This window comes from Ylistrum balloti, unplaced genomic scaffold (genome assembly GCF_031769215.1).
Source record: "Ylistrum balloti isolate Yb309-2 unplaced genomic scaffold, AGI_CSIRO_Ybal_v1 Utg369730, whole genome shotgun sequence".
NCBI lineage: Eukaryota > Metazoa > Mollusca > Bivalvia > Pectinida > Pectinidae > Ylistrum > Ylistrum balloti.
This window is the reverse complement of record NW_026781945.1, coordinates 520,226-664,404: the sequence shown is the minus strand read 5'-3', so window position 1 is coordinate 664,404 and position 144,179 is coordinate 520,226. Positions and strand designations below refer to the sequence as shown.

Below are 144,179 nucleotides of genomic sequence, written 5' to 3'. Positions count from 1 at the left end.
CTTAAGAACAACGCGATGCGACGGAAAAAACTTTTATAATAAATATATTTATATTAGATATGAACTATTAATCCATCTATGTCGTCAGTTGGCAGTCTTTTTAAGATATCAATGACTGATAGATGTTTTCAACTTGGACGTATAATCGTGTGTACTTAAGAGTACTACCGCCATCCTGTCACAGTCAATTAAAGACCTGCTGAGAATTGTTAAAACATTACTCTCGATGTTTGTCTCAGTTGATTTTAAAGCTATCCTTGCTCGAGTTTAAAACGTCCATATAATAAATACACACATGAGTTATTGCGGTTCCGCAGCGTTTTATGGGAAGACTATCTGATAAGTTTGATAAAATAAGAAGTATTTTATGTGAGCGCAATAGGACGTAAAGGCACAACTCCATGGTGGGTCTCTTGTTTTTACTTAACTCGGCCAGCATTCCTTAGACATATAACTACTTAATTCATGAAATTTGACCCCAGAAATATGCATCTTGCTAATATTAATCTGGATGGAATTTCTGAGATCTGTCTGATGAACTAGTCTTGATGGATGTCAAATGTTTACTGGTGAAATGAAAAATTCTTTCCTTGAATCACTAAATCACGTCCAACTTCATGCAGTTTGCACCATGATACCCGGAGGTTAAATTTTTGAAGTTACTAGATATTAAAACATTCGTGAAAAATATGAAAATTACAATTATGTATACTTTTGTAAAGAGGTTACTCGCTTCATATTTTTTTCTACATTTTAGCCCAAATACTCAAACATCCAACACGCACTGAAAACATTTCTTATCTCAGTCTTTTCACAAGTCCAACTAAAATCGACTGTAATGTACTACAGACGAACGTACAGAGGTACTTAGTGACGTACTACAAACGAACGTACAGAGGTACTTAGTGACGTACTACAGACGAACGTACAGAGGTACTTAGTGTGCGAGAAGGGATGGAACAACTTCTTTTCGGCTGTGCTGTAATCTTATGTACACTAAAATTTGAAACAGTTTGGTTAAAAGATAATTAAAAAGTACAAAAAGTTTAAAATGTACAGTGGTCAATTCTGCTCCGTTTTGTTTAACATATGGCCATAGATGTGAGAGAGTCAGTGAACCTGCTCGGCCTTGTTAAGTACTGGCCCACTGCGACGTATCTAGATATCCTCCTTAACCAGTCGGCTGAAAAAAATGTTTTGCCTAATGTTTTATTTTGCTGTGTGGAATGATCTTTAAGTGGCGATTTAATCATCTGAGACTGAGAATGTTTTCACTCTGATCTACAGAATCTTTTTGCCTTCTTACGCGTCTTTCTGATGTTAATTAAGTCGGACCCCGAATCTCTGTTTCTCCGATATACGATGGGTCGCTGTTCTTGTATGCGATCGTGTATACGTATTCCGTGATGTTACCTTAGGGTGGGCTTGGACATTTCTTCAGAAAGTCTTGCGTGATTTTTTGCCAATACCATGACCAGGGTAAATTTTCAGTCAGGGCAAACCAAATGTTAACAACAAATTTGAAGAAAAGCAGACAGACTAAAAGACAAAACACCAAAGTAAAGCAGAAAAATATGAAAGGACAGGTAGTCATCCTCAGCGTCAAAGGCTTGTTAGAAACCATTCGGAGGATTTACCGTGGTCACGCTTTTGCAACAGCCATGAAACCTCACAAGACTATCCGAACTGTTATATAGTCTTAGTAATTGTCGGAACACACTTGACTGATTGATTGATTAACGTTTAAAGTGATTTCACCATGACTAAACTAACTTCACGGAAATGAATAAAACGACGCCAAATCTAACTTTGTTGCGCTAAATTATGGTTTCAATAACGAAAAAAAAAAAAGTTTTTAAAAGGCGTCGATACTGTCAGAAAACATCGCTGGCAGACCTAGAAAACATCATTGGCTGGCGGCCTAGAAAACATCATTGGCTGGCAGACCTGGCAAACATCGCTGTTAAACCTGGAAAACATCGGTGCCAGAGCTAGAAAACATCGTTGGCATGCCTGGAAAACATCGCTGTCACATCAGATGACCTTTGAAGTGAACGTAGGTCAGACATAACGCCTATGACACTGAGAAGGATTCTAGGAAGGTGGGCGGAAAGAAGATGACGTTCACATTGATCAGGCGCACGATTGATTACGTCACAAGCCACGAGACACGTTGTTGACATGCGGATATATTGCAGTGCTACTCTCGAAAGAAACAAATTGCCGTAATTTTGAAAAGTTTAGGATTATTTCGTTAATCTTTCAATTAAACCGGTAGCTTGACATATACGTGGAGCGCGCAGCTCATGAGATTGAACGATTGTTCCCATAGCAATCGAAGACAGGTTGTAGTTTATCTAATTATCCTGGTCACGTGTTGGTGTATTAACACGAACGTTTGAAATTTGAAACCCATTCAACGATATTTAATTGGATGTCTGTGATAAACTCAATAAATTTTAATAAAAAATCACAAATGTGTCATCGTTTTAAATGTTGGCGGACTACAACAAAAGGTAATGGGTTTGTGGGGTTAGTCGATTATCTAGTCGTCGAAGATGGGAGGGAAACAACACGATATTACTGATAACAAATGAATTATCCCCATCTTCTTGTCACGATGTGCACTGCGTATGCTATGAGTGCCTATGCTTTATAAATAAGATTAATTTTCGGATTGAGTGAGAGAGTGGGAAATTAGAGAAGCACATGGCAGGGTTGCCTGCCGAGCAACGTAGTTGAGTTGAAGCTTACGATAGCAGCCCCATACTGTGACACTGTTAGCGTGAAACCATTCTCCGACACAGAGTACACGGCAAAACTATTTGAGAGTTAATTCTACAAGATCTGCATTCCACTCTGTTTAAAATATTGAAAATTTTAATGGATATTTTTTGTTCCACTTCTCCAAAGAAGATAGGATTGAAGAGTTCTCACCATGCAATGTCATTTGACAAACAGTTCTTTTCATGCAAGATCTAAAAGCACACACCAAACTTGGATACATCGCGATTATTTCCGAACTTCCATGGGCACCAGGGTTAACAACATGACGTACAAACCACTCTTTTCCTCATTACCGACTTAATTAAGCTGTGTAAGATTGAAAACGAAACTTGGGTGGTTTAAGGACTGTTAGCGTTGGAGCCCCTTTTTTTGCAAGATATACACAAGTGATTAAATAGCGACACAGTTTGTACGTCATGCGCTAGCTTTAGTAGCCAGATCCGAAAACGGAGACAAAGCTACATTGTTTATTGCTTCAAAGACAAAGCAGCTTGGTCAAACAAAACATTGAAAATCACTATTAAGATTTCTGCATTATCAAAATCTAACATTAAGGTCAAATTTGTAACTTCATGATTATCGCTGTGAAAACACAATTGACATCAGAGGACCATCACTTTCGATAAAACAGAAATTGTGTTAGTATGTAGGACTGTGGTGGTTAAATGTCCACCAACTGCGGGATGAGGGAAGAATATAGGGTTAAGTGAGCCCTCTTTATCAGCTGTGTCAGGTGTGGATATACAATGCCATTTTCTAGATAAGAAAATCAGTTTGACAAATTGAGTCATGTCCTTGTTGGTTATGTTCAAACGTACCTACTGCAGTGTTTACCACATTTTTTTGTTTCCACAGTGCCGCACGTGATCCTATACATTATATATGTAAACAGTTTGTCCCTGCAATGAGCCATTTAAATCACATACAGTCAGAAAGGAAATTTTATTTTCATTTCTTCTATATAACTATCATTTTTTTCTATTATTTTGTAAACAAAAAATATAAACTCAGAATTGACTTATTGACTGTTATTTATAAACGTAGGTCATAAATCTTAGTGAGAAATACCATGTACGAGTTCAATGAATTCGAGATTTGCTCTGCCTATGCATTTATATTGAATAGAAGCATTGCCACAGTAGAGAAAAATATCTTTTTAAAAATGCTGTGGTTAATCAATTTTTGATCATTGTTCTTTTTTTCGTTAGTGTAATCGGTTATTTAAGATAGAGTTAACGGTAGATGTTGTAGATTCCTTCCGATCCGAATCCTTGATCAAGAGTTTTCACTTGTTAATTTTCAAATTTTAATTGCTACAGTAATAACCAATTGTTTTGTTCAAATGATTCATAAGATATTGTTAACCTGAATTTATGCTATCAGGGATTTAAATTCAAAACGACTGCTATATGTACCGTACTATTAAGGACTTGCAGATGTAACATATATGTAGGCTACAACAGATACATATATAGCCATGGATGTACGGGCCTCCGAGTCCAAGTCTGTGAAAATCACTCATCTATGACTGACCCAATTCTACCTGTACGCGCACGTGCCTATGGCTCGACAAGCGCTAAGGGGACGTAACCCATGTTTCCCGTAGAAATAAATATAGTTGCAAATGAACCAAATAGCTTAAAAATCTCACCATATTTGAGCTTTTTCGTGAAAATATTGCCACGTAATTTGTTATTTTGAACATAAATACCTCTCGACGGGTTGGATCTATTAGTTGCATTGATTTTTAATTGAAACTGTGGACCATGTATGCAAATGAGTTTTTACCAACACAGGCGACTTTATGGACCATATATAAGAAATACACGAAAGGGTGGATGGTGGGCATGGTTAAGGTTAAAAACAGCAGCGCCAAATAAATTATATAAACTGCACCTAACCACTTACTCCTCTCGTCAGCAGTATTAAGGGCTAAAATTTGGAATCCCAAATACGGGACTACTTCAAATACAAAATGATCGAAAGACACTGGACAAATGTCGTTTGTGTTTAACTTCTACTGTAAATTCTATTAGCATCAGTAATAACTATAAGAAACAAACAGGGTTCTACTTTCTATTTTGAAAGAAACATTGACATTTCAAACTCTATAATTAATAGGTCTAGAATCAATAACATAATGTTATCACAGTGGTAAGATCTCTGCTCTCAGCTGCAAAGTTCTCTCTCTCTCTCTCTCTCTCTCTCTCTCTCTCTCTCTCTCTCTCTCTCTCTCTCTCTCTCTCTCTCTCTCTCACTCTCTCTCTCTCTCTCACACACACACACACACACACACACACACTCACACACACACACACACACACACACACACACACACACACACACACACACACACACACACACACACACACACACACACACACAGAGAGAGAGAGAGTTTGGCGTATGTATGTATAGAAAAGTTGGGAGGAATTATCCTTAGATTTACTATCTAATATATGATTGTAGCATATCAATATATCTAAACTATTTATGTGTAAGTTTGCTATCTGATCAGCTGTAACTATTTGTTTGTAGTAATGCGGGAGAGGGTTTCACATAATTTCAATAATTTCTGCCCGATCCCTTTGTTTCAATTAAATATCTTTAAAGGGCGATGATTGGCTTCTATTGTTTCATAAAATAAATTAAATTTCGTTAATTTGCGTGCTCGGGGTGTTAAATCTACAGTCAGTAACACATTTTCTTACAAAAGAAATCTAATGGTACTTGCCATCATGAAGATGTTTTAGTTTTTAGCATATTTCAGTACTGGTGAGCAGCTTCACACCGGTGGGTAAGGTTTATTTATTTTCTAAATATATAATATCAAACTTCAAATAGTTAAAAATGTATGTTGAGAATAAAACATACAAACACAAAAACTATTTCTATTCAACCTTGAATGAAATATATTCATTTTAATAGCTAAATAAAAATGCTTATCTCGTGAGCCTGTCAATGTTAACAAATTCATTAAAAGATTATGTTAAAAAATAAAATATGATTTGTATTGCTAGATTTTCATATTTCAAGTAACTGCAATTTATTGCCAATTTCTAATGCATTTACCGGCCTGTTCCGTCATTGCTGTACGCTTGTTGGCCTTCTCCAGCTTCTATCGGTCCCTGGTTACACATCTAACCTAATTTGTGTGGATGTCAAACTGGCCTGATACTGTCCGTACATTAAATAACCCACACAGATAAAACAATAGATAATCAAATACAAGGATGCAACTGCAGAATTTTACGAACTTTTCTCGTTCTGGGTACTTTATGACTTGTATCAGATGTTGATGAAATTCATTTGGGATGTTTAACCAAATCGAGTCAGTAAACGTATCTCCTTGTATTTATTTTAGGATAATATTAACAAGAACTCCAAATTCTATTTAGACATGTATTCGTGCAATTTTGGAAAGTTGAAGGGTTTTGTATATCGAAATCAAACCCGATGTCATCCCAAGACACCGTGAGCACTGATGAAACCATTAGTTCTGAGGGACGAACGCGGCATTTCTTGCATGGTCCTAACTCTGGAAAAATAATGACATTTTCAATTAAGCTTTTTGGACATGACATCTTGGTATATTGAAGATTGAAGAACAAAGCCGAGTTGTTATAGATATAGTGTATTTTCCCGTGGGAGTTCACTATCACTTGTACCAAATCTAATTGGTACTGTTTTCGTTGTGCGATTTATAGACCACGTCATGGTACATAAACAACAGATTTCATATTAAATGACACTTTTATGACAAAAGTCATAAAATACCGAATGTTTTAAAAAGCATCATAACGCGGCATATTCTATAACCGGTATTGAATCCATTTCCATAACTCGATCCGTTTGGCGGAAAGGAGTGATCATAAAATGTGGTAAATACCATTTTTACATCAACGTTTTCTTCCCGAGATCTTCTGCCATAAAACACGAGCACGGATTATTATTAAGTGTAAAATTTTAAGGCAAGTTTACACAAACAACCAGTGACAACAGTAAATATCCACTGAATGTCGTGTGTGCTTTTAGAGGGCCTTATTGCGACATTGTGAAGCAATAATTAAACGATTACTACTCAAAAGTGCCCTGTTATAAACGGCAGAACATATTTGTACTCCTGAAATTATTATGATCGAGTACTTCAATAATCATAAAAATTTGAAATATTAATTATAGCATTAAACATAGAATGAAGGAGTGTCCTGGTCGCTTATGCCACGAGTAACGATCTCGTTCGTATACCGACGACCGTTGGAAAAGTACTACCGCACCTCCCCCGTACCGTCGATCCTTTCCGAAACAAAAGTCTGTCTCGTGAGCGCGTGGGGTTGCCGAACTTAATAGAGTACTTTATGCCCATCATGTTCCATGGACCAAATATCGTATCGGTCCACGAGACAATCCCAGCAGTACTCGGGCCAAACTACATGTATACTTGTGCCGTTATAATATGTAATGACGTCATCATTGGTGTTAAAGACCGTAACAAACCTGGTAGAATCGGTCATCTAGTTAATATCCCTCCTTCCATTCTAACTCCAGTCTAGGCCATCTAGAGACAAAGGTTGGTTGTCCATCCAAACTTGTCGAGTGACCTTTCACTAAATATCGATGTTGTATGAAGAACCACTAAATGTGGTTCTCCATATTTTATACATCGTTGTGTATTCCTGATACCATTTTAACTAGGGTGATTTATAGCGGTAAGTAACTTTAGAATGGTGAGTAATATGTTGTGGTAAGTAACGATAGAATGGTGAGTTATATATAGTGGTAAGTAACAATAGAATGGCGAGTTATATGTTGTGGTAAGTAACGATAGAATGGTGAGTTATATATAGTGGTAAGTAACAATAGAACGGTGAGTTATATATAGTGGTAAGTAACGATAGAATGGTGAGTAATATGTTGTGGTAAGTAACTATTGAATGGTGAGTTATATGTAGTGGTAAGTAACGATAGAATGGTGAGTTATATATAGTGGTAAGTAACAATAGAACGGTGAGTTATATATAGTGGTAAGTAACGATAGAATGGTAAGTTATTTTGTGGTAAGTAACGATAGAATGGCGAGTTATATGTAGTGGTAAGTAACGATAGAATGGTGAGTTATATGTAGTGGTAAGTAACGATATAATAGTGAGTAATATGTTGTGGTAAGTAACGATAGAATGGTGAGTTATATATAGTGGTAAGTAACGATATAACGGTGAGTTATATATAGTGGTAAGTAACGATAGAATGGTGAGTTATTTTGTGGTAAGTAACTATAGAATGGTGAGTTATATGTAGTGGTAAGTAACGATAGAATGGTGAGTTATATATAGTGGTAAGTAACAATAGAACGATGAGTTATATATAGTGGTAAGTAACTTTAGAATGGTGAGTAATATGTTGTGGTAAGTAACGATAGAATGGTGAGTTATATATAGTGGTAAGTAACAATAGAACGGTGAGTTATATATAGTGGTAAGTAACGATAGAATGGTGAGTTATTTTGTGGTAAGTAACTATAGAATGGTGAGTTATATGTAGTGGTAAGTAACGATAGAATGGTGAGTTATATGTTGTGGTAAGTAACGATAGAATGGTGAGTTATATATTGTGGTAAGTAAAGACCACTTGTTTGTAGGAAAGGTTTATTACACTAGAAAAGTATTCATATCTCCTCGCTTTAACAAAAGTATACTTGTTGGCGTTCCCAGCTTTAAAATGGACGGTCATCTCATTATGCAGACAGACGAAGACTTCGATGTACTTTAGGTAAAAAATTAAACGGTCATACTTTGGTCAGTTTCCAAATAAAAAACGACAGAATGCACATGAAAAACTATTGTGTGAGTAAATCGATAGATATAGGGCTGATATTTAACTCAGATGTCAGGCGTATCGCTACTGAATATCTAGTAAACCTATACTAAAATAAAAATAGTAATGAAAAAAGTACGGATGATTCAATTGAGACGGAGGGTAAGAGTAGGATCTCAAATGGTGTTTTAACATCTTAATTTGGATTCAATATATTGCTTTTAACTTCGCTGTCTGTTTCATCAGATAATTTGACAGCTCGGGAGCCCTCTGACAGTTGAGTTGCTAAAAGTCCTGCACTTAGTGATAAGTAATGGGATGGTAAGGCGATATTCTCAATACTTACTGGACTTTGTTAGCTTATTCTGGTAACTCTACTTTGAAAATTGTTATGGAACGTACTATTTTTGCTGAGTGCACAACTTCTGACAAAAATTGCAGAAATTCTAAATGTAATTTTCGTACTTATCAACATCTGGACTGGCCGGGTTTAACAAAACGACACCGACTTTCGTGTTCATTTTTATATAATTTTATTAAGTTTGATTTGACTTCCTTAAACACTATTTTTTACTGTCATTTGCAATCCGTAGTCTAAGAGGTAAAGGTATTTTAACTGGGGTATAACTACCCTGACTTAGGAAAGAGTTATAAAAATGGATTCTCGGCAACTCGTCATTAGTACATTTACCCTTTAAATATCGTGAACTATAAACAAAAAAATATGTATGATATGATTGTTTTCATAATTATGAAAAGACTAAGAAGAAAAATTCGCCCGCGTTGTCCCCGAGCATCTGCCTTACAAGAATACATGGGTTTAAATACATTACTTTAATATATACTATAGAGTCTTGCGTGTAGAAACAACCTCAGTGGCACAGGGCAGCCACATTATCAACTTAAAGAGAACATGACAGACTGTCTCGACAAGGAATAAAACCATACATTTCGAATGTTTTTCTGTGATATTGTCTGATTATACCTAGTCCGACTAAGTTATAAATAGTCTGATATTTTCTTCTTTAGATCACTTTGCTCGTTTTGTCCACTTGCATTAAGATGTTTCCCTTTAGTGTTAAGATAGATTCCGAATAAAGAATTTATCAGTATAGAAATCATCTTATATCTAACAAAATCATGATTCGTTATACATTTCTGCCCAACAGCCTTTTGTCTACCACTCCTCACAATATTTTGTCGATCTACTCGGTGATATAAACGTTTAACTATCGTCTCTGATAGGTCGACAAGAAGGCATTCGCTCCTTTATAATTTCCAATTTACCAATACTTAGTAATTTCCTATAAGCCGCCAAGCCTCTAGTGGAAAGCGGAAATAGTAACTGGAGAACATGGTGCACGTCACATGACTTCCGGTTAAGATTGCCAGTCCGTGTCAAAGGTTAATTAATTGTTTCTATATCCAGGAGTTGAGGAGGAAATTCGATTATTGAATTTTTGTAAGAAAAGTAATAAACCTGATGGTACGTCAATTTCGATTTTCATATTGAATCATCGTGCCGAAATGAAGACATCAAATTGAAATTACATGTCAAGTTTGTAACCTCCCGTATTTCCGGTCGGTTCTAATGAAACTGACTGAATGGATTGTGTGAGATTTGCAGACGATCCTTCAGAGCTAAGGGTTTACAGTTAGGTCTACTGGAGAGGGAGGGGCGGGACGGGAGTGGGGGGAGGGGGACGAAACGTACCAATTGATTCAACAGGCGACAAACCGGCGAAACAAATAGTATTGTTATGTTAATTGTTGTTTTGGTCAAGGCTGGCCTTCCACCGTGATTTCATCGACAAATCACCTGTAACATTTTCTTTCGATATTTTATGACCAGGGTCCCAGGGGATCAGACCCGGCCCCTTCTCTCATCGTCTGTGTACCCCAGTGGTACCCTATTTGTCAAATTCATTAGCCAGATAGTTTGAATTTCCGGTATAATCCGTCAGGCTGACACATGCGAATGAGCGCGGTAAATCCTGTGGCTACGTCTGCAAACGGCTGTCCTTTCATCTAGCATCATTCCATCATACTTCATCCGTTTATAGGCGCAAATCCTTCAGATTGGGTGATTAAATTGGTTTTTGTGGGTGACGAGCCGAACGCCATCATCTTGGACGTAAATATAAAACGTTCCACGTTCAAAACGGATTTCAGAGATGCCCAAGTCATCGAGAAGATTGTCACCAGCTAACGAGAGGCTCAAGTTTACCTTCATTAAAAAGATAATATCATGACAGCGAAGCCGCATCGCTGCGCCCCGAAATCAGTAAAAGTGTCTTTTAAATCTGAAGGAAAGAATATCAGAGGAAATTACATTTCTCTATAATCCCTCGGATACCCCGTAAATGACAATTGTGTTAATGAAAGCCCTATATGGCAAAATTATTTTACCAGACTACCGTGTTCCGTCATTTGTCAACGTCGAATGACTCTGCTTGGCTTCCGTGGAAATCACAGTCGGCCCATCGAAAGCTTGTAAAACTGTTATGGTTTAGGATATGCCCAAGACAGGGCGGTAAGTAGACAGGAAAAAGCAAGACAGACATTGCTCTCATCAAAAACGACAGCCTAATTTAATCAGCTAATTATGTCAGTTAATGCCAAAAGTACACTCTGTTCGAATTTCTGTTTTTCCAGATCATATATGACCATCAGTTGTACTATTCATCATGGTCGCATGGGATTGAAAAGTACAGGTAAAATGGTCTTGTTTCCAGCCAAGGAAATATCGAAACGCGATATCTATCTGTTCATCAAGAAATCTTTCCAAATATCTTGTTCGTTGATCTTTGTTTTTCAGTGTATCCTGTTTCATAAAAGTACAATACAGTTTCAGAGCACAGCAGGAATGTGACGTAGAAGATGTTGACAGGTAAAACCCATACCTTTCGTGTCTGGGGAACTTCCACACGCATATACCGTAATAACAATAATGACAGGATATCGTGTCCAGATTTAGTTACTGTACGATCGAATAAAGATATCTATCAATTTAAGAACATATTAAATGAAGAATCCAATATTTAAATATAGAGGACACGATACTGAACATAAGAAACCAAGCAATATCGAAATTATTTCATAGATCACTATTAACCTATATGAGTATTATTTAGATGAGAAGAAGGTTTTATTTTTCACCTGACAATACATACGTACATATTAAGTGTATGCGTGTATCTGAACAGAAAACAACCAAGGACATGTACACCACTTTTCGGTCAAAATGGAAGTATTTTGATGATGGGGTCTACACATCTGAAAACAAAACCTCAATATTTCGAAATCACCGTTATGTCGACGTCACCCGACCTTTTCCGGACGCAAATCATGCAAATGTATCTGGTTATTAAAGACTGTTTTGTCATTATTACACTAATTGTACATGTGACGTATTCCAACTGTTGGCCTGAAGAAAAGGCCTTGAAGTAATGTTTAGATACTAAAATAACAAGAACAGACTGTCTACTAAACACTTCGATTTATTTCTATGAAGTTAATCACCTTTAAGCTACAATCTTTGTTTATATTTAGGCTCATAATTCATTAGTTTGTATTCCAGATCGCCAATTAAGGTATTAGGATAACGTGATTCCTCTTTGCCCTTTTTACTAAATCCACGTTTCAATTGTGTGAGTAATGGATGCCGCCATTTAACCGGCCGAGCCGACGTGACCGGTATCTTTGGATCAGTTCTCTCGCACGTTATACACGAACTCTCACACAAATAAATACCAATAATGATACGGAAAACCGACCGCTCTGACATGACAATCAATCGCATACATCTTTGACATTAATCGCCAAAGTCTCAAAGTCCGATTCCAAACCTTTCACAGTGGGCTGTCCGGGACCTAATGTATACATGCATGTTGCATGTTGCGTGTGAAGGGTTTCGGTGTAAACCGCCGAAACATTGCAATAGTAGCGTTAAATGGGTTTTGTTCTTAAAACGTCTCTAGTCCAAAAAGCATTATCGGCGTTTCGTAACGTTAAAAAATCCTAAAGAGCTTTATAAAACAGTTATCGTATGAAACTCTATACAGTGCTTTAAAACTTTAATTCTATTCTACATGACGCCATTGGAGACTAAACTTAAAACCTAACCCTATATTTACATTTTCAGAAGCGCATGAGAGATACACAAACTGTAACTTACTACGCTACACAGACAAGTAGACGGGTCTCCCCCTCCCTCCTCCCCTCCACAATCCACTCTCCATGCTATTCTCATACTCCCATCGATACCCTACTGTCATACCAAAGTAAAAAAGGATAAAATTCTAACATTTTGAAACTTTGGAATCAATTTAAACTTCAGAACTAATGGGTGTTTGACTAGCGCTGTGAGACATACATGCATGAGGCTGACGTGCAAGCTAGCGGGGCCACGCCCAAAGTGCTTCTCCCTCAGTCTCGCCCGCTTACCGACGTAGCTTTTACTCAATTTATCTGTCAAACAAATGACATTGTAAGCATGATTTTAAACAGCCTGCAGGAGATGTCATAGAGCTCTCTTCGTGTGTTTTGCAATTACAGTATTAATTTGACTGATGCGCCCTAGTGTGCCTGGGCCGATGTCTGCTCGACTTGGCTAAGACCTGTCCGATCTCTGTCGTAATGACGTCTTTCTTCCAACCTATTCCTAGTCCGTTTTTTCTATCTTCCAATTAACTAAACATAAAAGCTACAAATGTTCGCTGATGGAAGCGATCATCCGACCACCACACTGGCATATTTCACAATTACAATGAAATATTGAAATAACCTCAGAACTGAAATGTATTTAATTTTTGAACTGAATTATTCCAGACTCTAGTTTGATTCCACAGGGAAAAGATGATCGCCAGATCGGAATACGTAGCATTTCTGAAATTCAATAAGAATGTCTCTAATGAGAGATTACAGTAGATGATCGGCTAAGTCGATTTGTAGTCATAAGCAATTGTCACGCCAGTAGCTGGTTTTTAAATACGGGAAGAGCGGAAGGCGTTTCAATTAAACAGTATCCATAATTGTTTTTAACTACAGTTTACAGTCATGATAGCGCCATATATGCCTAAATCACCATGGGAAATGATTGCAGATATATTTCGAAGAAACTGCAAATGCATTTTTCCGTTTAAAATTAGAAAACGGTCTCGTAAACTCTAACAATTAAAATAGCTGAAATTTAGTTAAAATCAAATACACAGTAATTCTTAAGGCCAACTCGTCAAGCATTGTCGTGTAAAATAATATTCAAAATTGTAATATATTTTGTAAGATCCTCATGAGGGCGATTACCAGATGGTACTAATTCCTACAAAGCACACAACACTTAAACTAACAGAAATAAGCTCCACTTTATTTGTAACATAGGGGTAACCTTATCTAATTCACGAAAAGATAAAATACCGACAACAAAAAGCTAAGATAGACGATTATGAAGAACTCGGCTGGAATTATTGTTTTAGAGTAAGCGATTTGTTTACGTAAACAGTTTTTATGAAGTCTTAAAAATTATCTAAAAATTTCAAATGTTTGCAATATTTGTAAAGACAGCAACATGAAATGACATCCAGGCAAGTGAAAATTTATATTCCACACATCTGCATATTTAGACCGTGTCATAACCAGATAAACTTTAACTCATTTATTAATGATAATGAAGTATAATTTATTATAAACGCATTCACTGTTTATCACAATAAATATAACTTTAATCACGATAAATGATAACATGTAAAATGTTATCGCGATAACTATCATATATAATGAACGCGATAAATATAACTTTAATCGCGATAAATAATAACATGTAAGATGTTATCGCGATAGAAATCGTGTTATGGCGTGAAATATTGATATTATCAAGATATATCCTAACATCTTAAATTTCTATCTTTGGTATGCACCTCTAAACAGAAGGAACTCTTCATGAGCAATAAAGAATAAAAATATCTAGTTAAAAAGTTTTTAAACAATTGAAAATGAAGACTTAGAGCACCAGACATTGGGTATAATATTAAACTTCTGAACACCAGAGATATAGACATACTATTTTATTCACATGGCGAACTCGATTAATCAAGATAACATCTAATATAATTTTTACATCGAGTATCAAAAATGATATTTTATTAGCTTTAACGCCAGGCCAATAATGAACATGAGACCCAAGGGCCTTAACGGTTACCTGACTCACAATGCATCGCGTCATGTCATTGAAATGAATTTGTTAAAAAGTAAGATAACTTTAACCCCACTGTACATATTATGTAAATTGTGTAAAACATTAACTGCCGTTCCATGCTAAATATCACTAAAAACTGGGATGAATATTCCGATATAAAATCTTCTATCCAGGAACAGAATATCTTTGAAATTTCAGTCAATTTGACCCATTTTTAGGCCACGCCTATCAGTCTCTGGGGGTCAGCTGCGGTCAGTATGTGCATCTCAAACTGTCAGCTTATATTAATAATTCTAACCAAGCTTGAGTTATTTCTAAAAGAATTATAAAAACAAAATATTAAAAAAAGGAATGTTCCTGTATAAACTATAATATATGTTACCCCCGCCCCAGGGAAAATGTGAGATCTGGGACAATGAAATTTACAGTTTCGGTAAAGCATTATAAGAACCCTCCATCTAAGAATAGTATTTGATCCTACGTTATCTGGGTACTGAGAAAAATTTTGAAACTTCAGTCAATTTAACCCGTTTTTGGCCTCGCCCCTCAGCTCCTGCGAGTCAGCCGAGGTCAAAATGTGCATCTCACAAAATTGTCACCTGAAACTTATAATTCTAATCATGTCTGAACTATCTCCAATAGAAAATAAACAAATAATTTTAAAAAAATGTAATTCTTCTATATAAACTTGAGTAAACTTTACCCCACCTCAGGGGGATATGCGAGACTCCGGGGTCAATTTCGGTAAAACATCTGAAGGCATTTCCATCCATGAAGAGTATTTGATTCTACAATACCTGGGGTTTGAGATTTTTTGAAGTTTCAATCAATTTGAGCCTTTTTGACTCTCAGGCCCCTTGGGGTTTGGAACCACATAACTTACAATTTTGGTGCGCATTTAGCCAATCGAGGTTTTGTAAAATTTCAAAAGTTTTCCAAATGGAGTTGAAAATGTTAAAAAAAACGCACAACGCCCACCACCGGACAAAAGGGGAGTGCAATAAGTGAGCCTGAGACTTTATTACAGGTGACATAAAAACGTTTTATCTTGGGGAATAAAAACAATATTTGATATAATTTCCGTGCGTTTAGTAACAAAAATCACATTCTTATAATCATTTGTGACTTATCGAAGACGATAACGTATATTTCTAACCCTGGTCGATAACACTTTATATATTTTGTAAACACAAGACAATGGTAAAACATTATCATACAACAACTATTGTACCTAATCAACACTAAACTACACTCAACGAGAGTGAGAGAGAGAGGGGGGGAGGGAGGAGGGGGAGGGAGAGAGAGAGGGGGTGGGGGAGGGAGAGAGAGAGAGGGGAGGGACGAGGGGGGAGGGAGAGAGAGAGAGGGGGGAGGGAGGAGGGTGAGGGAGAGAGAGGGGGGGAGGGAGAGAGAGAGGGGGGAGGGAGGAGGGGGGAGGGAGAGAGGGGGGTGAGAGAGAAGGGGGAGGGGGGAGGGAGAGAGAGGGGGTGAGAGAGAAGGGGGGAGGGGGGAGGGAGGAGGGGGAGGGAGAGGGGGGTGAGAGAGAAGGGGGGGAGGGGAAGGAAGAGAGAAGGGGATATATATATATGTATAGAGAGACAGAGATAGAAAGATGGAGAGAGAGGGGAGGAGAGAAGGGGATGTATATATATATAGAGAGAGAGGGAGGGAAAGAGAGGGAGGGAAAGAGAGGGTGGGGTGGGGAGAGAGGTGCCACATTCAAAACATATGTAAAAAAAATGCAAACAAATATTTGTTCAAACTGTTGGCAGTTTCCCGTTTTTCTAATCGTAAAGTACTACATTTTGTTGTGTCAACGACTGCTCTTCAAGTTTGTCCATTACGGTAACAGGAACGAACGCGAATGAAATACTTTTTAACAAAAACTAAAAAATCGCCAAGCGCATGGTTTATTTGAATACATTATGTACCGAAACCACACTTGTTTTAATGCATATTGCTTGTTAGAATAAAATCTGGAACGCACGAGAAAATGTTAAATTCAAAACAATCTGTTAACAGTGTATTATATTTGTTTTAAACTGAGTCATCATAGATATCAAACCAACTTTCTTCATTTTTATTGAAATTGTTTTTAATGGTCAACATAAAATATAAAGGTTTTACTCAAAATAACTTAAATAACTTAAAACAATTTAACAAAAACTATTGACATGACCATTGTACATGTGAAGGCGTTGCATTTCGCAAAAAGAATAAAAAATCTAATTTTAAGTATATAGTATTATGTGTGACCGTCCGTTTCCAATCGAAATTCCCAGCGTTTTGTTACACGGTGTCTTTGTCAGAAGATTTATGGCTACAACAACGACATCATACAGACCCCACTAGATCAAGGGCCGTTATTTGCAATACTTGGGATATTGATATTCCCTTCCTATTGTCATTGTCTCTTTTTCACTTTATTTCCCGTTCTTGGTGTCCCTCTTGGCATCCCTCCTCATATGACCCCGATTAGATGTTAAGTCTCGTACTGTTTTGTACATTATTTCTCGTACAACTTTTACATAAACCTTCTGAGTGAATATCACTTTTTAATACAAATATTAAGTTAGATACAGTCAAGCCGAATAACAAGGAATTAAACTATTCCGTCTTTCTCGAACTCATCATTGAAACTAAGGAGAAATATATGTCAAAATCTCGGAGAAGCAACACATTTGACTTACAAAGAACATTAAACCAAGTAATAACATAACATAACTAACAATTTATCCACATCTAACGTCAGGAAATCATGCTCACATGGCCGACTAATTAGTAATTAAGAGGATATCGTACACGAATCAAGAGCTACTGCACACTAAAAACATTTATCTATTTTTTAATTTTTTTTCCCTCTATAAAAATGTCCATTTTTCCCATTGTTAAAATTGCCCAAAATACACACTTATATGATAAACATTTACGTTTTAGTATCAAACGCGTGCCCGCCCCTATTCTCATCCTTGTAACAAAAGAAAATTTGACAGCAGTAGTTCCAGTGTTGTTGTTACCGAGAGAAGAAGGTACAGACGTGGTTTTTTTTAATGATGGTTCAAATTAATATTTCACAAAAATCTGACGCATACAGAGCTGTATTATTATAGAGGTCATGATGGTGTCCTCTTTACATGATTATCAAGGGAATTATATTTTGAAATAGTATATTATTTCCATCCTCAAAAAAAAAAAAAAAAGAAAAAAGAAAAGAAAAGAAAAAAAAACTTCACACTCGTCCGTCAGTATTTTGTACATTCCTCGTACATATAGTGATAAGAAAGACAGGTCTGAGTCTTTTTGAAACAAGAGTGCATCAAGTCCACTATAATAGATAGAGGCGTTGATATCTCGGCCGGTAGAACAGTGACCTACACACAAATGATTTGAGAAATGGAGCAGTCTGTTGCTGTGTCATTTGCTCAGATACTTAACCCAATTGCTCTGGATTGCATGTAAAAGTCTTCCTGTATGTTGTTCAGTGATGTTACTACCATCTAAATACTAGGACACCCAGTCTCAAAATGACCCCTAGTCTCAAAATGACCCCCCAGTCTCAAAATGACCCCCAGTCTCAAAATGACCCCCCAGTCTCAAAATGACCCCGCCTACCCACGGGATGATAAGCCCATGAAATAGTTAAAATAGATGTATAACTTGAATACCGAGGTGGGTTTTTTTAACATTATGGATGTTTATAATAGATAACAAGTGATATAGCTCAATGGTCAGTTTCCGATACTTCATCAAAACTGTCGCCTACTTTTAGTTAGCCCGTAGCTTACTAAACAACAACTGTAAGAACATCATTCTAATGATTTAATAATAGCCTGTAACTTCTATGGTATTTCAAATTGCGTGACATTTGATCGTCCCTTTGACCTTAGAGATTGCCGCCTTCGATTTGAAGATGTCCATGTGAATTTCAATAGTCTACAATTTGTACACAAAACGTTCGTAGTTCGTTTTACAATTAATAGCATTTTAATCCAAAGGAACGCCCTTTGGCCAGTATTATCATAGGCGACATCTCTGTGTAATGATTGGATGCCAATACATTGATAGGAACAGCAAGAGACAAGGAACTTAATTAAGTTACGTTTCTAAGAATTACTATTAGAAGGGGATGGTGGCAGCAATAGTATAAATGATAAATGAAAAAAGGGAAATAGCACTTTTGTAAAGGCACAACATGTCAAGGACATTTCAAGGACACAATATCTGTCGACATCTATGTCTCAATAACGATATTGAAACCACAGTCTGTACTGGGATTGTTTGTCGTAGTCTCTCAATTGACCCCGGATTTACACACTTCTTCGTTTGGTTCCAATCTGCTTCCGCCTCTAACCTTTGTCGATCTCCTCCTATAATCACTTTTGTTGCGACACTGCCTTCATGCATTAGATCACAAATGTGTCCCTCAACAACCTTTCTGTTAGCTTAACTTCGTTGTACATTTACCTTCTCCGAGTCGTTCCCAGACATCACACGCCTTTTACACGGAAACCCCCATCATCGCTCGACACTCGGGAGTCTCGGTCGTTTTCATTGTCGGCTGCTGAGAACGCGTCAGACAAAAAATTGCACGATGTACACCTTGCTCAAACTCTTCGAACCCTTTCGCAAACAACATTGACTGGGTTGTTTGCAAAAGAGTTCCGTGAAATCATTATTTAAAATACATCATATACCGTAGATTTTCTGTCCTGTAATGACTCGTCAGTCATTTCAACATTTCAACAAAACAAAAATTGATTGTAAATCAGATTACAATTATATATTATTTTTGGACAATCAGAGGGCAGGACACTGTTTATCATACTTATGCTGGTATAAATTAGATGTGTGAGCGAGAACAGGGTTCAGATAGGTATATTTAATAAACGATGCGATGTAAAGTATATCAAAGTGATTTAAATTGAAGAGCTGTCTTTACGAAACAAAACAAAAAATATTGTAATAGACAACATTGTATCCGTCGGGATGGCGTTTGCAGCGAATATTACTTCAAATATTTTTCTTGTGTTATGAATATAATGAAATATGCTTTCCAACAGTGCTAAGAAATATCGATAGTCTACGAGAACGCAATTTTTGACTTAATCTTTGGATTTTTAACAAGACTGTAGATGTGCTCAGAACTAATACATTAGGTAACAAAGATTAATGGTATGGAGAAGTAAACTGCATTTTACACGCCTAAGGTAGTGTACGTATTAACTATCTATATCATTCCATCCTTGAAACTTATCCTCTTAACTCTGGTCCAGTGGGGATGTCAAGGTGTAGGCTTCCACGACAGCAAGGAACATAGAACTCGCAAATGAAATCTTATTAGATGACAAGTAAAGCATTGTACATTGGCCGGGTACCCTAGAGCCTGCATCAGCGACTTTTATACAGCAACGAGTCTTCTAAGTTACAGATGTGTGGAGAATCGCTATCGTTTGTATAGTCTCAACTGTTCCACTGTCACGTTTTCTAGGTTACACAGAAAACAAATGAGTGGAAAATCGCTATCCTATCATACAAATAAAAGAAAGTGCGTTTTTTTTCATGGTCATATTTCACGATTTTTTCCCCGAAATTGAGATTACTAAAATGATACGTAAACCAATGTTGAGGAAGGGTCCCGTCTATAATTTATGGCACAGAAGGTCTCATACACCAGCGCAGCATGCAAAATAGCACTGCACAGTTGTAACTTTATAAGGATAATTTTGTACCAAGTTAGGGATCCATTACACCATCCATACTTGAGAAAAACTAAAAAATGTCTCAGCCAATCAGAAGATACAGTGGCCATTTTGGATTACCTGTTCTACTTGTTTTGGACTCCATATGACCTCGTAATGATCATTTGTACCCAGTAAGAAGTCAAAGGCACCAGTCAATCTCGAGAAGAAATCGGAAATGTCTCGGTCAATTAGAAGCCACGGCGGCCATTTTGGATTTTCTAATCCGCGACAAAATCAACAACACTTTTAAGGGACGTCATGATATCATTTGTATCAGCATTCAAAGTCACATAACTTTTGTAGATATCAACAGATTCCCATGGTTATCGAATCCATACAATGTCCTGTGAGCATTAGCCCACATACCAAATTTGGTGAAAATGCGACTGCAAATATGCAGTGCGCGGAAAGTAATAAAATGGTATCTTTTCTGTATTCTATGCCAATAACTAGTAGTGGATGACACCGGCTATCAAACTCGTGTGAGGTCTAATTGATATCAACCTACATACGAAATTTGGATATAGTAGCATATAAATTCGCAAGTTATTGTACAGAAAGAAATAAAATGGAAAGTTTTTGTCATTCAATGTTTTTTCCTCTTGCAAATATTGATGGATTTCACTGGTTATAGAACCCATACGAGATCTCATGAATATACAGTCATTTACCACATACGGACGGACAGACGGACGGACGAGCTGACAACTCTAGGTCACCTGCATCTCGATGTGGGGCCTTAATAAAACATACAGGTGGGGTTTGTGTGACTATGTAGGTTATTAAATCTAGTACAATGTTAAATCTTCTGTCATTAAACGTTTCTGGGTCACACGTCGGACACATCAATACATACATCACGTCTAACTCATTAAACATGCCATGTAAACACACCTTCAACATATATCGCTGTATTTCTTTTTCTTCAATACGAGACTTCTTTAGCTAATACATCAATACTCAAACGCGCTATGTATTAATAATCTGGGTAAAGTAAAACAGAATCGTATGTTTAGAAGTGAACGTGACTGTACCTGGTAATAAGAATCGCGATCAAAAGAGAATCATCGATGACGGCGCCCTCTAGAGAGCAACAACTCGCTCACATGAAGACCTGTTATAGTCGACGAGGAAATGTCAAGCGAATGTAATTCCGACCAGTCCTATATACCAGGAATTAATTTCTCGAATCATTTCGAAATATCGGCCATTTTATCGTCGTCTGCTCCAGGATTTTACGGGTTAATCATACGGTTTTATAGTTGTCCCGAGAATGAATAAGTAATAGGCCAACTCATATAAAATTAACATTGTTGAATAACCCAATTTATAAAATCCAAATTAAATTTTATAAAATTTGACTATGTAATTAATCAGACCCCGGTGAAAAACAGACGAGGAAGATATTTTGTCTACCTAATCTGTCTGAAAGCCTGGAGGAGTCTGACCTTGGTTTGTTACAACCTGATACGCTTACATCACGATAGTGATTCCAGAAAGCATTCCCTATAGCAATGTATTTCTCCATTGAAATTGATAGGCGAAAAGGCGATCGTCGATTTATTAGATCTAAGTTTGACGATCAGATTACAATTTGAAGTATTTCTCTTTTTTATTCAATCAATTTGGATGCACTCTTATGTTCGGTAAGGTGTTATGTTAAGTGTAATACAAAACCCATTAAAACAGACATGCCAGCAAAGTCAGAATGCCAACTCGACGAAACAAGGACAAATTATGGACAAACGAAATATTTTCAGAAAGACTCTATCAGGTGTTCCCGAAGGATAAGTATCCCCTATTTAATCGCCAACACCCCATCGGCATATGCATATCTCAATAAAAACAAGGTAAACGACAACAGGCATTCTAACGAACATCTAACACATATAACTTCAGGTCAAACAACGGAACCACCAGACACACTAACGATCTGTCACATCTAAATTCATATCACACAGCTGAACCACCCGACATACTAACGAACTGTCACATTTAACTCCATATCAAACAACGGAACCACCAGACACACTAACGAACTGTCACATCTAAATTCATATCACACAGCTGAACCACCCGACATACTAACGATCTGTCACATCTAAATTCATATCACACAGCTGAACCACCCGACATACTAACGATCTGTCACATCTAAATTCATATCACACAACGGAACCACCAGACACACTAACGAACTGTCACATCTAAATTCATATCACACAACGGAACCACCAGACACACTAACGAACTGTCACATCTAAATTCATATCACACAACGGAACCACCAGACATACTAACGATCTGTCACATCTAAATTCATATCACACAACGGAACCACCCGACATACTAACGATCTGTCACATCTAAATTCATATCAAACAACGGAACCACCAGACACACTAACGAACTGTCACATCTAAATTCATATCACACAACGGAACCACCAGACATACTAACGATCTGTCACATCTAAATTCATATCACACAACGGAACCACCAGACATACTAACGATCTGTCACATCTAAATTCATATCAAACAACGGAACCACCAGACACACTAACGAACTGTCACATCTAAATTCATATCACACAACGGAACCACCAGACACACTAACGAACTGTCACATCTAAATTCATATCACACAACGGAACCACCAGACACACTAACGAACTGTCACATCTAAATTCATATCACACAACGGACCACACATACTAACGAACTGTCACATTTAACTCCATATCACACAACGGAACCACCAGACATACTAACGATCTGTCACATCTAAATTCATATCACACAGCTGAACCACCAGACACACTAACGAACTGTCACATCTAAATTCATATCACACAACGGAACCACCAGACACACTAACGAACTGTCACATCTAAATTCATATCACACAACGGAACCACCAGACATACTAACGATCTGTCACATCTAAATTCATATCACACAACGGAACCACCCGACATACTAACGAACTGTCACATTTAACTCCATATCACACAACGGAACCACCAGACATACTAACGATCTGTCACATCTAAATTCATATCACACAACGGAACCACCAGACATACTAAACAGTACCAAACACATCCAACTTCATATCGTATAAATGGAATCTGATTACTATCAACAAAACATCAGATTGACATATACTACATTCTGTATGTAACTTTTAAAATCTGTATGCTATATTAAAAACACTCTATATTCCTGACATGCACAAACTGTAAGACATTTTCCGAGGAGATAATAACATATTCTTTGGTGTGATTTAGTGATTGGCAAATTGTTATATGCAAATTAACAACAATATTATTTCCATCTTAAAGACGTTTCACTTTGTTTAAGATAAATACGATGTTGGGTTTAACAATCCCGATTTAAAAGTGGGAGACAGATGTGAATTAGTAGGGGCGGTTAATAGGAGCCAGATTGCCTTCTTTAATTACCCTGCTATCACATAATGTCCCTCATTATTCCACAATTTCTTCCGATGACGTTAGATTGTGAATTAGAAACGTTAATTGTCTTAATCATCTTAATTGATTAAATAACTCAACGCCAAAATTGGCTGCCCCGTCTGTGCTTTGATTGCAGCGTTTTCAAATTTTGTCTCATGCTGGTATTATATAGGACGACAACTCTGTAACCTCTCCCCTTTTTCAAATTTAGTTTCTACAAGGAAAACTTTCCCATGCAGGCATACACATTTCAAGTTTAATTCTCTAAAACCGTGTCCCTATTGCACCTAATTTCTCAACATTCTCCTCGTTTTCGAAGCATTACTTTCTGTTGTTGGCGTCATTGTTCTCCTCTCTAAAGATTTTCACGTCGCCAAAATGTTTTCTCGTAGAATGCCGTCAGTTTCTCTCTAACTAATGTCTAAATTTCTCGTAATTTGTCATTATTTAATCCCTTGATTTCCAAGGCTACTTCTGCGAGGAAAGCTCAACACCTTTACAAGGTTTGATCAACTTGAAAAATATCTGTTCGTTTTCTAGACAAGACCTTGTGTCTAATTTTAGAGTCTCGTTCCGGATTAAGACGCCCTTGGTCCGGAGTTCCCCGTTTTACTATATAAGGATTCCGACAATGATTTCTCGCTTGTCTCCTTAATAGAATTATCACGATAAATCAGGGGCGTATTTAGATTTTAAAGAAATAGCGATTTGAGTAATTGAAACTTAGGAGATTTCTGTGCATTTATCTTTTATTTTTATGTAAGAGGGTGGCCAATAACTTGTGAAACGACATGATAATGCATTTTGTTATGCCAGGGACGTGGTACAAATTCTAAATCTCATCGTCATGGTTTGTTTTTTGAAAGAATAAGGATTGTATATTACGTTTGCATTGCTTTCTATCGGGAATAATTCAGACATGTCAATCTATAAAATTTGATCTCATAACACAGAAAACTAAATGATCTGTGAGCAATGTAATTAGATAATAGTTATAATTCTATTATAATAGCTATAACAGTCATAATACTATTCTTTTATCATACTTATAATCATGATGTTATATTACATTTGGATGCAACATATTCTGATTTTATTTAATATCATTGTAAGTTGATTCTTGTCTGTTTTGCGGGGTTAACTCATCATGTTGTCTGTATTTTGTGATCTTGTGTTCAAGCTGTGTTGTTGTCTGTATTTTGTGATATTGTGTTCAAGCTGTGTTGTCCGTATTTTGTGATATTGTGTTCAAGTTGTGTTGTTGTCTGTATTTTGTGATATTGTGTTCAAGTTGTGTTGTTGTCTATTTTGTGATATTGTGTTCAAGGTGTGTTGGTGTCTGTATTTTGTGATATTGTGTTCAAGCTGTGTTGTCTGTATTTTATTATATTGTGTTCAAGCTGTGTTGTTGTCTGTATTTTGTGATATTGTGTTCAAGTTGTGTTGTTGTCTGTATTTTGTGATATTGTGTTCAAGGTGTGTTGTTGTCTGTATTTTGTGATATTGTGTTCAAGCTGTGTTGTTGTCTGTATTTTGTGATATTGTGTTCAAGGTGTGTTGTTGTCTGTATTTTGTGATATTGTGTTCAAGCTGTGTTGTTGTCTGTATTTTGTGATATTGTGTTCAAGCTGTGTTGTTGTCTGTATTTTGTGATATTGTGTTCAAGCTGTGTTGTTGCCTGTATTTTGTGATATTATGTTCAAGCTGTGTTGTTGTCTGTATTTTGTGATATTGTGTTCAAGCTGTGTTGTTGTCTGTATTTTGTGATATTGTGTTCAAGGTGTGTTGTTGTCTGTATTTTGTGATATTGTGTTCAAGCTGTGTTGTTGTCTGTATTTTGTGATATTGTGTTCAAGCTGTGTTGTTGTCTGTATTTTGTGATATTGTGTTCAAGCTGTGTTGTTGTCTGTATTTTGTGATATTGTGTTCAAGCTGTGTTGTTGTCTGTATTTTGTGATATTGTGTTCAAGCTGTGTTGTTGTCTGTATTTTGTGATATTGTGTTCAAGCTGTTGTCTGTATTTTGTGATATTGTGTCTACGTTGTGTCGTTGTCTGTATTTTTGTGATATTGTGTCTACGTTGTGTCGTTGTCTGTATTTTGTGATATTGTGTTCAAGCTGTGTTGTTGTCTGTATTTTGCGATATTGTGTCTACGTTGTGTCGTTGTCTGTATTTTTGTGATATTGTGTCTATGTTGTGTCGTTGTCTGTATTTTTGTGATATTGTGTTCAAGCTGTGTTGTTGTCTGTATTTTGTGATATTGTGTTCAAGCTGTTGTCTGTATTTTGTGATATTGTGTTCAAGCTGTTGACTGTATTTTGTGATATTGTGTCTACGTTGTGTCGTTGTCTGTATTTTTGTGATATTGTGTCTACGTTGTGTCGTTGTCTGTATTTTTGTGATATTGTGTCTACGTTGTGTCGTTGTCTGTATTTTTGTGATATTGTGTCTACGTTGTGTCGTTGTCTGTATTTTTGTGATATTGTGTCTACGTTGTGTTGTTGTCTGTATTTTGTGTAATAGTCCAATTCGTGTTGTCGGTATCTTAATTTGATTTTATTTGTGGTTTTTTCATCACGTTTTATTTCGACTTGTTGACATTGTTTAATTTTGTAATGTTGTTTCTTCTCCAGGGTATTGTTTTTTTTTTATATTGTTAATATACAGTAAATTGAAGTACAGAGCTTGTGTGCGCGTGAATTCCTACTCTGGTAACTGTTCCTCCAATGATTGTTTATCTTAAACACTATTACGTTCGGTCATCGCACTTACCTTTACATATGACGCACAAAAACTGGGAACTCCGACAGGACACTGCCTCGTTATGAGATAAGAAAGCTGAAGTCCGTGCGGCACGTGACTCGAGCGTGAACGCACGAACAAAGGTTGTGTTTCACACGAGTACCAGTCGTCCCTACGCTCAAAAACGATCGTTCGGATACGGAATAATATACATATATTTTTTTCAATTCTTGAAAAAAAGAACTAAATAAAAAGAAAATCAAACAAATATTATATCTGATGATTCCGTTTGGCACGTGCGCCTGCATCATCCGACAGAACGGCCCCGTCACGCCTAACGGGTAATTTGTCATATTTCATATCCCGAGATTACCTATCTTATTATCGCATAAACATACAAAGATATTGATTGTATTACATAAGTAACGATTCTCCTATACGTAACCTTAAGAAATGTACTTCTACTTCCAATTGCCTGAGAAGAGTAAAGCATAATTATTTTAAGTTCAGATTTGTCACTAATTCCAGCAATTTATTCCAATAGAATCTTTCGCTGGAGTGAAAAGATGTTGGTAAGCTAGGAATTTCTTGTCTTCTGAATTTATTTTTAATTCCGTGCCCTAATAAGTCTGTCGACAATGATCTAGTACGTAATTACTACATTATATTAAATTAGCCACTGACGTAATGCTTTTCGATATACATCAAATTTCTAAGTATATAGATTAACACTGGTGTTGTTTTGTAGTCTCGTGGCTCCCTGGTGATAGTATCATCATATTTAATGAATAAAAAACGTGACGCGACATACAATGTTATCATTAAATATCAATATGCAGATTGCATAGGTTAGTTGTTAAGGTAGAAAATTTACGATCGTAATTAATAATATGGAGTTTATATCTCAAAATCTTCAACCTAGAGGTAAACGATCACGCTCGGTATTTTGTAACTGGCGCGAGTACATAAAGCCACATTGTAGTGGAAAACAGTTCCCACCGTTATTTGAATGGTTACACTGATAAGGACAATCCTGTCTGATTTTGACGTTTTCTTTGATGGAACAAGTTACCATATATGTTATCGGTTGACTGACTCAATATCTACATTTTGTATAAAACATTTTATTTGTAATGATATATATAGATCTTTATAAATAATCAGAAATAGTAAAACAGATACTTTTTAAGAAGTTTAAGACAAATTTTCGCGGAAATCATTGCTTGCATTATAAAAAACCGTTCATTCTATTGACATTGCTGACCTGAAGAAAATTATCCGAAATAAGTGTACCCTTCTGTTAACTGGTTCATACGAGGCTGAATTTATCACAGAGCTGATCAGAAAGGGCATCGAAGATGGCGCTAAAACCTTCCACAAAATTTCTTTCTTTCTATAACAAACCATTGATCATATCCGATACATGTATCTACCAGCGCTGGAAATCAGGGAGTCGACATCAACTCTTCTACATGGACCCATGTCTATCTGTAATGAAACCAACACGGGCAGTTTTCTAGCAAGTTTGTACATTGTTAAATTTCTCCCTGAAGTCAGCTATGCCATGAATTAGTCTGTTATTGTATCCGAGGTATTCCGTATGTAACCATTTTGATGAGTACTAATTATCTTTGACATAGATGTAAAAGGTTTAATTTGAGCCTCTAAAACATAAGCAACAATTTTGTAATTTGTTTATAAAAGGTTATCGGCCTAGAAGGTCGTAAACTCAGAGCATCATTCTATTTGTTAATATAAGAAATCAGGCCTATATTTTGATAATTACTCGGTTCATCTCTTCTGTTCGAGTCATTCAAGGCTCCAACATCCGGTTTTTTATTTTGTTAAAAAAAGGTTTTGCAAAATTTAGCCGTAGGCCATTACTTCAAGGACTTTTGTTTATTTTCATTTGTAGTACAGCATCTTTACATCTCTAAAGTATGAACTCTTCTTCACAACATTTTCTCTCTCTCTCTCTCTCTCTCTCTCTCTCTCTCTCTCTCTCTCTCTCTCTCTCGTCAAGCACATACTCTACATTACAGGTTTTAATATATTTATTTACTACAATGTTATCTTGATTATTTGTTTCATGTATCTACAGTAAAGATGTTTGTTCTGTTTCTAATTTCCCATTATCCATTTGTAATTGTATTTTTCAATCGTCTCTGTTTTTTCATCCCCAAAATGTATTTCATATTCCCCATTTTCTGTCCGGTTAACCATTGCCCTTATTTTAACTGATTTACTAAATTCTTCATCTTTTCTTGTGTTTCTTTGCAAAGATACTCACCAAAGTTCACATTCTGTAGAAATATTCCTTTCTCTTTTTTACACTTAAATTAAACTTAAAATATTCTATAGTTTTGCTTTCATATATATATATATATATTTTTTTTTTTGCAAAATTCCAGAAATCTGCTTAATTGAAAAAATGAAGATTTTTCCCGAACATCATCTATTACCCTTCTATCAAATGTTTATGTATCACTTTTCAAAGCCTACTTCACTACCTTTAATTTTTGCTCTGTTATTAATAAGTTTCCAGGATACTACCAGATGGTTAGTATGTCCGTTTGTGCTGGTCTTACGTCACAATTTTGGCTATTAATACTATTTTCAATTAAGATCTAATCAAGTCTACTTGCTTCCCTTGTGTTTCCATGTAAATTGTCTTTTGTTTCCGAATGTCAATTAACGTTATCCTTTATTTATCATTTTAGCCCATAAGTGTTACTGAAGATCCTATTCTGATTACTATGTATTCTGTTTTCCCCTTGGCTTCATTAAAATCCCCTTCCATGATAATCCCACCTTGTTAGTACCTTTCTTTATAAATCAGAAATAGATACGGTAGATCAGAGTGATTAATTAACTGTATTGTATGTTTACAACCAAGGGTTTCTTGAAATACAAATTGATGAAGATTATTACAAAGTGTTGCGGTTGCCATTGACAACACATTGGAAATATTCTTAATCCATGGGCGATACATATTTCAATGTATTTGATACTCCTTAGTATGTCACGTGATTATATTATACACCATTAAATTGAAAACTGACATTACTTTGATTGATCACGATTAACATGACGGGTGTCTTGATGTTACCGAGAACACTTTCACTTCCGGAACACATAGTCTTTTTTTTTTTTATTTGTTTTATTTTTCAAAACATTTTTCAACATGTATTGACAAATAAACAGAACCATACACACATCTTTACACACATCATCATCATCACCACAGTATTCATCATCATCATCATCACTACCATGATCATGATAATTATCATCCATTCATCATCACCATCATCATCATCATCATCATCATAAGGATAAAGATGCTGGGCTAGATACTTCCAATCACTTTATATAAGCAATAGAATTGGGGTCTCAAAGGGAAATATACCCTAATGGGTACAAATGAAAACATTGTACATGCATTAACAAGTGGAAGGAAAAACAAGACCAACAACTGCTGTATGATCAACTAATTAAATAATCTAATTAAAACCTACATGTACAGGTATTAAGGCTGTATAATGTACAAAGTTCAGGAAAAATCACAATCAAGGAGTTTTTTTCCATTTTCTCCATTCAATCTCAAATTTCTGTTTATATTGTTCCCCTTGAATATTAGCAATGTATTTTTGGCAAATAAAATAATCCTTAATCAAATTAATGAAGGCAACAAGGTTTAATATCTTATGTTGGCACCTTGTTTTGTATATGTAAAATTTAATCAAAATTAGAATGACATTATCCGTCTTATTTCCTGTTTCTCTCCCATTGTTTGCAAATATACCAAAAATAAAACTTTGTTTATTAAAAGAGAATGGGATCAGAAGGGCATCAAAAAGTGTTTCTAAACTTTGCAAAAAAAATTCTGGGTTTCAAGGCACTCCCATAAAACATGAATAATTGTTTCTCGTTGTAAATTGCAGAGATTACAAAATGGACTATTAACAAGACCTAATTTAAACAAAAAAGTATTTGTTGTTAGAATGTGTAGTAATACCCTATATTGAAACCATTGCAGTTTTGTATGTCTTGTTACTTTGAAAGGTGTACTGAATATTTCAACCCATTTCAATTCATCATCTTCAAATGTCTTTTCCCATTTACTTCTATCTGAAGAAACAATAGATTTTTTAACAAGAAGATTATACAAGTCCCTACATCCCTTAGTCCTGTTTATGAAAATGTAATATTAGCTGGAATTAATGGCAGAACAAGTGACTGTTGATTAAAACAAATATTTGATTTCCTTAAATATGATCTAATTGCTGAAATAACACCCTGATATTCAAGAAAATTTGCATTAACTCTATAAATCTCAGTAAACTCTTCAAAGGAGTAAAATGTGAGAGAGCCTGGGTCTTTAACTAAATTATTAACAATACTTAACCCACTATTAAACCAGGCCTTATAGAAAATTACTTTTTTTCCAATAGTAAAGTTTCTATTGCACCAAAGCGGCATTTTCAAAACATACTTTTCACTTATTTTCTTTACTTCATTAGAATTATTAAACTTTACCCATGCTCTAAATACATCTTTCCAAAATTTGTTTTTACAATTTTTTTCACAATCTTGAAGAAATCCTGTCCCACATGTAGATAATTTATGCAGATCAAAGAATGTTTTGAAAATGAGTTGCCACTTAGATGATTTCTGATAGAGCCTTCGTATCCAACTAAGTTTTATTGAGTCAATAAACAGAACAGAACACATAGTCTTGTTATCACTCTACTTTAAAATACCTCCGTATAAATCTTTCTTTCTTTCATATTCCGGTCTTTTTTCCTTAATTTTCAGTTTGAATTCAGATTTTGTTAGTTTGTTGGTATTTTCTTAGATGCTTTTGCTTGGAGTGTAATTTATGAAAAAATATTCTGTATCACTGTGTTACAGGACAAATTATCTTAATCTGCTTGACATATTACAACAGATCTGAAATGTCCATCAGATGCTCTGTTGTATAACAATGAAAAATAATTATATCGATATAATATTTGCATATAAGAATTAATTCGTTATAACAAAAGATAAACACTACAACAAGTTAAAGATATTACTGTTCCACAGGATGCGCAAATTGCACCCGCTGTCCTCATCCACTTATTGGATCTGATGTGTTATCTCCTGTCTACACAACTGTAAAATCTTAATGTCTCCCCTGAGACTGACTCTCTCTTGGCCTCAAGTTGAGCATTTGCTCCTGTGACGAAGGCTTTGGTTTCTACAGTTCATAAAGTTAGACAACCAAAACGTACACCAATGGTATTCAAAGAGGGCACATCAAATCAATTTTTACCAATTTCAACAAAAACAGCTTCTAATGCTAAACTTTAAACAATGACAGTTATCGCAGGGATTGTATGTAAACGTCATTTCTTTTTCCTCGTAATTTGTCGGGCTTCGACATAGAAGCACCTTCCTACTGAAAAGCCTGCTTCTTGGACTTTTGGTTTACCTTAAGATGTCCTTCACAGGTTTTGTTGATTTGACCCCTGTGACCTTGAATATGGTTTTAAGCAATTTTGCCAGGCTTCATCCTAGAGAGCTATCAGACAAATATAATGATCCTGGGCCTTTTAATTAGTCAGAAGAAGTTGTTTATTTTTTTAAAAACAAATTTGACCCATCTAACTTTTCATAAAGATCCATGTCATTTCGTTTTTTGCCAACTCTGTCAGCTAACTCTGCCAGCTTCATCCTAAGAACCTATTTATAAATCATCAGAAGTTGTTTAAAATTTCTCACAAATTTGACCCCTATGACCTTGAATTGGGGTCAAAGGCATTTCTTTTCCCCATTATTTCTTGGGCTTTTAGTTCACCAGAAGATGTTATTTCACAAATTTTTGTCTGTGATCTTGAATAAGGTCCAATTTAATTTTTTTTATCAAACTTTGTTGAGCATCATCCCAGCAACCCACCAGCCAACAACCATGACATATATTTGGTTGGTTATTGGGAAGTCGTTTCCATGGAAAAGTTGACGCCGGAAAAGACAGAAGAAAGACAGAAGGGCATTGAGCTAAAAATGGAAGTTCCATGTCCCTGCCTAACATTCAGCATTGTGGTAGAGTAACTAATGGTTTGCTCATTGTCAGTATTACATTGTAGCAGTACTTATTATAAAGTCAGCTTCATTCCAGTACTATCACAAAAGTAAACACAAACATAAGACAGCCTCCTGAAAACATGCATTAAGCAGATGCACTCACCATGCAAATATAGGAGACCATCCTTTACTTTCAATTTACTTGTTGTCTTTTCCAAGATGTACCAGTTAATAGGTCTGTAGCCACGGATTTTACTTATCCAGGTAGATTTAAATTTCTAAAGCATCAATTTCATGGAGTTCTCATCTGTCTGTCTGTCTGTCTGATCCTATGTTTAGGAAATGAGATGCTGGTGTTATGTAGATATTTAAGTTTGTTTTAATTTATTTAAATCACTTTTTGTACTATCAAGCAACTTTATGTGTCATTGTCTATATGTAGTAAAAAAAACTAAAAAAGGGTTCCTCAGTCAGCAGAGTTGTTGGTTGTATACAGAATGTTTTTTATTTTAATTGTTAAGTTCCACAGTCAGCGGAGTTGTTGGTTGTATACAGAATGTCTTTTATTTTTTATTTTGATTGTTAAGTTCCCCAGTCAGCGGAGTTGTTGGTTGTATACAGAATATCTATTTTTATTTTGATTGTTAATTTCCTCAGTCAGCAGGGTTGTTGGTTGTATACAGAATGTTTTTTATTTTGATTGTTAAGTTCCTCAGTCAGCAGAGTTGTTGGTTGTATACAGAATGTTTTTTTTAATTTTGATTGTTAAATTCCACAGTCAGCGCAGTTTTGGTTGTATACAGAATGTCGTTTTTTATTTTGATTGTTAAGTTCCTCAGTTGGCGGGGTTGTTGGTTGTATACAGAATGTTTTTTATTTTGATTGTTAAGTTCCTCTGTCAGCAGGGTTGTTGGTTGTATACAGAATGTTTTTTATTTTGATTGTTAAGTTCCTCAGTCGGCAGAGTTGTTGGTTGTATACAGAATGTTTTTTATTTTGATTGTTAAGTTCCTCAGTCAGCAGAGTTGTTGGTTGTATACAGAATGTCGTTTTTTATTTTGATTGTTAAGTTCCTCATTCAGCAGAGTTGTTGGTTATATACAGAATGTTTTTTATTTTGATTGTTAAGTTCCTCTGTCAGCAGGGTTGTTGGTTGTATACAGAATGTTTTTTATTTTGATTGTTAAGTTCCTCAGTCAGCAGGGTTGTTGGTTGTATACAGAATGTTTTTTTTTATTTTGATTGTTAAGTTCCTCAGTCAGCAGAGTTGTTGGTTGTATACAGAATGTTTTTTTTAATTTTGATTGTTAAATTCCACAGTCAGCGCAGTTTTGGTTGTATACAGAATGTCGTTTTTTATTTTGATTGTTAAGTTCCTCAGTCAGCAGAGTTGTTGGTTGTATACAGAATGTTTTTTATTTTGATTGTTAAGTTCCTCAGTCAGCGGAGTTGTTGGTTGTATACAGAATGTCTTTTTTTATTTTGATTGTTAAGTTCCTCAGTCAGCAGAGTTGTTGGTTGTATACAGAATGTTTTTTTTAATTTTGATTGTTAAATTCCACAGTCAGCGGAGTTTTGGTTGTATACAGAATGTCTATTTTTATTTTGATTGTTAAGTTCCTCAGTCAGCAGATTTGTTGGTTGTATACAGAATGTTGTTTTTTATTTTGATTGTTAAGTTCCTCAGTCAGCAGAGTTGTTGGTTGTATACAGAATGTTTTTTATTTTGATTGTTAAGTTCCTCAGTCAGCAGGGTTGTTGGTTGTATACAGAATGTCGTTTTTTATTGTGATTGTTAAGTTCCTCAGTCAGCAGAGTTGTTGGTTGTATACAGAATGTTTTTTATTTTGATTGTTAAGTTCCTCAGTCAGCAGGGTTGTTGGTTGTATACAGAATGTCTATTTTTATTTTGATTGTTAAGTTCCTCAGTCAGCGGAGTTGTTGGTTGTATACAGAATGTTTTTTATTTTGATTGTTAAGTTCCTCAGTCAGCAGAGTTGTTGGTTGTATACAGAATGTTTTTTATTTTGATTGTTAAGTTCCTCAGTCAGCGGAGTTGTTTGTTGTATACAGAATGTTTTTTATTTTGATTGTTAAGTTCCTCAGTCAGCAGGGTTGTTGGTTGTATACAGAATGTCTATTTTTATTTTGATTGTTAAGTTCCTCAGTCAGCAGAGTTGTTGGTTGTATACAGAATGTTTTTTATTTTGATTGTTAAGTTCCTCAGTCAGCAGAGTTGTTGGTTGTATACAGAATGTTTTTTATTGTGATTGTTAAGTTCCTCAGTCAGCAGGGTTGTTGGTTGTATACAGAATGTCGTTTTTTATTTTGATTGTTAAGTTCCTCAGTCAGCGGAGTTGTTGGTTGTATACAGAATGTTTTTTATTTTGATTGTTAAGTTCCTCAGTCAGCGGAGTTGTTGGTTGTATACAGAATGTTTTTTATTTTGATTGTTAAGTTCCTCAGTCAGCAGGGTTGTTGGTTGTATACAGAATGTCTATTTTTATTTTGATTGTTAAGTTCCTCAGTCAGCAGAGTTGTTGGTTGTATACAGAATGTCTATTTTTATTTTGATTGTTAAGTTCCTCAGTCAGCAGGGTTGTTGGTTGTATACAGAATGTTTTTTATTTTGATTGTTAAGTTCCTCAGTCAGCAGAGTTGTTGGTTGTATACAGAATGTTTTTTATTTTGATTGTTAAGTTCCTCAGTCAGCAGGGTTGTTGGTTGTATACAGAATGTCTTTTATTTTTTATTTTGATTGTTAAGTTCCTCAGTCAGCAGAGTTGTTGGTTGTATACAGAATGTTTTTTATTTTGATTGTTAAGTTCCTCAGTCAGCAGAGTTGTTGGTTGTATACAGAATGTTTTTTATTTTGATTGTTAAGTTCCTCAGTCAGCAGAGTTGTTGGTTGTATACAGAATGTCTATTTTTATTTTGATTGTTAAGTTCCTCAGTCAGCAGAGTTGTTGGTTGTATACAGAATGTCTATTTTTATTTTGACTGTTAAGTTCCTCAGTCAGCAGAGTTGTTGGTTGTATACAGAATGTTTTTTATTTTGATTGTTAAGTTCCTCAGTCAGCAGAGTTGTTTGTTGTATACAGAATGTTTTTTATTTTGACTGTTTTCCTCAGTCAGCAGAGTTGTTGGTTGTATACAGAATGTTTTTTATTTTGATTGTTAAGTTCCTCAGTCAGCAGAGTTGTTGGTTGTATACAGAATGTTTTTTATTTTGATTGTTAAGTTCCTCAGTCAGCAGAGTTGTTGGTTGTATACAGAATGTTTTTTATTTTGATTGTTAAGTTCCTCAGTCAGCAGAGTTGTTGGTTGTATACAGAATGTCGTTTTTTATTTTGATTGTTAAGTTCCTTCAGCAGAGTTGTTGGTTGTATTCAGATTGTTTTTTATTTTGATTGTTAAGTTCCTCAGTCAGCAGAGTTGTTGGTTGTATACAGAATGTTTTTTATTTTGATTGTTAAGTTCCTCAGTCAGCAGAGTTGTTGGTTGTATACAGAATGTTTTTTATTTTGATTGTTAAGTTCCTCAGTCAGCAGAGTTGTTGGTTGTATACAGAATGTTTTTTATTTTGATTGTTAAGTTCCTCAGTCAGCAGAGTTGTTGGTTGTATACAGAATGTTTTTTATTTTGATTGTTAAGTTCCTCAGTCAGCAGAGTTGTTGGTTGTATACAGAATGTTTTTTTATTTGATTGTTAAGTTCCTCAGTTTGTTGGTTGTATACAGAATGTTTTTTATTTTGATTGTTAAGTTCCTCAGTCAGCAGAGTTGTTGGTTGTATACAGAATGTTTTTTATTTTGATTGTTAAGTTCCTCAGTCAGCAGAGTTGTTGGTTGTATACAGAATGTCGTTTTTTTATTTTGATTGTTAAGTTCCTCAGTCAGCAGAGTTGTTGGTTGTATACAGAATGTCGTTTTTTATTTTGATTGTTAAGTTCCTCAGTCAGCAGGGTTGTTGGTTGTATACAGAATGTCGTTTTTTATTTTGATTGTTAAGTTCCTCAGTCAGCAGAGTTGTTGGTTGTATACAGAATGTTTTTTATTTTGATTGTTAAGTTCCTCAGTCAGCAGAGTTGTTGGTTGTATACAGAATGTTTTTTATTTTGATTGTTAAGTTCCTCAGTCAGCAGGGTTGTTGGTTGTATACACAGAATACAGAATGTTTTTTATTTTGATTGTTAAGTTCCTCAGTCAGCAGAGTTGTTGGTTGTATACAGAATGTTTTTTATTTTGATTGTTAAGTTCCTCTGTCAGCAGAGTTGTTGGTTGTATACAGAATGTCTTTTATTTTGATTGTTAAGTTCCTCAGTCAGCAGAGTTGTTGGTTGTATACAGAATGTTTTTTATTGTGATTGTTAAGTTCCTCAGTCAGCAGAGTTGTTGGTTGTATACAGAATGTTTTTTATTTTGATTGTTAAGTTCCTCAGTCAGCAGAGTTGTTGGTTGTATACAGAATGTTTTTTATTTTGATTGTTAAGTTCCTCAGTCGGCAGAGTTGTTGGTTGTATACAGAATGTCAGAATGTTTTTTATTTTGATTGTTAAGTTCCTCAGTCAGCAGGGTTGTTGGTTGTATACAGAATGTTTTTTATTTTGATTGTTAAGTTCCTCAGTCAGCAGGGTTGTTGGTTGTATACAGAATGTTTTTTATTTTGATTGTTAAGTTCCTCAGTCAGCAGGGTTGTTGGTTGTATACAGAATGTTTTTTTATTTTGATTGTTAAGTTCCTCAGTCAGCAGAGTTGTTGGTTGTATACAGAATGTTTTTTATTTTGATTGTTAAGTTCCTCAGTCAGCAGAGTTGTTGGTTGTATACAGAATGTTTTTTATTTTGATTGTTAAGTTCCTCAGTCAGCAGGGTTGTTGGTTGTATACAGAATGTTTTTTATTTTGATTGTTAAGTTCCTCAGTCAGCAGGGTTGTTGGTTGTATACAGAATGTCTATTTTTATTTTGATTGTTAAGTTCCTCAGTCAGCAGGGTTGTTGGTTGTATACAGAATGTTTTTTATTTTGATTGTTAAGTTCCTCAGTCAGCAGGGTTGTTGGTTGTATACAGATACAGAATGTTTTTTATTTTGATTGTTAAGTTCCTCAGTCAGCAGGGTTGTTGGTTGTATACAGAATGTCTATTTTTATTTTGATTGTTAAGTTCCTCAGTCAGCAGAGTTGTTGGTTGTATACAGAATGTTTTTTTTATTTTGACTGTTAAGTTCCTCAGTCAGCAGGGTTGTTGGTTGTATACAGAATGTCGTTTTTTATTTTGATTGTTAAGTTCCTCAGTCAGCAGAGTTGTTGGTTGTATACAGAATGTTTTTTATTTTGATTGTTAAGTTCCTCAGTCAGCAGGGTTGTTGGTTGTATACAGAATGTCGTTTTTTATTTTGATTGTTAAGTTCCTCAGTCAGCAGAGTTGTTGGTTGTATACAGAATGTTTTTTATTTTTATTGTTAAGTTCCTCAGTCAGCAGGGTTGTTGGTTGTATACAGAATGTTTTTTATTTTGATTGTTAAGTTCCTCAGTCAGCAGAGTTGTTGGTTGTATACAGAATGTTTTTTATTTTGATTGTTAAGTTCCTCAGTCAGCAGGGTTGTTGGTTGTATACAGAATGTTTTTTATTTTGATTGTTAAGTTCCTCAGTCAGCAGAGTTGTTGGTTGTATACAGAATGTTTTTTATTTTGATTGTTAAGTTCCTCAGTCAGCAGAGTTGTTGGTTGTATACAGAATGTTTTTTATTTTGATTGTTAAGTTCCTCAGTCAGCAGAGTTGTTGGTTGTATACAGAATGTCGTTTTTTATTTTGATTGTTAAGTTCCTCAGTCAGCAGAGTTGTTGGTTGTATACAGAATGTTTTTTATTTTGATTGTTAAGTTCCTCAGTCAGCAGGGTTGTTGGTTGTATACAGAATGTTTTTTTTATTTTGACTGTTAAGTTCCTCAGTCAGCAGAGTTGTTGGTTGTATACAGAATGTTTTTTTTATTTTGATTGTTAAGTTCCTCAGTCAGCAGGGTTGTTGGTTGTATACAGAATGTCTATTTTTATTTTGATTGTTAAGTTCCTCAGTCAGCAGAGTTGTTGGTTGTATACAGAATATCTATTTTTATTTTCATTGTTAAGTTCCTCAGTCAGCAGGGTTGTTGGTTGTATACAGAATGTTTTTTATTTTGATTGTTAAGTTCCTCAGTCAGCAGAGTTGTTGGTTGTATACAGAATGTTTTTTATTTTGATTGTTAAGTTCCTCAGTCAGCAGAGTTGTTGGTTGTATACAGAATATCTATTTTTATTTTGATTGTTAATTTCCTCAGTCAGCAGAGTTGTTGGTTGTATACAGAATGTTTTTTATTTTGATTGTTAAGTTCCTCAGTCAGCAGGGTTGTTGGTTGTATACAGAATGTTTTTTATTTTGATTGTTAAGTTCCTCAGTCAGCAGGGTTGTTGGTTGTATACAGAATGTTTTTTATTTTGATTGTTAAGTTCCTCAGTCAGCAGAGTTGTTGGTTGTATACAGAATGTTTTTTATTTTGATTGTTAAGTTCCTCAGTCAGCAGAGTTGTTGGTTGTATACAGAATGTCGTTTTTTATTTTGATTGTTAAGTTCCTCAGTCAGCAGAGTTGTTGGTTGTATACAGAATGTCGTTTTTTATTTTGATTGTTAAGTTCCTCAGTCAGCAGAGTTGTTGGTTGTATACAGAATGTCTATTTTTTATTTTGATTGTTAAGTTCCTCAGTCAGCAGAGTTGTTGGTTGTATACAGAATGTTTTTTATTTTGATTGTTAAGTTCCTTTTTTGTTAATTGTTAAGTTCCTCAGTCAGCAGAGTTGTTTGTTGGTTGTATACAGAATGTCGTTTTTTATTTTGATTGTTAAGTTCCTCAGTCAGCAGAGTTGTTGGTTGTATACAGAATGTTTTTTATTTTGATTGTTAAGTTCCTCAGTCAGCAGAGTTGTTGGTTGTATACAGAATGTCGTTTTTTTTTTTTGATTGTTAAGTTACTCAGTCAGCAGAGTTGTTGGTTGTATACAGAATGTTTTTTATTTTGATTGTTAAGTTCCTCAGTCAGCAGTGTTGTTGGTTGTATACAGAATGTTTTTTATTTTGATTGTTAAGTTCCTCAGTCAGCAGAGTTGTTGGTTGTATACAGAATGTCTATTTTTTATTTTGATTGTTAAGTTCCTCAGTCAGCAGGGTTGTTGGTTGTATACAGAATGTCGTTTTTTATTTTGATTGTTAAGTTCCTCAGTCAGCAGAGTTGTTGGTTGTATACAGAATGTCGTTTTTTATTTTGATTGTTAAGTTCCTCAGTCAGCTGTTGGTTGTATACAGAATGTCGTTTTTTATTTTGATTGTTAAGTTCCTCAATTGTTGGTTGTATACAGAATTTTTTTTTTTGTGAGTTTTTTTTTTTTATTTTGATTGTTAAGTTCCTCAGTCAGCAGAGTTGTTGGTTGTATACAGAATGTTTTTTATTTTGATTGTTAAGTTCCTCAGTCAGCAGAGTTGTTGGTTGTATACAGAATGTTTTTTATTTTGATTGTTAAGTTCCTCAGTCAGCAGAGTTGTTGGTTGTATACAGAATGTTTTTTATTTTGATTGTTAAGTTCCTCAGTCAGCAGAGTTGTTGGTTGTATACAGAATGTTTTTTATTTTGATTGTTAAGTTCCTCAGTCAGCAGAGTTGTTGGTTGTATACAGAATGTTGTTTTTTTTTTTTTTTTTTATTGTTTTTTATTTTGATTGTTTTTATTTTGTTGGTTGTATTGTTGTTAAGTTCCTCAGTCAGCAGAGTTGTTGGTTGTATACAGAATGTTTTTTATTTTGATTGTTAAGTTCCTCAGTCAGCAGAGTTGTTGGTTGTATACAGAATGTTTTTTATTTTGATTGTTAAGTTCCTCAGTCAGCAGAGTTGTTGGTTGTATACAGAATGTTTTTTATTTTGATTGTTAAGTTCCTCAGTCAGCAGAGTTGTTGGTTGTATACAGAATGTTTTTTATTTTGATTGTTAAGTTCCTCAGTCAGCAGAGTTGTTGGTTGTATACAGAATGTTTTTTATTTTGATTGTTAAGTTCCTCAGTCAGCAGAGTTGTTGGTTGTATACAGAATGTTTTTTTTTATTTTGATTGTTAAGTTCCTCAGTCAGCAGAGTTGTTGGTTGTATACAGAATGTTTTTTATTTTGATTGTTAAGTTCCTCAGTCAGCAGAGTTGTTGGTTGTATACAGAATGTTTTTTATTTTGATTGTTAAGTTCCTCAGTCAGCAGAGTTGTTGGTTGTATACAGAATGTTTTTTATTTTGATTGTTAAGTTCCTCAGTCAGCAGAGTTGTTGGTTGTATACAGAATGTCTATTTTTATTTTGATTGTTAAGTTCCTCAGTCAGCAGAGTTGTTGGTTGTATACAGAATGTCGTTTTTTATTTTGATTGTTAAGTTCCTCAGTCAGCAGAGTTGTTGGTTGTATACAGAATGTCTATTTTTATTTTGATTGTTAAGTTCCTCAGTCAGCAGAGTTGTTGGTTGTATACAGAATGTTTTTTATTTTGATTGTTAAGTTCCTCAGTCAGCAGAGTTGTTGGTTGTATACAGAATGTTTTTTATTTTGATTGTTAAGTTCCTCAGTCAGCAGAGTTGTTGGTTGTATACAGAATGTTTTTTATTTTGATTGTTAAGTTCCTCAGTCAGCAGAGTTGTTGGTTGTATACAGAATGTTTTTTATTTTGATTGTTAAGTTCCTCAGTCAGCAGAGTTGTTGGTTGTATACAGAATGTCGTTTTTTATTTTGATTGTTAAGTTCCTCAGTCAGCAGAGTTGTTGGTTGTATACAGAATGTTTTTTATTTTGATTGTTAAGTTCCTCAGTCAGCAGAGTTGTTGGTTGTATACAGAATGTTTTTTTATTTTGATTGTTAAGTTCCTCAGTCAGCAGGGTTGTTGGTTGTACACAGTATGTCGTTTTTTATTTTGATTGTTAAGTTCCTCAGTCAGCAGAGATGTTGGTTGTATACAGAATGTTTTTTATTTTGACTGTTAAGTTCCTCAGTCAGCAGGGTTGTTGGTTGTATACAGAATGTTTTTTATTTTGATTTTTTCCTCATTTTGATTGTTAAGTTCCTCAGTCAGCAGAGTTGTTGGTTGTATACAGAATGTTTTTTATTTTGATTGTTAAGTTCCTCAGTCAGCAGAGTTGTTGGTTGTATACAGAATGTTTTTTATTTTGATTGTTAAGTTCCTCAGTTTGTTGGTTGTATACAGAATGTTTTTTATTGTGATTGTTAAGTTCCTCAGTCAGCAGAGTTGTTGGTTGTATACAGAATGTTTTTTATTGTGATTGTTAAGTTCCTCAGTCAGCAGAGTTGTTGGTTATATACAGAATGTCGTTTTTTATTTTGATTGTTAAGTTCCTCAGTTAGCGGGGTTGTTTTTTGTATACAGAATGTTTTTTATTTTGATTGTTAAGTTCCTCAGTCGGCAGAGTTCTTGGTTGTCTACAGAATGTCTATCTTTATTTTTTATTTTGATTGTTAAGTTCCTCAGTCGGCAGGGTTGTTTGTTGTATACAGAATGTTTTTTATTTTGATTGTTAAGTTCCTCAGTCAGCAGAGTTGTTTGTTGTATACAGAATGTTTTTTATTTTGATTGTTTTTCAGTCAGCATTGTTGGTTGTATACAGAATGTTTTTTTATTTTGATTGTTAATTTCCTCAGTCAGCAGAGTTGTTGGTTGTATACAGAATGTTTTTTATTTTGATTGTTAAGTTCCTCAGTCAGCAGAGTTGTTGGTTGTATACAGAATGTTTTTTATTTTGATTGTTAAGTTCCTCAGTCAGCAGAGTTGTTGGTTGTATACAGAATGTTTTTTATTTTCATTGTTAATTTCCTCAGTCAGCAGGGTTGTTGGTTGTATACAGAATGTTTTTTATTTTGATTGTTAAGTTCCTCAGTCAGCAGAGTTGTTGGTTGTATACAGAATGTCGTTTTTTATTTTGATTGTTAAGTTCCTCAGTCAGCAGGGTTGTTGGTTGTATACAGAATGTCGTTTTTTATTTTGATTGTTAAGTTCCTCAGTCAGCAGGGTTGTTGGTTGTATACAGAATGTCGTTTTTTATTTTGATTGTTAAGTTCCTCAGTCAGCAGGGTTGTTGGTTGTATACAGAATGTTTTTTATTTTGATTGTTAAGTTCCTCAGTCAGCAGAGTTGTTGGTTGTATACAGAATATCTATTTTTATTTTGATTGTTAAGTTCCTTAGTCGGTGGAGTTGTTGGTTGTATACAGAATGTTTTTTTTTTGATTGTTAAGTTCCTCAGTCAGCAGAGTTGTTGGTTGTATACAGAATGTCGTTTTTTTTTATTTTGATTGTTAAGTTCCTCAGTCAGCAGGGTTGTTGGTTGTATACAGAATGTTTTTTATTTTGATTGTTAAGTTCCACAGTCAGCGGAGTTGTTGATTGTATACAGAATGTCTTTTTTTTTTGAGAATGACAAAAGTTTTTCTGATCAAGACCAATTATCATTCAATATTTTTATGTCCATTCATGTAAACATTATACCTGGGTTACAAAGCATTGAATTTCTTCAAAATTACCCTAAACCAGGAACTAGATTCTCCACTTTTAGTAACCATGAAAATGCAAACACATAATGAGGTTTTTGTAAAATATTTATTCAACAGTTGAAAAGACTAGATGTTGTCACAAGCTCAAAATTGTTTTTATTTACAAATTAAAATGTTATAATATATTTAATTAAAACCTTAATCTGAGACTAGTTTCTTCAACATAAGAAAAGTTTAAATACAATATATATATTTTATATCATACCACATTTAATGAAAAAAAATTCTCCACAAAATATTTTTGTTAAAAAGCAATACAAAGATGATTACTGAATGAAACAAAATTTAACAAAAAAAAAAAAAAAAAATAAAATAAAAAAAAAAAAACTCGAGAAAGATGAGGACAGAGGAAAACAGTAAATTCATCAAATAAAAAATTGTACATAATTTGTAACAAGTAATCACCATTCATTTAAATTAGAAAAAAATAACACTCAGCCAATGAACCACATTTTAAAAAAGTCTTTTGGAATATTTTTCTGAAACAACATGCTTCATTGGCTAAGCTCCTCACTTGGGTTACAAAATGATGTAAGTATTTATAAAGATTGGGATAGTAAAATTGGGGTGTGTTTAAAATTTTTTACAAGCTCAGACACCATACTAGGCAATCTGAAACTGAAAATGTCATACCAGCACCAAAATTGTAGAGAAAAAAACACCAAGCCCCTGTTTCATGAATGCATCTGATGATTAGGAAAATTCTGAACTGAGGAGCTTCCAAAAAAAAAGCAATTAATTATTTTAATAACCAAGATTATTTACCTGATTTTAAACTGCTTTCCTATAGTCAAACTCGGCTAGCTATATGTAGTGACACTGATATAAGGAACGTAACCAGGAAGTATCTGCTGCCGTTTACATTTTCGTGTGCTACTGTTAGCTTCGGTAGTATCTGTAGGTAGTCTATATATCATTGAAGGCAACTCTTTCCTATACTTCAAAACCGTATTTTTTTTCCCGTCTTTTTAGTGAGCTTCAGCATTATTTTTTAACCTTTTCTTTCCAGATAAGAAATTTTGCTACTGAATTTGAAGTATTATTTAAAATGTTGTTAAAGTAATTTTTTTTAATAACTGTACTGATCCTACAATAACTCCAGCATGCCAACTTCTAAATCAAGTTAGGGGGTGGGTCTATTACAGAACAATGACATAGCATTGATTTGTGAATATTACCACTCTTAGGGTTATTGTCGAATAAATACAGTAGGATAACGGGACAGTCCTCAACGCGATACAAACATCACACATCAGACAAACATAATGAATATATATTTTAAAGGGGCAGTTAATGTTATGCACCAAGCTGGTATGAACCTGATGGCTTGGAGAAGTGGTAGCTCTGTAAAAAAATAAATAATATAAGAGGTAAAACTTACTCCCAATTTCGTTAGTAACAAGTTAACTTATCAAATAATGATGTTTTGGTGCCAGATAAACTATTCTTATCCTGCTATAAGCAGTAGGGCCAACACATTACATTAGACTCCAAGATGTCTGGAGTGGGCTTATTACAATACAACAACATTTTGTAGTAAATCTACCAAACAGTAACAGATCTAAGTCATTACCAGACATGAGCTTATTGTTAATTAAACGTGGTGTACAACATGAAATTTTATAAGGTAAGTACAAGGACCAGTACAGGAAATTTTATACTTGTTCTTACAAACAACATACCTGGAAACTATACCTGTACTTAAGGTAAGACAACATTCAATCAAAAATCATTAGATACATCCATATTCGGTATATAGGAACATCTCATTTACAGAACTAGACCTACCTTTGGTAGACATTAAAAGTATCCAGATGCATTATTTTCAAGAACAAATTTCCAAAATCAGATAGTAATATTTTGACGTATAACTTACATGATATCAGATTTCACAATCGCTTCTGGTAGTATAGATTAAAAATCGTGTCACATTTTAGACGTGTGTCTGTAATTAACATTTCTCATATGTCAGTGATACATGTATTTATATCAGATGTCAGTCCTCAGATGTCAGTGATATAATTCTCAGATGTCAGTCCTCAGATGTCAGTGATATAATTCTCAGATGTCAGTCCTCAGATGTCAGTGATATAATTCTCCGATGTCAGTCCTCAGATGTCAGTGATATAATTCTCAAACATCATTTGCAGGTGTCAGCAATATATATCATATATTTACGTCCTCAAACATCAGTGATACATTTCTCTGATGTCAGTCATCAGATGTTACTCAGATGTCAGTTCTCAGATGTTAGTTCTCAGATGTTACTCAGATGTCAGTCCTCAGATGTTACTCAGATGTCAGTCATCAGTCGTTACTCAGATGTCAGTCCTCAGATGTTACTCAGATGTCAGTCATCAGTCGTTACTCAGATGTCAGTCCTCAGATGTTACTAAGATGTCAGTCCTCAGATGTTACTCAGATGTCAGTCCTCAGATGTTACTAAGATGTCAGTCCTCAGATGTTACTCAGACGTCAGTCCTCAGATGTTACTAAGATGTCAGTCCTCAGTCGTTACTCAGATGTCAGTCCTCAGATGTTACTAAGATGTCAGTCCTCAGATGTTACTCAGATGTCAGTCCTCAGATGTTACTAAGATGTCAGTCCTCAGTCGTTACTCAGATGTCAGTCCTCAGATGTTACACAGATGTCAGTCCTCAGATGTTACTAAGATGACAGTCCTCAGACCTCAGATGTTACTCAGATGTCAGTCCTGAGATGTTACTCAGATGTCAGTCAGATTTTGAACTCTAACTTTTCCTACAGAAAAATAATGAATCTTTCAAACTATTGAAGGAATGCAAATCATTATCAAAACTTTTGTAGTTGATGAATTAATCAAATATTCAGTCTTATCATGGACTTTTGTGTAGGTAGAATTGTAAATAAAACACACCCTCTTTTTATATATATAACATTTCCCCATTCTTTTAACTCTTTGTGTGAGGATATAGTCTTTCTATATGTAATGCATAATTTGTATAATTTATAATGGGAAAGTTTAGCTTAACAGAATTGTAAAATATTCAAGTCTCCAACCTTTAAAACAAACGTATACAGTATGCAAAATTTAAAGTTCAGTCTAATTCTGATATAAGTAGTGTGTTGGGTTATACCGAGTCAAAATGTGTGTAATCTAGGAGGAATCTGTATATAAAACAATGTAGTTTTAGATAAATAATTCAAAGTTAAATTGGCAGTTATATCCAGCATGAATGCCATCTTAACAAAGGTAAATGCAATATAGAGCACATCAGAATTTGCTGAATTCATCTCTGTGACAACCAAATGCACTTCATTAGTCAATATCTTATTCATTTCATTATCATAGTGTTAACTCTCTGTGTTGTTTGTTGACCAGCATGTTGGATTGGCCAACAACCAAAACAGATTAAGTCTGTTTATTGCATTTATAGCCAATATGAATGCTATTTGAAGATAATGAATATTGTCTGTCAAAAATGAATAACCCAATGTATTTGTATTGTGTGTAATGTAGTTTATCACAATATCAATGTTGTGACACAGGCCCATAACTGCCACAGGCAGAACTTTTTTTTTCAAATTCTTATCACCTGCAGAAATCTGTCAATATTCATTTCAACATCACACATAAATTTACATATTTTTTTTAGATATATTAACGTCTTTAAACAAATCCGTTTAATACTTTACTGACAAAACAAAACAGACAGAACAAATAAAGTATATATTAATGTAGACAAAAATTTTCAAAGACATTTTCATATCCACTTCAATAACATCTTATACATTATAAATAAAATTTTCTGTACTTCAGAAATTCTTCAAAACTGGATTATCTTTTTCAGTGTACCATAGCAAATTCTTTTAGAATGTTAAAAGAAGAATTGGAAGAAACACTTTGAGAACATTTTTTTCAATCTTTTTGTATCAATTTTGAGGTTAAGGAGGTATATGCTATCAGATAAATTAAATGTTGATAACATCATACAAATGATAAACATACACATTAACGATTCTCTTTTGTTAAAATGCATTTAACCATAATGATTAAAGAAAAAAATGAATTTCTTACCAAACTTCCATTTCCTATACTTCCTTATGAAAAAAGCTCAGCAAACACATATACATAAATCTATTACTATATCATTTCAAGCATATCAATAATTTTCTTTGAAATCTGTCTTTTCTCTAAGGAGGAATATTTTTGTCTTCATTTTCTTTATGAAAATTATCTTTATTATTGTTATTCAGAATAAAGAATCCAAGCATGATAAGTCTGTGGTAGCTAAAACGTGACATATAATTTGACAATGATTTCCCATTACTGTAATGTTCATTTCTCTATCTTCATATCTGTGTATCAACCTTTTTGAGAATATTTCTTATGTTTGTTACAATGATTATTGTAAAATAATTATTATACATTTGCCAAAAAAAAGTATCATTGAAGAGAAATATGTTTATGAAAAAGAAAAAGACCAATATATAAACATATTTAGATTTTTGTGAATTATTTCTAAAGCACAAGAAGATTATTCTTGATTCAAATTGTATTTAAGTACATTATTCCCCTGAATATTGAATTCCTCTGTGAGCTCAACATGTGACATAAAACAACCAATCACAGCTGAAATGTTTTTGATTGACTTCCAAGCACAACATTTTCAACAAGAATGAACCGGAAATAGTGCATAAAAAAAAAACTAGAAGAAAATTATGATAATAAAAATAAAAAAAAAAAGGAAAAAAGATATCACATACATCTCCACACACCCATACAAATAATGTTTGGAATGCTTTCATCCTGGGGCTCCTATCCAGAGGATGTGGATCTGTTTCACGGAAACATAGTTATTTCCTGTAACAAAACGTTCTTCAACCGAGATATCAAAAACCAGATGTCAGCTTTCCAACAGTTAAAAGACATCCTGGTAACTACTCATCTCCATGGCAACAATGTCATCCATAGATCTGAAACTATGGAAAACAACTTGTCTTTGTGACAACATGGTGATAGCTCCATCCACAGATCTGTTGTCATAGAAACAACTCATAACCATGGTAATGAAGATCATTACTTTCTCAACCAACTCATTTAAATGATTTTCAACAAGCGAGCAATTCCCAGGAAATCCATTTATCTCCAGTCGAATGTTTGACCTAGACCATAAGGTCATTCATTCATCCACATCACATCAGTAATAACAAGAGTCTCCATGGCAACCCATAATTTTCATGGCATCAAAAAAACCATTTGAACCTGATAGGAAATACTGTACATGGTCCATACCACAACAAAATAGAATTGTATGAGGGATAGCTTACAAGGAGCTAGGACTGGGGCTGCCATAACCGCTCGAGAGATCGTCACTTAAGCTCTGTGTCTGTCTCTTAATCTGTGACAAAGCACTGTAGTTATACGACATATTAGCAAACAACATTCTTTCTTCATAGTCATATTCACACAGTATTTTGTTTTCACACAGGTAGAACTTGTCTCCTACACAGAACCTGTAAACAAAGAAAAAAGATATGAATTAGTTCACAATGAATGGAAATAGCATCAGTTTAGATCACAGGGTTAATTCTTCATCATGATTTCATGCTGGTTAAATCTTTATTCTGCTGGGCTTATCACCCTGTAAACAGTCAGAGTCATTCTGAGGTGAAGCCTCCTCATAGTAGCTGGTGGGTGCCTCACTGAACAACATATGGGAGGCACGCTACCTGCCGTTCTAAGCAATTAGGGTTAAGTATCTTGCCCAAGGACATAACCTCCTCAGCACACACAGGTCCATTGCTCTGCTTCCTAAGAAACACAAACCGCCATGGGAAAGGAGCATTGAACTATGCACCTTGGATCTTCACTTATGGTTACATAGGCCAACACCAACCAATTTCCATTGTCCTTATTAATTCATCAAAAGTATCTTTTTGTATTAAGAAGGTCCTAACCTACACTATACTAGGAACTTATTGTACTGACCCCTCTTTACACTAGCTTCTTCATCAATGCTTCAGCTTATACAATGCAAAGTACTGGCCAGTATGTCTTCGCACTTCGAAATAAAACCACTTCATTGAAACAAAAAAGTTTTCTGGACTAAATTTGTTATCTGTTTTGTTTAATCAATCAATATTTTACTTTGCCATGAAATATCACTTGACAAACTGACTCTGAGTTAAACCTGTGAAATATCTCTTGACAAATTGACTCTTGAGTTGAAACCATGAAATATCTCTTGACAAACTGACTATTGAGTTGAAACCATGAAATATCTCTTGACAAATTGACTCTGAGTTGAACCCATGAAACATCTCGTGACAAATTGACTCTGAGTTGAACCCATGAAATATCTCTTGACAAACTGACTCTGAGTTAAACCTGTGAAATATCTCTTGACAAATTAGCTCTTCATTAACAAAGGAGATGACAATTGACAAACCAACTCTGGTTTGAACCCATAAAATATCTCTTGACAAACACTGACTTTGGGTTATTAAACTCAATGAAATGTCAGTTGACATGAAAGCATGTCAATGCCTACAATGATGACCTGTATGTAACACTTATCTATCTTGCTCACTAGTGATGCTGTTTTGGATATAACAAACATTCAATGATAAAACCTTTTTTCAGAAACATTAAACAAAGCATGTACAGAATCCGGGATACTTTATAGTGTAATTGCTCTGTATTAGAGATGTGACCTTTCAGTAAATGTTGTGCTCTGTATCGCCTCCAAGGAGACGTATAAAGAGATTGTGTGTTATGAAATACTGTCACAACCAATCAAGTCACTGTATTGGGAGCTACATCAATTACAAAACTGACAGAGACATTTATCAAACAGAAATTAATGTGCTTAGAAAAAATAAAAGTCATGAAAATGGTTTCTGACATTAAGGTACCCAGTGGGTATATAACTTATACAGTAAAATCGCATGTTAAAATTGTCATCATCATAAAAACTAGAATAAGAAAATTCAAATACTGTAAACACAAGATTTTATTGGTAATGATATTTCATCACTATACCATCTGAAATTTCTCTAAGCTCATAATCCCTTAATAAGAGTCACTTGCTCTGTCTATGGGTACCATTGTGTTCACGATATGTAAATAAGAACTAGAAAGAAGACAGACTGATGAGTTTGAATTCACGAGTTGAGTGCTAAATATATCACGACAAGCTACAATGACCCATGATTCAGTTCTTGATTTGATCCTTTAATCTAACCATCCTCTCTGACCTTACAATCTCAGGCCCCTGTTTTGACCTTCCTTATTGACCTCTGACAACTATGTTGACCCTTCAGGTTTACATCCTGTTTTGTCTGTCACTGAACAGAGCGATGCTGACCTCGTAACAGCCTTCACACTGACCTTTACTAATGACATTGTGTGAGGTGTTCTGACCCTATATTCATCATCAACAGTCTGTTGTTTATTCAATGAGACAGTATATGTGATTATTTACATCAGACAAAACCTTACCATAGAAATGGTCACTCAGACGCCCTAACAAGCAGGTGATCCAGGAGTCAAGCTCTTGAAGAAGCTTGTCAAAAAATCACTGATCCTATGACATTAATAAAAGAGTTTTGGGAATATGGATGTTTTTAGAAAGTGCTGACAGCTCTCCTCAGAGCACACACATACATACCAGATAACGAGATTGTGTGGTTATGAAAACCTTAATACTATAGACTGAACACTGAGTTGCGATTGAGTGACTACGAACAAAAGCTAATGATATTGTAGGCTGATGACACCTCCACTTTTGTTCCATAATTACATAACGTTGCCCAGGGTCCAGTCTCCGAGGCCCACTTATCATCAACACAGACAATCAGGCCATAAATCCTACACAATGGTCACTTGTATAACAGGCATGAAATTACTTGTATGTGTTTCCGTTACTACACCGATTGACAAGTAATTTTCACGTCTCCTGCTCTACAAATATATGTCTTCTTCAAGCGTCTACAGAGTCTTGACAGGCAATATACACCATATAGTTTGTACTCTGAAATACCCGTAATTATCTGTCAAATTTAACCCATTTCATAATAGATTAATCAGTTCAGAAACATGTTTTTTCCTTAAATAGAAATCCTTGAGCAGTCAAAACCTCCTATACCCCACAAATTCTCTGGCTCGTCACATATTCTTTTTATACATATATTTGTATTTTCCATATGTTTTTAAATTTCCTGTAAGAAATTGCCATAAAACCCTTGATAAAAGGAGAATTTCGTACTGCAAAGTAAAACATTTAGTTTACCTTTTCTTTCTTCTTAACTCTATTACATTTATAAAGAGTTTTTGAAGTCTGAAAACATTTAACTCTTTTATACAACACTTAACACATTTTCCCCTCCTACCTTTTAGTATATTTGTTTAATTTAACACCTGTGTTTAATTTGTGAGTTCTACCTGTGATTGCATTGTTGGCAAGCGAAGCACTCCAGATGATAAACATTACTTTTGGCCCTCATTACCATCTCAAATGCTGGGATCATTTTGGAACATGCAGAGCAGTAGCCTGTTGTACCAAATAATCTGAAATATATAAAAGAAATGTTTCCATATATTTGGCATCAAATCTGAGTTACTTATCATATATGCTTGCTGTAAGTGACCAGTTTATATTGCTTTCATTATAAATATGAAGTTCCAGTAAAAAATGATATATGAAATAAAGTCTCATCAAACCTTTTCTTTTGTGTAGGTCAAAGTGACCTACTTTTAATATGCAACATACCATCTCAGACAACCTTCTTCTTTGATTTAGGTCAAAGGTTAAAATATAGGTCAGACTTTTGATACATGACCAAGGTGAATCCATATCCCAAGTATAAAGTTCCTGTGTTAAGTAATGGAGAAAAAGGGACCCAGACAACCCTTTTTTTATGTAGGTCATATGCTAAAATGTAGGTCAGAGTGACTTACTCTTGATACATGAAACACTGTCTCACCACATTAAAGTTATATAACAAGTACATAAAGTTCCTGTGATAAGCAGTGCAGAAGATAAGGCCCAGACAAGATAGCGGAACCGCCACAACACAAAATTATAGTACCTCCAGTTTCTGATGGGGGATTTAAGATAAATTTGGATATCAATAATAAATGTTTTACCATTTTCACTTCAATTTATTATTTTTTGTATGTACATTTTGTCTATTGTGCTACAATATTTTTTTGCTGAAACATTAGAACTATCTATGTAATATTCTCAATGTGTAAGTTCTATAGAGCTTCAGATAACCTAGCAAATCTTTTGAAATGAAAATGGCAAAGATAAATAATATATAAAATATATCATGTGATCAGGCTTTACTTCTCAACTTAGAATATATTGTTATACATGTATAATCATAGTACATTGATATGAGTGTCTCCAGAATTTTTATCAAACAAGTTCAATAACTTGATATGTAATGAGTCTTCAGTTAAGTCAAATATCAATTTATTTAACTTGTTCAATAAAGTCGATATTACATCAGTACAAGTTTAAGATTCTATTGATCATATAACAAGTATTTTTAACAAATTTCCCAATATGGTAGACCTATTTTGATGCTGACAATATATTTTCAGTTTTGAAACAATCATATGGTTTCACCAGCACATGGCTTATTTAATGACATCACAATATTGTTATTATACAGTATGATAATGGATATTTATTACATGGCTGTATGACAGTTATGGCCACTAATGTGATAAATAAACACTGGTCATAACATATTGTACAATATTTTTCAAGAATTTAAGGAAATGTATTTTACCCCCATCAATTAATAATTAGTAAAAAAATAAAGGGCTTGGTCTTTTTGTAAAGAAATTGGATTAAAGCAATCAAGTTACCTGGGGTAAGTAGCCATTGGTAAATACCTTGCAACGGAAGGGAAATAACTCCACAAGTTTAGGTCAAATGAAAGTTTGTCAAACAAAGAAAAAATTAGATTGTATCTTTACACTGTGGAGAATTCCTCCACAAATAGACCACATCTGTTGAAAATTAAAGGAAGTGTGAATTTGTAAGCCATGTCATGTAAATAGGATTAAATCCTGTCAAGGTTGTTCTATAACACTCAACATATCTCTATTACACATTGATGTAATGTCACCCCACCCTGTTTAACCAAGCTTTGACATTTATGAGAGTAACACAAGGCTATACCCCTTACAACTCCCTCATCTGTCACCCCCTGCTAAGATAAATATACTGTACTCTACATAATTACTGCCCTGCTCTTTTTTGATTCTTACGATAATTTTTAAGAATTTTTGAGCTTAACTACAGCATAACAGTAAAATGATAAACATCCATCTGTTAAATTTCACTTAAATGATTTTAACCGTCCTTCTTTGTAATCAATCTATTATAGTATACCTTTTTCTTTAAGAACTTCATTGAAGGCATTGTAGCATTTGAGATTCATTGATATTATGCACAGTTGGTTTCATAAGCAACTTTATACCAGGGAGTTAATTATGTTGTGTATGGTAATTTATTTGACCATTAATAATCCTAACTTTATACCAAGCCGTTAATTATGTTACGTATGGTAAGTGACCTAACCATTAACAATCCATCTTTATACCAGGGAGTTAATTTCTTTGTGTACGGTACAATATTCATCTGACAAAAAATCTCAAACAAATGCTACTTGTTTGCCCAGTAGTATGTCTCGCTCCCCCCAACTCTCCAAACTCTGAATTTGAAGTCCCTGTGTTTACTACAGGATAAATATGATCTATGAAAATCTCCCCTTTAAACAAACAAAGCACTTTATCACATTCCTGGCTAAGCATTATAATATTTTGTAAAGCAACTTGTATTTGTATTACAATCTTTCACACATTGTTAATATTTTTGTTTAAATGCTCCACTAATGCACTGTTTTCACATATGTTTAATTCAACATGCAGTCCTCGATGAAAGCTAATGCTGTTTTGTTATACATGTTTTAATCATTAGGTTTGGAAACTGATCTGATAATTGGTAATAATGTATTTTGATAGTGTATACAGGATATTACTACAGTGTAGCTCCAGTCAAACACTTACACAAATGACAGAGTACTGCTTGTCACAGTGCACAGGTTCACCATTACCAACAGGCATAAATGTTCAACAAATCAATTACTCACACATTGTAAACTCCAGTTTCCTAAAACCTTAACAGCTTAATGGATAAGAAATATATTTGTAATCCTGAAAAGATCAATAACGATGGCTGAAAATGCACTGCAGTTATTTTGACAAAATGGTAAAAAGAATACATTTTATTTTTTAACTCATTCCTGAGAAGTAATGCCTTTGCCTAATCGTCCCATGAGAACAATCGCATTAAGAAGCACTGAAATATCACAGTTGATTGTGTTTGTACCTAGCATCCGTGCAAGTTCTAACATACCTTTTAGATCTAATGACAGACTCTGCATGTTTTTCTCATGTTACAGAATAAGCTTGGATGTTTTATTTATCGGCCATTTAAAGGTCTAATGGATTTTAAGTGTGAATTGTTTTATGTTATCTGCATATAATCGGCCATTACATCCTGGTCAGTCGAGGAGTTTGACCAATCAAAAGCCTCCAAACAAATATCATCTGCCAAAGAACATTTGACATATACAGATCGTAATCACATACATAGACTTGTATGAATATCATCCTAGATCAAGAAACTACTTCTTTCATGGAGGAAAAAAATAAAAAAAATTTGAGACAACTTCGTCATAAAAGTGACAAGTTCAGATAGTATAACTATAAAGTGGTAAACTGCATGGACGGTCTCTTGCTGCCTTGTCACCTAAACAGAGCAGACCTATCTCAGTGACCTGTCCTTAGTTCATCCAAAGATGCTGGAGAACAAATTTACTTTAAATTCCTGTATTTGAACTGAAAGCAAAGGTCTTCAAAGATATGTTTCATTCACCCTATTGAGCCTTCTCTAGCCTGCAGTTGGGCCAGATCCTCCGAACACAAAAAATTGTAAAAAAACAATTGATAGAATTGAAAATTTTTGGATGTTTACCTGAGATAGTCTCTACGACATAGGAGGAGGTTTGCCTTTGTGAAGAGAGTAGATCCGACCTCGCCTAAGCGACAGTCACAACAGGAACATTTGAGGCAGTCCTCGTGCCAGAACTGTTCTAGAGCCTTAAGCATAAAGCGATCCCCGATCTCCTTCTTACATCCAGCGCACTCCTGCTTCGCCGCCATATTGGCTGGCTCCTGAGAAATCTGCATTGGTCCTGCAAAGACAGAAGGTGTGAAAACAATAAGTACTCGGGTCACCATTACAACTATCAGGTTACATGGCACTGAACAAAATACTGAAACGTAACAAATTAGACACCACTTTTACCTCACAGTTACCGGGTATGTTTTTTCATAAAATCTGACAAAAATTTACAATTAATAGGCAGGTTTAGGAGAGAAATGAATATCATACTTATAATTCTAGCAGGCAGTCTGGTATGTGATGCTGACAGGTAAATTAGAAGTTTCATCATTAGGCACTGTAGATAAGGTATAACACAGAAATCTGATAAAGGGATTCAAGATGTTGTAATCTGGTATTAATAACCAACGGTTACTATGACGTATCACAAAAGCTGAAAGATTAACCTTTATGTTTATAATTTTACATAATTCTGCATGTAAATATCCGTTTTTGTGGACATCTCATTGCACAAGGGCATTTTGAGAAAGTTCACATCTGAGTTGCATTTTGCTTATCTATTGTTTTCTTCTGACAAATAATTAAAATTCAATTAATTTAGTTGAAATTCACTGTAATTTTAAATTCAGATTTTAAGAAGTATTGTGATTATTTGCGTGTTTTAGCTATAGGAAAGAATCATGGGTAACTGTATGTAAGTTGAATTAAAATACAGATGAAGAACTAATCTGTAACTAATTATGTAGAGATGCTAAACAACACAACAGTAACTTGGTGTAATGATTACAGTCACTAATTACCTAATCATCATTAACCTATTTCACGCGGAGGAAATCTGTTCCTAAGACTCTGATAGGAAAATAAATATGTAGATAAAATATCACACAGTTTTAACTCTGATCAAGTAGATAACAGCTTTACAGTTTGATACTAACACTAAGCTATACGGAAATACACTATAGAAACTGTAGAGAAAAAATACCCTGGAAAAATTTGGACTAAGTAAAGCCTATAATTTTTCACTGCAACTCAAAGGATAAGGGTTATCATTTATATTATTACAAAAATTTACTTAAAGATTTAATACTTTGGTCCTAGAATAATCTTCACCATCTAAATTCTTTATTTTACAACATAAGGCATATAGCTGATTCTTTCTTCCTTTGTTATAACAGTGAGCTAATAAAGGTAAGCTGTCCTCACTAGAATATCCCCTTATTGTATTGTGTATGTTAATGTACATGCCTATTTAACAAAACACATTTAACCAAAGGAAATGAAGTCATGAACTATTATGAAAAAGATAAAGGATACAGAATGTAAATCTTTAATGTGGAGAGACGGATTAGGGTCCATTTTAATTGATTAGAGTCAGGAAAACAACATGGATGTTGGACTTGGTATCACCTTCATCTAAGTTCATGTATCGGCCTCCTGAATCAACCATTAATCATTTAATCATTCATAACAGTAGCACAAATAATGACATTGTCCCTCTGTCAATGTCACTATTGTGAAACGCTGCTGTCGGCCATTGCCGGTGGTGAGTAGCATGGTATCAATATAGCAGTACCAAATATAAATCCAATTATAAGTAAACGATTTCCTGTTAGCTTATATTGAAACATTTGGACACAAATTTTGTAGAACATAGTTTGGATTGACATAAATGACAATAATCGATGTGATGGAAAACATTCTAATCAATTTACATAATTATCTCATAACAAACAGTTTAAGGGTGTATGAACCACTTCAAACATGGTATATGTATTTTGTATAAAGAGTTATCTCCCTTCATTTTTTCCATATGTGCAATCTAAGAAACAAAACTATCTTGATCTACTAAAGAGATAATTTTTTTGTGATCATGTAAATTTAATAATGTCTTAAACTTTTTACAAAAAGTTGAAATAAATGTTTAGGAATATATATCAAAAGTTGTCTACAAAATGTTGCTGAAAGATCTTCAATTGTTCTTGTGCTGACCAACTGTGTGTCGTGAGTTTCTAAGATGTGACAATACCATATTGCCTTTTGATGGGAAAAATGTGACCAGACTATCCAAAAATATGAGAACAGCTTGATTCTTAAAAAGGATGTGACATATAGAATGTTATATGAGACAAATATGCCTGTAACAAAAACCATATTTCAGACAAGAAACCAGCAAGCTTACTGCTCCTCTCAGTACTCACCTGACTTGGAGTCTTGACTGCGAGTAGTGTGCCTATGACAATAGCAATATTTTAGTAGGAGGCAGGTTTCACGTGAATGCCATGAAGAGCTCGATGGTGTATATATGTGTGCGGTGGGTATTCCACTGTGTGTGAGATAAATGACAGAGATGGTGATCAGCTGTCTATAAAGTGAATGAGAAAGGGGAGGAGGGGGAGGGGATTCTCCAATACAAACTCTCCCATTAACACAACAATGCTCCACTGTGATACACTAATGCAATATTTCTCACAATATCTGTGTGATACACTAATGTAATAGTTGTAATCAGCTGATGCCGGAGACATTAGGATACTAATCTCTACCCGAGATAATTAATGCTGTATCAAACAATTTTCTGCTGGATGGTAAGAACTGATAACCCCGCTCATCTCTACAACATCAGGCAAACTTGGGATATTCTCCTGTTATAAATTTAACCATAAACTAATATCACAGCCTTTAAAGCTCCTTCCATTTTTTCATTGGTAGTTAGGTTAGAGAGATCTGTATCTTTACCATCTGTAGCCAGCAGCAGAATCATAATTATTACAATATTAAGACTGTTTTAGATTCAAGATTTTGCGGTGATTTATTCAAAATTTAGACATAATACCAAACATAAAAATCTATAGTCAGAATACAGATTATTATCATTGATTAACATTTGAATTATTCCATTTAATAATACAAAGTTTAAAAAGTTGTAAAAGAATTCTAATTAATACATACTTTGATACAAAAGTTACAAGCCTCAAACAAGGATCCTTGTAATAAGGACACAGGACAACATCATTCCTTTATTTTTATTGAATTTCTAAGCAATGCATAAAGATGTTTTTTGACATATCAGATTGAAGTATCACTGATATTTAAAGCATTCATTGTAAAACATTTTTTTAATTGCAAGTCTCTGACAGTCATTCTGATATTATAAGACTTCTCTAATTTTTCAGAAAAAGTCAATGTTAGAAATACAATCTAACTAAAACTGAGGTATGTTTGATTGAATTCCGTGAACTAGTAGAAAGTCTTCAGTAGTTGTTATGAGAGTAAGATCTTCTGTGTTCTAAATTTGCTTTCAACATGCACAAGTTAGAATATGATAACTACAAACTACTAAGCTAGGGGTATCCCTATCAGTTTTTGACTTGGTGGTCAGGAGGCACAGTGGTAACACACTTGTCTCATTTGTAACCCCTAGGGTTTGATTTCCTTATCAAATGTTCAAAAGTATGGAGTCACCTGCCCGCCCATTTGGATTTTTGCCGGGTACTCCAGTTTCCTCCCACAGTTACACCCCCCCACCCTGCTCTTCCATCCAAGTTAACAATAAAAGTAGAAATATCTTGTTTCCCAATTGTTGTAAAATACATGTGAAAAATGTTTTGATCAGTATCAAAGTTTCACAAATATTTGTTTATGAAATTATGTATTCAAAATATTGACTGTTAACCATTTTTTTGGGGGGTTTCACATAAATGCAAAATAAAAATCAGAAATGAAGAGATGACAAACAAAACTTGACTGAGATGGTTATTTGTGTGTTTCTTGCGAGGAACATAATTGAATCTTTATTAATTACCATCACTACCATCAAGGCAATGAAATTAGATCATTATGTACATAAAATTTCATCAGCACGTCTATATATACCTATCAGTAGAAAATTAAGTAATATATATTTTCATTAGTGGAACTAGATGTGATGGTATATACATGGAAATCAATAAACATATGATATACAGTGGGACTAAAAATGGCAACTACTTACTATAATATGAACAGGCAACGTGAGTTATCCTGTTTTTACTAATCAACAACGTCCAGTCCACTATCCATAACTATACACACCTGACACCATGTCAGGTTTTCTCACGGAACTCTAATTCTGATTAAAAGTTTATTCAATTAACATTCAGGCTAATTGAACACAACTTACACAAAGTACAGAAGTAAATTAATTACAGATCCAAGAATGGATTGGAATCTTATCATGTTTACTGCTAAATGAATGATTCATCAATTTCTTTGTAGGGAAAACAGCTTAATATATAAATATATAAATTAGAGACCTGTATTCATGAATTTATTAGTGCTGTACTGGCGATCATACTAAACATAGAACAGATCAATTAACACCGTAAAAAAAACCTACTTAATAAGCATGTGGAAATCGGCAACCTGATTAATCAAGTCAGGTCGATAGAAGTAAGGGAATCTCCGCGACATTCCACAGAACTATTCTGTACCATTAATTAACAGCCTGTGTCCTCTGCCCTTCCCTGTGATTGAAAATTACCTGTAATTGCAGACATCAGAAATACAGGAATCTCTGACAAAGGTAATCACACTGTTGTGATTATAGTCATGGGAACTGGGCCTGAAAAATTCCCCTGTTTAATTAAAATAAGATATATGCTATCTTGTGACATTAGGCCTATACACTGGAATGTTTATTCAAGTCTTGTGTGCTTTTTATCATCTAAAAATAATAAAAATTTTACTATCAACTTCTTGTCATCTGAATTGAATTGTCATTGAATACAATTTCAATGGCATCAAAAACGGTTTCCTGAAATCAGACATCCTTACATTTCTACTATTCCTTTGTGTCAATTTCATGGGTTTATCCAATATTTTTTTTAATCTTTGATTTCCGACACATGCTGACAGGGTCCCCTCTACATCTCCTGTATATCAGCTGTCCTGGTGATCAAACCAGACATGATTAACTCAGTCTGTTGGATACCTCATCTACCCAACACTAAGGACACCACAAATTTGAAAATTAATCTGTTGTTTGGGATACTATAGAACTGCAGTTGCTGGGGCTGCAAAGGTAATTAACACATGGGAGATTTTCCACACTACTGATAATCATCTGATTGATGACTTATGTTTCAGTTGAACAGATTCCCACCCGAGATAAGTCTTCTCACATGGTCGCACCAAGTAGAGACATGTTCAAGACCTTGTCCAATGTTTGAATCCATCATTAATCATTCAAAATTACTAATGTGGCAAAAAAGCCACCAATCAAGGCAGAAAAACCAGGTCACGAGAAAATAAAGTTACCAGCATGACTCTATCAAATATCATGTTGAAATTTTACGCCATGTATAAAGCAAAATGTAAAGAAAAGTAAAGATGTGGAGAGAACACCCAACCTGGATAAAACATGAAATATGGACATAATGAATTCTAGAAGGTGATAAACAGATAAAATGAATGTGCTATTTAAAACGACATGAACTACAGGCATTTCAGTAACACAGGAAAAAACATTCTGTACCGATGGATAAAAACTAAGCCTTTTTATCCAAATCTGATAAATAACCACTTAAAATTTCCTTACCACCGCAGTAAAACATGGAAAGCATTTTAAAATTTAGCTTTTGATTATTATCCCCAAGACTAGTAATCCGGTAATTGAATAACTAACTTTCCCAACCCAAACATTCTGAAATAACAGCTGGCTGTTATTATGGTATGGAACTTTAAAATGACGCCACTGTATTTAATAACAGAAATGCCCCCTGTTTAAAAGCAAAAACAAAATGGCCAATAAACCTGTCTCGCTGTAAGGAAGGTTTGTTTTTAGATCTTGATTTGTCCTATTTTAAAACACAAGAATGTTTTCTAGCGGATACCAACCTCCTCCCATCTATAATACCTGGCATCAACACCTGTTTATCAAAGAACCTGGCTAATAAGAACTTTAACAGACAGTATTAAACAGGTGATCAGAACTTCTGCAATTTCTACTTTTACATTTAAATCTTGTTAATCAGTATCTTGTCTTAATCAGGTTTTCTTCACTTCTTTATGACACACCCTTCTTCACTAGAATTTCTCTACTCTTTTACGACAGACCCTTCTTCACTAGAATTTCTCTACTCTTTATGACACACCCTTCTTCACTAGAATTTCTCTACTCTTTATGACACACCCTTCTTCACTAGAATTTCTCTACTCTTTATGACACACCCTTCTTCACTAGAATTTCTCTACTCTTTATGACACACCCTTCTTCACTAGAATTTCTCTACTGTTTTACGACAGACCCTTCTTCACTAGACTTTCTCTACTGTTTTACGACAGACCCTTCTTCACTAGCATTTCTCTACTGTTTTACGACAGACCCTTCTTCACCAGAATTTCTCTACTCTTTTACAACAGACCCTTCTTCACCAGAATTTCTCTACTGTTTTATGACACACCCTTCTTCACTAGAATTTCTCTACTCCTTTACGACAGACCCTTCTTCACTAGAATTTCTCTACTCTTTTACGACAGACCCTTCTTCACTAGAATTTCTCTACTGTTTTACGACAGACCCTTCTTCACTAGAATTTCTCTACTCTTTTACGACAGACCCTTCTTCACCAGAATTTCTCTACTGTTTTACGACAGACCCTTCTTCACTAGAATTTCTCTACTCTTTTACAACAGACCCTTCTTCACCAGAATTTCTCTACTCCTTTACGACAGACCCTTCTTCACCAGAATTTCTATGCATCTCTATGACAGAACCTTCACTTTTTTATGACTGACCATTCTTCATCGGAATTTCTTCAGTATCTTACGACAGAATCAAAATTTCTATACTCCTTACAACATACCAGGTAGCCCTTCCAAACCCTATACTTCCAGACTGTGAAATACTCAAACTGACTCCTTGTTCGTAAGAAAGCCAAGGAGATTTTTTGTTTACCTCTTTGCACCTAACATTATTCTAGTTTGCTGACATTATAATATTCCAAATTTTTGACCTTACCGTACTCCAGTCTGTTGACTTTACTGTGTGTCAATTGATGATCTAACTGTACTCCAGTTTTATGACCTTACCACACTCCAGTTTGTTGGTCTGACCACACTCAAGTTTGTTGGTCTGACCATACTCTAGTTTGTTGGTCTGACCATACTCAAGTTTGTTGGTCTGACCATACTCTAGTTTGTTGGTCTGACCATACTCAAGTTTGTTGGTCTGACCATACTCTAGTTTGTTGGTCTGACCATACTCTAGTTTGTTGGTCTGACCATACTCAAGTTTGTTGGTCTGACCATACTCTAGTTTGTTGGTCTGACCATACTCAAGTTTGTTGGTCTGACCATACTCTAGTTTGTTGGTCTGACCATACTCTAGTTTGTTGGTCTTATTGTATTCCAGTTTGCTGACTTACTACCATACTCCAGTTTGTTGGTCTTACCATACTCTAGTTTGTTGGTCTTATCGTATTCCAGTTTGCTGACTTACTACCATACTCCAGTTTGTTGGTCTTACCGTTTTGTGTTTAGTTGGTATTATAAGTATGATCCTCCAATCATGTCGTCAGTCAAATGATGTTACAGCACCATCTATGTCGATCTGTCTTTACCTTAGGCTAGAAGATAATTTCCAAAAATGACTGAAGGACGGCTGTAGGAATTCTCACAATGTTTTCTATCAGTCAGTTGATATTAAATTTTTCAATGCATCAGATATTATAGAGCCTTCCAAACAATACTTTCAATTTAAACTAGACAAGAAGTGTTACAAGCTATCATGGCAGCCAGCTAAGCGGTGGCAATCCTGACGGTACAGGCAATCGAGTCTAGCAAGGTATGTAATTGCTTTCCGAATGAATCAATGTACAAAACAATCTTACAAGGCATGCATGAAAAAATTGGAAACATTATAACAATGTGTAAATTAATCAGAGAGATTGGGAAAAATTGAAACAGCTCTCCCGTTCAATTAGGCAAGGATAGAAAGCTATAGGTCTGATTACTAAAGCACTAAAAATCTACCCAAATGAATCACGCCTCTCATTGGAAAACTAATTTCTTTTCTGGAATTAGAGACAAACTTATCAAAACTATGTCAGGAAGGAAGAAAAAATGGGAAAGGATGTAAGAATCAATTATTGTGAATAGGTTTGTAGCTACAATATTGGAGAAAGCACGGAACGCCATGTTTGAATAGTCTCCTCGGTGCCATTAATATCCAGCACAGTTCAAGCATGAACATGGGTGTCATGTGAGGAGACCTGAACAATTAGATGCCTCAGTGCTCCTAAATTGTCTCTGTAATTTGTGTAATTGCATGTAAAACCCTCATCCCTCACAATTTCAGTTTTATGTGGAGAGAGAGACAGGATTAAAAGAAATGGAAAGACAGAAAATAGATGAAGAGAGTAAAGTCATAGAATGAACTGAAAGAAAAGTTTGGAAAATGTGACAAGAAATGTTTTATCAGGATAAAAAAATACTATGTTAACATCAAAATATATCATTTCTGATTATTATCAAATTCACAAAATACATAAAAACATATATATTATGTGAAAAGGACTACATTTCTAAACTAGAAATGATTTTCATTGCCTGTAATAAGCTCAAGCCAGGTGATAAACCCATCCAATGAGGTGTCCCTCCGTAGCCCCATGATCAAAACCCAAAAAGATACAGTGAACAACTAAACCCTGAATGATATGAGTGAAGTTACACAACTCTTCAAGCGTCTCTGGAAAATCTGCCTGACAAACAGAATATTCAACAATTAGCTACACCCTCAGAAACAAGGAAAGAAAAGCTGAGTAGGTTAACTTGATCCTCAAATTAGTTCAAGAGAAGTTGCAGTTATAATTCAGGTGAAAAAGTCTTCTATTCGTGTACTGTGATGGACAGGAAACAGACTGGGAAACTTGAAACTTAGAGATTCTCCTCCATAATATTGGCACCTACCTAAATCTGATTGACATTTGTTTTGAATTTCTGCATTAAAAAACGTAGAAACAGATTCCGATAAGAAAAGATTAATTTTATCATAGACAGATGTACATTTCACAGTGAATATATATATAACTTTTGGTTTCTAGCAAAGTACACCTACAGTAAGAATGTATGTGATGCTTTATGCTAATGGGATACAAAAAAGTTTCTGTTTCAGAAACTGCACAAAGGAAAATTGTATGCGATTGATCGTGTGTCAGCTAATTATATAAATACATGTACCTACCTACTTAAGACGTTCTGAAGTGTTACATTGTCACAAGATGAAGTTACGTCTCAACACATGTATTTTACAGTTATCAACCTTTAAACGGCTTAACAGTTTTCCTGTATATAAAAAATACTAAAATATGAAAAGAGGATTAATATTTTATCTTTCATGGAAAATCTAACAAATTACCAACCTTGACTAATACCATTATGGTGTCAGGCTTAGGGTTTTTAGCTCAATATCACATCATATGATAGTAATTATTGGCTAAATTAATCATGTGCTAGAGAAAACGCCTTCTAATTAATCAAATGAGATTCCAACAAAGACATGCTATCTTCACATCCACACATGTTTTTGTGACATAACAATCGAGTTGTGTCCCTTGGTGAAGCATTTCTGGTAGGCTAAAGTTAACAAATAAGGAATTTTTTTTGGTGAGAATTTTCATGAAGAGACCCAAGGTGAATTCACATGTCTTATAAACCAGCTCTCCTCCATGTGGAAAAACATTTCTGAAAACATTAACCAATGGTGAGGATTTCACGATCAGGGAATTTCCTTCCATAAAGCAATCCTTTTTTTTTAATTATATGCATGAAAATATTTATTTCTATTATCAAGATTTTCACCTGAAAAGTTTCTCCTACCTCAAGCCAAAATGTAGAGAATTAATTCACTTAATTTCAATCCCTTTAAACATTTACCCTCTTGGTCTTAAAAAGTCATAAATATTATCATGTTAAAATAAAAATACTGTTCACTACACAGAATTGGATCTTAATAGAAAAACAATATAGAATTCAGTTGATTTCATACATAAAATGACTGCTTAAAAAGTTGATCTGCCAATAAGCCCACACCACAGGTAATAAGTCGAAAATGTTTAGTATGGGATAAGTGAAATTAATAATTCTAACCGAATTTCTTGGCAATTAACCAAATTGACATGAAAAGAATTGCCTTATCAAAGGTTGTAAATATATAGTTTTTTCCAAGTCTTGCTAAATTTTTAATATAGAATTTTTTATTTTAATGACATCGACAGTTATCAACTTCTCTTCAGTATAATGTGAAAATGTCATACTGAAAGCAGCTGTTGAGAAATTTGAACCAGATCAAAAAAGGTTTAATGTGTGATCAGCTACGTCAACCAGCCAGGTAATCTGACACTGAATGTCTTATTTCATCTATAGCATGACATAATTATTTTGCTAGGAATATTAATTAAAACTGCTTGCCTGACGCAATTACTTGATCCTCAGGAAAAATCTCCTGACAATCCTGGATTAGACAAAATACTGCTATAAGTCATTAGCTTCAGGTAACGAGAAACTCAACAACTAAGGCGTGGTCAAATGTGAATTGAGAGCCAAACATAAATTATTTCAGTAAAAGTAATCACTAGGTGTCAATCGCCTGTTCAGTTCTGAGAAACAAATTTTATATAACAATGTTCACATGTAAATTAATGTAATTCAGTAAGTATCAGTAAAGCCCTACATGTATTACCGCTATTTGCGTCATTAATTATTACACCTTTATTGGAAATTTTAGTGCTCACATTTTGTTACAGTTATTTCCCTTTGGTTTCTTCAAATCTTTATCATCTAGTATTTCATCTGTAAGTGTTACTTTTGATTATATCATCAATCAAACTGACAAAGTACAATCCATACTTTTGGATGTTTTGAACTCTTTAAGAAAGGGAGATACAGTTATATAGTAGCATAGGTAGCATACACCTTTAAGTAAAACAAATGAAAAAATATGCTTCAAATATGAGTTAAGAATTTTTGTTTATTTTTAGGTGACTGTTACAAAATTGCAGATTTTGATGCAAATTAAAAAGGTTTTGTTTTCAGATTGCTTTGACATATCAGCATGTGACTGACAGGTAAATGTGTCCTTTGACGCTCACCCACCATGTTGTTTGTGCCAAATGTATCTTCACTTATATGGTGCTGTTAATTAAAAAAATTGAATCAGATAATTAACAGAAAAGTACATTGAGGAAAAAAGTTGCTTTCCTTGTATAAATTTGTAAACCAGGAATATTTTCACTTGCACATTGCCAGACTATATTTCACAATCAAGCGTTAACTTTTGAAACATTTCTGTAATTTGATTTCAACTTTAATTAAAATATTAATCAAAGGATAGAAATTAAATTACCAATGGTAAACAAATTTGAACTAATGTCTAAAAATCAACATGTCTTATTGAATCAATAAATTCAAATTCATTAAATAACTTTCAAAAAAGAAATTAATTTCTCAATCAGCTTAAACTAACCAATTTAACACTGTACAGGTTTAAGTTTTATCAAAACAAACTTTTTCTTGGTCTGTTAAGAAATGAAAAGTTGATAAAACTTCATCCAAAACAGAAAAAAACAATATACTGTTGTTTTACCTGATTAATATGAGACCAGATACCTATTATTATTTGTTGTGATCATTACCAGATTAATTTCCAGATTTCCACATAATCAAAATTTCCAGATAATTAAAAAAAAAAGTTGAGAGATGTTGTCTATATTGTCTTTTCTACTAAAATCTAAAATGAAATCACTTTTATGTAAGCTGTTCCAAAAAAGATTTCACACATTTAAAGAGAGAAAAAAAAAGTTGGAGGGATTTGAGAAACATATCTGAGGGAAAGGCATTAATTGCTGAGTCTATCCGTTACTTATGTAAATGTCTGTTGTCATATAAATCACATACAGCCATTAGCCTTCTAAAGCATTAGTGTATATCTAGGAATACTTAGATACAGATATAAGCACCATTCTAATTTGTATAAATGGCTTCGTGGCTGTATATCCTAAGCTATTGCTGTACTTCTCACTGCTGCACTGAGGGATCTGGACGAGCAATATTTCAAGGACAAAATTTGTTTTAGACAGAAAATTTCCACTCTAAGAAAACGAAAAACTGTGTTCCTGTCACTCATCACCTTGTACTGGCCAAGACACATTCTGTATCTTATCCAAACTTGAGAAACTTTCAAAACCACCATTTTTTCTCTCGTAAATTAGAAGACATCTCGTCATGGGGCAGGATATATTGGTATGTGCACTGCTATTGTGGCTGCCTGGTTTGGTTAATTGGGCAAGTTGATATCTTTCAATTAGGCTGTGAGTGTGTGTATCATTGCCCCAAACCATCTCTCCCAGGAAAACTGGCAATAATTGGAACATCATTTACACCCTACCAAATCCAATTACTAGCATAAAGTCTCTGATTTACAAAATGTCTGTAAATAATTTGGTTTCAATCAAACCAATCAGATGGGGGTCTAAATGAGAGAGAATGGCCATGACAAGCAATTTATCATATCTCTTTATAAGTATGACCACAAGATCAGAATCTCACTTTTTTTATATTATCGAGCCAATTACAAGAGGGACAGAGACCTGACTCTTCGCTGTAGAAATGAACAGATACGCAAATATAAAATGCTTTCTCTGTATCCCAACCAATCAAGACGTGGTGTGGTGAAAATCTATAAATCATTGCTCAACAGAGATGAAAAATATTACCTTCAAAATGCTCAAGCTAATCAACGTCAGTGAGGGTCTAGGCAGGGGAGAAAATGCACTAATCATAAATTCTCTCGATAAAAAATCAAATATTTTTCTACGATTGCAAAAACTCATAACTGTCATATTCAGTAACAAATAAAGAAATTAGATTGTCTTTTATTTGCCTTCTCTTATGAAAAGGACTTGAATTTTATGTTTCTATCATTTGAAGAAAGTTAAAATGGAAAGATAAAGATCAACTTTATTGGATGATGACATGCAAAGTCGAAAAACAACAAAAACCAGACTCAAACATAAATCAAAATTAGGACAGTTGGAATTCAATCAATTGTACAGGCCGTCTTCTATACCAAGTCTTAATCTAAAAAGCAATAATATTGTACTTGCAATATGTTGGTTTGTATTAGGACAAATGAATATATCATTAGAAGTATGAGTTCAATCAGGACAATAAGACCAGAACGCACAGAAAAAATACATAGGCTTCTTAATCAATACATCAGTATATTCTACCTCGACACTCAGTTTGGGGATAATCATGTTTGCCAGGCACAGACAGGTGATGCTGGGTTAATGAGAAGCTTGTAAGAGTCAATGTAATTAGGAAAACAAGCACCTTGTTAATACAGACTGACAGTTCATTTTTGACATGCACATCTGGTGGTGTCAGGCTAATATTAATGAGCCTTATTAAATTTTGTTAGGCAGATTTAGGTGCGGTGCCTATGTTATGCAGGATGTGCAATGCCCATATGTCATCAGTAGCTTCATTACACTCCGAAAACGCAGGCATCAGTACGAGATCAAATAAAACTACACCAGCAGTGTTCAAGCTGTATGTCATGTAGTCCGTTTAGTGTGATACCCAACAGAATTTGAAATATTTTGCCTAAATGCACTTTGGTAAAATTGTAAACACTAAACATCTATTGTTACCTTAGTTTTACTAATTTTCAGATATCATGAGATGTATTGGGCAGCTCATGGTGTACAAGCAGGTGTCTCATGTCACACTATTTAACAGACATCTATTTCCAAGACAGCGGTTTTTATGTTATATCACACAATATCCTATTCAACAAAAAGTTCCAAATCTCAATAAAAAATCAATGTGAATGTTATGATGCCTTAGTGTTGACACAGAGTATCCCCATCAAGACACAGTGGGTACATTGTCACAGTATCCCCTACCGAGCTCTTTTATCAAATCGTTCCCCGACTTTTATGACAATAACTGCTAGGCTATTCATATAGGCAGCAATAAATTTTTCATTCAATGAAGTAAAAAACCTGTTTTATCAAAGAAAATTACATTTAAATACCGAAACAGTTGTAATTTTCATTGTCAAAAATCATTAAACTGATTTTTTTGAGGTAGAAATATAACATTGTTAGAATTGTCAAATACAACTACAAAGGGAAATACTTAAATCCGCTTTGTTTAATGAACAGATCCTAGCTATACTTCAACTTGTGATGAATGCATATCACCTGATAAGCTTCTCTTTTGACAGATCAAAGATATTGAAATAAATGATAACCCTTCATTATCTGGAAGTTAAAAAAAAAAAGGATATTTACCTGTCGTCATTAAACCTGGATCCTTTAGAACAGTAGATCACTGTTCATGTTAAAACTCTCCAAGATATTTACTAGTTTAAATTACTGAGCTCTTCACACAAAGTATAGTAAATAAACAATAGACCGGCTGGTCTTTTTTCACACTAATCACTTTCCATCTCTTGAAAAAATTACGAAAAACTCACAACTGTCAATTTGTTTCCCCATAAAGAAGTGTTCTAAGTCCGTGTGTCTACACACATGGTCATTGAGTTCGCCCGTCTGGCAGGGTGACAACACGATATCAGTGAGGTCCTTCGTGTGAAATGACCTAATGACTCTGTCACAGAGAAGCTTAGCAGCAGTACGGAAAATGATGTCGTGTAATTCCTTCTGCTGGACACCCAGTAAGCATTGTCAATACATGCTAAAGCGTATGGTGGTCTCCACAGTGTGCTGTTGTTAGGTGGGTCGAGAATAGGGAGCTTCCAGCCTCACAGACTCAGCTGTGATGATGAATCGTAGAGTGGTGCGTTGTGGAGGCTAGACGTGCTCAGCAGTACTACAAGAGCTGACAGAAGATCGTCAGTACAGCCACTTCACTCTTGTGATCAGCCAGCACCAATTCTCCCCTAGTTATAGATGAAAATTAATCCTTGATTCGATCATCAGAAAAAGAGCCTTCCAATTACATAAACATCTCGTCATAATGCGCTGGGGTAATCAACACCATTGGAGTAATGAAGTTCTGGCCGTGTCATACTTTCTGTACGTCCTCTCCAGCACCAACCCAGCACACTCATTATAGTTTTTCATATTTGGATCCGACCAGTATTAATAACAGACACATGGTTGGCTTTTTAGCTGGAAGAGCCTCTGTCCAATAACACTGCTGGCCCAGACATCACCATTCTAAGCAATTGTTTGGGCCCCATTGATAAGATCACCTAATTAACTTGCCAATCTAAGCACATGAGCCTTAATTGCTTATGAAAAATTATACCTCCTTAAGTGTCTTGTGGGGTTAATGAACTGTAATTTGGCTGTATAAACTTATTTCTTTATAATCCGCGTGTATTGGACGTTCTGATAAGGAAGGGACCCTGTGGTGCACAGCAGGCATCCCAATCGAGTGTATATTGGAGAACAAGAGCAGAGTGGAGGCACGCTTAGTATCACAAAGCACTTTTTACTTTCTAACAGATCCAATTGATTACAAAACATTTATTTCCATTAGACATCATAATTCATTTTCCAAAGAATCAAGATTTAATCTAAATCTGGTTTATTAAACTTTCTTGTTGAGTATTATAATACAATTTTCATGAAATGGGGAAAATAATGAAAATATTAATTTTATGAAACATTATATTTCTGTTTTGCATGTGTACACGTAGAGAAAGATTTAGAATGTTAAATTTCAGATATTTAATTAAAAAACTCATTTTTGACACAAAAATTTCCATATGACTGGATAGTGTTGCATGAATCATAAAGACATTGAAAATTTGAAATTATATTCAAAATTGTTTTTCCATTTCATTATCTTTAAATTCTTAACATAACTTAAAAATATCAAATAGTAACATATTTGAAATAAGATGCTTTGAAATTAGGATAAGTCCTTTTCATATAATTAAATATAGATAATGCTATATACAAAAACATATGAGTGTTAAAGCCTTGGTTTGTACCTGCCCTCTCATCTCCATATTCACAACTCATATACGTACACTAATTAGGATTTCAATGGAGTATAGAGATTCTTATATGCCTAGACACTACTGGAAATGTACATGAGAAAATCTCATTTGAATTCTGAAATAATTCATTATATCTAAACTTTAACATAGAACAATTTGTCTTTCCTATCATAGAAAACTAGTATTTATCAAAATGCAATGATGACATGAATGAAACAATTAATACCAGTAATTAATTTTATCTATTTTTCACTTATGACATTTTTTGTTAAGGTCTCTTGGGGGAAAATTTGTAACTGTTATATGTGACTGGCCAAGATTTAAAAGTACACGAAACTACTTGTACTTTCCCCAGAAGGATAAGTCATCCTTGGAAAAGCTTGAACTGTTTAATGGGAAAAGTCACATATTACCTAGAAAAAAACCTAGGCAGCATTAAAACAAACTAATCTCACCAAATGTTGTAACCTTCAGCACTATAGCAGCCTTTCAGTAATCTCTGACCTTCATATATACATTCTATATATTTGCTTTTCTGTTGAACACACTCAAAATAAACGTACCAGCAACGAAAAACGTTATCAGAACACAATATCATGAACTCCAGTGTACACATGACTATTTTCCCATCGAAATCTGTTCCGATTTCCCCGTAACATCCTTCCTCAGAGTAACCACACAAATTGTTGAAAACACTTGAAATTGACTGAATTTCATAGAAACACATAAGGACTAAGAAATATTTAGTGGATAAAACTAAGAAATATTTAGTGGATAAAAATAATGTAACAGTACTTTCACTTTTTAAAACCAGAATCTGAAAGAAATTTTTATTTCACACGATAACACAGTTTTAATGGTAATTGTTCAAGTAATAATCCAAAAGTAGATGTTTTACACTCAGAAAACATTCTGAAATTCTGAGTAACCGTACTGCTGATTAAGACTTCAGTACTACAAAATTTGGGTTTTTAAATAAAAGTCTAAAGATGGCAATCATCCTAGATACAGTAGTAGATCAGCCGCCATGACACTGACTATTTCTACTTCAAGGTCGGTGATATAGTCAATCACTACATCATCTTTACCAAATATTTATCTTTAAAAGTCAAAACAAATCTAACGTGTTGCTAGATCTCCCTTGAATACAGACTTGCCTTGTTGGGTAAGAATTTCGGGTCAACTACTTGAAGCTGTTACATTAGATTTGACACACACTAGGCATTCATTGCAAGCAAGTTTTTTAACCCATCGTAAACCACACACAAGCTTTATGACATGAAAAACCACAAAAAAACCTCGGGAAAAACATAGAAAATGAGGTTTATTCGTTTTCCTAATACTTTCAACAGCCTTTGAAGTGAGGATGAATAAGCAATGTGTAAACAACTTCCCTACTGTACTAACAAATAAATGACAGTGCTATTTCATTTTTCAATAATTAATATCCTTTTTTTCCCTCCATTATCATGGGACTTTCTAAAATTATTTTTAATGTGAAATTAAGTGTTAGGAGTGTCAAAATAGTTCCATCTGAGGCTGGAATAAATTAGTGTTTTATCTTGGAGTCTCGTCTTGATTCTCAGCGGCTTGACATCAGTGTTGACTAGTCTGCCCGTTCTCTCAGGTGTTGACCTGGCACTTTAATATCTCATCCAATCATTGCTCATTACTCATCATACATGGACAAACGACAGTATCAATTTTTAGAAATTGCCGGTAATTTATTACTTTTAATGGATAACACTCCAATCAGCAATGACATATGTACTTTTGATTAATTGTAAATTAAAAATCCATACACATTCTTTCAGAAATCAATCTCCAAAAATCTCGGATTTCACGGAAAATTGATATAATGATGTTTAACTATTAATGACACATTAATAATAGAATTTGATGTTTCTGAGATCTGGGTAGTGTTTCTGTGTCTTCTAACCGTCAATTTTGATTACAATAGTAAAAAAATAATTGAAAATAAATATTTCATTATTGGCTAAAAGTTGATAATAAAATGAAGATTAATTACATCTTATTTATTATAAGTTCTACTATCAATTATTTTGGATATCTACCACACTTGATGTCCATATTTCTGTTGAAGTTTGTCCAATGATTGCTGAGGTCAACAATAGATATGCGTTAAATCTGTTATGTCATCTCTGACTGTCAAGGAAAATTGTTTTATTTACAAATTTCTGGGACATTCTCTGAGCCATAAAAACAAATACATCCACACCAGGTGAAAAAATCACAGGAGAAAAGAAAAAAAATTTATCAGACTTCAAACAAAGTACAATTAACAAAAACGTCCTTCCAAATATAAATGGACTGAGGGGTGCAAAATAAGCCCTGCAAGTATTTCCAATTTACATTAGCGGTGGCCTGCCTAATTTTCTGCCAACAATCGACAATTGTCTCGCCTTCCACTCCTTTGTCTTCATTAAGGTAGTGAGCCAGGGCAAAGGTCTGGACCTGATCCATGTTTATAGTATCCTAGTTTAGTTTGAGATATGGCAGGTCAGGTTTGTGTGAACTACAGCCGTTTAAGTTCATGAAACCAACTCCTTATAGAACAGAAGCCGGAGGACAGATGCACCTTTTTGTGTGAATTTTCTTTTCCAGGGTACTTGTTTACATAATAGGATCAAAAAGGTCAAAAACAAATATCTGAGAATCTGTTATTAGAATAAACTGTAAAACTGCGATCTATCTCACATTCAGAAAAGGAAAAGCAGTCTGTGAGCATTGAAAAAAGACCGTTAGAATGAGAAAATGATTTTAAGTGATGTTATCCTGATACAAATATGCTTACATGATAGAAGGTAATTTATGATTAAAAAACATGAGGCCGACAGTATATCTCAGGTATTCAGTATTATTGTCCCGAACCCTGGGCCCAGCCGTACATGGTATAGGTCAAGTCCCTGGTCAGATCTGGCAGTATTATAGTTACAAACCCTGGGCCCAGCAGTACATGGTATAAGTCAAGACCCTGGCCAGGTCTGGCAGTATTATAGTTACAAACCCTGGGCACAGTAGTACATGGTATAGGTCAAGTCCCTGGTCAGATCTGGCAGTATTATAGTTACAAACCCTGGGCCCAGCAGTACATGGTATAAGTCAAGACCCTGGTCAGATCTGGCAGTATTATTGGCCCAAACCCTGGGCCCAGCAGTACATGGTATAGGTCAAGTCCCTGGTCAGATCTGGCAGTATTATTGGCCCAAACCCTGTTCCCAGCTGTACATGGTATAAGTCAAGACCCTGGCCAGGTCTGGCAGTATTATGGTCCTGAGATGTGGGCCCAGCAGTACAAGGTATAAGTCAAGTCCATGGCCAGGTCTGGCAGTATTATGGTCCTGAGATGTGGGCCCAGCAGTACAAGGTGTAAGTCAAGTCCATGGCCAGGTCTGGCAGTACTCACTACCATGTGAGACCCTAACCCAATAAGTCCAGGACAGGGGCGGCTGATGTATTGATAGGCCTGATGGATCTTTAGGGATATTGGACGCGAAGTCAAGTGAATCAGGGAAAATGAAGCGTCTCCATTAGTATAATTTTCCTGTTATAAGAAATTGCTCCCCAGGTAAATTCCAAGCAAATACTGAGCTGTAATTAAATTATGATGGAACCACTAACAAATATTGTGTCTTATAAGTTGTGACAGTTATAAGGCTGACGCTACGCAGAGCTGATGTCGGAGAAATAATGAGCAAGTAATGATGTCGTTGGCTGTGAACACTGAGATATAGGGGTACCAGGGGTAGGGTCTGTGTCATCAATGTTAAAGTGTTAGAAAAATAGCGCAGAAAAGACAAAAGCCATGGAGCCAATTATTCTGGCATTTTCATTTTAACCGACTAAATGTCCATTGGAAGTTTGCCTTAATTCCTCTCGGTCACATATTTAACAGGCCAATGAAGCGGCAGACTCGTAATGATTATTGTCATTGTCAAGCCGTAATGGTTAAAGGCATGAAAAACTATGGTTATTATCATGGAGTAGAGAAGTGTTTAGTAGGGGTAAAGAAACTGTAGAATTGTTTCACACTTACATAAAGATTATAATGTGATTGACAAAACATCAATCTGAAGTAACCAGTCATGCTATCATTAGCCAATTTTGTAAACATTCAGTAAAAACTAGAGGCCCAAGGGGCCTGAATATCACTCACCTACTAATTCAGCTATCCAGTTACTTAATATTGGGTCCCTGCCTTGTGGTCAAACATTAAAAATTGCTTCAGACCAAACTTGGTACAATAAACTTATACAGAAGAAGGATTTTTAAGAACTTACATTACCCCTAATGGGCCAAACATATCTGATGTGTGACTTCCATTCCTTTATTTCACTTCCTCCATGTGTTCCCTTCCATTCCTTTATTTCACTTCCTCCATGTGTTCCCTTCTATTCCTTTATTTCACTTCCTCCATGTGTTCCCTTCCATTCCTCTATTTCACTTCCTCCATATGTTCCCTTCCATTCCTTTATTTCACTTCCTCCATGTGTTCCCTTCCATTCCTTTATTTCATTTCCTTCCATGCGTTCCCCTCAATTCCTTTATTTCACTTCCTCCATATGTTCCCTTCCATTCCTTTATTTCACTTCCTCCATGTGTTCCCTTCCATTCCTTTATTTCATTTCCTTCCATGCGTTCCCCTCAATTCCTTTATATCACTTCCTCCATGTGTTCCCTTCCATTCCTTTATTTCACTTCCTCCATGTGTTCCCTTCCATTCCTTTATTTCACTTCCTCCATGTGTTCCCTTCCATTCCTTTATTTCATTTCTTTCCATGCATTCCCCTCAATTCCTTTTTTTTCACTTCCTCCACGTGTTCCCCTACATTCCTTTATTTCACTTCCTCCATGTGTTCCCTTCCATTCCTTTATTTCATTTCCTTCCATGCGTTCCCCTCAATTCCTTTATTTCACTTCCTCCATGTGTTCCCTTCCCTTCCATTCCTCTATTTCACTTCCTCCATGTGTTCCCTTCCATTCCTTTATTTCATTTCCTCCATGTGTTCCCTTCTATTCCTCTATTTTACTTCCTCCATGTGTTCCCTTCCATTCCTTTATTTCACTTCCTCCATGTGTTCCCTTCCATTCCTTTATTTCACTTTCCCCCACATGTTCCTCTGCCTACCCCTATATCCCTTCCCTCTGCATATTTAATACATCTAGGTGCAAAACAATGAATTTCAAAAACATTTAATCATTTCTAATATTTAACACCTCTATAAATTTTAAGCATATTTCTTTATTTAATCATTTTACAATTTCAATTGAAGAAGTGTTGGGTTTGGATTTTCTCTTTACAAGGAACGTTGTTGATTTTGTGTGAAGTTTCCTATCAATTAAAGGTGATGAATGTCATATTGCAGTATCTCAATTAGGTCACGTTTATTATTGAACCAACCACCTGCCTCTCTGCTATACTGATGTTGATCATACCTGTACTTTTCAACAGTGAGGTGTAAATTGAAAATGGGAAAGTGCGATCCCAATCATCAGCTGTCATCAAATTATGATTAAAATATATCCAAACTAATTGTCTAAAGAATGTGCAGATGGAACACTTGGTAACAAATAGTTATCTCTTGTCTGTTAAAGGAACATTTGTCTCAAAATGATAAAATCTCTCTGAGGAAATCAATTTGTAATTACCAGTTAAACAAAAACAGACATAAGATGTAGATCATAGTGATATAAATGCCATAACTCACAAACAGATCTACATGATATCTAATGGTCTGTATCTTACCTAACACTTGTCAAGTACAGTTATCATTTACCTCTGTAATGCAGTCATCTGTCTCATGTGACCTCTGATCACCTACCTCTGTAGTACAGTCACCTGTCTCATGTGACATCTGATCACCTACCTCTATAATACAGTCACCTGTTTAGTGTGACCACTGTTCATATTTCTCTGTAATAAAGTCACCTGTCTTGTGTATTTCAAATAAGGCAAAATTCCAAGCTTTACAATCTTCATGGTGAAAATTTTGCAGTAGGTACATTCATCAAAAAGAAAGAGTCAATGAAAGAGGTGTTTTTCTTTTTTGCCTAATTTTACTCCAGATGACAATGTGTGAATGTATCCCAGGCTAAGCTAACATTTGGCATGTGGTATAAGAGTATCTGTGGTGGCAAAATTCCCCCCTCTCTTTACAAAATTCCCTCCAACATGTCAATGAGCCCTCTACCACAACTAATGAAGTCTGCAAACACACCTGTCCTGTTTCCATACCTGAGAAACAAAGGTTGAATGTACTTAAGATAAAGATTTCCATCATTCCCTTCCCAACCCACATTTTATGCAAAGTCTAACGGGTAAAACAAAGACATGACATTTATACAGAAACACACCTGGACAATTTTCACCTGTAATGATAGTAATGTATAGAGGAAGCCTAGTATCACTCTATCCGTGACTGAGATAATCAGTTAGAACGACCACACTTACAGATCACACAGATAGACGGGCAGGTGGTTTATTTGTTTGTTTACAGTTAGCAGAGGGAAAAATTCACTCACATCTTAAATAACATCAAGTAAGTTACAAATTGATAACTGGCATTGTTTTTAATCAAATAATTTCAGCATCTATCGTCACAAGTATTGACTGAAATGTTGCAGGGAATTTTGTAAGGAGAGGGGTAAATTTTGCCACCAGATACTTTAAGAATATATTGTGTGATGTAGTCCATTTCTTGAAGAAATATGTATAATATAAATATTTTAATCTTATACATGCAATATGATTTTCCAACAAAACAACAAACATCAATATGCAAAAGACAAGACACACAGTAGACAGATTCTTAATACACAATGGACAGTCTTAACACACAGTAGACAAAGTATTAACACATAGTAGATATACCATTAACACACAGTAGACAAAGTATTAACACATAGTAGACAAAGTATTAACACATAGTAGACAAAGTATTAACACACAGAAGACAAAGTATTAACACATAGAAGATAAACCATTAACACACAGAAGACAAAATATTAACACATAGTAGACAAAGTATTAACACACAGTAGACAAAGTATTAACACATTGTAGACAAAATATTAACACATAGAAGACAAAGTATTAACACATAGAAGACAAAGTATTAACACACAGTAGACAAAGTATTAACACATAGAAGACAAAGTATTAACACACAGAAGACAAAGTATTAACACACAGTAGACAAAGTCTTAACACACAGAAGACAAAGTATTAACACATTGTAAACAAAGTATTAACACACAGTAGACAAAGTATTAACACACAGTAGACAAAGTCTTAACACACAGAAGACAAAGTATTAACACATTGTAAACAAAGTATTAACACACAGTAGACAAAGTATCAACACATAGAAGACAAAGTATTAACACATAGTAGACAAAGTATTAACACACAGTAGACAAAGTATTAACACACAGTAGACAAAGTATTAACACACAGTAGACAAAGTATTAACACATAGTAGACAAAGTATTAACACACAGTAGACAAAATATTAACACATAGTAGACAAAGTATTAACACATAGAAGACAAAGTATTAACACATAGTAGACAAAGTATTAACACACAGTAGACAAAGTATTAACACATTGTAGACAAAGTATTAACACACAGTAGACAAAATATTAACACACAGTAGACAAAATATTAACACATAGTAGACAAAGTATGAACACATAGAAGACAAAGTATTAACACATAGTAGACAAAGTATTAACACACAGTAGACAAAGTATTAACACATTGTTGACAAAGTATTAACAAAAAGAAGACAGAGTATTAACACATAGTAGACAAAGTATTAACACAAAGAAGATATATCATTAACACAAAGTAGACAAAGTATGAACACGTACACAGTAAAATCCATTGACAGGTCACTAAACTCCCTCTGTGCGTCTACCAGTAAAGTTTCAGAAATTTAAGATTTCTGTGTAAAATTTTTTTTTGATATTCAGAAAAAAAGAACAAATTGATGGACAACTCAATGTTATTATCACATAAAGCTTCTATTGTTGGTAAGAATTTCTTAATAAGACAAAAGACAGAAAAACACAACACAAAAAATTAATAGATATCATTATCATTAACTTACAAGTGTCTTGGGTCAAAAACATATGGTGTGTAAATTATCATTGTAAATGGTTGATGTATTTGTGGTTATTTCAACAAATCATATGATATATATAAACAATATATATATAGGAATCAATTAACAGACTAAGCCTATATCAATCTTCTCCATGGTGGTGATAGCTATTTAAGAAATTTCGAAAGAGGAAAACTTTCGAAAACTTACACACTATAAATAATCCATACTCTTAACATTCAACCATATGTCCTACTATCATTTCTCATCAATACCAATACACAGTCTAAGTTATAGCAGCTATCAATATAATTCATAAATTAATGATAATGTGATAATAGATTTTGAAGTATAAATAATATTAAATCAGAAAATTACTGTAAGAACATTTGGTATAAAGTGCACTAACGTATATAAATACGTATATAAATACGTATATAAATACGTATATAAATTAACATCCTAAACATTTACGTTCAATGCATGGTTGATATCTGAGATCAAGCAGATAATGCAAATTATGTTACTAACAAAAACTGAGAACTATAACTGTACCTGAAGAGAGTTTCTACAGTTCCCGTCGATCTCTTGACAATGTCTGAGTGGGTAACAATAAAGCATCAAGTATGGGTGAAGATCGTGTAAATATGCCTGTGTAATACAGACCCTCCCAGTCATTCATCAGTCAAGTGTTTGTTTGCATTACTGTGATCTAAGTGTATAAAACTACTATGTCTTAATTACCAAACAATCTCTACAACCAGCCCTGTTCTGTATACATCACAAGGCTTTTGGCGACCATGTCTGTGGCTGTGGCCCAAGTGGAGACTATAGATAAGGGGAGTTTGTCATTCATTAAATTCAATTATAATCACCGACATGTATAAACAATGGTAACTAGAGTCTAAAACCCCCTCCCCTGGACATAAACCAGGTATCACTCCCATCACAATGGCGACCACCAGCTGACTTCCTAAGACGTCTGCCAGTGTTAAAAGAAATTTTCCCTCTCTCGATCATCATCACCCAAGGAGCATTAACATTGAGGAAAACTCAGACACCTGCAAACTTGGTAATGTTTTCAATAACAAGACAATTTGCCATTAAGTAATTTAAAATGCTTGTATATATAGCCCTGTGTTATCTGTCCGTATATAAAGCTGATCACACATGTTGGCTGCAGAGTTGATCGGTGTCCATTAGCAAGATGCCCTCTGTGTAAATGGGTTGTAAGAACAAGTTTTTCTGTTTGACCAGTGACCTGTCCCCACCTCTCGTCATTAACACTTTACATAGTAACCACAACCTCATGGAAATCTTATAAGGATATCTGTACACGACGATAAGAGATCAATTCACTACCAAGATGATAAGAGAGCACCAGTCGTGGAGCAGGAAGAAGATGGGAAGTATTTTTAATTGAGATGTTGATACATCTGGTTGTTTAAAACCAATCTTCAAAACATGAAATCTGTTTATTTCTGATCATTTTTTAGCTACACATGCATCTGAAACAAACAGAAACTTCAAATATTTCTGTTACTGTAATATGCAGGTTTCTTGTAGACTCATAGAAGTTTTACTAAACTTGTTCTGGTGAAATTAAATAACAGTAAAATCTATCTTCAGATGAGGAAGTCTTTTTCCCAGGAAAGTTTCAGCTTTAATCAATTGCTCCCAGGGTTGAGGCAAGGATCACACCCTTCAATTATAAAACATTTCACTCCCAAGGCCAAGGAAAGACTCCTATCAAAATTCTACCAGCCATTCTTGACAAGAAGTTTTTGAAAAGACAAGTCTAGTGTCATTAAATACTTGTCCTATGTACGGGCCTAGATACATCAAAGTTACAAGCTTTCTAAAACTTTTGTCATGGAAACTGTAAAACAAATGCGCGCATAGCAGGATGACAGTCACTGTCGTTATGTACAGTGTAACTGCTCGCCTGTGATGTCTCATCAGCATGATGGACAGCAACAATTATGAACCAATTCAATTACATAAAAAAATTTCAACGTAACATAGGCGACGTTAGATCATCTTAAATGTATTATTTAAACAAATTTCATAATAGACTTGCAATTCATTTTTCTTATTTATTTTCATATCTGATTTACAATATTTTTCAAATATTTATTCTACTTTCATATTAGATTTGCAATTTTTTTTTTCATTTTAATTTGCAGAATTTTCACAAGTGATCTGTCAGTTTTGTAAAATAATGAAGAAACCCTGATTTATTTATGTTACATTAACAGGCTTCCCATCTGGCTGATAGTCTACCAGCCACAAATGAAATTGGAAATGCATTAGACGATATGGCTTTGGAATAGCAAACAAGTGCAAAATGATTGTATAAAGAACAATTTTTTTACAAGTTAACTAAATATATAAAAATTCTTCACAGAATGACTAAATCTATTGGTACAAATTTCCTACTGCCAATGCCATGTAAATACGTTACATCCGATGGTGAAACAATTTCTATAGAAAAAAATTGGATATTATGATAGTCTGCTACCGGAATCTTTGTCAATCATGTACCTAGCCAGAATTCTATAGGTATCAGACCACAAATTATTAAACATATATCACATATATGAAACTGGCTCCCAATGGCTAGACACAGAAAACATTTAAAATGGAAAAACGTACTAAAAAGTTACTCTAATCAATTGATATACATCAAAGTAAGGGAAATTAAAATAGAAATACCATTCAAATTGACATCAATTCTAGATTCTGGACCATATCAAAGCCCTTGCCTACATTTTAATCTATAACAGTGATAGATTCAAAGTGTAAGGTTATACTATGGTATATGAATGTTGTTTTTTTCCCCAAGCTTCTTCATGTATGTTTTATGTGCAGAATTTATCATGAGTCTGAAATCTGATTGAATTATAAACCTATACCACATGGTTCCTCTGGCTTGTCTTTATCAATATGCCAACTTGACAACCCTATCTAAAAAGAAGACTACCAAATTTTTGGACAAATTATAGACATAATTATCAGTCAATCTTTAACCTTTCTCAGTACTTTCAAAATCCACTTAGTCCTTCAGAAAGATCAGCTTTGAGCATCTTGCAAGGTATTATTTGCCCCAAATGAAGTCTACATATTTGCATTATTCTAATCCTTGAAATTTTGAACATGTACAATCTCCCTCAAGGAAACCCCAACGAAGCAGATAAGCATATAATATCTCCTTGACCAGAGTATAAATTCTATATAAGGTTTTTTGAGTTTTTAAACAACCTTTACTGTAAGAGTCTCTACCACATGAGTATAATGTTAACATGGCCAACCAGAGCATGAGTTTACTATATCTAATTACAGATATTTTGAAACAAACCAAAGACACAACTGTAATAACATATCCTTCGAACTCTGCTATGTATAATATACGATATTGAAAACCCAACAAAAGTGGTTGAATGGAATCTTACGGATTCACTTCAAAGCGATAAAATTCTCCAATATGTTTTTGGTTGAAAGAAATACTTACCTTAAATCAACTCCGTCTGTGATGAGTTGAACTGCCAGCCACAATGTGTACAAAACTTACATTTAATACCTATGACAGAAACCAACTTATATAGAACTGCACCAATCAAAGAACAGCTTTCAAAATGATGTTAGCCAATCAAATTATGGCTTTTACATATTGTAGGAAAAGATCTGTCAAAGTGTTCACACTTTTCCTTTCTTTATTTCTCTTTCTTCCCATTATTTATCTATATACATTGCCATGTTGATGGTGTCGAGCCAAAAAAGGACGCTATATGTTACAAGTGTTCTCTTTATTCTATATATCAATTTCTGTTAAACAATACACAATTTAACAACCATCCATTTCAGTTTGGGATTGACTGTACAAAAAAATATATATATGCTGATAAAAAATGAGAATTTCTCACCTTGAATATTTTTCAAATCCTCTAGGACTTCAATCCATTAACTGCACCAAAATAGCAAAATTTTTAACATGCAAGTTTTGAATAATACGTTGCCTTTAAAAGCAGGCCACCATCTGAATGAAGAAAGTCTGTCCAATTTAATTCAATACACCTTGACAATCAGCCCCCTGCCAAGTATTGGATCTCTGAAATACAGTTGGTAGATACAGTCTAAAATGCAGGACAACATGTTATTCATGGCTGATCGTTTTCCCTGCTGATTTTACCAAAGTCAAACAGTTCCATCTAAATATTCACAGCTAATGGCTAAATGACTACCCATGTCAGTACAGCTTAACGCATTTTCGTTGTAATTGAAAGATGCTTTTGAAGTTATTAAAAGTGAAAGTGTGCAGCTTTAGCTTCCGACATCCTCCAAACCCGCCTCAACATTTAGAGAAAATTTCTCCACTGGTGCTACGATCAGAAAAATCCATAGGAATTAATCTTTTTACCTGTTTTAATGCTAATATGAAATAGATTTTTGGGTCAACATGCCAAGTTACATTCAGGCAGGAGTGCAAAAACATTTATTGTTAAAAGGTTTTCCTCATTTACCGGACTACTTTATTGCCGTGCGCCGGTACTTAGGCCATCAACATAATTTTCCTAAAAATGTTACCAGCTAATACTGTTGCAAATTTCAGCCAATTTCCATTTAACGATTTTACACCCTTAAAACAATTTTGTGATCGTTTCATACCCAACATTCATTCTCCATCATGGTACATAGTTGGTCTGGATGAAAAACTGATCAGCGCATTAACCTAGCATTATGCTTGATAATAGCGTACACTTGTGTTGAATTAGCCTGATTGCTTAACACGATCAATCAGAAAATAGATTTCCCTTTAATTTTTTTCTCTTTCAAAAATTACTGGATACCATCCTACCACTGTGATAGTTTGATAATGGATTAAACGCAAAAATCTCATCCACAGCATTAGTACCTAACACGCCGCAAACAAGAAAAACTTCCTCTGTGCGTTCGTGTGGCAAATGCACCATTGTCCCGGTTGGAGTATTGAGCTGAAGCCGTATAGAATAGCCTTCCTATAGCTAACTAAACATGGCCTTTGATGTATAAACTAATGGTACTTAATTTGAACTATACTGAGGAAGTTTGAAGGCTAGGAGGAAATGGGTAAAATACAGAAGCTGAATTAAAAATATGAATGTGGTCTGTAACTGGAAAATTGGCACTGGTCATTTGAACGCAATCATTGGTCGCCAATGGAAGTGTGATTGTTATCATCACCAGCCCACAGTTATTTTCTGTCGTTAACAGACACCCGATATGCACATGCTTGAAAGTGGAGAAAATAGAGTTTTAATTTAAAGGGACAAAGAAATTTACTTAATTAAAATATGTGATTCTGTCTTTGGTGTTTTCCTATAGGAGATTGGGGGAATTATTTAGAAAGCACTTTGACGGCTAACATAACGCATGAACCGGCCACTTCCTTTTTCTCCATCTAAATAAACGACACATTTTTAAAGAAGAAAATGGTAATTTCAATTTACATTGCAATTACTGAATGAGAAAAGGAGTCAGAAGAGTTATTCTTTCAACTCATTACTTTTCCTTGCCAGCCTCTACACAAACACATTTTCAAAATTGGCCATACAGAGTACAAAATGGATTCTTTTGACATATCTATCATAAACAATGGCATGTGTCTGGATTCAAAACAATTGTTCTCAAACAACAGGAAATTAGAAACTGTTCAATTCAGCCCGAGGAATACAATTTTATTTTACAGTCTCATTCCAATGATCCAGTGAGCGGTGATGCACACAGTGACCAATACACTATAGGCCTTTCATCTCCAGCCATATACATCACACCAATCATCAAAACCCATAAGTCTCTTGTTAATTTAAACTTCAAATTAGCAGACTAAGACAATACATGAGACAAGGTGATTTTTTTTCTACCTCCCCAGGGAAGAGCTGCGCAGTGGCGAGGTGGACAAGTTATTTCCCTTTAGACGGGTGATTGATGATAATTTGCAGTAAGTAATTTTTCCTCTTTTTCGTCCTTTTTACCGCAAGGACCTCTGCTTTGCCTATAATGTTACGACTACTGTCGCAAATCTTCACATGATAGATGACACCATAATTGTCGAGAAGCTCTTGAGCTCAATTTCCTTTTGTAGATACTGGTCCAAATTTCTTTTGACTGCGCAGAGGGAAATCTCGGTAATGTATGGGTAATAGTTTTTCCCTTAAAGGAACACATTATGCAAGAATTACAGTCACTTAAAGTTCTATAACTGCAATTTATGATCTGACAAATCTTATCAATGTGACATTGTTAAATTACGGTCGTTAAAACATTTATTAGTCCCAAGTCATTCTACAGGCTTGCACAATTATTTCATTATCTTCATTCTAATTCATGTTTCAACAAAAGCGGAAAATTATGAGTCTTCAAATCATCACTTACTTTACAGACATTATAGCTTTGCAAATAGATAAAACAATTTCATTACTTATCATACATTACATGGGTCACAGGAATGCTGTATGTATGTCAAGTATGATGACGGCTACATTAATGCTGTCTGAATGTCAAGTATGATGACGGCTACATTAATGCTGTCTGAATGTCAAGTATGACGACGGCTACATTAATGCTGTATACATGTCAAGTATGATGACGGCTACATTAATGCTATCTGTATGTCAAGTATGATGACGGCTACATTAATGCTGTATGTATGTCAAGTATGACGATGGCTATAGGAATGCTGTATACATGTCAAGTATGAGGATGGCTACATTAATGCTGTATACATGTCAAGTATGACGATGGCTATAGGAATGCTGTATACATGTCAAGTATGAGGATGGCTACATTAATGCTGTATACATGTCAAGTATGACGACGGCTACATTAATGCTGTATGTATGTCAAGTATGACGATGGTTATAGGAATGCTGCATACATGTCAAGTATGAGGACCGCTACATTAATGCTGTATATATGTCAAGTATGAGGACCGCTACAGGAATGCTGTATATATGTCAAGTATGATGACCACTACAGGAATGCTGTATATATGTCAAGTATGAGGACCGCTACAGGAATGCTGTATACATGTCAAGTATGATGACCACTACAGGAATGCTGTATATATGTCAAGTATGAGGACAGCTTCAGGAATGCTGTATATATGTCAAGTATGAGGACCACTACAGGAATGCTGTATATATGTCAAGTATGAGGACCGCTACAGGAATGCTGTATATATGTCAAGTATGACGACGGCCACAGGAATGCTGTATTTTTTTCAAAATGGAAGGCCAATGGCCCTCAAATCAAACGAAAAGTATAACATGAAAAATATAGATATATTTTTAGTCTTCTATTTACATTTTTCTCAGTGCCATGCAAAATCTTGAACCAAATTACAAACAAGAGTTTTTCATTCCATGTGACATGTTTATCAATGATCTACTACACAATCAGGTAAACACAGCAGAGTGTGAGTGTCTTTAAACATATGAAGGGTCACAGAGTATGTACAACAGATATACACTGATCGAAAAGTATGAAGAGACAAAATCATGTATTAGAAACATTAAAATGCTTTTTAATTTTTTGTAAAATTTGTATCAAAATTGATCGAGTATCTGATTAAAATTCTAAGACTCAAGTAAAACTATAATTGAAAAGTAATTTCACATTTGGAATTTGTCCTCGAAAGAGTAAACTACATCTACTACCTTATAAGGATATGTGTCTAACACAAAGCAATAGAGTTTCATCTACATTGAAATGGAAACCAATAACCTTATTGTCAAAAGCTTTAAATATCTGACAAATACACTCATCGGCAAGCTTTAAAATATGTTAATGCTTAAAAAAGAAATTTAAGATATTTTAGCACCCCATAGGAAACAAATATATCTTTAAAAGATTTTCTAAAAGAACTGCGGAGTTTATGTGTTGAAATGACAGTTAAAACTGAATTCATGCTATGCACCAACTCTCCCTTTTACATCAAACCATTTCACTCTTGATATTTCCCCTGTCCAATTTTGAACTTATAAACAGGTGTGAAGGTGTCTGTAGATACCTACCGATTACACAGACTGTACTTCCTTTTTTCAGAGTATGTATTGAATTTCAGTTCTTTGAGCGATTTCTATCGTATCCAGGGTTTTTTTGCACGTAATTGATATTTTCACATGGAAAAACCTATTTGCAAAGTAAATGTGACAGTGTAGATTTGTAGAAACTCGGAATGAAAGAAATGAGCCATATAGTTTGTCAGCATCAGTCTGCGCGAAAAGCCCGTAATGTCAAATTATAAAGTCATACTTTAAGGGAACAAACATGTTTTTGTAATGGGACTGGGAAAGATTGCATCTGTATAATTCTGGTATAAAACTGTTTTTAGATTGGGCCGTTGATAAAGACTATCTGATGCTTCAGTAGTCTAGCTCACTGCTGTATGGGTGACATTCGACCCACACCTTGGGAGCTCTCATAGTCGACCTCTGGTGCTGTATCACCAAGGAAATCCAGAAAAAAATATTGGCAGGTAAATTTAAAGTTCTTTTTTGCTATAAAAAGAAGAAAAAAAATACAAACTCAAACAATGGATGTATGTAAAAACATTTGTGTGAATAGTTTGACAAGAATTGGGTGGCTAGTAAAATGTCCTGATTAATAGCCTCCAAAGATGAGGCCTTTGTGTGTATTCCAAGAGCTCTGGAACTTATAGAAATTCTCACTAACATAATTTCTAACATATATAGGATTCTCTGGCAGGAATTTGGCAAGCAATATAACACAGTAGAAGTGAGAACTGAAATGTTGGAAACAGTATACATTTCTATGTTTCTCAAATGTGATTTTGCAGAGTGCCTGTGATTTTTTAATCAGCACATAAAATTATCAAATGATTGTAATCTTTCAAACCTTAGATTGCTTAAATATTTACACTACAATGATTTAAAAAAAATCATCAACTTTGTTTTGGGGTTTGGGTTGACAATGTTACAACTCCACGGACATATTTCGATGTGCAGTCCAAACAACTGATCTCAGAATTAATTATTTCTATTGAGTGATCTGATAAGATTTGATTTACACAAAAACAAAGAGGACAGACTTACTTTGTGTTTGATTTGGACAAATGAATGATCAACCTTTACATTTAATTAAACTAATGTGGATAACGACATCTTTGCATATTTGACAGGGTGCTGGATTATACAGTTCTAATGGAGTTACAGTTTCATAAGAAATGTGATACATCAAGATACATGAATATCAGATTAGACAGGATGTCAGGATACTCAGGTGTCAGATTAGACAGGATGTCAGGATACTCAGGTGTCAGATTAGACAGGATGTCAGCATACTCAGGTGTCAGATTAGACAGGATGTCAGCATACTCAGGTGTCAGATTAAACAGGATGTCAGGAAAGTCAGGTGTCAGATTAAACAGAATGTCAGGATACTCAGGTGTCAGATTAAACAGGATGTCAGGATACTCAGGTGTCAGATTAAACAGGATGTCAGGATACTCAGGTGTCAGATTAAACAGAATGTCAGGATACTCAGGTGTCAGATTAAACAGAATGTCAGGATACTCAGGTGTCAGATTAGACAGGATGTCAGGATACTCAGGTGTCAAATTAGACAGGATGTCAGCATACTCAGGTGTCAGATTAAACAGGATGTCAGGAAAGTCAGGTGTCAGATTAGACAGGATGTCAGGATACTCAGGTGTCAGATTAAACAGAATGTCAGGATACTCAGGTGTCAGATTAGACAGGATGTCAGGATAGTCAGGTGTCAGATTAGACAGGATGTCAGGATAGTCAGGTGTCAGATTAGACAGGATGTCAGGATACTCAGGTGTCAGATTAGAAAGGATGTCAGGACACTCAGGTGTCAGATAGGACAGGTGACCAGAATACTCAGGATTCAGATAAGACATGATGTAAGAAGTAAAATGCATGTACGTAATTGACACTGATCAAACTCTTCTATATTTCACACCAATTTCAGTAACTTTTTTCTTGGCAAAAAATTGTCCAGAACACAGTTGTGATATGTTTTATGATTCGAGAACAAGCTACAACTTTACAATAGCCTAACAAAAACAATATACACTAAAATGTTTGACAGGGAAAGATAGAACAAGAGAAAAAAATAAACAGTTTCTAAATCACCTGCATATCTCCATTCTCCATTGTCGCCAACATAGTGATAAATAGATTCCTAATTCTTGAGAAAAAGATTTTTTTCTTTCAAAAACATTTTACTGAAGCAGATCAACATGTGATCAGACATATGTTTGCATGGCATGGTAATATAAGGGTCTCATAATTGTTACTGTAGAGAGTACCTATAATGAAGTTTTTCCTTGTTTCTGAACAAGAGGGCCACAGAACTGACACTGGTAGGTAAAAAGCAAGTAGAGTACAATTCTCTGAGGAGAGATGACAACAATGAGGGTGGTTATTAGTGAGAAATAACCATCTAAGGCGCTGCTATACTTAATTACCAACACTTCTCACAAACAATGTTTGCTCTGCTTAACCTTTTTTCAGGCCATTAACAAATTTTAAAGTACTAATAAACGATTCAGTCATTCATCATTCTCCCAACTTTATATATTTAGAGGAAATCGCCAAGTTTTAAAAATTTAATTAGAAAAATGCGTTACAAACAATATTTACAAGTTATACAGGTCAAACAGATGTGTTTTAATCTATTTACAAACACTACATTAGGTGACGGTTAGCAATTCAGTAATTCTTGTTTGTATTTATAATATTTAAACACAAACAATCATAATTTTTATTATATGAGATATTACATTTCAATCTAATTTGTGTTATTATGCTTCATAGTTAAAAGGCTTAAAGCGTAACCATGGCAACATGGTTATTATGTATACAAGACAAGTGTAACTCTGACAAAGTTACAATGTTTTAAGTGTAACTCTGACAAAGTTACAATGTTTTAAGTGTAACTCTGACAAAGTTACAATGTTTTAAGTGTAACTATGACAAAGTTACAATGTTTTAAGTGTAACTCTGACAAAGTTACAATGTTTTAAGTGTAACTCTGACAAAGTTACAATGTTTTAAGTGTAACTATGACAAAGTTACAATGTTTTAAGTGTAACTATGACAAAGTTACAATGTTTTAAGTGTAACTCTGACAAAGTTACAATGTTTTAAGTGTAACTATGGCACCATAGTTATACAGTTGCAAGTTTCTTTATGATATAGTTACAATGTATAAGTGTTACTATGAAATGATAGTTAAAATGCCTTTATACTTGAAGTGTAACCATGATGATTTGGGATTATGACAATGCTCATTTTTAAACAATAATTAAGATATTATTATGAAAAGATTGACCTATTTACAGTGTTTTAGCACTGTTATAATTCTCATTGTGTATTATAACATTTAAATTCAAAAACGAAATTAAGTAAATATTTATGTGAACCTTCCATTTTAACATCACCTGTTACTATTTTGTTGCAGTATAAGACCAGTAACAGCAGCCCTTATAGTCCTCATATCTCTCTCATCTGATTGATATTTCAAACATGTTTCAAATATACACAATGCAATTATCAGGACAAGAGTCTCACCTGTCACCCCCCTACCTGCCTACACACATACATACCTATACAGGTGTTAGCCGTACCGGGGGTAAATCACACATTTACACAAGGATATCACTCTATCTCACTCAGCATCAGTAGTCACTGACAAACAGGTTGTCATAGATACAATATAAGACACAGATTACAAAGTTTTTTCCCCATGAACACTAGATGATTAGCCCAAGTCTTGTTACATCTACCTTTATAATGCAACAAAAGAAAATAATACCATATACTGGTACTGTGCCAATATCCATTAAAAATGGATAACACAATGCCGATTAACTCCCCGAAATTCACTCAAGAATCTTGTTTAATTACGTGCATGGTCACGAAGCTACGGAGGAGAGACACACCTCTTGGCCTAGGCTTTCTAAATTTTTAAATTCAAATCACATTCAACAACATGGATTTGAGCATCTGACAATGCTGTTACAAGCATTGCCGTGACCTTGAGTGGAGGAGTTGTCGGCTAGACAGAGAGGTTTCCACACTTATCCACATCTGAAGGAATATATTATGTGATGAAGATCACAAATTCACCTTAAAATGGCAGCAGCCATTGTGATATAGAGGTGTTTGAAACTGTTTAATAAATACACCAAGCTAGGGGGCAATATAGATGACTAGTCTGGAATTAATTTCATATCGAAAACAGCGAACATCTCCTTGAAGCTTAATGATACAAATCTTTCTAATTTATCTTTCAAGACATTAACACCCATGGATAGATTCCTTTTCATTTCTTTACCCTAGAGATCCAGAAAAAAAAAGGGATTCAAAACATAGATGACCATCTCAATCAATGCAGGCCATTTGGGACTCTTCCTTGTGGTGGCCATCAGATTTTGTACCTATCATTAATCTTTGTGGTATGTATCATACAGGGTATATCATGGCAAACTTTCCACTTCCTAATTACATTAATATTTCAGATTTTCAAATATTGAATTTTGATAGTGAAACAAAAACATGAAAAATTATACTTTTTAATTTTTTTTTTCAATTTCCTACATGAATTAGCTATCACAGATATCAAAAAATTTAAAGTACATGGCAGGAGTTAGTGTGAGTGTGAGAGAGTTGGTTTAAAGTTGATGTGAAGCAAATACAGGGAGTGGGTGGGAGTTGGTGTGAAATGTATACAGTAAGTGGGTGGGAGTTGGTGTGAAGTGTATGAAGGGAGTGGGTGAGAGTTGGTGTGAAGTGTATACAGAGAGTGGGTAGGAGTTGGTGTGAAGTGTATACAGGGAGTGGGTGGGAGTTGGTGTGAAGTGTATACAGGGAGTGGGTGGAAGTTGGTGTGAAGTGTATACAGTGAAGGGATGGGAGTTGGTGTGAAGTGTATACAGAGAGTGGGTGGGAGTTGGTGTGAAGTGTATACAGAGAGTGGGTGGGAGTTGGTGTGAAGTGTATACAGGGAGTGGGTGGGAGTCGGTGTGAAGTGTATACAGAGAGTAGGTGGGAGTTGGTGTGAAATGTATACAGAGAGTGGGTGAGAGTTGTTGTGAAATGACACAGAGAGTGGGTAGGAGCTGGTAGTCACACATTTTATCTGGTAATCACATGTTTTAGCTGGTTGTTATATGTTAGGAGGCTGTCATACCTTTTAACTGTCACATAAATGTATATATCTTACAAAGACATTATGGCACATTACTTCAAGCATGCTCATTAATAGGTTTCCAAAAATAATACGATATCCAGAAAACTACACCAAGACCAAAGTTTGGCTCTAAATATCTAATGATTTCAATAACAGGAAAAGCTACTGAAGTTTTTAGATCAAACAGTGAAAATACATTAGTCTGTATAAAAATCATAACCTTCTGATCAATACGTTGGCTGAAGGAAGGACGAAGCTGGCAATAATCCTCAAACCTGTTAGAGATAGTTTGATAGCCACCATCTTGTCACAGCTTTCTATAAAGGCTTTTCAGTCTTGATTCAATCAAATATCATTTGTAAACTAACAGAAACATATTTCAAGATTTTTTACCCCACTTTTCTTTTATAAAAGAAATTGAATTCATCTCCCAGGAGACATTCTAACCAACTATGATCTAGTTACGGCAAGGCTATGGTGAGCTAGATTAGGTCGTGTCGTTTGTAAAAGCACAACAGGAAGTCATGCGCATTCTTGTCATTGACAAATCACTTCTACAACGAAGATATGAGCAGTACTAATGTTGCACCAGTGAACTCCAATCCCTCGAGTACAGCTTCCCAACTATAAGTGAGTGTCATTACTGTATCCTCAACGTCCACGACATCTATATAACATTTACAATCATACCATATACACACAGAAAAATACTTTTTTCTGGCCAGATGTCACTTACATGGGATGATGAATATGAAATTAGTGTTGAGGTTTTTTTTACAGAACATTTTCCAATCCTTTTGAGCTCTAAAATAAATTTTACCAACACAAATATATAAACGAGATCCTAAGGGATCTTGGCATCCACCATTGTTTGATCTATATGTGTTTTGTTAAAGTTGGATCTTTTCCCTTCTTCTCTATTCTTTCCTCGGTTGCTATTAATTTGAAGAAATTTGAACATATAGATATGATAATCTGTATCTGCCAAATAGTTGCTGTATGGCCACTTCCCTTTTCTGATCAGAACCTGAATCAAAATAGCACAACTTGGGACCAAGTGAAACCAACATATAAAATTTGAGAATATCAACTGAGTATTTCGCAAGAAATAGTAAAAACAAAATTCACTTCAGTAATAATTACAACTGTAGTATGCAAATACAGTACCAAAACAACAAATGACAAAATTTCATAGTTAAAATTCAAAACGGCAGCAAGTCAGCCATTTTGATTTTCTTATCAAATAAGATATCAAGTTTTCATGAGTAACCCATGTATTATATCATAATATCTGTTTCAAAGGTATAATAGCTTAATCCTTGGCCACAGTCGGGTTGGCTAATGAGGGCAAACCATCTGTACCTCGATGTAACTGTACAATATGTCAGTATTTACAGCAGCACTTCATATCACAGACAATATTTCCTACACAACTTATAATTTCACGATCAAATTTTCACGATCAAAAATAACCAATTATACGGTATACTAACAAAAAGCAAACTTTTATTTTTAGAAACAACAACCTCGATTTTAGGATGTGTATTAAGTATCAACATAAACATTGTATAACCATCAGAAGATTACACAACTTCAAACTTCTTAATGCAAGGAACAGATAGATATACACACAGATAGATGTAAAATGGTAGGACACTAGATACAGGTATTTGATGGGAGTGTGCCTTAGCCACAGGTATTTCATTTAATTTAAGGAGTGAGGGTGAGGGGACCTTATGTACAGGTATTTAATGGGGAGTGGGGGTAGGGGTGGGGGGACCTTATGTACAGGTATTTAATGGGGAGTGGGGATAGGGGTGGGGGGATCTTATGTACAGGTATTTAATGGGGAGTGGGGGTAGGGGTGGGGGAACCTTATGTACAGGTATTTAATAGGGGTGGGGGAACCTTATGTACAGGTATTTAATGGGAGTGGGAGTGAGGGTGGGGAGGGACCTTATGTACATGTATTTAATGGGAGTGAGGGTGGGGAACCTTATGTACAGGTACTTAATGGGAGTGGGAGTGAGGATGGGGGACCTTATGTACAGGTATTTAATGGGAGTGAGGGTGGGAGACCTTATGTACATGTATTTAATGGGAGTGAGGGTGGGGAACCTTATGTACAGGTACTTAATGGGAGTGGGAGTGAGGATGGGGGACCTTATGTACAGGTATTTAATGGGAGTGAGGGTGGGGGACCTTATGTAATGGTATTTAATTGGGAGGATCTTAGATACACATATTTAATGGGAGTGTGCCTTAGGCTCAGGTATTAAATGGGGGGTGGGGGACCTTATGTGAAGGTATTTAATGAGGAAGATCTTGGATAAAGGTATTTGATGGGAGTGTGCCTTAGGCTCAGGTATTTAATGGGGATGGAGGGTGGCGAACATTATGTACAGGTATTCAATGGGAAGGATCTTATATACAGGTATTTCATTAGGGGGACCTTAGTTAAAGGTATATAATTCGGGGAACCTTAGATGATGGTATATAATTCGGGGGACCTTGGATGATGGTATTTAATGGGGGAACTAAGAAATAAGTATGTAATGAGGGTACAAGCTTTTAATTGGGGAGTTTATATACAGTTGTTTAACAGGTATTAAATGGGGAAACTTTATATACAGGTATTGAATGGGGGGAGGTGTGGTTGTCTTAGATACAGATAGTTAGTGGGAGGAACTTATGGACAGGTATTTTAGGGGGAATCCTTATATACAGGTATTCAATAGGGGACCTTATGGTCAGGTATTTATTGGGAGGACATTTTGTACATGTATTCATTTGGGGTCCATATGGACAGGAATTGAATGGATAAACCTTATGGAAAGGTATTTAAATAGTTGGCCTTAGATGCAGTATTCAATGGGTAGACCAGGAATTTAATAGGACCTTATATACAGGTATTCAATGAAAAAGCTATATATACTGGTTTTGAATGGTAGGACCTTAGGTACAAGCATTTAATAGTATGATCATACAGTATTCATTTTAATTATCAAAACACATGTGTTTTTTCCAACACATATCTCTCACTGAATTTTACTTTTTTTTGTATTATTGATTTTTTTTGTTTTTATCAATAAGATCAATACTTCTACCTGTGTAGATGGGACCACAGCACCCAATAACCTTACTATATTATAAACTCTTCATTAAAACTTACCCACGATTTATCCGATTTATTCGAAGACACTAACAGGCATCAGATTTATAGAGTCTGACCTTATCGAAGGGATAGTCTGTCGACTTCTGTCATCCAAATTGAATATGATGTGGCTATATATCACCAATTTTGAAGCAAATTTTCCTTGTAGGAAGCCAGTCCAATAAATAACAGGTCCAGTCTTCAATGTCGAGGTCCTCTGAGATTCTTGTCTGAGTCTAGTTATCTCCCCTATTTGATAAGTCCGCACATTTTCCTTCAGTGATCCAATAATTTTGGGCTACAGTTTCTTTCGTAGCGTGTAATCTAAATGTTACATAAGAAAAACCATTACATGCACACACCTCTGCGACAAAAAAGTCAACAAAATCCTTTTAAATAATGCAATAATTTGTGGTCACTCCGGTCTCGTGAAGATAAGATAAAAAGGAACTACGTGGTTTGCCTATGTTCCGTGTACAGCCATGTATGTATCATCTAAACTCTCTGAGGTTCAATGGCCAAAATGGATCTCGCAGGCAATAATGTCCGTCCAGCACTACAAAGAGGTGTGGATCTCTGGGAATGAAAATCTCTCAGCCAGTGACCCTCAAATGATGGAGAGTCGGGATGAAAATTACTCTACAGCAAGAGCTATGAATTTAATCAAGATATTTCATTTAGTCCATTTCTCCTATATAATCATGTGTCAGCCCCGCTCTGCCCAAGTCCATTAGTTTTCAAACCTATCTTCCTCTTTTAGCGGAGCTGTCTAAAGCCTTAGCCGGCTGATCATCTACATCTAGTGCTCTCTGACTTTCATATTGAAATTGAAATAAACACTAGAGTGGTCTGGAATCTGGCGCTCATCTGGTACCAGGGAAACTGAATCCGGATGTCCAAGTCCATTTGCCTCCATTAATATCCAACACTGAACCAGGTTCGGTGTGCAATAAATCCATTCTACCAGTGATACAGGCTAACTTCGACTGCATTTTTCCATTAAGCCATGTCATATTTCAAGACAGCTTGTAGGGTGTTACCCCTGGGGAAAAATTAGCTAATAACTTTTGTGTTTATAATTTGCCCCACCAAACACTGTATGAATCCACTCTCCCTCTCTGCCAATTAGCTCTGACTTACTTATTCAATTACAGGCCAGGCTGGAATAAAATTGAGATCTAAACTAGACAGTAAATGTACAAGCAGTCAGAGTGAAATGGGGAAGGGGGACAGACAGAATTGGTCTGCTTGTGTGGTTAATAGTTTATACAGATGAAATTACAAGCAGTTAATTCTGTACAAGAAAGCGGAGATCATCACCTTGTGATTGACAAGCTAGTAATATATGTATATAAGGTTTATCTAAGACTTGAGTAGGACCAGTACAGGACCTGCCAGGGACTGTCTAGTAGATAGAGACGTTACATGAAAAAGAGTTTGTTTTTTGGACTTATTGACCAATGACCAGTCAGGGTCATTTTGAGGGGTGCCAAGTTGTAGTAACTGGCGGTTACCTAGCTGAACAGCATATAGGAGGTCCATCACATGTCACACACATCACACGTCATCAAAAGAAATCTTGCTCAGCTTCCTGAGAACACAAACCATCATAGGAAGGGATTGTCAAACCACACCCCCCCAGATCTTTACTTGAGGTTACATAGATCAACACTCTAACAACTAAAGTATCATGTCCCTGGAACATGGTTGCACTGCAATATTTGATTTCTGTCTTGACTTGATAGGGACTGACTATGAAGTCCCTCTCTATAAATTGAGTGGGACATTTAAATTGGTATCTAGGTCTTAACTTTCTAAGTGCTGTCTAGGACTTGACTGGAACATTTGTATTCTTGTCTGAATTTGATTGAGATTATGTACTCCCAATCTAGATCTTGAATGATACATCTAAGCTGCTGTCTAGGACTTGAGTGGGACTTTTGTGTTTCTATCAAGGACTTGACTGGGACTTTTGTGTTGCTATCAAAGACTTGAGTGGGACTTTTATGTTTCTATCAAGGACGTGACTGGGACTTTGGTGTTGCTATCAAGGACTTGAGTGGGACTTTCGTGTTTCTATCAAGGACGTGACATGGACTTTCATGTTTCTATCATGGACGTGACAGGGACTTTGGTGTTGCTATCAAAGACTTGAGTGGGACTTTGGTGTTTCTATCAAGGACGTGACTGGGACTTTGGTGTTGCTATCAAAGACTTGAGTGGGACTTTCATGTTTCTATCATGGACGTGACAGGGACTTTGGTGTTGCTATCAAAGACTTGAGTGGGACTTTTGTGTTTCTATCAAGGACGTGACTGGGACTTTCATGTTTCTATCAAGGACTTGACTGGGACTTTTGTGTTGAATACAAAGATTTGATAGGAATTTCCTTGTCCGAGGACTAACTGATATTTGTCTTGGACATGTAAATCCTTGCCTAGAACTAATATGGTGTTACACAAAGGAGCAGTGGTGGTTTAGGAAAGACCACAGACAGTACCATGTTGTCCCCTGCCTGGCCCCTCGGCACTGCTACACCATCAATGTAACCATTAATACATTTAACTATTTTACTCTCAGAAATAAAGATTATCTGGATATCTAGACACAGACCTCATCAATGTATTAATACCAGATAAATTTCCATTAGGTCAAGAGCTAACAGTCTGTCTAACTGATACTACAATAACTCATTATTTGAATATAATCCCATTGTATGATGCTGATTTTTACGTTAGATATTGTCAAACCGCCTCCAGTCCAACTATCAAAGTGATTTTTTTCTCCAGTATCTTGTGTATTTTAGCACCACAGTAATATTTAAGGTCAAAGGTAATGCACTTTTACACATATCTTTAACATCAAAAACAATTTTTTCAAATAATTATAAATGAACTTATTTCAACTTTCAGGTCCTGGACTGAAGGTAGCAGTGAGGAAAGGAAAAGAGATGGGAGGGGTCAGTATATATATATCTGTAGTTGTGAAGGAGAGGGTTGGATTGAGGAGGGGAGGGGTTGCCAGAAAGGGAAGGAAGATGTGGGTAGGGGTGTAAAAAAGAAGATGGGTTGCAGAAGGAAGATAGGGGAAGGGATGTCAGAATGTAAAGAAGGGGGAAGGAATTTTAAGGGCTTTCAGAAATGGAGGGAAGTGGAAAGGGATGTTAGGGATGTGTTGGATAGAGAGTGCTAAAAAGGAAGGAACAGAGTGAATATTAGGCCAGGGGATGAAGTAGAGTACCACCGAAGGGTTTGCTCCCAGAAAAAGAACGCTTGGGGTCTAAGAAAATGTTGATGTCAGGTTTAGGCTGCCAGAAATGGAAGAAAGAGGATGGGGTTTTAGGTCAGGGAATGGGGTAGGAGGGCCGGAGTGATAGAAAAAAGAAGAGATGGAGAGAGATATTACAATGGTTAACAGTTTGATAAACGATAAAATAAAGTATCTATCTTATAAACATACCAGACAGGCTGTATATCATATTTTAATCCAGATTTTAATTGACAACAGCACTCACATCACTCTGACCTTTACGTTCCAAATAATATACAGACAGTTGAATATTGTAGTAGCAACAAAAAACATCATTGTTCCTGTAATCTTAAATTGAACAAAGCCGACTCTGACTAGGTCTGGTAAATATATCAGGGCACTTATTTTGTTTGAAAAAACATCTGTATCTCCGTTTGTTGTATTTTTTTTTATATCCAATTAGTTTTTGGTTGCCCATTAATTTTTTCCTTAATTTTCTAAACAGGTTCAGTCATGATGAAGTGTAAATTATACCAGATGAGAATTACTAAATATGACCATGTTTTATTTTGAATTTTTACAGCAGTATCATTTTGACAGAAACATTGCTAGAGAGTAGTGGATTAGAAAATTGAAAATACGATAATGTGAAACAGACTTCCCCGCTGTGAGCAAGTGGGATTGCAATATCTTACCGTAGCAGTAAAAACTCTACTACAGTATCAAATTACATATGTTCAATTCAATTAATGATTTTACATAATTGAGTTTCTAAAATTATATCATGTCCATTTCCTCTTCCAAATATTTACTCCAGATCCATTGCATTGTATCATACAAGCAAGAATATTAATCTATTCAGGAGGGAAATTAACATGGCCAACCCCAGGGCAAACACAGTCTGGAACCAGGGTGAACAAAATTGGCTATAATTGAGCCATATTTAACGAGTTATGTTGGAAAAAATATTAGTAGATATGTCTTTGTCATGATGTTAGGTTTGGAAGGAACAAATATCCATTCCAAAAACCTTACCATGTTTGGAGATGCTTCCCGCAAATACAAAATCCTTGCTGCTATTTTATTTCATTTTCCACTATAAAGGGATATGAAAGTGCGCTTTGCTTCAAGACCGTTGTCAGAAGGAATTAGTAGCGAAATACTGTATCTACCCAGTAATGCTATCTACTGTAGTCGATTTCACAAGCGCTTGCGCCCCACACAGCTTGCTATGTCCAACATAACAAGGTAATACACTAGATATTCAATTCTCCATTTGATGTGGAATCCCCCGTCTGTTTCCCACTGTTGTAAATGATGCAATAAAAAACAGGCGTTGTATTTACAAGCTGACAAATTTTTCACAATAAAACGAAAACGTCATTTTTGTAATCATTAATGTTGTAATTTTTCTAGACATTTTGTAGCAAGTCTATCATATGTAATCAACTTTTTTTCACTGACTTCTTTGTAATAACAAATTATCAAAAGAAACAAATTGTTTATACGAAGTACATAAATGACTATGTATATCAATTAGGAAAGTATTAATAATATGTTGAGGGAAATCAAACACTGGGTTTTCATCATAACTGACATATAGAAATGTCTGTGTTGTTAAATGGTGCTTAAAATGCTATAAAAAACACTTAGCTGTCAATTATGAATAATTACTTATCTCAACGATCACATCTAACCTTATGTTTTATCATTATACAAAGATTCTTTCCCTAAACTTTGAATTTTGCTCTTTTTTCTATTTACTCAACCTTTCAAGATATATAATGTCTGTTATAGGTGGTCTCTCTAGATGTGAAATGTCTGTGACAGGTGGTCTGTCAAGCTCTCAAGATATATAACGTGTGTGACAGGTGATCTCTCAAGCTATATAACGTGTGTGACTAGTGATCTCTCAAGCTATATAACCTGTGTGACAGGTGATCTCTCAAGCTATATAACGTGTGTGACAGGTGATCTCTCAAGCTATATAACGTGTGTGACAGGTGATCTCTCAAGCTATATAACAAGTGTGACAGGTGATCTCTCAAGCTATTCAACATGTGTGACAGGTGGTCTCTCAAGATGTAAAATGTCTCTGACAAGTGGTCTCTCAAGCTATATAACGTGTGTGACAGGTGATCTCTCAAGCTATATAACGTGTGTAACAGGTGATCTCTCAAGCTATATTACGTGTTTGACAGGTGATCTCTCAAGCTATATAACGTGTGTGACATGTGATCTCTCAAGCTATATAACGTGTGTGACAGGTGATCTCTCAAGCTATATAACGTGTGTGACAGGTGATCTCTCAAGCTATATAACGTGTGACAGGTGATCTCTCAAGCTATATAACGTGTGACAGGTGATCTCTCAAGCTATATAATGTGTGACAGGTGATCTCTCAAGCTATATAATGTGTGACTAGTGATCTCTCAAGCTACATAACGTGTGTGACAGGTGATCTCTCAAGCTATATAACGTGAGTGACAGGTGGTCTCTCAAGCTATATAACGTGTGTGACAGGTGATCTCTCAAGATGTAAAATGTCTCTGACAAGTGGTCTCTCAAGCTATATAATGTGTGTGACAGGTGGTCTCTCAAGCTATATAACGTGTGTGACAGGTGACCTCTCAAGCTATATAACGTGTGTGACAGGTGATCTCTCAAGCTATTTAACATGTGTGACAGGTGGTCTCTCAATATATATGAAATCTGTGACAGATGGTCTCTCAAGATAGAAAATGTCTGACGGGTGATCTCATCGATGTGACAGACAGAAAGATGTAGTATTTCTGACAATTGGTGCTACAGATGATTTTTCACAAACATGGCAGCTACTTTCATTTTTTCTTATTTTAAAAGTTTTTTCTAAACCCTTTATCTGTGATGTGTTTGAAACCTAAACTGAAGATCTAACTCCTCCTAAGAGAGATTCACAAAACTGAACAAGATGTATATTTCTGCTCAAATTTCAATTTCAAATATGAAGGGAAACTTTCTGGCGGTCAGATATCAAATTTTTATCAAGCTATAATTTTGGATACAAAAGAATTGAAGGACATTAAACATACATCAAAAGATTACTAACCAAACACTATGACAATTACAGTGGTAGCATTTTCAATATCAAATGTGTTGGAGCTTCTTCCAGCATGTAAATTATATGGTCAATCTTGAAGTAGGCTGGGATTGGACAACACATTTATTTCAATGAATTTTCTAAAATTGATCTTGCCATTTTGTTCCATACTTCACTCTTTCAAGTGAATATATATCTTCTGGAAAAAACAATTTCCTGAAATTGCAATGGGTCCAACAGGCAGATGTAAGGGAATTGAGTGATTTTTGTGTGAGCAGAAAATGGACCTTTTAAGTGAATGTACATTCTGTAAAAAAACAATTTCCTGAAATGGTGTGGGTTGGACAAGTGAATTTTCAGAAATTGAGTGAATTTTTTTCATTTTTTTTTTGTCATTCAGCAGTAGTTTAAGTGATCACACAGGAGTAAGGACTGGTGTTGAGGTGATGAGTAGATCTACTGGGTATGTGATTGTCTGGTCAGGCTAGTATCTCTGGTGATTAACTATGAAAGCTGAAGATGACACACATTAAATTATTATGGATCTGTCTCTCTATCTTCGTACCAGATGATTTATGACACTTTACAGTTTTTCTTGTGAAAGCATTCAGAAGACATTAGCTCTTGCCCATTTACTTTGACAAGAGAAAACCATTTATTTAGTTGCCCCGTGTCTTCGACTTGATCACACCATGCTGATCGTACTAAAACATCAACAAGCCTTAGAACTCCGAGCAGGAGAGTTCCATCTTTGGTGAAGAAGGCTAAAGCACTTCCCTAACTGGCTCTCAGTAATTTGAACAATGGGACTCGAAGAGAGTTTAGGATAATTGAGTTTCATTTTTCTTGCCTATTTTATTGTTTCCACTCCGTTTGCCAGCAAATCAAATCTCTGGAATTTACTTGATGTTGTGCATTCCTCTTATTTGAAATTAATTTTCAGTCAAGTTGGAAAAGGAAAAAACGGATCTCTCATACTTATATATTCAATCAAACTCATTGATGGTAACGATATGGTCAAAAATGGAAGGCGTAAATATTGACCTATTTACATTGCGGGTGAGAGAGATTACTTTAACTGCCTATCACCATGGTTACATCACCAAATATAATTCATTGCTATTTGTTACACAATGACAATTGACAAGGTGTGACATCAAAGTGAGGCTCGGAAAAAAGAACAAGGTTAAAGGTGTTTGGATAATAAAGGGCTCTCTTGCCTCAGCTGTCTGTCAGAAGGGCAGAAAATTTTTATAACCTGATTAGCATAATGATAAAAAAAATCAAAACTTTCATTTCAGAAATTTGCAATTTATACGTTAAACTAATTGAATAGTTTTCATGATAATGACTCAGTGTTATTTTTGTTTGAAGAAATGATATAGAAACAAGTTACCAGTCTAGAAATTAGCTATACTTAGTATAAACTAACAATGCTTCAAAGCTTGCTGACAGCCGCAGCTGTCTGAAGTACTGTGAGGGACATCTTCAACACAAACATCATAAATCATATAAAAAAAATGTTGATTCATAATTTGTAAATTATCAAAATGTCAATTTTCCTATTTCCTGATACAAAAGTTAATTATGCAACATCAGAGAATCACTATATTTTAATTAGAAAACATAAAAAATGTATCAGTTTTAATTAACAAATATTGGAACAAGAACACCATGCAAAGTGAAACTCTTTGTTGCACTATAATCTGATACGATCACACTCTTTGCTAAGTACACAGGGACTTGGCCAGTTGGAAAAAGTTATGTGTTGTAAACTGGACTCACTAATTCAACACAGAACAACAAAATTATTCAAATTTGTGGAAAGTCTGTACTTATGTAAATGTGTTTTGTTTTTTTTACCAAATCAATTTGAATTATACCTGTACGATGAAAATTAAGTTAAACTTCAATATGTCTAAAGATTCAAAAGATTCATATTTGTAACTGTGAAACATTACCATACATGTCCTGTGTAGAGACCATTTATCTTTTATATCTACCACAACCCTCAAGGTATTTCAATATTAAGTGCTTGAAAAATGCATTCAACAATTTGATAAGAGCTTAACAGTTGAAAACTAGGAAACAAATAAATCAAAGGCCATAGATCAGATGTATTTATATATATACATGTACATACACATATATATATATATATGTATATATGAGGTACTACACAGATAAACTTTTATCTCTTCCATACACAACACCTTTAAAGTAAATGACCACTAACTATTTGTAAGAATGACCACTAACTATTTGTAAGAATGACCACTAACTCCTTCCTGGTATGTGGTAGAATGACCATGTAGTGACACAGATGTGAGAGAGTGACCCCTATTTCTCAGTGAGAAAGTGACTAAGGCACAATGTAATTGAGAGTAACCACTGATATGTAGTCTGTGAAAGAATGACCAACACCGTAATGTCTATGGGAAAGTGAAAACTAATTGTTTATCTGTGAGAGAATGGCCAATGAGACATTGCTAAAGATTGACCACTAACTCCTTGTCTGTGGGACAGTGACCACTAACTCCTTGTCTGTGGGACAGTGACCACTAACTTCTTGTCTGTGAGACAACGACTACTAACTCATTGTCTGTGAGACAGTGACCACTAAGTCCTTGTCTGTAAGACAGTGACAACTAACTCCTTGTCTGTGGGACAGTGACCACTAACTCCTTGTCTGTGAGACAGTGACCACTAACTCCTTGTCTGTGAGACAGTGACCACTAACTCATTGTCTGTGAGACAATGACCACTAACTCATTGCCTGTTACATAGTGACCACTAACTCATTGTCTGTTACATAGTGACCACTAACTCCTTGTCTGTGAGACAGTGACTACTAACTGCTTGTCTGTGGGACAATGACCACTAACTCCTTGTCTGTGAGACAGTGACCACTAACTCCTTGTCTGTGGGACAGTGACCACTAACTCCTTGTCTGTGAGAGAGTGACCACTAACTCATTGTCTGTGAGAGAGTGACCACTAACTCATTGTCTGTGTGACAGTGACCACTAACTCCTTGTCTGTGGGAAAGTGACCACTAACTCCTTGTCTGTGGGACAGTGACCACTAACTCATCATCTGTGGGACAGTGACCACTAACTCATTGTCTGTGAGACAGTGACCACTAACTCCTTGTCTGTGAGACAGTGACCACTAACTCCTTGTCTGTGAGACAGTGACCACTAACTCCTTGTCTGTGAGACAGTGACCACTAACTCCTTGTCTGTGAGACAGTGACCACTAATTCATTGTCTGTGAGACAATGACCACTAACTCATTGCCTGTTACATAGTGACCACTAACTCATTGTCTGTTACATAGTGACCACTAACTCCTTGTCTGTGAGACAGTGACTACTAACTGCTTGTCTGTGGGACAATGACCACTAACTCATTGTCTGTGAGACAGTGACCACTAACTCCTTGTCTGTGAGTCAATTACCACTAACTCCTTGTCTGTTACATAGTGACCACTAACTCCTTGTCTGTAACATAGTGACCACTACCTAACTGGTAGAGAAGAGATCATCAGTAACAGATACTATTTCAATATTTCATTAGATTTAATTGCATCAATGATCTGTCCACCAGTGTAAGGTGATTCAGATCGTTTACATAGAAATGTCATTTCAGATTTTATTATCTGTTCCACATGTTTATCCTACACCTGATTTTCAACATTTATATAACATGGCCACCAGAGGTCAGACCAATTTTTGTATCATTAATTCTAGAGCCTCTTGTGTTTATGTTCCTTTAAACGCTCTGTGTGTGCCTGATGTATATTATAAATATTTATATATCCGAAACACGAATTTGATTTTTTTGGCTAATGACTTTTATATTATGATTGCAATACATTCCAGACAGTTATGTATGTTGTGTATAGAAAATTTAACCAGAAATTTTGTTGCCCTATATATAATCATATGACCACTAATAGCAGGATAAAACGGTGAAATAGATAATGAGATTTGATGACAAATTTATTATCCTCCATCAACATGATGTGTCAAACTGATCAGAAACAATTAGCATAGAGAGGTCGAAAGTTGGAAATTTCTAATTTATATTTTTGCTTCTAAATGTCAAAACATTGCTATTATAGGAAATTGTTCAAAATTCTCTCAATTCATAACACACTAAAAAGAAAAAAAAGCACAAGAATTTTTTCACAGAATCAAATCTGCATTAAAGAGGGAGTTTGTTTCTGAAGTACACAAGAAACGTGAATGAGATCACAGAAACGAAAAACTATATTTTACTTTCTAAAAATTGCTTTTAGTTGAGGAGTTCTGAGATTAAAAGTTAAACATTAGAAAATAGTAAAAACAGGAAGAGCCATAATTGAAGTGTCTTTATTTTTCTGTATCTAATCTTCTTGTTAAAAAGGTTGAGATGGCCAGCTGATTAAATTACTGTGCGATTCATTTAATTAATTTTCAACAGTTTTAAGGATTAATGAAATTCAATTCATTGGTATCACTACTTAATCCAAGATAATTTTTTTTTCCTTCTCAATTCTTAATTTTTTTTGTGTTTAAAATCTGATAGAATAGTTTCCATATGGACGATAGGATGCTGCTGACCTTTATATAAAAACAACATTGCTGAATTTTTAAAACTTTGAATTAGCAATTAATAATGTTCTCCTACTCCCACGGAGAATTATAATTACAATGCATTCTTAATCAAAAGTAACAATTGTCAAGGGACCCATAATTGTAGCCAATCAGATTGAGCTAATTAATTTTCTTTGATCCAATGATGATGACGCGTTATCATTATTTACATAAAAAGATGAACAGATTCTCAATAAAGCCAAACTGTCATTTTTTATATCCTTTTTTTTATTTAGAATCTGGAAAAGATATCTCAAAAAATCACCCACATAAATCAAATGTAAACACAATACTATCAGTTACATAATAACTTTTCATTCCACCTTTGAAAAGTTTGAACTTTTCAACACATTGTCTAATGTATCGTTTTTCTATCCAATTCAGAAACAATATAATGACTTTTTAGAATAAGAAGGAGAAATCGTAATTGTCCAGGTTTATGAACCTTTGTAGATAAGAACGCTATCTTTGTGAACCTAGTGACACGCTGAACTGTTTTTATGATCTGGAAGCTACTTTGATTAAATCTGAATTTATATTACAAGTAAATTTTACTTGGTACAGTTTTAATATAAAGCAATGACCTGAGAGAAACGGATTTTACGAGGCCATAAGTCAATGATAGGCCGGAGAGCTACGAAGTTAAGGGTAGCTATTTAACAGGATAAAAGGAAAGACACGGAAGAATCGGCATATGGCGGATGTGGTGCGCCCTATGATAACACAGTATAATGTATCCTATTTGTATCCTTTACATCCAATGATATTGTTGTAGACAGGTAATGTTCAACTCATAACTATATTATCAATTCGCTAACAAGGTTGTAAAAATTGTGGGTTTGTCTCCTCGCATTCACACCTCAGCGATCAGATAGGATCTCGTGGCTGATAACTGAAAAATGGGACGAAAATCCACACTCAACTTACCACTGTGATTTCATTTAAATGGCTACAGAGCTTACGAATCATAAGGGTGACGACTTTGATACCACTCATAAAGGTGCAAAAATTAATTAGTTGGGTAAAAAACCTGAAGAAAATCAAAGGATATACTGCTTCATACCAAGATAGAACAAGTTAACGGTCGTCAGTTTTCAAATACGTCATGAGTGACAGCCTTGTACGGTAACAAAGTGACATTAATGGCAGGTGAAGGCATCCAGGTATGAAATTTTCATAAGCAATTATATAATTAATGGTTGAGATAGCGTAATTGGTGTTGAATTAATTATGATGGAGCAAATAATTAGACTACAGGCTTCAGCAACCATCTACAGGTGATCAGTATAAGGTGTGCAGTTCTGTACTGTAGTCCATGCTTATTTAACCGAGAATTCATTTCAATAGCATGTACAAATTAATTTCTCTATTTTTTGTCAATGTTCAAAGATGCAATAAAGTATTTTTTTGCTTTTTTTAAAGTGAACATTTTCCCTCCAATAATTGAAATTTTCTTTATTTAATTAATTTTTGTACGATGATTTCTGAATTATATATAGGTGAGAATTGAATAATATATTCCTAAGACTTATCATACATACCTGGTTTATTATACATGATAAAAGTTTGTCTTAGCAACAGATATCACAACTCCAGTAATTACATCACTGTCAGTAAATCAGAGTGTGTATCTCAACATTTTCCAATCCTCTACAGTTTCCTAAAAGAACACCATCATTAAAAGAGATGTTGGCACTCACAGAACATCCCCAATCAGATACCTGAAAACTTGTTTATCTCTCTATACCTACACAATTCTTTAAAACATGATCAGGATGACGCCATGATTTTGCAGCAATTATTTCTTAGTTTTGTATTTACTATTTACATTTATAATTCATACAATTATTGAACAATAACAGACGTATCTGTATGTCCATATATGATACTTAAATCTTGTCTTCTTTAAATGTCTAAAAAATACAGTAATAGAGATTAATATCTCCTTAATACTTTTGTAACTCATTTGTTTATATTGGCTGTTAATTAACTAGAGTGTATCAAATTTTACAATTATGAATTTGTCCATAAAAGTCTTTTACTTTTATACAAAATATAAGAATAATAGAACTATCAGGAATTACACAACACATATACAGACTTGTTTTGTTAAATGTATTAACCATAAGTATGAATTCTTTTCAGTTATGAAAATTTGACACAATCACCTTAACACTGATGTCTGAGAGAAACAGTGTATATATATTTATATAAACTACCAATAGATCCCTTGAGAATCAGCATGCTACTTTCTTAAATAATAAACCTTCTACATCAATTCAAAAAGAATAATGACCAACATCTTACACTGAATCTCCAGAGGAACAAGATGCAGCCATCCCTGGATGTGAATGAAGTGAAGTGTATGCTATATTTACCCTGTAAATGTCATACAGAATTGAGAAACTCACCAATCATCCCCAACAATAACAGATATCATGATGTCTGTAACCTTTGTAATTCAGTTAACTAACTTAATTTAAGATCTTAATCACTAGACTGTGAACAAGGTCACTGAACCAGCAACACTCTATCCTATAAGTATCAATATAGGCCAGTTACTGCATGAGGTCAAATAATAAAGCATGCAGTCAAATTCAGGGGTCAGTATTGAGGTCAATTAATAAATCAAGGGGTCAGCATTGAGGTCAATTAATAAATCAAGAGGTCAGTACTGTGGGCAATTAATAAATAAGAGAGGTCAGAGGTCAGTTATACAAATATCAACTTCAGTTTTAAAGGTCACATACAGATCAGTTGTATAGATGTGTATTAATTGTGAATTAAACGTTTACAGAGTTTAGTTTCCTTGTACAAGTAAAATGTGGTTACAACAGACTACTGTATATTTACTGGAGTATTTGAAATTCTAAGCAGCAATCAGACAGTTGAATCAGACAGGATAAGTAAATAACATTTCTATATAATATACAACAGATGGTTTATACAGATTTACTTGATAAACATCATAATGCCACATACCTCCTTAATGTTATCAAAGGGCAATAACTCCTGTAAGACATCAACACACACATAACAGCATCTTGAACCTATAATAATGCTACTTGATCACTAAATCGTGACTGGTACATCATATGTACAGAGAATGAGGGTCATCAACATGGTCATTGCCAATAATTAACTCACATCCTACATCCCTTAATGATAACTTGATGATAAAAAAGAAATCATTTGACAGAAAAAATCTATAAAACCTGATGTCAATAATCAATTGTTGATTAAAATAGCCTTATAAAAATCTATCCTGATAAATATAACAGTTTCCTGTACCTGTTAATTACTCATCCAGGTGTACACACCTGTGTTCTAACCCAGACTCACAGGCCGATCTGAAGCAGAAACATCTGTTGAACTTACACTTGGTTTTTCTTCTGCCGATTAAATACAGTTTTCTATATAAATATTTTGCTACAAAGTTGTACACACAATTTTGTTTTTTCTTCCTTAATATAATTATAGTCTGACTAAATTTTTGTTTTATCTCTGACTGACATTTCAAAGTCCTATACTGTTTATAAGAGGGGGTTAGTAAATCTATAAATAACTTGTTAGAAATACAATGTAGCAGTCTTCTCCTTCAGCTGATACATATCAACTATAGTAGATGTGGTTATTTCATCTTATCACATAGAATTTTGTCAACAGTGTCGTATTTTCAAAACAAAGGCAAGAAAGGACAAACTAATAAAATTTTTCAAGAATTGAGTTAAAAAAAAATAAATAAAATTTCAATTGAAACTTTTACAAGGAAATTCTGTCCTTGTTGAAGAAATTCTGAATTTAAATGAGAATTTTAAAACCAAATTATTTCTTTTCAAATGTTTTCTTTCACATAAGTAAGAAATCCCTCAGAACTACATAAAACATTATTTGTTGTTTATCAATAATTTTGATAAGAACTGAAAAAATATTGATTTTATTGAATTATGCATTGTCTGAAGTGACCTTCGATTTAACCCGAGTCAGTCATGATAGTATACAAATAGCATACAAATAATGGAAGACTGATACACTGAATTGTGTATCAATCAGAAATAACTGTTAGACACACTATCATCTTGTATCTGTCAAATATTGAAGATGCTCGATATCAAATATTCCATTATACAATTTTCTTTTAGAAAAATTGAAGAAAATATGTCTATTTTTGACTACTGACCTTCTTTATCAGTGATTGTTTCATCCATATTGGTCCGTGTGATGTTAGTGTGAACCACTGTCACCTAAGTCTGTCAAGGGCTGCTTCAACAGGTATTGTCACTGATGATGTGATCAACAATCCGAGAAGTGTGATACAATAACAAGCGTTCTGTGGTATATCAGCTTATCTTTCAATAGTAACAGTGAAATTTATTTCCTCTACCATCGAAACAAGCCCTAGCTGTTGTATTGCTGACGAGTTCCAATAGATAGGCTAGTGTCCCATCATTTAAAACAGTCCTGTTACCAGAGAGCGACCAACTACAATTGTTCAACAGTTTCAACAATACACTTTTAGAGTCCTATAGCCATCAGTATTGCATACACCACACAATGTCAGCCACCGCTCCTCCTGTGTATTTTGGTCCCTAATGGTACTGCATGCTTCTTGTTATCCTAACTCTACTATCAAGTGTGAGGTCTATGGGAATTTTAGGTCCTGCAAATGGTGGTCGTCCATCCAAAACACAAAATGTATATTACGGAAACAATCCATTAGCTTCCAAAATATAAAATGTCCAGATTGTGAAAGTTTTCGGGTAATTAAAATGGTCTATCTCCGCCAAATTGTCGATGATGGATCGCCACCAAATCACGCTCTCTAGAGATGTCGGGAATTCCTTGGAGAGTATTGTGACAACACAGAAGTGATAGAAGCAATTTTAGACGGTGCACTGGTCTACTGGGGTGTGTGGGACATTATTCATACAAAAGAGCACGGATGGTAATTGGTTCCTCAATGAAAATTGGGCTCGTGGTGGTGTGCTGACGGATAAATTCCAAGCAATTTACAAGAGAATTGAGTTTGTGCTTTATGAGAAAACAGGAGGCCTTAAGAAGTGACACATTTTAATTTATTTCCTTTGCCCCCATAACTCCTCTGTATGCATAGTTTTGTTGACGAGATGGTCCATTCACCATCAGAGGTGACATGCAACCGTCCACCACCACAACGACACACACTGTCGAACGTAAATGAAGACGAATAATGGAAAGATCAGGTCGCGACCGTCTTTTTTTTTTTATTTCATTCGAGTGAGAGATTTTAATCTCAACATCTTTGATGTGAAGATTCAGTCACAATGACCATACTAATGAAAATGTAATGAAATTACTCTAATTTTCATTACCATCAGAACCAACAATAACGAAGGAACTGGGAAAGCCAAGTTCGACAGGAAATTACACCAGCATGCTTTTCATATATCTTACTGGTACTGTAATTGTATAGTCACTTCCTATTATAAGCCCTATTTGCTTCAAACATTTAGCTGATTATTAGTTAAGAAAAAAATATATACAAGATAATTGTAATAGGATCTTCCTCAGCTTAATTAAAGGAATACCGAATATTCATTAACATCGTAGTCAGTTTCAGACTATTTTTATAAGCAAAACATCAAAATCTTTAAAATCGTACCAAAGTATAAGAAAATTCTGTGATTCTCAGGTAAAATTCGGTCAAGTTTTGAGTGTTACACTGGACAATGCCTTTTTCAAGTTCCTTACAACTGGTCTTGTGAACATCCAGAAGTCTGTCAGTATTACAGAAACTTATTACAGGAAATGATAGTGGAAAATTAATATTTCAGTGTAATTGATGCAAGGAAGATTGGTAAGGTTAAGGGGTTTCACAGGAGTAGGCCACCACCACTATAATCAATGACTACCACTTAATTATATCCACCATGTAGGATATGATATGGAGTCAGGAAGTTACCCCAAAATAATCCAATCGGACTTTGCGAAGGTCCATAATAAGAATTTAATTATTGATAATCTTGTAATACCCCACAAGCAAAGTCCATCACTGACTGACCAGGCAATCTGAGGCAAAGGGAAATCTGCCTCAATGGTTCAGCCTGGTCTCACTGTAATTACAGTGAGAGGGTATACCTTATATAACTTTACACAAAGCAATCTGATCAGCCGTATACCATCGAGTCCAATTGTGACCATATAAGGCCCACTAATCAACAATACAGGCCTTGATTCCATACATAGTAAACCTCCAGCCCCTCCTCTCTCTACAAGGCAAAGTTTAGCCTTGAATTATATGAAGGCAGTGCACCTGGTTCCAGCCTTCAAATCAACATTTGTGATCCCTATATAACATTTCCTCTCCAGAGACCATGCTGATAATGATGTCACCCCTTCCTGTATTTCAACAAATCATTGTTTTACAAAAGAGTATCCATTTAATGTTAAGCACAAATGCCAACTTGAACATTAAATTTGGAATTTGTTGAAGTTATACCAAGTAAAATATGAAAGTGTGTCTCTTTCAGCTACATGACCACAGCATCTTAAATGTTAATGTATAGTTGTGTACCTGTTAATTGTCATCAATATTTATGTATCTGTCATCAATACCTGTATAGTTGTTACCTGTCATCAATATCTGTATAGTTGTGTACCTGTCATCAATATCTGTATAGTTGTGTACCTGTCATCAATATCTATATAGTTTTTACCTGTCATCAATATCTGTATATTTGTTACCTGTCATCAATATCTGTATAGCTGTGTACCTGTCATCAATATCTGTATATTTGTGTACCTGTCATCAATATCTGTATAGTTGTTTACTTGTCATCAATATCTGTATAGTTGTTTACCTGTCATCAATATCTGTATAGTTGTGTACCTGTTTATTGTCATCAATAGTTGTGGTGTGCACCTGTCATCATTATCTGTATAGTTGTTACCTGTCATCAATATCTGTATAGTTGTGTACCTGTCATCAATATCTGTATAGTTGTTTACCTGTCATCAATATCTGTATAGTTGTTACATGTCATCAATATCTGTATAGTTGTGTACCTGTTTATTGTCATCAATAGTTGTGGTGTGTACCTGTCATCATTATCTGTATAGTTGTTACCTGTCATCAATATCTGTATAGTTGTGTACCTGTTTATTGTCATCAATAGTTGTGGTGTGTACCTGTCATCATTATCTGTATAGTTGTTACATGTCATCAATATCTGTATAGTTGTGTACATGTTTATTGTCATCAATAGTTGTGGTGTGTACCTGTCATCATTATCTGTATAGTTGTTACCTGTCATTAATATCTGTATAGTTGTGTACCTGTTTATTGTCATCAATAGTTGTGGTGTGTACCTGTCAAAAATAACTGAACTGTTACATATAACTGTTATCAATATTGAATTCCTTGTTTTTTGTAAGAAATATCATTGGTGAAGTTTTCTAGTCTACCATTTTATTTATCACAAGTGTATAAAATAAATTCATTTTGAAATGGAGATACTATACATGTAAAGTGTCACACACTTTTCTCTGGTATTTGAATATCAGAAAATTGACAGGAAGGAAGTTAACTATGGTGGCATACATCCTTAAGGAAACACACTATTCTACATAATGTATTGATTCCATTTAGAAGGTTCATTAGATACCTTGAGTTAATTCTACATTATATCTATCAGACCTTGAGTTAATTCTACATTATATCTATCAGACCTTGAGTTAATTCTACATTATATCTATCAGACCTTAAGTTAATTCTACATTATATCTATCAGACCTTAAGTTAATTCTACATTATATATATCAGACCTTAAGTTAATTCTACATTATATCTATCAGACCTTGAGTTAATTCTACATTATATCTATCAGACCTTAAGTTAATTCTACATTATATCTATCAGACCTTAAGTTAATTCTACATTATGTCTATCAGACCTTAAGTTAATTCTACATTATATCTATCAGACCTTAAGTTAATTCTACATTATATCTATCAGACCTTAATTCTACATTATATCTATCAGACCTTGAGTTAATTCTACATTATATCTATCAGACCTTAAGTTAATTCTACATTATATCTATCAGACCTTAAGTTAATTCTACATTATATCTATCAGACCTTAAGTTAATTCTACATTATATCTATCAGACCTTAAGTTAATTCTACATTATATCTATCAGACCTTAAGTTAATTCTACATTATATCTATCAGACCTTGAGTTAATTCTACATTATATCTATCAGACCTTGAGTTAATTCTACATTATATCTATCAGACCTTGAGTTAATTCTACATTATATCTATCAGACCTTGAGTTAATTCTACATTATATCTATCAGACCTTAAGTTAATTCTACATTACTTTCATCAGATACATATTTGAAATACTGTAGTGCATAATTGTTGTAAAAGATGTCTTCATCAACTTTGTGTCTGGAAGGTGTTTTATTTAATACTAAACACAGAAAATATTGAAGAAATAGTACATCTATTTAACAAACACTTAAAAATCCCAAACTTTTATATTTCATTAGTTTTAACATATTTGAGAATTTCCAATATAAAAACAGTATAAATCTGGTCAGGAAATACATTTTTTATGAGAAACTTGTTTAAAATTCATGTGTATCATCAATTTAATTTAACCAACAGCATAACATTTATCTTTCAATCATACTGAAAAGGGAATAAAATGGAACATGAACACATGCGTCACACAAACAAAGTCCTGATTTTTTCCTCTTTTAGAAATAATGGAAATTTTCCAACAAGTTGACTTTCAATCATAATTAAAATGATTAAAAAATCTAAGTGACAAATTGTCAAAGCACATGACAATAGGAAATATAGCATAATGGAGGCCCCGCTAGAGCATTCCGTCACATTGTTATAGAGATTAATTTGTTTATAATCGAGTGTGTAGTTAGAAACACAGCGGGGCAATAAGTCAAACATTTCTCCCAGGCGTCTTAATAATGATATTCTTTCTCCAAGTCTATAAGAAAATATTTCTTAGCTACTTCTCCCGATGTGGAGATAACATATAGCATGATGTCTATCTAATACATACCCAAGACATCAGGGGACACAAGACATATACAAGACAAGGGACAGCCATATTTATGCCTGTCATGAACCATTATCATAGATTTATACCACATACACAACAACCATGCTCATATGCGTGAAAAAAATATATTACACAGTCTGGCAAAATAACGCAACAAATTGAACAAAATAATCACAACATCGTCTCCATGGGTTCATGTAATTCCTTCGCTCCTCGTGACACGTCAATCTCTCTACTTCTGCCGATAAACTCTCGTTTTTTACTTTGATGATGGCGGTAGGGATCCTGTATATGCTCATTGTAAGTAATGGTGTATACAAGGAGAAAATTACCCAAATGAATTATCGTATACATTTTACTCTGTAACGAGATACCAACAATGGCTATTTTGTTTTCATGCAAATAACCAAGACAGTTAAATATGTAGGCCTACGTTTGCCAGCGTACAGATACTAATAAGAAGCATACAATGGCCATTCTGTTTCATGCAAATAACGGAGAAAAATAAAAGCCTGTCTGTGTTTCTAGTGTGTATGTATATCTAAGCATGTCTCGGCACAACTTGGATCAGTCAAATTTACACCCAATTCAATAAACGCAATAAAAGTCAAGCCTGATGAGGGCCAGCACTTGAAAAAAGCATGCATCAGACAATTCACAGTCCTGCGCTGGAAACGGACTTGAACAATATTAATTGTACCTCTGAGAACAAAATCATCTGTCTGCATAAAAGTGAACAATCACCGTAGCTCTCACGCTCTCCATTACCATGTGATTTGGCATAGAAACTCACTGGAACAATGGTGGGCTAGACCATACTGCTGATATCCTTCATAGAAATAAATGCGAAATTAAAGCCGACGACAAATCTATTGACATAATTCTTAGTCGGGACGGTATTTAAATGTAACAATTTATTGTGGCCCGTCCATCTATCAAAATCGACTGTTGTTACGTTTGTTGAGGAAAGAAAGAGAAGGAAAATGAATGCATTGATGTATATCAAACAAATTCACAATTTTGATCAGTCTCTCCACTTGCTCTCATCTGTATTTGGCATCTCGTAAATTAGCTTCGGATGATAAATGAATAAAAGTCATTCAAAATTTATGCTTGTAATAGAGCCTTCCTAGTTCTACTGTTGATGCCTTTTCACTTTATCAATGTTTCGTCCTCCGAGAAACAAATAATGAAAAAAAAGATGTCCCGCAAAACACAGTAAACCAATGGGAAAATGAAGTGAAATATTTTGTGGTTACCGATGTTCATTTATACGGATGTTTTGAAGAATAGCAACTGTCAACTCCACTCTGGCCCCTTGAGTATTGATCAAATATGAAAAACGACATTAGGTTTGTTGCTAATGATTTTCTCGACAATCTCCAATACACGAATACTAGTAAATCACCCAACACTAGCATCATACATCTCAATTCATGCTCAGATGATTAACTAATTTATAGAAATCTGTTCCAACTGACAAATTAACTTTAAATAAACAAAATTAATAAGTTACACTATCCAATGGGCCATACTGTGTACACACAGTCTACAAGTGGTGTATGGCTGCGCTATATTAGCTCTGTATCAGGTCGGTAAAGAATGACACTGGCCTTGTCAGCTCTGTTGACCGTGTAAATAGACAATCAATTACGGGGAGATGTGAAGATTTTCCTCAATCATAGTCTGTTATCCCCTAGACTGACAGTCATCACCTAGCTTACTGTTTAGCCAGGCAACACAAGGGAGATAACCAAAATACTTTCTGTGGACAAAGCTAACCCTATCTATAAGATACTATTTACTGCTACTCTAGACCTTTTACTGTCAATTTATTTTAAATTAATTTTCGCTTTTTGGATGTGAAAAAAATTCATTTTGGAAATTCTTGATTACATCATTGAAAGATCATTAAACACTTTAAGAAATTTCATATCTCATTTTAAAAAAAAACCTTTTTGCATTTATCCAATATCAAACTGCTATCTTATATCACATTGAGCTCTAATGTAAATACCTATACAATGACACATTAGATATATGTTAATTCAAAAGCAAGACACTGGATATATTAGATTCTGATGAATTAACAGACAGGTTATGCAAATCTAAAGTCAGGTGTAATTTTGGCTTTTATGAAATATATCCTTCACTATGATGATTTTCAAGTAAAATCCAAATGAAATGACCAAAATCTGCATGAAATTTCGATTTTTCTGTTTAAACATGTGAAATGTGAATAATGAGCCCCGAAGAACATACAGCTTTCTGGAGTATGAGAGGTGAAATCATATATTCTCATAGGACTTTTGCAATTTTTTTGTCTATTTTTTTTCTTTTAAATTATAATTTCACCATCACATGAACTGCCTTAGTTGCACACAAACAACCAAAAACAACAGGCCAAAAGGGCCTTAAACATCACCTGAGTTACGATGATTTTTGTTACATGTCATAGAAATGATGTTAAAGATTACTACAACTACATTATACATGAGAACAATAGGTTCATCTCATCAAACTATCAGCTTATACTAATAATTCTAAACAAATTTGAACTATTTTCAATAGCAAATAAACAAATCATGTTCAAAAAGTAAAGGTCAAGGTCATTCATTTGAGCAAACATTGTGGCCCTTCATCCTTTTATGCTACAGGCCCAATATCAGCACATTTGGCCTTTTGTTTATTGAAAAGTCATTTGAATGAAAAGTTTATGCATGGCACATGATGAATGACAAAGCACGTGGACTATTGGTCATCCTGACTTTATTAAACTATAGTAAATTTTAACCCCTCCCCAGGTGGAAATGTGAAACTATGAGCTCATGAAATTTACAATTTCAGTAAAACACTGAAGGTCTTTCCATCCATGAAGTATATTTGATTCTACCATACCTGAGATTTGAGGGGGTCGGGGACCATATAATTTACAAGTTTTAGCCATACAGTGTTTTTGAAACATTTCACTGAAAACACATATGTTCAAGAGTTTTCCAGAAGAAGTAAAATGAAAAGTTTACAATGCACAACACACAACAAACGATGCCGGGCAAAAGGGGGTCACAATAGGTCACACTGAGACTTTGTCTCACCTAAAAATCTCCATAAAGTAATGGTGACCTAAAGGGATTAACATCTGTTACAGCCATGCACTGCAAGACACTTGGTGTTTTAGAAAGATGACAATTACAACAAGAGATCCCAGAGGGATCTTGGCACCCACCATTTGAGGATCTGTTTTCAGTTCTTGAAGATTTGTTTTTTTTTTTTGTTTGTTACAGGTGTTGTAAATGTTCATGAGCTGGTCTTCATTGAATGTACTCAATGATGGCACAAGATATTTTTATTAAGCACCTATTAGCAAATATCAATTGAAAAAGATCCCAAAGTATTATTAGATAGCAGTCAGTTACAGGTGGATAATGGACAATATGCTTGTGCTGTATTACTGTCGACATCCAAGATGGCTGCCTGTGGGCCACCTTGATTTCAAATCAGTCCAAAAAAGGTACAATGCACAACTAGGGATAAAGGGAAACCAATATCTTTGAAATATCAGAAGGATCCATCCAGTACTTCCTCAGATATAGCAGTAACAAACTTTTACATTCAAAATCCAAAATGGCCACCTGTCTGCCATCTTGAAATCGAATCAGTCCAAAAAAGGTACAATGCACAACTAGGGACCAAGGGGAAACTGCATATGAAATTTGAGAAAGATCCATCCAGTACTTTTAGCAGTAACAAACTTTTACATCCAAAATCCAAGAAATAGCGGGTACAATGCACAACTAGGGACAAAAATTGAAATTTGAGAAAGATCCATCGGAAATAGCGGTAACAAAAATTGTTTACGGACGGACAGACGGACCACGGACGGACGACGGACCACGGACGCAGGGTGATTTGAATAACCCACCATCTATTAGATAGATGGTGGGCTAAAAACAAAATCCCAGCACCCCTTCTTAAAGGGGTTTAACTAGTTCTCTACAATAAAACATGTTTATAACGAACCTCTGGGGACCTTAGTAATTAGTTCCCTATAGGCATACTTATACATAAACTTTAATGGTCACGACTTAATGCTTTCTCTAAGTCTCTGGGGACACTACGCTAATTTTATTACTAGAAGGAATTCAAAGTAAGTGTGAACCAAATTTATTTTAATGCCATGAGGTAAAGAAAAAACATCTATTTTGTCAACAGGACAAGGTTTTTAAACATGCCAGACACTAAAAATATTAATATAATTCATCAGAAAATAATAGGTTTTTTTTTTCATTTATAAACTATATAGGGCTAAATTTACACTGGTAAGCATATAACATAGTATTTACCCATATATATATACCCATAAGGGTATGGTGATCATCTTATCTAAGTAATTATATAACAAAGAGGTCACCTTACACAAGTAGGTAATTATATAGCAAAGGGGTCACCTTACACAGGTAATTATATAACAAAGAGGTCCTCTGACACAGGTTGGTATTTATACATATTAAAGAGGTCACCTTACACAGGTAGGTATTTATACATATTAAAGAGGTCACCTTACACCGGTAGGTAATTATATAACAAAGAGGTCATGGCTGTGTACAGTAACCATACTGTAAGTCATGACTTACAGCATGGTTACTATACACAGTAACAGCCATGACTTACAGTATGGTTACAGTACACAGTAACAGCCATGACTTACAGTATGGTTACTGTACACAGCCATGACTTACAGTATGTTTACTGTACACAGTAACAGCCATGACTTACAGTATGGTTACTGTACACAGCCATGACTTAAAGTATGGTTACTGTACACAGCCATGACTTAAAGTATGGTTACTGTACACAGTAACAGTCATGACTTACAGTATGGTTACTGTACACAGCCATGACTTACAGTATGGTTACAGTACACAGTAACAGCCATGACTTACATTATGGTTACTGTACACAGCCATGACTTAAAGTATGGTTACTGTACACAGTAACAGTCATGACTTACAGTATGGTTACTGTACACAGCCATGACTTACAGTATGGTTCCTGTACACAGTAACAGCCATGACATACAGTATGGTTACTGTACACAGCCATGACTTACAGCATGGTTACTATACACAGTGACAGTCATGACTTACAGTATGGTTACTGTACACAGTCATGACTTACAGTATGGTACTGTACACAGCCATGACTTACAGTATGGTACTGTACACAGCCATGACTTACAGTATGGTTACTGTACACAGTCATGACTTACAGTATGTTTACTGTACACAGTGACAGTCATGACTTACAGTATGGTTACTGTACACAGTAACAGTCATGACTTACAGTATGGTTACTGTACACAGTAACAGCCATGACTTACAGTATGGTTACTGTACACAGTCATGACTTACAGTATGGTTACTGTACACAGTGACAGTCATGACTTACAGTATGGTTACTGTACACAGCCATGACTTACAGTATGGTTACTGTACACAGTAACAGCCATGACTTACAGTATGTTTACTGTACACAGTGTCAGTCATGACTTACAATATGGTTACTGTACACAGTACACAGTCATGACTTACAGTATGTTTACTGTACACAGTGACAGTCATGACTTACAGTATGGTTACTGTACACAGTGACAGTCATGACTTACAGTATGGTTACTGTACACAGTAACAGCCATGACTTACAGTGTGGTTACTATACACAGTGACAGCCATGACTTACAGTATATTTACTGTACACAGTGACAGTCATGACTTACAGTATGGTTACTGTACATAGTGACAGTCATGACTTACAGTATGGTTACTGTACACAGTGACAGTCATGACTTACAGTATGGTTACTGTACACAGTAACAGCCATGACTTACAGTATGTTTACTGTACACAGTGACAGTCATGACTTACAGTATGGTTACTGTACACAGTACACAGTCATGACTTACAGTATGTTTACTGTACACAGTGACAGCCCTGACTTACAGTATGGTTACTGTACATAGCCATGACTTACAGTATGGTTACTGTACACAGTATACAACCATGACTTACAGTATGGATGCTGTACCCAGGTAGTCCTGGATTGACAGCACTACTATGGATAAAGAAGGGACATCTTTGGACGTATCATCCAATCTGATCTTGCTGTCAGGGATTACTTATCTAGGAACCTTGAACAAAACACTTATTACCCCTTCATTATTCTTAGCTAGCCTCTAACACTGCTTGTGGAAATTGTCAATTTGAACATGTTGGCAAAACTTGTGGCTAGCAGCACTAACAAGAAAAGTAAAATGAGACGGGGTCTAGAGATCCATCTTAGTGATGAAAGAAGCCAATTTAGTCAAAGTGTTTGTCGATGGTATAAAGGAGTCAAGGCGCTTCTGACGAGAGTTTGATCCCCAATTAGGGGAACTCTTTTGTGGCGAGATTTCAATTGGAAATTTTTATAATTGGGTGTCATTAACAGGGATTGTTATTGACAAACCGATTCTGATTGATTGTTTTCAAATAGAAATCTGTCAATTGTTTGCCTGAACGTGATTAGCTATAGTCGTGCCGACCCTTATCCTAGCCCTCATCACTCCATTAACAGGGGCCGATCATTAGCCCTGATACCTAGGATTTATCTTTTTTATCAGTCTCAAGAATAATGAATTTTGTTACCTCTGATCCATGAACAACTAAACAAATATATAACTTTGTGTGTCTGCGCTAATTTCAAGGTGGTCGCTCCAATCAGTCCTGGCTGAGCCAACTTGGGCTGAGTATGAGAAAATTCACATTGCACAGATTAGAAAAGGCTAATCAATGCTATCATTTCCCACTTCATTACAGACCATAGACAATACATTAATCTCATCAAATTGACTGATTATAGAAAGGAAATAAATATAAATATTAGATATCAAATTATAAACTATTGTATGGTAAGTGATAAGTGTGGGCAAAGTAAATCCCTTCCTCAATGGTAAGTTATGAGCTTTAGGGAAGGTGCTAGGTTCAATGGTGAGTTATGAGCTTTAGGGAAGGTGCTAGGTTCAATGGTGAGTTATGAGCTTTAGGGAAGGTGCTAGGTTCAATGGTGAGTTATGAGCTTTAGGGAAGGTGCTAGGTTCAATGTTGAGTTATGAGCTTTAGGGAAGGTGCTAGGTTCAATGGTGAGTTATGAGCTTTAGGGAAGGTGCTAGGTTCAATGGTGAGTTATAAGCTTTAGGGAAGGTGCTAGGTTTAATGGTGAGTTATGAGCTTTAGGGAAGGTGCTAGGTTCACTGCTAAGTTAAGAGCTTTAGGGAAGGTGCTAGGTTCAATGGTAAGTTATGAGCTTTAGGGAAGGTGCTAGGTTCACTGCTAAGTTAAGAGCTTTAGGGAAGGTGCTAGGTTCAATGGTAAGTTTGAGCTTTAGGGAAGGTGTTAGGTTCAATGGTAAGTTTGAGCTTTAGGAAAGGTACTCCGTTCAATGGTAAGTTATGAGGTTTAGATAGGTGCTGGGGTAGGTGCTAGGTTCACTGCTAAGTTAAGAGCTTTAGGGAAGGTGTTAGGTTCAATGGTAAGTTTGAGCTTTAGGGAAGGTGTTAGGTTCAATGGTAAGTTTGAGCTTTAGGAAAGGTACTCCGTTCAATGGTAAGTTATGAGGTTTAGATAGGTGCTGGGGTAGGTGCTAGGTTCACTGCTAAGTTAAGAGCTTTAGGGAAGGTGTTAGGTTCAATGGTAAGTTTGAGCTTTAGGAAAGGTACTCCGTTCAATGGTAAGTTATGAGGTTTAGATAGGTGCTGGGGTAGGTGCTAGGTTCAATGGTGTGATAAATACTCAGTAGAACAAGCCACAAGGCAGACATACTATCGCTGATTGAAAACTTTCTGAGACAGCAGGAGAAGCGAGACAAAAAAAGTGATCAATTAACGAGCCTACTCAGGAAGATGGAGCTACTTGTCGCCTAATGATGCTCAAATAAGCCGATAATTACAGCACAAAATGACTTTCTCATGCTTCCCTCTGTAAATCTTAGAAAATTACAATTGAATTGTTAGGATCCCTCTAAAGAAATTAAGATTTATTCTATGTAGACCTGGCAGAATCGACAGAACTAGTGATGAAAAGTTCTACTCAATCCGATGATTAAGTACGCCTGGCACAATCAGGAAGGCAAAAATTTTTCATTTAAAGCCTTGTTTAGGCCACTTGAAAATTTTCAATGCATTCAAAAATTCCACCAAAGAAAGTATTTGATTTTTTTTCTCTTGATTTACCATCGTTTTAAGTATAAAAAAATATATGATGAAATGTTGTGAGATGAAATCAATTAAATAGAAGATAAAAATGTGACAGCCTGCTACATATAGGAAAATCATATGTAGGAAGTTAGCAAGTCTTCATGCATCCAATCATTTATTCATTTTGTGGAAATATTGATATCAATGCAAGAGTAACGAAAATAAAAAAAAATCAATTTCATATTTGACTGTAGGCCTCAATCAAGCAACCCCTATCTGTAAGCAAAATTAATCCAGTTCTAAACACACAAAAATTATTTCCAAGGCTAAAATTTCCCAGTTTCAAACTTTGTTCTCCAAAGAATGTTAAAAAATATATTAATTTGGTTTTGGAAAACAATATGGGTTTCCACATAATTACCATGATGATTTTGTAATTATTGTTTAATATCAAGGCAGTGTAGTGCATATTTTATCCTGGAATGTGATACAGGGACACAAGACAAATATGTGTATGGGTAGTGGGACTATCTTTAGAATAAAATGTCAAAATCTCAAAACTGGAGAACCTGCGATGCAAGAAATTATCACTGTGATATTAATTGATTGAAACATTTGCTACCTGTAAACATGTATATAAACATCCACTAACAGTAAACATGTATATAAACATTCACTACCAGTAAACATGTATATAAATAAAATGTATATAAACAAAATCTCAAAACTGGAGAACATGCGATGCAAGAAATTATCACTGTGATATTAATTGATTGAAACATCCACTACCAGTAAACATGTATATAGACATTCACTACCAGTAAACATGTATATAGACATCCACTACCAGTAAACATGTATATAGACATTCACTACCAGTAAACATGTATATATAACATTCACTACCAGTAAACATGTATATAAACATCTACTACCAGTAAACATGTATATAAACATTCATACATATAAACATTCACTACCAGTATATAAACATTACAGTAAACATGTATATAGACATTCACTACCAGTAAACATGTATATAAACATTCACTACCAGACATTCACTACCAGTAAACATGTATATAAACATTCACTACCAGTAAACATGTATATAAACATTCACTACCAGTAAACATGTATATAAACATTCACTACCAGTAAACATGTATATAAACATTCTACATGTATATAAACATCTAGTAAACATGTATATAAACATTCACTACCAGTAAACATGTATATAAACATTCACTACCAGTAAACATGTATATAAACATCTACATGTATATAAACATCTACTACAGTAAACATGTATATAAATATAAACATTCACTACCAGTAAACATGTATATAAACATTCACTACCAGTAAACATGTATATAAACATTCACTACCAGTAAACATGTATATAAACATCTACTACCAGTAAACATGTATATAAACATCTACTACCAGTAAACATGTATATAAACATTCACTACCAGTAAACATGTATATAAACATTCACTACCAGTAAACATGTATATAAACATTTATATAACATCCACTACCAGTAAACATGTATATAAACATTCACTACCAGTAAACATGTATATAAACATTCACTACCAGTAAACATGTATATAGACATGTATATAAACATTCACTACCAGTAAACACTACTACAGTAAACATGTATATAAACATTCACTACCAGTAAACATGTATATAAACATTCACTAACAGTAAACATGTATATAAACATTCACTACCAGTAAACATGTATATAAACATTCACTACCAGTAAACATGTATATAGACATTCACTACCAGTAAACATGTATATAGACATTCACTACCAGTAAACATGTATATAGACATTCACTACCAGTAAACATGTATATAGACATTCACTACCAGTAAACATGTATATAAACATTCACTACCAGTAAACATGTATATAAACATTCACTACCAGTAAACATGTATATAGACATCCACTAACAGTAAACATGTATATAAACATCCACTACCAGTAAACATGTATATAGACACTCACTACCAGTAAACATGTATATAAACATCCACTACCAGTAAACATGTATATAGACATTCACTACCAGTAAACATGTATATAGACATTCACTATCAGTAAACATGTATATAAACATCTACTACCAGTAAACATTACTCTCTACACAGACTGAGGATGAAGGAAAACCCCATGTCATCAAACATGTTTGATATTCATTACATTTTGACAGCAATGATTGCTAGCAGTTTTAATACATTAGTGAACTGAAAGGGTGGTCACCCACACCCACCAACTCCACCCCCACCCCTCCTCCTACCCTGTACTCCAGTTTACTCTGACACTAAGACATCTCATCACCTCCATCCCTGACAACAAGACTAATGTAGGTATAAGTTGATAGATAAATTTGATATCATAAAGTTTACCTTATAACCATAAGATAGAGAGGCAGTACAACAGTACCACAATTCTACACTAAGAAGTACAAAATCTACTGAAAAATGAAATCCAAGTTAACGAAGATGACCGACATATTTGGAAACAATAACCGTATACTTATTAGATAAAATGGGTAAAAAATGTCATGCCTGAAAATGAACCATGAAGTGATGGACATCCTTTCACAATTTAATTATTGAATTATTGAGATTAGGGACAAATCAGAAGATTAGTTACTGATGTCCTTGTTGTGGCAACAAGTTGTCCCCACCTCATGGAGAAGACAATAAAAGCATGTTAGTGGGTACAGGTATAATAAACATCAAACAGACCAATCAAAATTATCAACAGTATGTAGATGTCACAAGTACCACTTCAAAAGTATCTCAGGAATTCAAAATATGAGGAAAGTAATAGTTTGAATATTGTAACTTTTTGTTTAATAAAGATGGCAAAAACAACACAGAGAAATCAAAGCCTGAAATGCATACTGTCACAGTAATTACAATTGGGTGTCACAGTAATTATGACTGTATCACATAAACTATGATAGAGTGAAGGCTAATAAAATTCATTTCCAACTAAAAATGGTGCGGTAAAGTTTTTGGCAGTATTTCTTTAATCTAGACAACAGAATATAAAAAGTTATGATATTTGTAGGCGATGTGTGTTCTAAAGAATAAATCAAAACACAGTTAATAAATAATAATACAAAAACTGTCAAAAATCAAACATCGCAAAACCAAAGATATATTTTCATGTCAATTTTGTAAAAAGCCTTATGCATCAACCTGATATCATTCATGAATATTTGAGGAGCATGTACACACAACAAGTCACTGCTTTAATCCTAAAATTACAATGTCATAGAAATAAAATTCAACAGAAGCACAATCTATCTGACATAGAACTTAAAACACTTCACAATCTCAATGGAACTGACAGAACAAGTTCATGATAAATATCTGGCTTGTTTCGAAATTTAAAATTGGTACACTATGAAAAACAACTTTATAAACTACAAATATTTTACAATTCATAAATGATTTGGCCAGATTTTATATCCACACTAAGTTTTCATATATTAAAATAGATATGATATGTATCTAGTATATTAAGGGAGATACCATACTGAAACAAGGACAATGTTATCCTCTGCTCAATGTTTAAATTTAGATCTCACACTTTATACAGATCCAATGTTACAGCATTTGTATCCGTACTTATAGACGCCCATGGATAAACACTGGAAACATGTTGATTTATTATATAACTTGAAAACTACTAACTGTAGTGGTCATTATAATTAACTTCCATATCTAGAGCCAATCACTATGTAGTGTCTCGTGTAGTAGGTAGTCAATTCTGTACCAGAAATCAATCCTTAAATAATTCCCTTCTAATCAGAACTGTTTTGTACACATGGTTTGATATTTAGATACATGGTTACATGTTTTACTTTATGGTTCTGTAATCAAATGCATGGTTCTATATTTAAAACATGGTTCTATATTTAGATGTACTGTTCTTTCCTTAGCTCTATATTTATACACGTTTCCATATTTAGATATGTGATTCTAAATTTAGGCACATGGTTCTATATTTGAATACATGGTTCTATAGTTAAAGATATGGTTCTAACTTTAAATACATTGATCTATATATAGTCACATGATTCTATATTAAGATACATGATTCTAAATTTAGGCACATGGTTCTATAATTAGAGACATGGTTTCTATATTTAGATACATGTTTATTGTAGCGTTATGTCCTATTAACAGCCAGGGTCATTTCAGGATGTGCCAGGTTTGGTTAGTGGAGGAAAGCCGGAGTTCCTTGACCTGCAGCCTGTACCTGGCGACTGCCCCTCGTAGACCTTGAACTCATGACCTAGAGGCTATCTGGTTGTATATACTTAGAGACATGATTCTATATAAGGATATATAGGTCTGGTCCTACACTAGAATACATTCTACATTAATCTTATTCTAACAGAAGTCACACATGTAAATTCATACTTGTATTTGACTTGTACTAAAAAATGGTTGTTATAATTAAACAAGTAAACAGTAAATTAGAATCTCATAAAGATTCATGCTGCACTATACTCACAATGAAATCTACCAAGACTTGGAACACCAAACATAAGCAACACAATTCAGCCATGATACCAAATTAGACCCATTTTTGGGAAGTATGAAATTTTGTTTAATAGGAAGTATTAGGTTTTGTCCTCATTCTAACTTCCTGTACAGAAGCTTCCTTAAACCAAAGGGGTCAACTACTTCATGAGAGATATAGTAGATTTCAAGTGGTTTAAATAAGGAAATGCCCTGACCAAGGTTTATCATGGAAAAGATAATCAATGTGGACCATAGATAAGCTATTCATGAAATATTTACTCTAATATCTTATATTTCTCTCAGTGAGCCATATCATATTTGTGTACCATTCAGTATCTATCTTAGTTTCTGATTATATAAAATATTCTACAGCTTCAGATTCCATATCGTTAGGCTATCCTTTGCTACTGATAACAAGAACTTGAAAGAAAATTCCTGGAAAGACTAAATGCTGTTAAAACAGACTATATGAACACATTAAAAAACAGAAACAGAAATATTAAATTTAATTAAGTAAAACAATAATTAAAAAGTGGATCATTTTGTTGGTGGATAGAAGTGCATGTATGTCTTGGGAACAATTCTAAATAAATTTGTCATCCTGGCATGAAGAATTTCTTCAGTCACTTCAAAACAATTTCGGCTATCATCACCAAGGGGTCCTAGAAGGCCAAAACTGCTTGTATGATGCAGTGTAATTCCTTATTTGGCTGTAGCACTGTATCTCATTCTACGTTGGTATAGAAAGATATTATTCACTTGTGTTTCTTTAATATAACATACGATTGATGTTGTTTCATTGATTAGCTTGATGGTCCCTCCACAGTGTTTAGGATTTGTATCAATTCTACAAGTAGGTAATGCTGAAGAACATTATCCATTATAGGTAAATAACTGATATCAAATACACTGAATAGAAAATAACCTAATCAACAGCATGATTAAGAGAGTTCAGATGATACCTACCCTAATTTCCTGTCTTCATCAAGAAATACTATTAGATATACCAAGCACGATTTCAATACAATTTTTGATCAATATCGGGCCACGATAAAATTTAATCTAATATTTCTACTATTGCAGTGAAATGTGATAAGTTTTAGGTCGAGGTTAATACCAGATTCATGGAAAGTCCACCATACAGAGACATTTGAATGAAATTGACCAGAAGAAACGGAAATTGACCACATAAAAACTTCATTAACCATAAGGAACAGCAGAAACCAATACTAATCTCATTTAGCCAGGAGGCATATTTAGGATTTGGCGTTTTTGAGATGTGCAAGGCTGTAGTGATATGGTGCATGCCTCCACATAACGGGATAACTATAGCTCAGTGCCAAGAAGAATTGCAGAAACTAACGAAGCCTGCTCGCAAAATAATTATCATCAATTGTCACAAGATTGACCTTTCCTGGTGCAATCTCCTTTGTTTTCCTGCTCCCTGCCCGTCCCCCTATCCTCTTTCATTCCATTTGGTTCTTGCATTCATCTAATACCTGATTAGAGTAAAAATTCATGCAGCAGTGGCGTTGCGAGGCTGAATCGGTTGGCTGTGATGTATGTTTTGCCATCCAGGCCTACCGATCATCAGGTAATTCACCGTCAATAATGTGGGAAAATTGGCAGTTTGTGAACTAATGATGCAGATTTCATTTCCAGCTGTCACTTTTATGTTCTTTCTCTGACTTATTTAAGAAGTCAGTGGCAATCAAATAGCTTGTATTCCAACTTCTAATAAGAAGTCTCGCTCTGACAGCACACGGTTTTTGCCACGGATCCCAGTGATAGGTACCCAATTCACAAATGGTCTTTTATAGCTCATACATTTAAATTGTATTATTTTCCAGGGAATGAGCAATTTAGCATATTACAACCATCACCATATTTCAGCTGTCAGACGGCTATATTGGAGATTTATCCAGAACAGCTCTAGAATGGTCAGCTCTGAAGGTACAACGCTTAGGGTAGGTTTGATATGAGAGCACAAAAAAAAAATAAACGAACCTAGAAATGATGGGATTTCAGCTCGCAATATTCTGTGAATCATCTGCCTCTTAAATTTGACAATCATCCCTAATTCTAAAGAGAAATTGCAATTCTCTTTTCTTCAATTGCTTTCATCATTTCTGTCAAAACACTTCAGATTTTGTCAATCGTTGTGTGATTTATTTGCAATTTGCGGTTGTCAGTGGTTGGAACATGCTGTCTAGTGATGCTAGCGATCGTCAATCCAGCTGCCGGAGCGTAGACACCCAGAGAGAATGGTGTTTAGGGTATATCTGTCTGTGCTAGACAGATGACCAGTATGGATCATGTTATTAATATTTCATCTTTGCCGGCGATCAATAGCAATATTTTTGAATTTGACGATGAGAAGACATTGACAAGGAATTGGCATGATCCTGTCAACGAGTAAAGCACACAATGAATATTGTTTTAATATGTCTAAATCAATACTCTTATGAATGAGAAACTGGGAACCGAGTATCTCTCCAAACAGCAATGCTTATAGCCAGACACATCACAGAAAATATAATCATAGTATTTCTTTTTAATGAAATGAATACTTCACAAATCAATTCGAACATTCTTTTGATCTAGCAATAAAACACAACTAACAAACACAAATCATACCTAACTACTACCTATCTTCAGGAACACAGCTCTGAGCTTTATAACACACACTAGTGGAGGGGATTTGGAAAGTTAGATACATTGAACTGAATCTGAATTCAATAAGTTTGACACCCTTAGCTTAAGGCCTTAAATAAAAAATATTTGATTGACATTGTTGCACACATATGGCAAAAAAAAAATTCACTTTCAAGGAAAATGAAATCTAATAATTGTATCTTGTACATGTGGTCTCCATCAATGCCATGCCTGATGATTATCAGTGATTATTATCATTTTGAAACATCAGAATTTACTTATATCAATCAAGAGGGAAAGTGTTTGGACTTGTAAAAAAAACTGAATAGAAGTGACATAACTCATACGATATCATGTGAATTTGAAAAAAAAAAAAGTAATAACAATATGTCTATTGAGTTTTCCGAATTTATAGTCAAGAAGGAAGTTGTACTTTAGATAAAATTTGTACATAAATTTCAATAACAACTGCAAACTTCCAACAAAGATGTTAATACAGTGCACAACAGTCTAAGATGTTCATCATATGTGTCAGATTTTCTAAACGTCTTTAGAGAAATGTGATAAAGGAGCATTGCCAGACAAAGTTTCATTATCCACCGACAGATGGACAGATAGACAAATGGACACAAGAACAGGTACTGAACTCTTTCCTACAACTATCCAACTTCATGCAATACAAAACAAATCTAGTTTTAAGAATCACAACATTAATGGGTCTCAAAAGCTAAAGAATATCATCTGTTAATGTAAAGTTTCACTTAATATCATGTCTTCTACTAATGAGATGTGATATTAAATAGAATATACTCAATATTGTTTGTTTAAGGTTGTAATATTTTAAAAACATATATTTGTTATAGATCATATCGGAATATAAAGAATTGAGAAAGTTACCAATCACTGTAGCCCAACAGAGGCCAAACTATTTCCCATAAACACATCTTGTCAAATGATTTAAGACTTCTACGAATTGATCCCCATCAAGTACCTATGTAATCTGGACATAGATCTCAGTCCTTCATTTTCAGGGGTCGGATTCCAACCAAGGATATGATGATGATTAAGATGGTCCGTAATTACATTCCCTTCTATGGATTCTTTTGAAAAATTAATCACCGGAGTTGAGTTCTAGATTCAGAAGGTAAAAGTACAGGAAAGTGTTGTCCAGGAATAATCCACCATTTCTACATCATCATCAGACATGAATATCTGGATCATGATCTCGAACGACTATTTAACATCCGGGAAAAGCAATATGGCAGATGTACAAGTGCAAACAAACATTTAAATTTTTAAGAAATAATAAAATAGGGATCACGACAGGCTAACGGGATCAATCCTTGTTTAATGACATCGTCGTTTATGTAAGTCCGCAACACTGGAAGTACCACATACATAAATTCAACAATCCAAATGTTTCTTTAGAGCAGTAGGGAATCATTTCAGATTTGTGTTAAATGTTTGGTTATGATATAGTTTATTATTATTACTTAGAGTTCCAAATATTCAGGTATATATATATTTCTAAGGTTTCAAATTTATTGGATTAAAAATATATCACATAAGAAGGTTTTCCATATACATATATAAAATAGATTTTGTAAGAAAGTTTCAAATGTACAGATTTAAAATAAATTGTATCAAGTAACAGATTTTACAGTTAAATGTAAGGACTAAACATATATTGTAAAGATTTTGGAATTAAAAGTATATCAGTAAGATATGCCAGTCATAAACATCATATTTAGTTTCAACATAACAATCCAAGATGGATGCTTCTATGATAGTAAAAGATTACATCATATTATAGCAACAGGAAAATCCGTCAAATCTCGCAAGAAAACCTGTCATATTTACCGTATTTCATGTGGAGTATCCTTCTTGTTCAAAACAAATCTCACACAAGTCACATTATTCCGGCAGTGCAATAAAATATCCACTAGATTTTGAGATACATCTGATAGAGGTAAATAATGCTGTACAGCCATTACCAGGACATATACAACTGGGCCAGTTTATCTAAACGCAGATCCTTGATGATGAGGATTAATCATAAAAACCAACTCTTTACAGGAAACCAGAGGAAACACTCAAGCACCACTTCACAATGTTGTCCTTGTCAAATTATTGTACTATATAGTGGTGTACTTATATAGTAACTAGCAACTTATAGTACAACAATGACTTGTCAACAAATTGTACAACTGTGACTTGTAAACTTATAGTACAACAGTGACTTGTCAACTTATAGTACAACACTGACTTGTCAACTTATAGTACAACAGTGACTTGTCAACTTATAGTACAACAGTGACTTGTCAACTTATAGTACAACAGTGACATGTCAACTTATAGTACAACAGTGACATGTCAACTTATAGTACAACAGTGACTTGTCAACTTATAGTGCAACAGTGACTTGTCAACTTATAGTGCAACAGTGACTTGTCAACTTATAGTACAACAGTGACTTGTCAACTTATAGTACAACAGTGACTTGTCAACTTATAGTGCAACACTGACTTGTCAACTTATAGTACAACAGTGACTTGTCAACTTATAGTACAACAGTGACTTGTCAACTTATAGTACAACAGTGACTTGTCAACTTATTGTGCAACAGTGACTTGTCAACTTATAGTACAACACTGACTTGTCAACTTATAGTACAACAGTGACTTGTCAACTTATAGTGCAACACTGACTTGTCAACTTATTGTGCAACACTGACTTGTCAACTTATAGTACAACAGTGACTTGTCAACTTATAGTACAATACTGACTTGTCAACTTATAGTGCAACAGTGACTTTTCTACTTATAGTACAACAGTGACTTATCAACTTATAGTGCAACAGTAACTTGCCAACTTATAATAAAACAGTGACTTGTCAACTTATAGTACAACACTGACTTGTCAACTTATAGTGCAACAGTGACTTTTCAACTTATAGTACAACAGTGACTTGTCAACTTATAGTGCAACAGTGACTTGCCAACTTATAATAAAACAGTGACTTGTCAACTTATAGTACAACAGTGACTTGTCAACTTATAGTGCAACAGTGACTTGTCAACTTATAGTACAACAGTGACTTGTCAACTCATAGTAAAGCAGTGACTTGCCAACATGTAGTAAAACAGTGACTTGTCAACTTATAGTACAACACTGACTTGTTAACTTATTGTACAACAGTGACTTGTCAACTTATAGTACAACAGTGACTCGTCAACTTATTGTACAACAGTGACTTGTCAACTTCTAGTGCAACAGTGACTTGTCAACTTATAGTCCAACAGTGACTTGTAAACTTATAGTACAACAGTGACTTGTCAACTTATAGTAAAACAGTGATTTGTCACCTTATTTACAACAGTGACTTGTCAACTTATAGTGCAACAGTGACTTGTCAACTTATAGTACAACGGTGACTTGTCAACTTATAGTACAACAGTGACTTGTCAACTTATAGTGCAACAGTGACTTGTCAACTTATAGTGCAACAGTGACTTGTCAACTTATAGTACAATACAACAGTGACTTGTCAACTTATAGTACAACAGTGACTTGTCAACTTATAGTACAACAGTGACTTGTCAACTTATAGTGCAACAGTGACTTGTCAACTTATAGTACAACAGTGACTTGTCAACTTATAGTACAACAGTGACTTGTCAACTTATAGTACAACAGTGACTTGTCAACTTATAGTACAACAGTGACTTGTCAACTTATAGTACAACAGTGACTTGTCAACTTATAGTGCAACAGTGACTTGTCAACTTATAGTACAACGGTGACTTGTCAACTTATAGTACAACAATGACTTGTCAGCTTATAGTGCAACAGTGACTTGTCAACTTATAGTACAACAGTGACTTGTTAACTTAGATACTACAATAATGATGTTAACTTATAGTGAATTGAAAAAAAATACCTGAGTTAGAAATTCCCTTCACAATGACAGGACAGATTCACTACTCGCTGGGAACTTAATGTGGTAACAAAGCCAATACAATCCTAACTTATGAAATATACATAATGCTTTAAGCAAAATGAAACAGTTAATTGAATTAATAAATCGATCAACATATCGGAGCTGAATCAGCTAATCATGATCATCATCATGTGATGACAATTACTTTCACTTCAGAATGAATATTCAGACTTAATAATTCATTACAGTCCTTCGTTGGAAACAAAAAAACTTTATCAACAACAATTAACTTGTTTCCGAATTGTTAACAATATGGTATTGATCATAAGATAACAAAACACATTAATTGTCCCTTATAACATACTTATCCTTTCCTGATAACAGAACATTGATTGTCATCAATGCTACTTGCTGAACACAACACCTGTTATCCTCACCGGTCACTTGTTATGATACTAGTAGAGCTTTGTTACGGTAGACATCGAAAATATTTTTCTAGTTTATTGATCAATGACTGGTCAGAAATGACATTACTAATTGTGCATCATGATAACTATGTAATAAATACTATGTAACGAAGATGAATTAAATTAGGAATCCTGTCTGGTCTACTTATAACATAAAGGAATAGTTGGACTACCTTAACATAAAGGAATAGGTAGATTACCAATAATATACACAGGTGGGTTACATATAGCATACAGGCATAACTATGATATACATATACAGGTGACCTGCCTATACCATACATTATTACCAGATACATAAAAACATAAAAGATATAGGAAGACTACCTATAACATACAGGTATATGAAGACTACCTATAACATACAGTTATAGGAAGACTACCTATAATATACAGGTATAGGTAGACTACCTATAACATACAGGTATAGGAAGACTACCTATAACATACAGGTATATGAAGACTACCTATAACATACAGGTATAGGTAGACTACCTATAACATACAGGTATATGAAGACTACCTATAATATACAGGTATAGGAAGACTACCTATAATATACAGGTATAGGAAGACTACCTATAATATACAGGTATAGGAACACTACCTATAATATACAGGTATAGGTAGACTACCTATAATATACAGGTATAGGAAGACTACCTATAATATACAGGTATAGGTAGACTACCTATAATATACAGGTATAGGTAGCCTACCTATAATATACAGGTATAGGAACACTACCTATAATATACAGGTATAGGTAGACTACCTATAATATACAGGTATAGGTAGACTACCTATAATATACAGGTATAGGTAGACTACCTATAATATACAGGTATAGGTAGACTACCTATAAGATACAGGTATAGGTAGACTACCTATAACATACAGGTATAGGTAGACTACCTATAACATACAGGTATAGGTAGACTACCTATAACATACAGGTATAGGTAGACTACCTATAACATACAGGTATAAGAACACTACCTATAACATACAGGTATAGGTAGACTACCTATAACATACAGGTATAGGTAGACTACCTATAATATACAGGTATAGGTAGACTACCTATAATATACAGGTATAGGAAGACTACCTATAATATACAGGTATAGGTAGACTACCTATAATATACAGGTATAGGTAGACTACCTATAATATACAGGTATAGGAACACTACCTATAATATACAGGTATAGGAACACTACCTATAACATACAGGTATAGGAAGACTACCTATAATATACAGGTATAGGTAGACTACCTATAATATACAGGTATAGGTAGACTACCTATAATATAAAGGTATAGGAAGACTACCTATAACATACAGGTATAGGAACACTACCTATAATATACAGGTATAGGAACACTACCTATAACATACAGGTATAGGAAGACTACCTATAATATACAGGTATAGGTAGACTACCTATAATATACAGGTATAGGTAGACTACCTATAATATAAAGGTATAGGAAGACTACCTATAACATACAGGTATAGGAACACTACCTATAATATACAGGTATAGGAAGACTAGCTATAATATACAGGTATAGGTAGACTACCTATAATATACAGGTATAGGTAGACTACCTATAATATACAGGTATAGGAAGACTAGCTATAATATACAGATATAGGAAGACTACCTATAATATACAGGTATAGGTAGACTACCTATAATAACAGGTATAGGAACACTACCTATAACATACAGGTATAGGAACACTACCTATAACATACAGGTATAGGAACACTACCTTTAATATACAGGTATAGGAACACTACCTATAACATACAGGTATAGGAAGACTACCTATAATATACAGGTATAGGTAGACTACCTATAATATACAGGTATAGGTAGACTACCTATAATATACAGGTATAGGTAGACTACCTATAACATACAGGTATAGGAAGACTACCTATAACATACAGGTATAGGTAGACTACCTATAATATACAGGTAAAGGAAGACTACCTATAATATACAGGTAAAGGAAGACTACCTATAACATACAGGTATAGGTAGACTACCTATAATATACAGGTAAAGGAAGACTACCTATAATATATATAGTATTGCAGGAATACCTATAAAATACAGGTTTAGATGTGTATGATCAGTCCATGTCAAATGAGTCATATTATTTCATTTAATAAAAGGATACAAAAATAATAAAAAAACATCCTCAACTTATGTTTTTGTACAAATGCAGTCCACATACCATATGAAAATTTATCCTCAAGTCTGACATACAGCTACCAGACACAACACCGCTGTTGTAAATTTACATCAGCCAGTGGTTATTTAATTAATCTCTTAAAAGATTCTAAAGAAACATTTTGTATTGTTGATATCAAAAAACTGAGAGATAATATTGAGTTCTCAACTTCCTGGTCTTCTAAATCAAGATATAAATCATATAAAAATCTTCTTGATGTGTTCATAGATAAAAAGATTTCCATTTTATAGGATTTGTTAAACATCAAAATTATACTTTTGGAATACAATGGTGAGATCATGCAGACACCATACAACAAAATCCTTCTGTTATTTTTGAGCAGCTATCAATGAAATCAACTTAATACACCTTATGACCAGATTGCAATCATTTGAAATATTAATTATAAAATCAAAAGAAACATGATTATCAACTCACTTAAATAAAAAAGGTTTTCTACAATTATTCTCATTTCTTCTAAGAATATGTATAGCTGATGTCACCACTGCAAGAATGATTAAAAATGGAAAGAAGAACCTATTTTCAGGAAGACGTACTTTTTATAATATCAATTTTGATTTATTGTCAACATCTTGAGAAATAATCTGTCTTTCTAATCAAATGAAACCAAAATTTCTCAATATTGGACAAGATTCTCTATTAACACAATTCTTGAATCTTGTATCTGAAAATTTCTATTTCATAATTTGAGCTGGTAAATAATTTTTAAAGCAATTTTTACAAATATTCAATTGGAAAAATACAACTATTTGAAAATTTCATGTTTTTACTAGCAATAAAAATTATGCCTCAAGACTGTAGAATTCAAAGTAGACTTGATACATAAAGGCCCATAACTCTTGGCTGGCCACATATATACACAAAGTTATGAACATCAAGGGACAAGATTTAGTATTCAGATCAAATCAACATTCTGTTGATAGAAATGATAATAAACCAGAGACAAATCTGAAGAATTAAGACCTTGTTTAAACAATAATAAAATAAGCAGTGTTATAAAGCCTAAAATTTCAACTGAATTATTACAATACATCAATAGTGATCTAATTTGTTTTTTTTTTTTTTTTTTTTTACATTCTAAACAAATTTTTACATTTCAAAATATTTGTTGATGCTAGAATAGATGATGTTGATTTAAAGCATATGTTTTAAAACATATTTCCTTCTATTTTTTATAATGTGTTTATTATTTGGATGGGGAATTCATGACATAGTTGTGTGTACACATGGGTGAAACAGTAGATTCTTTATTGAAGTATTTCTTGGATAGCGTTCCTTGGTATAACACATTCACTACAAAGGGTTTATAACCAATCAATCTAGTCTGTATAGGACAAAATAATCACATCTTGTGTTTTATTCTACTGGAGGAAAATAAGTTCATAAAATTCTTTAAATCCTGTGACACACATATAATTGTTGAATTAAAATAGGATTAAACAAAGATACCAAATATTTCACAATCAGTAGTTCTTTATAATGAAATATTTCATATGATTTTTCAAAATTTGTCCTACTGAAAACAAATTGTTTAAAAAATTAGGAACTTTAAATTTCCTCACAATCATTTTCTAGGTCTGTAAAACAAACTCATATCTGGAATTTTTTATATTTAAAAACAAAGCTTTATCATAATAAAACATTTGATTAATGAATTTAAATTCTACGTCCTTATTACATTTATTAGCCCACATAGATACATCACAGTGCATTTGAATGGATGAAACTGAAATATGAATACGGAAAAAAACTGATGGGTTGGGCAATTGTATCCAGATAATTTTTCACACCTGATAGGAAACCATTCTTTTTTCTAATATTTTCAGTGTTATATGGAAAATGTTCCACTTTTAACCTTGTAAACTACTATTTGTTTTTATATCATTTCACATATTCATTTCTAGGCCACCAAAGATGTCATTCCTTTTTCAGACAAAAAGGTGAACATTCGAGGATAGCCTGATATTCAGATATGCCTTTAATTATTTTGCAAATACCTTTTTTTGTTTTGCTTCAGTTTTAATTTATCCAACATAATAAAAGTTAAAAAAAAAGTGTTCTCTTTAACTCAATCCAGTCAGTAACAAAATTTGTAAAGCTTTTTATCAAGTGCTATCATCACTTCGCTTGTTTAAAATTTCAGCTACACCATTTTGTAAAATTCCAGAGATACCATTAGACCCATGAGAAAGTGTAATACAAGTGAATTTGAAATCTTGATCATGTAATAAGGTTTTACTGCTTGTTTAAGATATTTCAAGTTGTCCGACAAATTATAATTGTGCAAAATTAACAACAAAAAAATTTTAAAAAAAAAAAACCACAATAAAAAACTACTGTTTTTTTTATATTAGTAAATCTATGTATGTTTTGTCTTAATCAACAGATGGACAAATAAGGAGTGTTTTTATCTGTCAATGGCATTAAGAATGGACTGCATACACAAAAACTTTGTGATAAAAGATCAAATTCCATAGAAAATTTCAATAAAACACACACACAGTGTAAATTGGTCTACATAAGATGAATTTATTTCCTCAAGTTTAAAATAGCTTTTAAAAATGGTCTGGTTTGCAAGGAGCACAGACAGCAAATGGGAAGAGAAGTCTCAATCTTTACAACTGCTTTTAAAAAGGTCTTGAATTGTAGATATTTATCTTGTGGCGGCCATAGAATTCCTCAGTCTATGTACCTGACAAGGTGTCAGAAAATTGAAAAAGGACAAATTGTTTTTTGCCGTGGCTGAAAAAGATTCGGAGGTGGACTCTGGAGATAAAGCAAAGTATCAGTACTTACTGGACTCTCCGGCAGGCTGTTCCGTTTGGCTTTCCGTCATAGCTTGTGACAACGGATCGGGCACAGGAGGAACTGTTGGAGTAAACAAAGAGGTGTTGTCAGTCTCGAAGCTAAAACCATAGAATGACAGGGGGCCACAGAACAATCACACTATAGGCCAACTTTATCTCACGCTGTTGGTCTGCTTCTCAAACAATATACAAACATGATGTTTTTTTTAGGTAGAGTAAGGAAAAAGACAATCCAAGAAGTACCATATAACAGAAACACATGTATCACATGACAGTGAAGAAAGACTTCCACACAAATGTTTTTTCGAAAGCAATTTAACAACTTACTGTTTTTTCCCGTTTTTGTAGAGTTTGCCAATTAGAAGGTAATACTACCGACACTGGTAATATACCCTGTGCAATAATTGACCCCCGCTATCATAGCCCACTACAACCTGCTAAGCTTTAATATTCTCTGTAAAATGAAAGTAGCAGCTACACTGGGAGAGTCTGCTGGTGGAGCTGTCAGTGGTGGTGGGGCAGGTTTACAGGGATACTAAGGGCTATAACACAGGTGATTGATCCAGCCCCATCACATACTCCAGCTCATACTGCATGCTCAATAAAAATACAATCTTTCACCAATAACACACTGTTTACTTGCCAGACAACACAAACCCATCAACAGAATACTGTATACTGTTATTATTGGTGATTACTGGTAAATCAATCATGGGTATTCTCTCTTACAGAAAAAAATAAACAAAATATCAATAAGAATATCAGCAGATAACATCATTACATAACACACCGAGAAAATTCCAAATTAAAAATTCTCAAACAAAAATATTTGAGACAAAAATATCCAGAAATTAAAGAATTCATGATTGTAATTACCTAGGAGTGCTTTTCCCTGGAATAATGATTTAAAGCAAGAGAGACACCTCAGGGAAATGTCAACAATTTCAAAACAAGTCAGGTCAAGAGGATATGGAAACTATTCAAACTCAAAACAAGTGGTTTAGTTACAAACAAATCTAAAACAAAATAAACAAGAACAGAGGCTAGGAAGAGTCCCAAAGGGCTTGTAACAGATTTTAGACAAGATTGTAGAGGACCCTGAAACACAATTTAAAGGAAGAATCTCAAAGGATTTATGGAATCCTGAATTACAGTATAAAGGAAGAGTCCCAAAGGGTGTAGGGAATCCTGAATTACAGTATAAAGGAAGAGTCCCAAAGGGTTTAGGGAATCTTGAATTACAGTATAAAGGAAGAGTCCTAAAGGGTGTAGGGAATCCTGAATTACAGTATAAAGGAAGAGTCCTAAAGGGTGTAGGGAATCCTGAATTACAGTATAAAGGAAGAGTCCCAAAGGGTTTAGGGAATCCCGAATTACAGTATAAAGGAAGAGTCCCAAAGGGTTTAGGGAATCCTGAATTACAGTATAAAGGAAGAGTCCCAAAGGGTGTAGGGAATCCTGAATTACAGTATAAAGGAAGAGTCCCAAAGGGTGTAGGGAATCCTGAATTACAGTATAAAGGAAGAGTCCCAAAGGGTGTAGGGAATCCTGAATTACAGTATAAAGGAAGAGTCCCAAAGGGTGTAGGGAATCCTGAATTACAGTATAAAGGAAGAGTCCCAAAGGGTTTAGGGAATCCTGAATTACAGTATAAAGGAAGAGTCCCAAAGGGTTTAGGGAATCCCGAATTACAGTATAAAGGAAGAGTCCCAAAGGGTTTAGGGAATCCCGAATTACAGTATAAAGGAAGAGTCCCAAAGGGTTTAGGGAATCCTGAATTACAGTATAAAGGAAGAGTCCCAAAGGGTGTAGGGAATCCTGAATTACAGTATAAAGGAAGAGCCCCAAAGGGTGCAGGGAATCCTGAATTACAGCATGAAGGAAGAGTCCCAAAGGGTTTAGGGAATCCTGAATTACAGCATAAAGGAAGAGTCCCAAAGGGTGTAGGGAATCCTGAATTACAGTATAAAGGAAGAGTCCCGAAGTGTTTAGGGAATCCTGAATTACAGTATAAAGGAAGAGTCCCAAAGGGTTTAGGGAATCCTGAATTACAATTTAAACGAAGAGCCCCAAAGGGTGTAGGGAATCCTGAATTACAGTATAAAGGAAGAGACCCAAATGGTTTAGGGAATCCTGAATTACAGCATAAAGGAAGAGTCCCAAAGGGTGTAGGGAATCCTGAATTACAGCATGAAGGAAGAGTCCCAAAGGGTGTAGGGAATCCTGAATTACAGTATAAAGGAAGAGACCCAAAGGGTTTAGGGAATCCTGAATTACAGCATAAAGGAAGAGTCCCAAAGGGTGTAGGGAATCCTGAATTACAGCATGAAGGAAGAGTCCCAAAGGGTGTAAGGAATCCTGAATTACAGTATAAAGGAAGAGTCCCGAAGTGTTTAGGGAATCCTGAATTACAGTATAAAGGAAGAGTCCCAAAGGGTTTAGGGAATCCTGAATTACAATTTAAACGAAGAGCCCCAAAGGGTTTAGGGAATCCTGAATTACAGTATAAAGGAAGAGTCCCAAAGGGTGTAGGGAATCCTGAATTACAGTATAAAGGAAGAGTCCCAAAGGGTTTAGGGAATCCTGAATTACAGCATAAAGGAAGAGTCCCAAAGGGTGTAGGGAATCCTGAATTACAGCATAAAGGAATAGTCCCAAAGGGTTTAGGGAATCCTGAATTACAGTATAAAGGAAGAGTCCCAAAGGGTTTAGGGAATCCTGAATTACAGTATAAAGGAAGAGTCCCAAAGGGTTTAGGGAATCCTGAATTACAGTATAAAGGAAGAGTCCCAAAGTGTTTAGGGAATCCTGAATTACAGTATAAAGGAAGAGTCCTAAAGGGTTTAGGGAATCCTGAATTACAGTATAAAGGAAGAGTCCCAAAGTGTTTAGGGAATCCTGAATTACAGTATAAAGGAAGAGTCCCAAAGGGTGTAGGGAATCCCGAATTACAGTATAAAGGAAGAGTCCCAAAGGGTGTAGGGAATCCTGAATTACAGTATAAAGGAAGAGTCCCAAAGGGTGTAGGGAATCCTGAATTACAGTATAAAG

The 144,179-nt window shown here is 34.7% G+C and overlaps 1 protein-coding gene across 2 annotated transcripts; it reads right to left on the bottom strand.

The window, feature by feature from the left end:
• Window positions 1-47,998: 47,998 nt before the first annotated feature.
• Window positions 47,999-141,135, bottom strand: LOC132565717 (LIM domain only protein 3-like). Of its 2 annotated transcripts, none has more exons than XM_060230420.1 (4): window positions 141,118-141,135; window positions 55,479-55,698; window positions 51,866-51,991; window positions 47,999-48,936 (listed from the first exon to the last, which is right to left on the bottom strand). In XM_060230420.1, exons 2-4 carry the CDS (start codon window positions 55,691-55,693, stop codon window positions 48,747-48,749), a joined length of 531 nt encoding a protein of 176 aa, XP_060086403.1. In that variant the 5' UTR covers window positions 55,694-55,698; window positions 141,118-141,135; the 3' UTR covers window positions 47,999-48,746. The 2 variants fall into 2 exon arrangements, with proteins under 2 accessions (XP_060086403.1, XP_060086402.1); XM_060230419.1 differs by lacking the exon at window positions 141,118-141,135 and adding an exon at window positions 133,504-133,517.
• Window positions 141,136-144,179: the final 3,044 nt, after the last annotated feature.

Coding starts and splice junctions, on each gene's coding strand:
- LOC132565717 (XM_060230419.1), bottom strand. Junction 51,992..55,478: donor TGTCGTAGAGACTATCTCAG/GTAAACATCCAA, acceptor TATATATTTCAG/ATTATTTGGTACAACAGGCT. Junction 48,937..51,865: donor TGCCAACAATGCAATCACAG/GTAGAACTCACA, acceptor CTTTGTTTACAG/GTTCTGTGTAGGAGACAAGT.